The sequence below is a fragment of the Mobula hypostoma genome, chromosome 4 (assembly GCF_963921235.1).
Source record: "Mobula hypostoma chromosome 4, sMobHyp1.1, whole genome shotgun sequence".
Classification (NCBI taxonomy): domain Eukaryota; kingdom Metazoa; phylum Chordata; class Chondrichthyes; order Myliobatiformes; family Myliobatidae; genus Mobula; species Mobula hypostoma.
Genome location: NC_086100.1, coordinates 14,090,029 through 14,231,770, shown reverse-complemented (window position 1 = coordinate 14,231,770; position 141,742 = coordinate 14,090,029). Strand labels below are relative to the sequence as shown.

The 141,742-nt window shown below is 44.5% G+C and overlaps 1 protein-coding gene across 3 annotated transcripts; it reads left to right on the top strand.

Annotated features, from left to right (window-relative positions):
* Positions 1-31,523: 31,523 nt before the first annotated feature.
* LOC134345133 (P2Y purinoceptor 1-like) lies at positions 31,524-114,943 on the top strand. 3 transcript variants are annotated; one of them, XM_063045317.1, is made up of 3 exons: positions 31,524-32,046; positions 35,050-35,173; positions 94,769-114,943. In XM_063045317.1, the coding sequence occupies exon 3, from the start codon at positions 94,814-94,816 to the stop codon at positions 95,897-95,899; it is 1,086 nt and encodes a 361-aa protein (XP_062901387.1). In that variant the 5' UTR covers positions 31,524-32,046; positions 35,050-35,173; positions 94,769-94,813; the 3' UTR covers positions 95,900-114,943. The 3 variants fall into 3 exon arrangements, 2 of the variants coding, with proteins under 2 accessions (XP_062901387.1, XP_062901388.1); XR_010017615.1 differs by lacking the exon at positions 94,769-114,943 and adding an exon at positions 43,802-50,391 and having other exon boundaries at positions 31,531-32,046; XM_063045318.1 differs by lacking the exon at positions 35,050-35,173 and having other exon boundaries at positions 31,525-32,046.
* The last annotated feature ends 26,799 nt before the right edge of the window (positions 114,944-141,742 follow it).

Here is a 141,742-nt window from a genome sequence, read left to right as displayed (position 1 = left end):
GAGTTTGAGGAGATTTGGAATGTCATGAAAGAGTCTAGCAAGTTAATACAATCTGACTGGTTGCATCACTATCTGGCATGGAGGGTCCAATACACAAGATCGAAACAGGCTGCAGAAGGTTGTAGCCTTAGCCAGCTCCATCATGGGCAGAACCCTCCTCACCATCAAGGACATCTTCAAAAGGTGGTGCCTCAGGAAAGAGAGCATCCATTACAACTGACCATCGGCATCTGGGGCAACCATCTTCTTCCTACTATCGTCAAAGAGCAGGTACAGGAGAATAAAGTCTTACACTCAAATTTTTAGGAACACTTTCTTTCCCTCTGTCATGGGAATTTTGAACGGTCCCTAAATCCATGAACACTACCTCACTATTCCTCTTCTGAGCTGTTTGTTTTTCATTTGCAACATCGTAAGTTTTTTTATGCATCTTGCAGTGACATATGTATGTGATAATAAACCTGATTCAGCTTCTGACACGGGTCAAAGAATCTGTTTCTACACATACCGTGCCATTATATCCAAACTACAAAAGAGCTTCTAGACAGTGCACACTTGTTCATATCATGGAAGGCAGACTTGGTTTTCACTCGTATGTGGCAATAATGAGATCTTTGGTTGAACAGGAGCTTCTAGCAGACTCTCATTTGATACATAGGCAAAGTCCAGTTGTGTGAGGGACTTGATATCTGGCAAAGAGTATACTCATATCTGAAAACAAAGATAAGAACAGTATCTACTGGACTGGAAACCATTGGGACCGGGGGTGTGAGCAGCAGAGATTTCACTTTGACTAAACTAGTGGCAGCCCTGAAATTATCAGAATTATTCACATCAGTTTCACATCTTGCTGCACGATTTTCAAGTCCCAACGAAAGCATTCTTCTAACAATAATTAATAACAAACACAAGAGATTCTGCAGATGCTGGAAATCTTGAGCAATACACACAAAATCCTGGAGGAACTCAATAAGTCAAGCAGTATCTTTGGAGGGGAATAGTCATTGTCTTGGGCCAAAACCCTTCATCAAGTTCCTGAGTTTCAAATTCCTGCATGTCAAAATCTCTGAATATCTATACTGGGCCCAAGGCACTGATGCAATTACAAAGAAGGCACAATAGTGGCTTTATTTCATAGGGAGTTTGAGGAGATTTGGTACGTCTCCAAAGACTCTTGCAAATTTCAACAGATGTACCTTGCCGAGCATTCTGATTGGTTGCGTCAACATCTGGTACGGAGGGGCCGCTGCACAGGATCAGAAAAAGCCACAGAGGGTTGCAAACTCAGCCAGCTCCATCTAGCCCCCCAAGCACTGAGGAGATCTTCAAAAAGCAATGTCACAAACAGGTGAGATCCATCATTAAGGACCCCAGCAATCAAGACATGCTCTTTTCATATTACTACACTCAGGGAGGAGATTCAAGAGCCTGAAGGCACACATTTAACATTTTAACAATACAGGTTTCCCCCGCCATCCGAAGGTAGAGCATTCCTATGAAATGGTTCGTAAGCTGGAATGTCATTAACTGAAGAAGCAATTACCATTTATTTATATGGGAAATTTTTGTGAGCATTCGCGGGCCCAAAAATAACCTACCAAATCATGCCAAATAACACATAAAACCTAAAATAACAGTAACATATGGTAAAAGCAGGAATGATATGATAAATACACAGCGTATATAAAGTAGTTTTCCGCAATCATTGCCTGCACTGTTGTCCGTAGCGAAAATCTCACGCAAGTGCTTTCGGCAGAAACACGGCGCAAGTGCTCTCAGCAGAAAATCTCACGCAAACGCTGTTGGCAAAAACACTCTCTCCAGTAACCTTTAAGCTATGAAGCTGCCAAATCATAGCAAACAACATGTAAAAATACACAGCCTATATAAAGTAGAAATAATGTATGTACAGTCTAGTATCACTTACTGGAATCGGGAAGACAGCTTGCCGAGCACACTGACGATGGTGTGTTATACTGAGTTGTCGCAGGTTGGGGTGGTGCAGTGGCCCCCACCCTCCAGGCAGCGACCCGATACCGATCCGCAAAGCGTACAGCGGTAGCTGGGAGGTACACAGCACATCTTTAAGAAAAAAGCCAAAATAAACAAGCTAATTAATTAGGTGCCACCCAGCATGTAAATGTCGGCCCAGATCAGAGGCGATTGCTGATTGCATCACCTCTGATCTGGGTCAACAATCACGTGTCGGGCGGCACCTAATTAATTATCATGTTTATTTCGGCTTTTTTCTTAAAGATGCGCTGTGTGCCTCTCGGCTACTGCTGTATTCTCCGCGAATTGGTATCTGTCTGCAGCCTGGGGGTTGGGGTGGTGGGACACTGGAGTGTCATCTCATCGTTGTCTGTTTCCATTAGGGCAGGCAGCTCATCTTCTATGACTGCCCGCCTCGATGTCGAAGGTCGAGGTTCGTCGTCTGCTGTGGCTGATGTGGGAGGCTTGCTTGACTGCTGAGCCTCGCACATTTTTCTATCATACAGTTCTTTGTAAGCACTCAAACCATCTTGCAAATATCCCCTAAACCGACGTACCCTTTGAAAATTAAAGTCGTACTTTATCATTGCAGTGAAAATCTCACGCAGTTGCTTCACGTTCAGTTCGCTACTACATTCGGTTTCGATTGTTATCCTTTCCTCTTCCAATTGCATCAGTTCTTCATCTATCAGTTCTTGGTCATGGGATGCCAAAACCTCTTCAACATCATCTTCGTCAACTTCCATAAGCCAAACTCACTTTGTCCTTATTTCGTTCACCACAATCAAGACGCTTAATTATGTCTAGTTTTACGCTAAGTGTAACACCATTACAAGCTCTTTTAGGCTTTTCCGACACCTTAGAACTCATCTTGCAAACGACTGCTCACAGGCACGTGTTAAAGCAATGCCGGGGAGAATGCCGTTCCGAATCCGGGGGAGAGCGGCAGCTCGGAGCGCGTGCTGCCTTTTATCGCGCTCTGAATTTTTCGTAACACTGAAAACACCTTCTGTTAGCGAAAACAGGGTACTAATGTAGGTCTTTTGTAACAGTGAGGTTTCGTAAAGCGAACGTTCGAAAAGCGGGGGACACCTGTAGCTTCTTCCTCTCCACCAAAGAATTTCTGAATGGACAATGGGCCACCCCATGAGCACTATCTCAATACTTTCGCTCTCTTTTTACGCTACTTATTTAATTTAATCTTTATATAAAACATACATTTTGTGTTGTAATTTATAGTATTTGTATGTACGGCATGCAATGCCACAGCAAAGCAACAAATTTCCCAACATACAGTCAGTGGCCACTTAATTAGGTACGTTCATGGTCTTCCTCTAGTTTGTGATCTTCACTCTAGCTCATCCACTTCAAGGTTTGACATGTTGCGCATTCAGAGATGCTCTTGTGCACTGCTGCAATGCGTGGATTTTTGAATTATGGTCGCCTTTCTGTCAGCTTGAAACAGTCTGGCCATTCTCCTCTGACCTCTCATTAGCAAAGGCAGTTTTGCCCACAGAACCACCCTTCCCCCCCACCCCCCAGCTCATTGAATGCTTTTTGTTTCTTACACCATTCTCTGTAAGAGACTCTATAAAGACTGTTGTGTGTGAAAATCTCAGAAGATCAACAGTTTCTGAGATACTGAAACCACTCTATCTGGCACCAACAAATATTCCATGGTCAAAATAACTTAGATCACATTATTTTCATATTCTGATGTTTGCTCTGAATAACAACTGAAACTTTTGACCATGTCTGAATGATTTTATGCATTCAGTTGCTGTCACGATTGGCTGATGAGATATTTATGAGGCCAGACCTAGGAAGATTATACAGATTAATACGTGGCTAAGGAGTTGGTGTAGGAGGGAGGGCATAAGACTTTTGGATCATTGGGTTCTCTTCCAGGGAAGGTGGGACCTGTACAGAATGGACAGCTTGCACCTGAACTGTGGAGGGACTAATATCCTAGTGGGAAAGTTTGTTAATGCTGCATGGTAAAGTTTAAACTAGATTTGCAGGGGGTTGGAACCAGAATGCCAGAACAGTTAGTGCGGAGATTGTGGAGAGAGATGTTGGTAAGATCTCAGACAAAGTTAGGAATCAAAAGGTCAAGCACTGGCACTCTGAGTTGCATATATTTCAATGCAAGGACTATTGTAGGAAAGGCGTATGATAATGCTGAAGACAAGTTAGTTGGCTCACAAACAAGAGGCAATGTGTAGTGAGGAGAGGCTGTTGATTGAGCAAAATTGTAGTCTACAGGATGAGTTCCAACAAAAATCGGAAATGGTGAATACAGGACTGAAGATGTTGTATTTGAATGTGTGCAGTGTACAGAATAAAGTAGATAAACTTACAGCACAATTATAAATTGGCAGGTATGATGACATAGGTATCACTTAATCATGGCTGCAAGAAGATTATAGCTGGGAGCATAACGCCCAAAGATGCACATGGTATCAAAATGACAGACAGAAAGGCAGAAGGGCTGGCACTGCTCTGCTGGTAAAAAAATGAAATCAAATCATGAGAATGAGGTGACATAGGGTCGGAATATATTGATTCATTGAGGATAGAGCTGAGGAGCTGCACGGGTGTAAAGACCCTGATGAGAGTTGTATACAGACCCCCCAAACAGCAGTAAGCATGTGGTCTACAAATTGCAACTGGAGGTAGAAAATGCATGCCAAAAGGGCAATGTTACAATAGTCATAGGGGACTTCAATATGCAGGTAAATTGGGAAAATCAGGTCAGTGCTGGATTACAAAAGGGAGTGCCTACAAGATGAATTTTTAGAGCACCTCATCATTGAGCCTACTGGGGGATCAGCTATTCTGGATTGGGTGTTGTGCAATGAACCAGAATTGACTAGGATCTTAAGGAAGAAGAACCCTGAGGGGAAAGTGATCATAATATGATTGAATTCATCTTGAAATTTCAGAAGGGAAAGCTAAAGTCAGATGTATCAGTATTACAGTGGAGCAAAGGGAATTGCAGAGGCATGAGAGAGGAGTTGGCCAGAATTGATTGGAAAAGAACACTGGCAGTAATGACGCCAGAGCAGCAAAGGCTGAAATTTCTGGAAGCAAGTTGAAAGACGTAGGATATGTACATCCGAAAGAGGAAGATCTATTGGAAAGAGGAAGATGTATTGTAAAGGGAATATGACACAACTGTAGCTATCAAGAGAAGTCAAAGCCAACTTAAAAGCAAATGAGAGGGCATATAATAGAGCAAAAATTAGTGGGAAGTTAGAAGATTAAGTAGTTTTTAAATACCAATAGAAGACAACCGAAATGCCATTAAGAAGGTAAAGATGGAATACAAAAGTAAACTAGCCAATAATATAAAAGGGAATACCAAGAGTTTCTTCAGATGCATATGGTGTAAAAGAGAGGCGAGAGTAGACCACTGGAAAACAATGTTGGAGAGCTAGTAATGGGGGGGAAGGAGAGACAATGAAAAGGCAGATGAACTGAGTAAGTATTTTGTGTTAGTCTTCACTGTGGAAGACACCAGAAGTTCCAGGTGTCAGGGGTCATGAAGTCATGAAGTGTGTGAAGTGAGCAAAACTAGAGAGAAGATTCTTGAGAAATTAAATGATCTGAAGGTAGATAATTCAGCTGGACCAGATAGTGTAGGCCCCAGGTTTCTGAAAGAGGTGGCGCAGAAGAGATCGTGGAGTCACTAGTGATGATCTTTCAAGAATAACTAGATTCTGGAATGGTTCCAGAAGACTGGAAAATTCCAAATGTCACTCCACTCTTCAAGAAGGGAGAGAGGCTGAAGAAAGAAAATGATAGGCCAATTAGTCTGATCTCAATGGTTGGGAAAATGTTGGAGTCGATTGTTAAGATTGAGGGCTCAGGGTACTGGGAGGAACATGATAAAATAGGCCAACATATTCCAACAGATTTGTCAGGCAAGATGGTTTCCTCAAGGGAAAATCTTGCTTGACAAATCTGATGGAATTTATTGAAGAAATTATAAGAGGTATAGACAAAGGAGAATCGGTTAATGTTTTGTAGATGGATTTTCAGAAGGCCTTTGACAAGATGCCACACATGAGGCTGCTTAACAAGGTACGAGTGCATGCTATTACAGGGAAGATTCGAGCATGGATAAAGCAGTGGCTGGACACGAAGAGTGAGAATAAAAGGAGCCTTTTCTGGTTGGCTGTCACTAGCGGTACTACACATGGGACTATGTTGGGACAGGTTCTTTTTATGTTATATATCAATGATTTTGGAATTGATGGCAGTCTGCAGAAGATATGAATATAGGTGGAGGGGCAGGTAGTTTTGAGGAAGTAGAGAGGCTACAGAAGGACATAGACAGATTAGGAGAATGGGCAAAGAAATGACAGATGGACTACAATGTACGGTCATGCACTTTGGAAGATGAAATGAAAGGGTTAGCAAATTTCTAAATAGAAGGAAAATACAAAAAAAAAACTGAGGCACAATGGGGCTTGTGAGTCTTTGTGCAGGATCCCCTAAATGTTAATTTGCAGGTTGAGTCAGTGGTGAGGAATGCAAATGTAATGTTAGCCTTCATTTCAAGAGAACTAGAACATAAAAGCAAGGATGTAATGCTGAGGCTTTGGTGAGGCCTCATTTGGAGGATTGTAAGCAGTTTCGGCTTGTCACATGAAGAACGTTTGATGGCTCTGAGCCTGTATTCACTCGAATTCAGAAGAATGAGGAGTGACCTCATCAAAACCTATCGAATGATGAAAGGCCTCGATAGAGTGGATGTGGAAAGGATGCTTCCTATGTTGGAAGAGTCTAAGACTCGAGGACACATCCTCAAAATAGAGGTGAGTCCTTTTAAGATAGAGATAAGGAGGAATTTCTTTAGTCAGTATCTGTGGAATTCTTTAAACAGGCAGCTGTGGAGGCCACGTCTTTATGCATACTTAAGGCAGCGGTTGATAGATTCTTGACAGGATACAGGGAGAAGGCAGAGGAATAGATAGAGTGGATAGCCAGCACCTCTTCCCCAGGGCACCACTGCTCAATACAAGAGGACATGGCTTTAAGGTAAGGGGTGGGAAGTTCAAGGGGGATATTAGGGGAAGGTTTTTTACTCAGAGAGTGGTTGGTGCGTGGAATGCACTGCCTGAGTCAGTGGTGGAGGCAGATACACTAGTGAAATTTAAGAGACAACTAGACAGGTATATGGAGGAATTTAAGGTGGGGGGGTTATATGGGAGGCAGGGTTTGAGGGTCGGCAGACAATTGTGGGCCGAAGGGCCTGTACCGTGCTGTACTAATCTATGATCTATGTTCTAAGGCAGGAGATTGGGGCTGAAAGGAAAACTGGATCAGCCATGAAGAAATGGTGGAGCAGACTTGATGGGCCAAAATGGCCTAATTCTACTCCTATATTTTATAGTCTTACTCACAATAATGGGCACGTGTATAAGTGTACCTCCTTAATGTTACAGATTGACTGTCTTAGGGCAATGCTGGGTATTTTGTGTGGGTTCATCAACCCCACACCATTCCAAGCTAGAGAACTTTTAGTCTCCTGTACTTTCTCAAATGAATTAACTGTTGTGAAAAGCCACATAAAGTGTCGTTTTACCAACAGAATGTTAAACAGTGAGAACAGAGGCTGCATTTATCAGCAAGTGCTTAAGCCAACACAATTGATTTATTGTGTCGCTCAAATTATCTGTAATCCAAATAAATGTTCCTGATAATTGGGCTACATCCCGCCAGCATTTTCGAAACAATGAAGTCAAACAAGAGCGTAGGAGAATGAGGGGAGATCTGATAGAGGTGTACAAAATGATGGGGTGTGTAGAAACGGTAAATGCAAGCAGGCTTTTTTCCAGTGGGGATGGGTGAGACCACACACCTGTATTTAGGAAAGTGGCCACTGAGTGTAGGTCAGGATTGAACCTTGAACCTGGAGGAGAACTGGGTGGGGTGGTTCTCACATGCCTGCTAACATTGTCCTTTCCAATCTTGGATCTCAAGAGCCACTGGGGTAAGTACAACTGGCCAAATCGAATCACTCCGCTATTTATGATGTTGCTTCTGAGCTCTAATTCACTGCAGGAACATTCTTGTCTCTCTTACTTCATTGAAGGAGTCTCCTAAAGATGACCTCTCTGATGAAGTGTTTGGTAATTTGCCCTAACATCCCCTTCTGTAGATTGGTGTTTTGATCTCCTTGGAGTTTTGATCTACCTTGGCAGATTTTAGACCATACACCAGGAGTTACCAACCACCTTTCTGCCACTGGCCCTTACCAATAACCGAGGAGACCTTGGACCCCAAGTTGGGAACTCCTGCCAATGACTCAGCCTCCACAGCCATCTATAGAACATAGAACATAGAACAGTACAGCACAGGAACAGGCTATTCAGCCCACAGTGTTGTGCTAAACTAATTGAATTAGTAATCAAACATCAGCCTACACAATGTCCATATCCTTATATTGCCTTGCATTCATATGCCTTTCTAAACCTCTTATAAAAGTCCATAATCTATCTGCCTCTACCACCACCCCAGGCAGCACATTCCAAGAACCCACCACTTGCTGTGTAAAAAATACATGCCACTCACATCTCCTTTGAAATTACCCCCTCTCACCTTAAATGCACACCCTCTGGTATTAGACATTTCAACCCTGTGTTGGGTTCCATAGATACTTCCACAGATTGACCACCCTCTGGCTAAAAAGCTCCTCCTCATCTCTGTTCGAAAGGGACATCCTTTAATGCTGAGGCTATGCTGTCTGCTCCTAGACTCTGCCACTATAGAAAGCATCCTTTCAATGTGCTTGCAATGTTAATGGAGCTATGGGAATGTTTCTGATAAATGAATCCTCTTTAGAAAGTCACTAATTAAAATAGCGCAACAAGAGATGGTATTTTATTATGTTTACTTCCTGATACCAGTCCTTCCTGCTTTGCTCCATGTTTTGTGTCTTATCAGTGATCAGAGGCTCAGACTGTACCAGACAGTGAACTCACAGGGGTCAAAACACAGTAACGTACTGATACATAATATTGAGCCTCCAGACAGGCAAGAACATTGTCTACTAAGGAGGTTCTCAAGGACTCAGTGTACAGCCTGGAGATAGAGTCACGATAGATGCACCGTATTCCAAGATGACATTCTTCCTCATTTCTGCACCAGTAGTGCTATCACTTGAGTCAAGTATAATGTTCTTCCAAGGCGTTTTTCCCTTATTGGAGAAAGCCTCTGTGTGACTTTGTTTAATGCCGATACATGGGCAGCTACTACATGGTCCTTGACAGACTGGGGTCAAGGTCCAATAGCATGCAGGGTGACTGGGGACCCTTGACAGCTCCACCTTCACTGACCTTGTGACGTGTCATCATCTTCTGCCAGCTCCACCGTTGAGGTCTTGGTTGGATCCCTCTTTGTTTGGAACGCTCGACCTTACCACCATGGGCGACCCTACCAGGAACCAAACTCCAGAAGGCATCAATCTCGGGATCTCAGACACTCACAAGCCTCTCCACGGCAACAAGGTGACGCTCCTCAGAGACCCTTGACTCTTTTTTTTAACAAAACTACAAAAGTTTATTCACACAAAAATACACGGAATACAAAACAGTGAACAAATTCAAACCAATTTCCCCCGGGATCAATAAAGTATGACTATGACTATGACTATGACTAAGTTAAAACATTCCCATCAGACAAAGCAAACACTTAGCGTGTCAAAGTTCCAAGTGAATTTTTTAATCGAAGTACATATATGTCACCATATACTACACTGAGATTCATTTTCTTGCAGGCGTTCACAGCATCATCATGGCCATGATGGTCATCAAGTTCAAGATTAATTGTCATCTAACCATGCATGAAGACCCATGAATACAGACTAACAGAACAACAGTCCTCTGGGGCCAAGGCGCAAAACACTACCAACAGTCCTAAACAGCACAAAGCACACATCAGATATCAGTAAAATATAGTCACAAAAAACAAATATAGTCTCAGTCCCCGAGTCCATGAATATTGCGACAATCTGCAGTCAAACATAATATTTCTTGTTTTCAAAGTTGCTGGTGAACACAGCAGACCAGGCAGCATCTCTAGGAAGAGGTACAGTTGACGTTTCGGGCCGAGACCCTTCGTCAGGACTAACTGAAGGAAGAGTTAGTAAGAGATTTGAAAGTGGGAGGGGGAGGGGGAGATCCAAAATGATAGGAGAAGACAGGAGGGGGAGGGATGGAGTCAAGAGCTGGACAGGTGATTGGAAAAAGGGATACGAGAGGATCATGGGACAGGAGGCCCACGGAGAAGGAAAAGCGGGAGGAGGGGAAACCCACAGGATGGGCAAGGGGTATAGTCAGAGGGACAGAGGGAGAAAAAGGATAGAGAGAGAGAAAGAATGTGTGTATATAAATAAATAATGGATGGGGTACGAGGGGGAAGTGGGGCATAAGCGGAAGTTAGAGAAGTCAATGTTCATGCCATCAGGTTGGAGTCTACCTAGGCGGAATATAAGGTGTTGTTCCTCCAACCTGAGTGTGGCTTCATCCTTACAGTAGAGGAGGCTGTGGATAGACATATCAGAATGGGAATGGGATGTGGAATTAAAATGTGTGGCCACAGGGAGATCCTGCTTTCTCTGGCGGACAGAGCATAGGTGTTCAGCAAAACGATCTCCCAGTCTGCGTCGGGTCTCGCCAATATATAGAAGGCCGCATCGGGAGCACCGGACGCAGTATATTACCCCAGCTGACTCACAGGTGAAGTGTCGCCTCACCTGGAAGGACTGTCTGGGGCCCTGAATGGTGGTAAGGGAGCAAGTGTAAGAGCATGTGTAGCACTTGTTCTGCTTACACGGATAAGTGCCAGGAGGGAGATCAGTGGGGAGGGATGGTGGGGACGAATGGACAAGGGAGTCACGTAGGGAGCGAACCCTGCGGAAAGCAGAGAGAGCGGGCGAGGGAAAGATGTGCTTAGTGGTGGGATCCCATTGGAGGTGGTGGAAGTTACGGAGAATAATATGTTGGACCCGGAGACTGGTGGGGTGGTAGGTGAGGACCAGGGGAAACCTATTCCTAGTGGGGTGACGGGAGGATGGAGTGAGTGCAGATGTGCGTGAAATGGGGGAGATAAGTTTGAGAGCAGAGTTGATGTCTATCCACGGCCTCCTCTACTGTAAAGATGAAGCCACACTCAGGTTGGAGGAACAACACCTCATATTCCGTCTGGATAGCCTCCAACCTGATGGCATGAACATTGACTTCTCTAACTTCTGCTAATGCCCCACCTCCCCCTCGTACCCCATCCATTATTTATTTATATACAGATATTCTTTCTCTCTCTCTCCTTTTTTCCCTCTGTCCCTCTCACTACACCCCTTGCCCATCCTCTGGGTTTTTCCCCCCTCCCCCTTTTCCTTCTCCCTAGGCCTCCTGTCCCATGATCCTCTCATATCTCTTTCGCCAATCACCTGTCCAGCTCTTGGCTCCATCCCTCCCCCTCCTGTCTTCTCCTATCATTTTGGATCTCCTCCTCCCCCTCCCACTTTCAAATCTCTTACTAACTCTTCCTTCAGTTATTCCTGACGAAGGGTCTCGGCCTGAAACGTCGACTGTACCTCTTCCTAGAGATGCTGCCTGGCCTGCTGCGTTCACCAGCAACTTTGATGTGTGTTGCTTGGATTTCCAGCATCTGCAGAATTCCTTGTGATTACTTGTTTTCTGCCAGTTGAAGACTGGGGGCAGCACTGACTCTAGCTTGGACCCCACACCACACCGCCTCTGATGGAGTGCATCACCTTCGAAGCCTCCCTCTTGGGTGCCTGTAAACAGGTTACATGGCGGTTTGAGGCAGAGTTCTTGCTACGAACGGGGCCACGCAGCTCCCCCGCCAACTGCCAATATATCAGTGAGTCGGACCTGCAGCATTCTACATTAACCACGCCCAATAGGCTCTTGCGACCACAAGAGAAGAGATGACGACTCGCTGTTAGACCGTACATCGCCTTCACGTACTGATTCTGCTCTGACGCAGACAGCAGCACCATCTGCACCGAGCCCAGCTCCTTCAGTTTCCCAGCCAACGAGCAACTCACTGCAGTACTTTAGGTTCTGAATGACCAGCAGAATCTTGCGATTATAAAAAATACATCTAAAATAAGACAATAACGCCGTTAGTTGACTCCGTAGAAACCTGTGCAATATATCCCACACACCATCAATCTTCAGGCCAGGCCATTTGGGGACTTGCACTAATATTATTTTGCGACTACCTGTGCTATCGGAGTTATGTGTGTTGTGTGTGACTGACTGTATGCGCTGTGTTTCGCAGCTTGGCCTTGGAGGAGTGATGATTCGTGTGGCTGTGTGCATGTGTATATTTCAATGACAATTCAGCTTGGACATGAACTTAGATGGCATGAAATGTGTTGCTTTGCAGTGTAAAGGCATAATCCTACCATGCTATAAAAATAAATCAATCATTGCAAAATAAAGGAAAATGAAGGTTGTGTGCATGGATTCATGGGCTGTTCAAAACCCTAGTGATAGAGGGAGCAAGTGGTCTCTGAACTATTGAGAGTGGATCTTCAGGCAGAATTACAATTATGTGTTCACTTCAGGTCGCCTCATTGTAGGAAGCACAGAGATTTACCATGATACTGCCTGAATTGAAGAGCATGTCCTATGAGGAGAGTTTGAGTGAGCTCGGGACTTTCCCTTTGGAGTGAAGGAGGAATGGGAGGAGGAGTAACTTGATAGAGTTGTACAAGATGATGAGAGGCAGAGATTAAATGGATAGCCAGAGACTTCTTCCAAAGACGTAAATGGTTAATACAAGGAGATATAATCTTAAGGTGATTGGATGAAAATTTAGGGGGTTCGTCAGGGGTAGGTTTTTAACATGGAGTCATGGGTGTTTGGAAAGGCCTGCCAGGGTGGTGGTAGAGGCAGATACATTAGGGACATTTAAGAAACTCTTAGATAGGCATATGGATGATAGAGGACCACGTTGGGGGAAGGGTTAGATTGATCTTAGAGTAGGTTAAGAAATTGACATAAGATCATGGGCCAAAGGGCTCATCCTGTGCTATAACAATCTGTGTTCTATGTTCCTGATGGTAGTATGAGAAGAGGGTATGCCCTGGGAGGTAAGGATCTTTAGGGATGGATGGCATGTTCTTGATGGCAGGGAGGTGGAACGATATTTATTTTGGAATGACCTCACTTTTCTAATCTCCAATGTGCTTGTGCCTGACTAGCTCAACGTTTCCTCCTGAGACAAACTCTTTGCTCCAGTAAACAGGAAGTCAACTATTAAGTCACATCTGACCAACTGGCAGAGACTCACTGCTTGCACCCTCCATTGTCAGTGCCTTTAGAGACCACATAATGACAGCTGGTGATTCAGATGGAAAAGTCTGATCTGGAAGAAAATGTTATTCCAACCACCTTCTCTTCTGGTATGATGAATATGAAGCAAATTCTCAAAGAACCTTATCGAATTATAACCTTGTATCTTGCTTATCATGTGGGGAAGCAGAACTGATATGAAATGTAACATTTGCTTCATATTCACTGGATTGTTAATCCACATAGATAATGTTTTGACAACCATGAAATTAGAATATCACAGAGTGATAAAGAGACACAGTGTAGAAACAGGTCCCATACTCATTCTGATTGCACTGAGTATCAAGAACCCATTTATTCTGATCCCACACTAACTTGATTGATTGGTGCAATTACAAAGAAGGCACAACAGCATCTATACTTCATTAGGAGTTTGAGGAGATTTGGTAGGTCACCAATGACTCTCAAGTTTCTACAGATGTACCATGGAGATCTTTCTGACTGGTTGCATCACCATCTGGTATTGGGGGGATTGGGAAAAGTTGCAGAAAGCTGCAAACACAGCCAGCTCTATCACGGCCGCTAGCCTCCCCAACGTCGAGGACGTCTTTAGAAGACGGTCCCTCAAAAGGCAGCATCATCATTGAGGATGCCCATCACCCAGGGCATGCCCTCTTCCCATTCCTACCATCAGGAGGGAGGTACAGAGTCCTGAAGGCATACACTCAACATCTCAGCACCAACTTCTTCCCCTCAATAATCAGATTTCTGAACAGACAATGAATTCCTGTACATTGCCTCATTTTTCCTCTCTTGTTGCACTTCTTATTTAATTTAAATTTATATACAGTTATAATTTCATGTCAAATTTATATAATGCAGGGGTCCCCAACCTTTATCGCACTGCGGACCGGTTTAATATTGACAACATTCTTGCGGACCGGCCGACCCGGGGGGTCGGGGGGTGTGGGTGTTAAACACGACAGGAATATGGGTGATAAATCAACTATAAGTCACTTATAAGTGGCTAATACACTCAATTTCGTTTCTAAAGGGGTTTATCTAATGAATTTAATATTAAACACACAGCGCATATTTTCCTCACATGAATATAGAGACAGGGACCACTATAATGTCAATTGTAACAGTGGTCCCAAACCTTCGGGCTGTGGACCAATACATTGCCGCGAAGAATGCAGCAGTACAGTGGTAGCTGGAACGCACCCAGCACATCTTTAAGAAAAAAGCCGAAAAAAACAAGCTAATTGATTAGGTGCTGCCCGCCTCTGATCTGGGCCGACATTTACATGCCGGGCAGCACCTAATCAATTAGCTTGTTTATTTTCTTTGCGTCTTTGGTCACTGATGACCTCGCGTGCGTAATGGCCTCGCGTGCATTAAAGTTCAACAGTGGGCGTGACAGGGAATGAGGAAAGGTGCAGCTGACTCACATCATTTCATATCGCCAAATCACATCGCTTTCTCGCGGCCCGGTAGCAAATGCTTTGCGGCCCGGTGGTTGGGGACCACTGATATAATGTATAGTTTTTTCCATTAGGTTTTACATTGTGCTGCTATTGCAAAATGACAAATTTCAGAACATCTGTCAGTGAGTTTAAACCTGATCCTGATTCTGGCACAAGATGCTGGAAATCTTGAGCAGCACATGGAAAACTCAGCAAGTCAGGCAGCATCAACGAAGGGAAATGAACAGACTACGCTTCGTGCCGAGACCCTTTTTCAGGACTGATTCATTCTTCTCACATTCCCACCAACTCCTCCCAGATTCTACTGCTTGGCCACACGTGAGCAGCAAACTACAATGAGCAAATAACTTACACATTTATGTGATGTGAAAGGAAATTAGAGAACCCAGAGGAATCTCAGGCAGTCACAAGTGGAAGGTACAAACTCCTCATAGATAGCAGGGCTGGACGTAGACAGGGGGGACTAGGAAATTGGAGGTGGAAAGGGTATGTAACTTATATTCCTTGTCATTATCTTATCAGAGGATCTGTCCTGAGACCAACGCATAAGTGCCTTTATGAAAAAGGCACAGCAGTGCCTCTACTTCTGGGAGAAGTTGTTCCAGTGGTGGAGTAGTACAAATACTTGGGTTTTCACCTCGACAACAGACTTGACTGGAAAACCACCAACGCTGTTTACAAGGAGGGGATGCACAGACCCCATTTTCTAAGGAAGCTGAGATCCTTCAAAGTGTACAGCCAGATGAATGGAGATCTTTTACCAGTCTGTTGTAGCGAGTGCAGTCTTCTTTGCTGCTTTACGTTGGGGGAGCAGCATTGGTGCTGGTGATGCAAAAAGACAAAATAAACTCATCATAAAAGGCTGGATCTGTCCTTGGCTATAGCCTGGACACTTTTGAGTTAGTGGTGGAGAGGAGGTCACTAAACAAACTGTTATCCATTATGGACAGTCTGGCATGTCTTCTCTATGACCTACTGAATAAGTAGTGGAGCGCCCTTTCGAACAGACTCATTCAGGTCCGCTGTCACAAGGATTGTTACCGAAAATCTTTCCTACCAAACGCAATAAGCATACATAACAGTTCATCTCTGTGCAACGAGAGAACACGCATCATAGTACAATAGTCTCTGTTTTAATATTTCATACATTATTATTGCACATTAGTAAATTATTGGGAATGTTATTATTCTGTACTTTATTATTAGTTAAGTCTGCACACTGCTAAGTGTGTTTTTAAATGTTGCTGCTGTAATGAAAGAATTTCCCACTCGGGATCAATAAAGCACTTCTTCTTATTATTATTAATACTTTCTTTAAAGTTTGTGCAGTTTTTACATGTGATCTAAAACTTTGACGAAGTTTTCTATGTAACACCCTGGTTTAAGACCATGCTTTATTTTATTAATACAGTTATGATGTTGGATATTTTATTTTCTCAAAGTTCAATAAGCGTTCCTTTAATTACATTATACAATCGAGTATTTCATTTTTGTCTGTTTAAAATAATAATTCAGTGGATTAAGTTAGGTTTACTGTATTAGCCAGTAGGATTTGTCTTGTTAACATTTTTTTAGAGAGAGAGAGAGAGAGAGAGAGAGAGAGAGAGAGAGAGAGGGAAAAGAATGGGGGAGCCGTTTTTTCGGGAAAGCATGGGATCAAAGAAGGAGAAAGAAAGAAAATGGAAATGGACAAATAATATGGCGTAAGAACATGGTGAAACAAAGAAATAAATTTGGAAGGATACTGCTGTCAAAAAATCCTCATCCAGACTTTGGTCTCACAGAGAATGTACAGATAACTATTAATTAACTAGTTATCATATGACCTTGAAGAAAGTTCGATGCCTTTTCCCTGGACATTGCATGAACATTTTTCTTCCTGGAATGAGTTCTTCAGCACAAAGCTGTTTCATTACCTCGAGTAAACAAAGTGAAGCAAATTGGATTGATTATGCAACAATGAGCTCCAACAATTACGTACACGTTATAGACTAATACATAATATATATACATACAAAAGTTTGGGCACCCCTGGTCAAAATTTCTGTTACTGTGAATAGCTAAGCAAGTAAAAGATGAACTGATTTCCAAAAGGCATAAAGTTAAAGATGACACATTTCTATAATATTTCAAGCAAGAAAACTTTTTTTATTTCCATCTTTTACAGTTTCAAAATAACAAAAAAAGAGACGGGCCCGAAGCAAAAGTTTGGGCACCCTGCACGGCAGTACCTAGTAACATACCTTTGCTCATTGCGGCCAAAAAGTTCTATTCTGACAGGTTGCATTGGAGTCCATTAAAGAGCAGTAGTGCAGGTAGTGCAGGTAGATTCAAGAACTAAATATTTGAAGGGAGGTAACTATCCCTGAACCTCATAGTGTTGAACTTCAGGCTTCTTGTACTAATGGTAGATGTGAGAGTTGTGTGGATATTTGATGATAGACGATGGATACTTTGATGATAGAAGCTTGTGAAGTATCACACATTAATCCAAATATTTCAACACCACCTTGATGTCAGAAGGTTATACCTCAAGGGCAACTTCTACCCAACTGTTATCGGACTCTTGAATGGATTGCCTGTATGATAAGATGGACTCTTGGCCTCACAATCTACCTCGTTATGATCTTGCACTTTGTTGTTTACCTGCACTGCACACTCTTGGTAGATTTCACACTTTATTCTGCACTGTTATTGTCACCTGGTTCGGATATGGCCCAAGTGCGGAGTGAGAGACACTGGAGTGGGTTGATAGTTCACAGGCTTTAATGCGAAGGGAAAATAAAACAATAAATGCTAGGCCAAACAGGACTGTTAACTAAAACTCTCAAATGGAAACTGAAGCCTACACTGCGGCTGAAAAGTGCAACTAAATATAAAACGGATACCACTAGTCTTCAGAGTTAGATGAATTGACAGTCCAATTTCTCAGGCAAGGCTGAATGCAAACAGGCAGCAATGCATTGCTGTGCTGTGTCCAGGTCTCGACAAGCACTATAATAAAAAGAATCAAGTTAAATACTATCACAATGAGATAATAATTAGCTGATACGTGCATATTCATGAGCACAATTGCCATATCTACTGCGCTGCCAAATACATGGGTGTGACAGCTACTGTTTTATCTAATGGACCATGTAATGATTTGATCTGTATGTACTGCACGCATGATAAGGTTTTCAATCTATCTTGGTATATGTGACAACGATAAACTTATACCAAGATTATTATCTTTTAATGCTGGTTTCCAGATATTTATTATCGTTTTGCCTCTGATCTAGCTTTTGTTTTGATTCTTTGACTGATTGTAATTTTTGGATGAAGATGTGGAAGGGTGAGTTGAAGGCAAACGTGAGGAAATCTGCAGATGCTGGATATTCAAGGAACACACACAAAATGCTGGTGGAATGCAGCAGGCCAGACAGCATCTATAGGAAGAAGTGCAGTTGATGTTTCCGGCCGAGACCCTTCGTCTCGTCATGCCCTAATAACAGGGGTCCCCAACCTTTTTTGCACTGTGGACGGGTTTAATATTGACAATATTCTTGCGGACCGGCCAACGGGGGGTTGGGGGTGGTGGTGTTAATCACGACCGGAATATAGGTGATAAGTCAGCTGTAAGTCACTTATAACTGGCTAATGCACTCAATTTTTTTTTCTAAAAGGGTTTATCTAATGAATTTAATATTAAACACACAGCGCATATTTTCCTCGCGTGAATATAGTGATAAGTCAATTATAAGTCATTAGCATCATAACATTTTAAGTAACGTTTGGATATTAAACGCTCAGCGCATATTTTCCTCGTATGAACATATAAAATCATTACAACACACCAATATCGCTGAATCAGTGGGAGCCCTGGGCTTGTTTTCCTGCAACAAGACGGTCCTATCGAGGGGTGATGGGAGACAGCGATTCTCGAAGGGGGTTCCTTATGTCGAGTCTATTCCGCAATTTAGTTTTCATTGCATTCATTGCAGAAAACGCCGCTTCGCAGAGATATGATGTTGGAAACGGAAGTAATGTTTTCAGTGCTTTCGTGGCTATCTCAGGATTTTCAGCCTTGACTTTGATCCAGAATGCCGGCAGAGATGTTATGTCTAACATACTTTTCAGCCCACAGTCATTTGCAAGCTCGAGGAGTTGATCTTCTTCCCCCGCTGACATGGACTATTCAAGGGGGACATTCACAAATGGGTCACGGACCCATTCCTTTGCATGTCTTGGGTCATTTGCGGTTGGGAAGTAACGCTCGAATTCTGTCGACAGCGGAGATAGGTGCTTGCACACCAACTATGAGAAGGATGGTGAAGCATCAGTAGTTCTCCCAAAATCCCAGCTAATGTTGGGAACATGTCAAATATGCCCCTGTCCACTCGCTGTCCCCACAGTTCCAGTTTGGCTTTGAAAGCACTTTATCTGCCAACTTGAAGATAGTTGTCATTCTCCCCTGAAGTGACAAACTGAGTTCATTGAGCAGGTTGAAGATGTCACACAGATAAGCGAGTTTTCTATCCACTCCTCGTCACTGAAGTGTGCTGCCAGTGGTGACGTTTTTCTTGAAATAAATCTCTGTAGCGGCTCTCTTAACTCAAAAACCCGACCCCTTGATAGCCACATGACTTCAGTGTGTAAGAGAAGGCATTTGTCCATTTCCTCGCAAAGCTGCTCAAACGGACGTGAGTTAAGGGCTTTTGCTTTGATGTGATTGATAACTTCAACAACGTTGAAGCTTCTCCCAACAGTTCACGGCACATGTCCTTGGCAGCAGGCAGAATCAATTCTTCACCAACAGTGAAAGGCTTCTTAGCCTTAGCAATACGGCTAGCCAGTAAGTACGACGCTCTCAGAGCAGCAGCATTTGTGGAGGTGGTGGCTCTCGGCACTTGCTTCTGTCCCGTTTGCTCACGTTTTTTCCGCTCAAAAAACTCGACGAGTTTGTCTTTAAGTGCAGGGTACTTGGACTCAGGGTGCCAAAGCAGTTCTGAGGGCTTCATTGCCTCATTAGACAGCTTGTCTCCACATATCACACACAGGGGGCTTGGAGCATGAAAGTCACCCGTCGCAATAAAGCCATATTTTACGTACGACTCGTCGTATTTTCTGTTGAAAGAAGTTTTCTTTTTTTTTTGCAGCCTTGGCCTCAGCTGTCTCTACGTTATCATCATCATTAGGCCTTTTATGTCCCCTACCACCTCTTCCAAAGAAACTCTCAAGCGACGTTTGTTTTTCACTCATCGAGTAGTTGTAGGTTAACGACCGACCGATGTCCTCGCATGCGTTCAAGTTCAACAGTGGGCGTGACAGGGAATGAGGAAAGGTGCAGCTGACTCATATCGCCAAAACATATCGTTTCCTCGCGGCCCGGTAGCACATGCTTTGTGGCCTGGTAAGTCCGCAGCCCGGTGGTTGGGGACCACTGCCTAATAAGGTAGTTCTGAAATGTTGTCCTCCAAAAGGGTCACAATTTTGTCGTGGTTCAGAGGCTTGCATGCCTTAATGAGCCAGTGAGTTATACCAGCTGGAGTCAGCATTTTATGCTGGGTCACCTATGCCAAACAGGTCAAAGGGTAGAGGACAGACTAAGTGTGACCCACCGGTCTTCCAGGCTAACAACCCTGACTGGTCAAACTGAAATGTTATGGAAACAGCACTGAAGAACCCTTCCACATCTAAGTGTGATGGTATTCCTGAGCCTCTACCAGAGACTTACATAACTGACAGTAGTGAAAACCGCGAGGAAGCTACTGTCACGATGAAGGAAGCCATGAACACTGCCAGAGACGGAGGACCTTCATTGCTGCCCTAAATGCCAGTGGCGTAATGGGGAGTAAGTCAGTAAGTAAGAAATGAGTTGTGGTTGACGTCTAAGCAGATGTAGAATCTGATTTGTGCAAAGGAATAGACTGCTGAACAATAAATGTTTAAATGCTGAACACAGAAAAGTCTCTTCAGGGGACGATGTTGTGTCAATCTAATTAAACTTGCAATTAAAAGCCAACTAGACATCCCTTCTGCCTGCACAAGTCCATATCCCTCTATTCTCTGTATATTCATGAGCCTATCTAAGATGCTCTGAAGGTCATCCATTGCATTCCTTTGTGGGCTTCACCCTTTGTAGGCATCTCGATAGAGCAGTTCAGGGCGTTCCAGGGTTCAGAGTTCAATTCTGGCTCCACCTGTGAGGAGTCTGAACGTTCTTCCCGTGAGCACGTGGGTTTCCTCCAGGTTCCTCCACGGTCCAAAGACATAATGGTTATTAGCTTAATTGGTCATTGTAAATTGCCCTGTAATTAGGTCAGGATTAAATCGGTCACTTGTTGGGCGATACGGCTTATTGGGCTGGAAGGGTCTGTCCGTGTTGTATCTCTAGATAAATAAAAGTAAATAAAATAAAATATTTGCCTCCACCGCCATATTTGGCAGCGTCGTCCATGCAGACACCACTCTCTGTGTCAAAAGATGTCCTGTGAACTTCAATCCCCTCTCTCACCTTCAATGCATGCCTTCTACTGTTTGACTTTTCAAGCTGGGAGACAGATACTGGTGCTCCATATCCCCCAACACCTGAAAGACGCGCGGGTTAGTAAACTAAATGGTCTCTGTAAATTGCCCCTGGTGTAATAAAAACAAAAAAAAATCCAGTGAGCAGCAGTTCTGTGGGCAGAAGTGCCTCGTTAATGTGACAAGTCAGAGGGGAATGGCCAGACAAGTTCGAGCTGACGGGAATACTCAGTAACTCAAATAACCAAGTGGAACAACAGTGGAGTGCAGAAGAGCATCTCTGAATGTGCAACACACATTGAACCTCGAAATGAGTGGGCTACAGCAGCAGAAGACCATGAACAGCAGGTACCTAATAATGCAGCCACTAATTATAGGTGAATGGTTGAATTTGGGTGGAGATAGGTAATACAGAGTTAATGAGAATGTGGCGAAAATTTTATAGAATTACGATAGGATTAGTATAAATGGATGTTTGATGGCCAGTATAAGTCCTGTGGACCAAATGGCCTTTATCTTTCTAACCTCTATCCTTGGTAATGTTTTGCATTTTAAGTGTTGGCCTATATCTCCCTAAATTAATAGCATTCTAGTTTAAAATGCTATTAAAAAGTAAATTAGTTATCAGTCCACTGAAGAAGCATTCCAATCAGAATATTGCTTATCAATGACATTATCCAACACCATCATCCCCTCAGTACTAATCAACAAGCTTCAAAAGCTGGGCCTTTAACAGGATCCTCTCTACAGCAGGATCCCGGACTTCATCACCAGGAGACCAATGTCTGTGTTGATAGAAAAGAACATCTACTCCTCACTGACAATCAACACTGGCGCACCTCAACAATGTGCACTCAGCCCCCTGTTCCACTCCCTCTACACACATGATTATGTAGCTAAGCTCAGCTCAAGGGCATCTATAAATTCACTGATGGCACCACTGTTGTTGGTAGAATCTCAGATGGCAATGACGAGACTTACAGGAATGAGGGAGTTGGATTTCTCCAACTTCCAGTAATTCCCTCCCCCCACTTCCTCTATCCCTATGTCACTCTGCCCCCTCCCCCAGCTGCCTATCACCTCCCTCATGGTTCCGCCCCCTTCTACTACCCATTGTGTTTTCCCCTATTCCTTCTTCACCTTTCCTGCCTATCACCTCCCTGCTTCCCCTCCCCCACCCCTTTATCTTTCCCCTGACTGGTTTTTCACCTGGAACCTACCAGCCTTCTCCTTCCCACCCTCCCCCCACCTTCTTTATAGGGCCTCTGCCCCTTCCCTCTACAGTCCTGAGGAGGGGTTCCGGCCCGAAATGTTGACTTATCGTTTCCACGGATGCTGCCCGACCTGCTGAGTTCCTCCAGCGTGTTGTGAGTGTTGCTTTGACCCCAGCATCTGCAGGGTATTTTGTGTTTAGGAATGAGATAGATTGGCCGGTTGAGTGGTGTCACAATAACAACCTCGCACTCAGTGTCAGAGGCACTAACGAATTGAGCGCGGACCTCAGGACGCGGAAGTTGGGAGAACACGCACCAGTCCTCATCGAGGGATCAGCAGTGGAAAGGGTGAGCAGCTTCGAGTCTCCGGGTGTCCGCATCTCTGAGGGTCTATTCTAGGCTCACCATTTTGATGCAATTATGAAGAAAGCACGCCAGCTGCTTAACTTCAGTAGGAGTTTGAGAAGTTTCAGTACTCCACCAAAATTTCCACAATGAGTATGAGAGATCGTTCTGACTCGTTGCATGGGGGCTCCGATGCACAAGTCTTATAGAGTCAGCCAGCTCCATCCCTTCCCACCAACGAGGATGCCTTCAAGAAGGTGACATCCATTACTGAGGGCCACACCATCCTCTTATTACTACATCAGGGAGGGTGTACAGGACCCTGAAGGCCCAGACTTAATGAATCAGACATAATTTCTCCCTCTCCGCCATCAGATTTCTGAACAGTCCATGAACTCGTGAACACTACCTCGTTATTCCTTTAGTTTTTACTATTTTATTTTGGAACAGAATAATTTGTGTCTTTACACTGTACGGCTGCTGCAAAACAAAATAAAAAGTCACAAGATATATCAGAGTTAGCAGTCCTGATTCTATTTCTGCTCCAGGTTTCCTCATGTAACGCAATCCTGAGATCTCATGAGTCAGCCCCTGAACACCACACCCACAACACACTTCTGGCACCCTTACATTAACTGGGATGTTTTGCTAACTCTGGTGGATATGTCCGTGCTGCCTGAAGGCTGGAGGCGTGCTCTCAGATTACTGGGAGGGATGTCCTTGATTTTAGTCAGCCTGGGAGATGCCAGGGTGGGTATGGGCGGGGTCACTGAATGCCCATGCTCTCTCTGCCTGCTTCTGTTTCCAGCAGCAAGTGAGTAAATTAAATCCATTCCAGCGGAGCCGGGAGCATCAATGGCCCCCTTGTTGCAGCAGCGATCACCTCACTGTGATACGTGACGTGCATTTAGCACCTGTGGGTGGACTGATCCTGAGGTGAGGAAGGTGAAAATTAGGGTGACTTTGACTTAACACAAGCACATGCGTGATCTTGTAATTGAATTGGAATCTGATTTATTATCACTGTCTTATGTGACAGTGACGGGGTGGAGATACGTCTCTACCAAAGCAGGGTGTAAGGTGCTCCTTCTCTCTGCTGACCTGCAGGGGTAGCACCTGCTTAACCCCCCAGTCAGGATCATCTGAGGCCATGGGAGCTGGCGGCGGATGGTTGTATCACAAGTCCTGGTAATGCGACCACTGACACCAGGCAGACAATCTCTAAGCATTCTTGATAATAGCTGGGGTCACTGTCTTGTAAAGACACTGCCCAGAAGAAGACAATGGCAAACCACTTCGGTAGAAAAGTTTGCCAGGCTCAGTCATGGTCACAAAAGGACCACGATCATCCATGTCATACGACACGGTACATAACGAATGAATGGACTTATGTGACATGAAATTGCTCTATCTTGGTAGTAGCGCAGTGCAAAGACATAAAATGACAAAATGTTACAAAATAAATCAATAGAGCAAAAAGAAGGAATAATAAGATAATAGTAATTACCTTCAGAGATTTATAGACAATAGGCAATAGGTGCAGGAGTAGGCCATTCGGCCTTTCAAGCCAGCACCGCCATTCCACTGTGATCATGGCTGATCATCCACAATCAGTATCCAGTTCCTACCTTATCCCCATAACCTTTGATTCCGCTATCTTTAAGAGCTCTATCCATCTCTTTCTTGAAAGCATCCAGAGACTTGTCCTCCACAGCCTTCTGGGGCAGAGCATTCCATATATCCACCATTCTCTGGGTGAAAAAGTTTTTCCTCAACTCCGTTCTAAATGGCCTACCCCTTATTCTTAAATTGTGACCTCTGGTTCTGGACTCACCCATCAGCGGGAACATGCTTCCTGCCTCCAGCGTGCCCAACCCCTTAATAATCTTATATGTTTCAATAAGATCCCCTTTCAGCCTTCTAAATTCCAGAGTATACAAGCCCAGTCGCTCCAATCTTTTGACATATGACAGTTCTGCCATCCCGGGAATTAACCTTGTGAACCTACACTGCACTCCCTCAATAGCAAGAATGTCCTTCCTCAAATTTGGAGACCAAAACTGCACACAGTACTCCAAGTGTGGTCTCACCAGGTCCCTGTACAGCTGCAGAAGGACCTCTTTGCTCTTATACTCAATTCCCCTTGTTATGAAGGCCAGTGTGCCATTAGCTTTCTGCCATTTGATGGTGGAGGGGAAGAAGAGGTATCTGTGGGTCTTCAGGCTCCTGTACCTCCTCCCTGATGCTTGTACTGAGAACAGGGCATGTCCCGGATAGTGAGGGTCCTTAATGATGGATGCCACCTTCTCACCTTTGCTCATCATGCTCTGTGGGACAATAGTGTTGAATGCCGAACTGAAATCTAGAAACAGCGTTCTGACATTAGCGTCCTTGTTTTCAGGTGTGTCAGGGCCAGGTGCATGAAAAAGAGTGATAAGAAAGTTAAGAAGATATAATTAGAAGGAGAGAATTAAAGAGAGAAGTGAAACAGGAGCGAGAAAGAGGAGTAAGAATGATAGAAAGAGAGAGAAAGGGAAAAAAAGATTAGAAAGAGAAAGACAACAGCCCTGGAGAGAGAAAGCGAGACAACGAGGAGAGAAAGGAGGAAGAAATGAGAAAAAGTGAGAGAGAGAGAGAGAGAGAGAGGGAGAGAGAGAGAGAGAGAGAGAGAGAGAGAGAGAGAGAGAGAGAGAGAGAGAGAGAGAGAGAGATTTATAGAGTCCAGCCCTGTTGCTGAACCTACAGCATGTATGAATATCAACCTTTCCACTGCTTCTGGTAATATTCAGGTCACTGGGTCTAAAAGTCTTCATTGCAGGGGGTTTGGGTGTCACTTAGATGAGGTCATTTGGGTGGAAACAACACCAGCCAACACAAAAACCTCAACAAGAAAACTGAGCAAACAACTTCAGAGGCTGGAATTTAAGCAGCCAGAAGTATCCCCAGAGATGCTGCAGTGAATTTCCAACCACTCCATGGTGCTTGTTTTTGTTGCTGTGCAGATGACATTCCAGATTGCAAGCGTCTCATGACCATTAAGTTTTCTTGAAGGAATGTTACTGGTGCAAGGCAGAAATAGCCAAGCCCGCCAGGGTACAGCAATTCCCGTAAGTATCACAGTGATGGTGACCAGATCATCCATTTTGGTTGAGGGATATGTTGATAAATTGGTCAGGAGAGCACAAAGAACACTTACTGTCATGGAATCTATTAGCTGGCTTAAAATGATTCAAAGGCGGGATCTACAGCACAACAAGATCACCTTGGAAAGTCACTTTATGAGTTGAGGGTAACTTTAATGGTACAGGTATTAATGTAGATAGGTCAGTATAGACACAGTGGGCCGAAAGGGTCAAGGAGCAAAATTTGAACCTGGCTCGGAAACAGAGTGCTCACAACTAATGGAGCCACAGCTGAGGAGGGAGAGGAGTGTCACAGAGTGACAGTCGTACGGCACAGAAACAGGCCCTTTGGCCCATCGACTCAATGCCGACCATTTTCCCCATCTACATGAAGCCCATTCATCAATATTCAGACCATATCTCACTGCACCTTGATGACACACACAAAATGCTGGAGGATCTCAGCAGGTCAGGCAACATCTATGGAAATGAATAAACAGGCAACGCTTCAGGCCGAGGCCCTTCTTCAGGACTGGAATGGAAGGGGAAAATGCTGGAATGAAAAGGGTGAGGAGGGAGGATAGCTAGAGGGCGATAAGTGAAGCCTGGTGGGTGAGGAAAGTAAAGAGATGGAGAGGAAGGAATCTGATAAAAGACGAGAGTAGATCATGGGAGAACGGGAAGGAGGAGAGAACCCAGGGTGAAGTGATAGGCAGGTGAGAAGAGGTAAGGGGCCAGAGTGAGGAGTAGAAGAAGAGGGGAGGGGGAGGGAATTTTTTCCCTCTACACCCTGCCTCTTTAAATGCCTGTCTAAGGTGCCTGTGAAACATAGAATCTAATTCCACCGTCATCTCCTCAGGCAGGAAATTTTGTTGGTTCTACTATCAGCAGTGATACTGTCCCCATACAGAACCTTCAAGTTACAAAGACAGCCCCTTTGCCCCAACTTTTCCTGGCCAACACAACTGCTTACCTGACCTAGTCCCATTTGTCAGCTTTTAGACCATATTCTTCTCAATCATTCCAACCCTTGTACCTGTCCAGCTATCTTATAAACAGTCAGATTTCAAAGTTCAAGTTAATTTACTATCAAAGTACGTATATGTCACCATGTACAACCCTGAGTTACATTTTCTTGAGGAAATAAACCAGTTGTTTGGAATCAAATGACCTTGTCTGGTGTCTCAGGGCTGGGTGTGCTGCCACAGTGCCCCCAAAAGAGATGGTTGTTGACTTCAGGGGGACACGGAGCGACCACTCTCCGCTGAACATTGACGACTCCTCTGTAGAGATCGTTAAGAGCACCAAATTTTTTGGTGTTCACCTGGCGGAGAATCTCACCTGGTCCCTCAACACCAGCTCCATAGCAAAGAAAGCCCAGCAGCGTCTCTACTTTCTGCGGAGGCTGAGGAAAGTCCATCTTCCACCCCTCATCTTCACCACATTCTACAGAGGTTGTATTGAGAGCATCCTGAGCAGCTGCATCACGGCCTGGTTCAGGAATTGCACCATCTCGGATCGCAAGACCCTGCAGCGGATAGTGAGGTCAGCTGAGAAGATCGTCGCGGTCTCTTTTCCCGCTATTACCGACATTTACACCACACGCTGCATCTGTAAAGCCAACAGCATTATGAAGGACCCCATGCACCCCTCATACAAACTCTTCTCCCTCCTGCCATCCGGTAAAAGGCACTGAAGTATTCGGGCTCTCACGACCAGACTATGTAACAGTTTCTTCCCCCAAGCCATCAGACTCCTCAACACCAAGAGCCTGGACTGACACCAATCTACTGCCTTCTACTGTGCCTATTGTCTTGTTACTGTGTACTGTACCAGCAGCTATGGTCGAGATGACAATAAAAAGTAACTTGACTTGACTTGCCATCCCTGACACTTCTTCCCTGCTGCCTGTTCCACAATTATCCCGCGGTGCTCTGCTCTCACCTTTCCCAACATCCTTTGCTCCTGCCAGATTTACAAACTTGCCCTCTGCTCCACATTGACAAATATAGTACTGTGCAAAAATCTTAGCATCCTAAGACTTTGGCACAATACTGTAAATAGACAATAAATATCAAGGACATGAGATGAAGCGTCCTTGAAAGTGAGTCCATATGTTGTGGGAATAGTTCAGTGATGGGGCAAGTGAAGTTCAATGAAGTTATCCCCACTGGTTCAAGAGCCTGATGGTTGAGGGATAATAGCTGTTCCTGAAACCAGTAGTGTGAGGTCTGAGGCTTCTGTACCTTCTTCCTGATGGCAGCAGTGAGAAGAGAGCATGTCATAGGCTGTGAGCATCTCTGATGATCCTTGTGGCTTTCCTGCAAAAGTTCACTGTATAGATGTGCTCAAAAGGGGTGAGTCTTTTACCTATGCTGGATTAGGCTGTATTCACTACTTTTTGTAGGATTTTCTGTTCAACAGCTTTGGTGTTTCCATACCAAACCATGATGCAACCAGTCAATCTCATTCCACCGAGATGCAACACTGAGTGTCATAGGAAGTCATTCCTGCCTGTGGCCATCAAACTTTACAACTCCTCCCTTGGAGGGTCAGACACCCTGAGCCAATAGGCTGGTCCTGGACTTATTTTCTGGCATAATTTACATATTATTATTTAATTATTTATGGTTTTATATGGCTATATTTATACTCTGTTCTTGGTTGGTGCAACTGTAATGAAACCAAATTTCCCTCAGGATCAATGAAGTATGACTATGACTATGACTAATATACTCTTCGCCACACACCTATTGTAGTTTGTCAAAGTATTAGATGTCATGCTGAATCTTCACAAATTTCTGAGCAAGTAGAGACATTATCATGTTTTCTTCATAATTGTACTTTCATGCTGGGCCCAGCATCTACCACTTCTCTGGCAGCTCATTCTGTATGCCATAAAACCATAAGCGAGAGGATTCGAGTATAGGAGCAGGGAGGTACTACTGCAGTTGTACAAGGCCTTGGTGAGACCACACCTGGAGTATTGTGTGCAGTTTTGGTCCCCTAATCTGAGGAAAGACATCCTTGCCATAGAGGGAGTACAAAGAAGGTTCACCAGATTGATTCCTGGGATGGCAGGACTTTCATATGAAGAAAGACTGGATGAACTGGGCTTGTACTCGTTGGAATTTAGAAGATTGAGGGGGGATCTGATTGAAACGTATAAGATCCTAAAGGGATTGGACAGGCTAGATGCAGGAAGATTGTTCCCGATGTTGGGGAAGTCCAGAACGAGGGGCCACAGTGTGAGGATAGAGGGGAAGCCTTTTAGGACCGAGATTAGGAAAAACTTCTTCACACAGAGAGTGGTGAATCTGTGGAATTCTCTGTCACAGGAAACAGTTGAGGCCAGTTCATTAGCTATATTTAAGAGGGAGTTAGATATGGCCCTTGTGGCTACGGGGGTCAGGGGGTATGGAGGGAAGGCTGGGGCGGGGTTCTGAGTTGGAGGATCAGCCATGATCATAATAAATGGCGATGCAGGCTCGAAGGGCCGAATGGCCTACTCCTGCACCTATTTTCTATGTTTCTATAAGACATAGGGTCAGAATTAGGCCATTTGGCCCATCAGGTCTGCTCCACTGTTCCATCCTGACTAATTTATTATCCCTCTCAACTTCATTTTCCTGCCTTTTTCCTGTAACCTTTGACATCCTTACTCATGAAAAACCAATGAACTCCCATTTTAAGTATTCCCAATGACTTGGCCTCCTATGATTTCTCCATTTGCTTCCCACTTAGAAAATAGGGAGTAGAAGGAAGAGCTTATTCCTTCTACCAAATTGCATGACCGTGCACTTCCCTACACTATGATCTATCTGCCACTTCTTTGCCCATACACATTATCTATCTAGGATCTTCTGCAGACTCCCTGCTTCTTCAACACAACCTGCCCCTCCACCTATCTTTGTATCTTCTGCAAACTTGAGCACAAAGCCATCAATTCCTTCATCCAAATCATTGACATATAATGGGGAAAGAATTGGTCTCAACACCACTCTCTGTGTGAAAATCCTCCCCTGCAAATCCCCTATGTGTTTCCCCCTCACATTAAACCCATGTCCTCCAGTTGTAGACTCTTCTGTATAAGGGGAGAGGAATCTGTGACCTTATGCACCCCATTATGTTATGAAACTCTATAAGGTCACCCTTTAGCCCTCAGCTTCCTGCAGTCCAGGGAAAACAGTCCCTGTCTGTTCAGCTTCTTATATCTCAAGCCCTCCAGTCCTGGAAAGATTTTAAAATTGATGTGAATTAGTAAATGACTCTCATATGTATCGAGGTACAATGAAAAACTCTGTTCTGCATGTCATCAGTACATAACATTTCATTGCATTAGTGATCTGAGGTAGCACAAGGCAAAACAGTAACAGAATGCAGAACGATCAGGCATAAAGTAGGGTTTTAGACAGGGTGGCAGAGTGCAGATACATCCCTACCAAAGGAGGTTTAAGGTGCTCCTTTCCTCCACTACCTGTAGATCACCCTTGGGCAGGGTGTAGCACCTGCTTAGCCCCGCGATCAGGGCCACTTGAAGTCATGGGAGCAGGTGGCGGATGGTCGTATGAGCGGCTGGTGCACATCGCAAGTCCTGGTTTTGTGCCCAGCGACGCCAGGCAGGAAATCTCTGAAGAGTATTGTTAATGGCTGAGCTCACCGGACTTGTAAAGAAGAAGACAGTGGCAAACTATTTCTGTAGAAAAATTTTGCCACATGCCAAACGACGTGGCACATAATGATGATGATGACGAACAGGGTAAATGCAAGCAGGCTTTTCCCACTGAATTTGGGTGAGACTAGAGCTAGCTGTCATTGGTTAAGGGTGAAGGGAGAAATGTTTAAGAGGAACATGAGGGGGATCTTCATTCAGAGGATGGTGAGAGTGTGGAACAAGCTGGTGCACGTGGTGGATACGGGTTCAATTTCAACGTTTAAAAGAAACTCGGATAGGTACATGGATGTGAAGGGTATGGAGAGCTATGATCCCGGCGCAGGTCAATGGGACTAGGTAGCATAATAGTTCGGCACGGACTAGATGGGCCAAAAGTCCTGTTTCTGTGCTGTTGTGTTCTATGATTTGTGACTTGTTACAGATACAGAGAAAGAACAGTAAAGGTAGACTATAACGTGCAAGGCCACAGCGAAGAAGATCGTGAGTTCCAAAAGTCCATTTTATGGTACCAGAGAACTGTTCAACAGTCTTATAACAGCAGGGTAGAAGCTGTCCTTGAGTCTATGATACGTGCTTTCAAGACTTTGTATCTTCTGCCCGATGATAATCGACTATACCAGCGGCAAATGACACCGCTTGTCCGGGGACAGAACTAGAGTTGCCAGTGGCGAGTTATGTCCCGCCCAGAAACTGAACACTTGTCAATCATCCCTCCGCTTCCGTGTGCTAGTTAATAAAAGGGTTATTAACTGAAAACTTTAGAACTTCACAGTTTCTTAGGAGGAAATAATTTTACCCAATTTAAAGAGCGCAAAGGGGAATTGGTTTGCAGAAATAAAAATCCTTCCGGCTAAAAGGAGGGCCAGGAGTACAGGAGAATGAAGTGTTGAATGGTGGAGCAGTCGCGATGGGCTGAACGGCCTCATTACTGCTCCTTCTTTCCCCCAGCTTCTCTCGGCTGGAGTTTCGACAGAGTGGGGAAATGTAACTAATTAGCTCGGAGATCTCGGGGTTATTTCACAACCGCCAGAGAGCGAGATGAAATCTGATGCGAGCAATGTAATGTTACTCCGGCGAGAAGCTGAGGGAGCAGAAATAAAAAAAGGGAGGGGGCTTCCAAGGCCACGCCTGCCCCGTGACGCCACCCCACAGAAGCGCGGACAGGAGCGACATTAGATAGACGCATGTTGTGTTCTCTGTATGTCTGTGAGATCTTTCGGAGGGTATAGTGACTTTCAATGGAAGAGAGCAGAAGCAGCGAGAACAGGGAGAAACTTCTCGTTAACTCCCGCGCTTCTCTCTCCAATTATCCCCGGTGGATGTGATTCTTGACCTATCGTTGGGTATTTGGGAAGTCTGCAGTATGTGGTACGTAAAATTCATCTTGTTAAGGTAACTTTTGTGTCTCTCTCGAGTAACTTTGTATCACAAGGGACTGCGCGTGTGTAGTTTTCTGTCGTGACAGTCCTCGATTTTCTTGGCTGATCTGATTTTCGCCTGGCTGTTCTTGCGTTAATGGTGAATACGCGGCTCGGCAGGTTGCAATACGCCCCGATGTTAAACGAACTGCGTGCGGTTAAACAAAAAAAAATGTGACAATGAGAAAACATGTGTGTGGGTTGATGGAATGGGAGTGTCAGGCGAGCAGGCACATCTCCACTTTAGTGGAAGTCACTAAACTGGTGTTCCTGGTACTGTACTTGAGAGGGTGCGAGGAGAATTCGCAATCCCACCTCCCACTTCTCACGCGTGGCCCTCCAGGTTAGAAACCTTCAAGCTTTCTAGAGATAATAAACGTTCAAAGTTCCAAGTACATTCATTATCAAAGGACGTAGACAACGCTAAAATTCATTTTCCTTCGGGCGTTCACAGTGGATACAAAGAAACGCGATAGAATCAATGAAAAGCTTCGCACGGAGACATGCCAAACAGCCGATGTGCATAAAAAGATGTTTTGCAATTGTACAAACTGTGCAGTTATATGTGTTGGTTGAAAGGTAGCTGATCCTGAAGCTGGTGGTGTGGGTCCTGAGGCTCCTGTACCTCCCGCCCGATGTCGGTAGCGAGGAAACATCATGGTGTAGATGTAGGGGTCCTAGACGACACTGCTGTTTTCTCGGGGCAGGCTCGCTGTAGTGGTGTGGAGGGCTCTGTCAGAAAGGATGATGTCGTAATAGAGGGATTACAGAATTAATGAGGACTTTTGATGGAGTGAATGCTCAGGAGAACGTTTGGAGGAGGTGAAATCATGAAGGGCGTCAATACATTGAATGCTGACAGATCTGCTCCCGGGGAACTAAATACCAGAGGATTTAAATTTTGAGAGGGCAATTTAAATGGGAATTTGGCATCAGATTTCTGAACGGTCCACCAACCCACCAAATGTTCAAAGTAAAATTACGATCAAACTTCATATATTGTCACTTTCTTTTCATTTCATTTTCTTGCGGGCATACTCAATAAGTCCATGACAGAATCAATGAACAGCCGCACCGACAGGGCAGACAACCAGTCTGCAAAGGCAACACACTGCAAATACAAAAAGAAAGAAATAATAATAATAATAATAAGCAATAAATATCAAGAGCATGAGATGAAGAGTCCTTGAAAGTGAGTCAACGGGTTGTGGAAATAGTTCGGTGATGGGGTAAGTGAAGTTATCCCCTTTGGTTCAAGAGCCTGATGACTGAGGAGTAATATTACTGTTTCTGAACCTGGTGGTGTGAGTCCTGAGACACCCGGGACCTTCTTCCTGGTGACAGCAGTGAGAAGAGAGCATGAGCTGGGTGGTGGGGGTCCCTGATGATGGACGCTGCTTTGTGTAATTGTGCTCAATGGTGGGGAGGGATTTACCTGTGATGGACTGCACCATATCCACTGAATACAACCTCACTACTCCTCTTTGGCTCCATCCATCTATCTAACTATTGTTCTGAATAATTCAAAGCTCAAGGTAAATTTTATTTTCAGAGTACATGTATGTCACCACATAGGACCTTGAGATTCTTTTTTTCCTGTGGGCATACGCAGCAAATCTATAGAATAGAAACTGTAAATGGGATCAATGAAAGATCAAGTAGAGCGTAGAAGACGACAAACTGCAAATGCAATTATAAATAAATAGCAATAAATAACTAGAGCACGCAATAACAAGATAGAGTCCTTAAAGTAAGATCATTGGCTGTGGCAACTTCTCAACAGATGGGTAGGTGAGTGTAGTTATCCCCCTTTTTTTTCAAAAGCCAGAAGGCTGAGACATAGTAACTGTTCTTGAACCTGGTGGTGCAAGTCCTGAGGTTTCTGCACCTTATACCTGATGGCAGCCCGAGAAAAGAGCATGGCCTGAGTGGTGATATTCTTTGATGATGCATGCTGCTTTCCTATGACAGTGTTTCAAGTAGACTTTCTCAATGGTTGGGAGGGCTTTGCCCATGACTCACTGGGCCAAATCCACTCCCTTTTGTCAGATTTTCTACCGAAACGTATTGGTGTTCCCATACCAGGCCATAATGCAGCCAGTCAATACACTTTTTAATACACTTCTAAATAAATTTGTCAAAATTTTCAATGTCATGCTGAATCTCTGCAAACTTTCTTGGTTTGTTGGTAATTGCACTTGCCTGCTGGGCCCAGGACAGGCCCTCCCAAGTAATAACACCCAGGAATTTAAAATTACTGACCCCTTCCACCTCTGATGAGGACTCGTACCTCTGGTTTCTCTCTTCTGAAGTCTACAATCAGTCCCTATACATTGTTCTATCTCTCATTCTATCATTCTGTCTATCCTCCAATCCACCTATTTATGGGTGCTTCTATCCTTCCATCATTCTATCTATCAAGGATCATCTTTATTTGCCACTTACACGCCTGAGGAAGGGTCTCAGCCCGAAACATCAACTATTTACTCTTTTCCATAGATGCTTCCTGTGCTGCTGATTTCCTCCTATTCTGTGTGTGTTGAAAGGAAATTATAGACCTTCGTTAGTCCTGACAAAGGGTCTTGGCCTGAAACGTCGACTGCACCTCTTCCTAGAGATGCTGCCTGGCCTGCTGCGTTCACCAGCAACTTTGATGTGTGCTGCTTGAATTTCCAGCATCTGCAGAATTCCTCGTGTTCGCGCTCAATTATTGGGAAGATGTTAGAGTCAGTTGTTAAGGATGTGGTTTTTGCATTCTTGGTAAAATAGGCCAAAGTCAGCATAGTTTCCCTAAGTCAAAATCTTGCCTGACAAACCTGTTAGAATTCTTTGAGGAAATAACAAGCAGGACAGACAGACTCAGTGGATGGTGTGTACTTGGATTTTTGGAATGCATTTGACACGGTGCCGCACATGAGGTTGCTTAACAAGCTATGAGACCATGTTGTTACAGGAAAGGGTCTAACATGGATAAAGCAGCAGCGGATTGGCAGGAGGCAAAGAGTGGAAATAAAGGGAGCCTTTTCTCCTGGGTTGCCGGTGACGGGGTCGGTGATGGGACTGCTTCTTTTTACATGGTATGTCAACAATTTTGACGACAGATGGTTTGTGGCCAACTTTGTGGACGATATGAAGATGGGTGGAGGGGCTGTTGGTACTGAGGACGCAGCGAGGCTGCACCAGGACTTGGACAGATTAAGCAAAGAAGTGGCAGATGGAATACAGTGTGGTGAAGTGTTTGGTCATGCATTTTGGTAGAAGGAATACAAGCACAGACTATTTTCTAAATGGAGAGAAAATTCAAATATCAAAGGTGCAAAGGCATGCAGGATTCCCCAAAGGTTAACTTGCAGGTTGAGTCGGTGGTGAGGAAGGCAAACACAATGTTAGCTTTTCTTTTGAGAGGACTAGAATACAAAAGTAAAGATGTAATGCTGAGCAACACACACAAGATGCTGGAGGATCCCGGCAGTTTAGGCAGCATCTCGGGAAATGAATAGACAATCAACATTTTGGTTTGAAACCCTTCTTTAGGACTGAAAAGGAAGGGAGAAGACGCCAGAATAGAAAGGGAGGGGGAAGAGAAGGAGGATTGTTAGGTGATAGTTGAAGCCAGGTGGGTTGGAAAGATAAAGAGCTGGAGATGAAGGAACCCGATAGGAGAGAAGAGTGGGCTATAGGAGAAAGGGAAGGAGGAAGGGACCCAGGAGGAGGTGATAGGCAGGTGAGAAGAAGTAAAAGGACTGAGAGTCAAACAGAAGAAGAGGGGAGGGGTGAATATTTGTACCAGAAGGAGAAAGCAATCTTCAGGCAATGAGGTTGGAGGCTACCTAGATGGAATATAAGATGTTGCTCCTCCTCCCCAAGGGTGTCCTCATCTTGGCACAAGAGGTTGCAATAGATCAACACATCAGAATGAGATTGGAATCAGAATTAAAATGTTTGGCCACCCACCGGGAAGTCCTGCTTTTTGCTGATGGAGCACAGATGCTTGACGAAGCTGTCCCCCAGTTTATCACAAGTCTCACCACTGTAGAAGATGCTGTATCGGGAGCACCAGAGACAATAGACATGCCAGCATGTTTGCAGGTGAAGTGTTGCCTCACCTGGAAGGACTGTCTGTGGCCCTGAATGGAGGTGAAGGGGCAGGTGAATGGGCAGGTGTAGCAGAAAGGCTGCTTGCAGGGATAAGTGCTGGGAGGGAGTTTAGTGCAAAGAGACTGAGTAAAGAGAGTAGCATTTTTACAGGAGATGAGTGGGGAGAAGTATAGTTAGGATACCTGTAAGAATTGATAGGATTATAAAAGATAGACATTGCTTGGCAGTTTGCCTCCAGAGATGGAGAAGGAAAAATCAAGAAAGAGGAAGATGGTGTCTGAAGTGGACCAAGTGAATTTAAGGGCAGGGTTGAAGTTAGGGGCAAAATTGATGAAATTGATGAGCTCAGCATGGATACAGGAAGCAGCACCAATGCAGTTGTCAATGTAGTGGAGGAAGATTTGGGGAGTTGGGCTGTAATCTTGAGCCTTTATAACACACTGGGGGGCCTCACTTGAAGTATTTTAAGGAGTTTTGGGTTCCTTATTTGAGAAAGAATGCACTGACATTGTAGAGGGTTTAACGGAGGTTAACAAGAATGATTATGGGATTGAACGAATAATCGTGTGAAGAGTGATTGATAGCTGTGGACCTTTACTTGATGGAATTAAGGAACATTGGAGAGGATCTCATTGAAAGCTACCAAATAATTAACGGCCTTGATGGAGTGGATGTGGAAAGGATGTTTCTTATGGTGGGGGAGTCTAGGACCAGAAGGCACAGCATTAGAACAGAGGGACATCCATTTAGAATGGATCTGAGGAGGAATTTCTTTAGCCAGAGGTTGGTGACTCTGAATTCATGCCACAGACAGCTGTGGAAGCTAGGTCATTGGGTGTATTTAATGTCGAGGTTGATAGGTCCTTGATTAGTCAGGGCACTGTAAAAGCTTTTATAGATATGTGAAAAGAAAAAGATTGGTTAAGACAAATGTAGGTCCCCTACAGACAGAAACAGGTGAATTGATTATGGGGAGCAAGGACATGGCAGACCAATTGAATAATTACTTTGGTTCTGTCTTCACTAAGGAGGACATAAATAATCTTCCGGAAATAGTAGGGGACAGAGGGTCCAGTGAGATGGAGGAACTGAGTGAAATACATGTTAGTAGGGAAGTGGTGTTAGGAACTTGAAGGGATTAAAGGCAGATAAATCCCCAGGGCCAGATGGTCTGCATCCCAGAGTGCTTAAGGAAGTAGCCCAAGAAATAGTGGATGCATTAGTGACAATTTTTCAAAACTCTTTAGATTCTGGACTAGTTCCTGAGGATTGGAGGGTGGCTAATGTAACCCCACTTTTTAAAAAAGGAGGGAGAGAGCAACCAGAGAATTATAGACCGGTTAGCCTAACATCGGTGGTGGGGAAACTGCTAGAGTCAGTTATCAAAGATGTGATAACAGCACATTTGGAAAGCAGTGAAATCATCAGACGAAGTCAGCGTGGATTTGTGAAAGGAAAATCATGACTGACGAATCTCATAGAATTTTTTGAGGATGTAACTAGTAGAGTGGATAGGGGAGAACCGGTGGATGTGGTATATTTGGATTTTCAAAAGGCTTTTGACAAGGTCCCACACAGGAAATTAGTGTGCAAACTTAAAGCACACGGTATTGGGGGTAAGGTATTGATGTGGGTGGAGAATTGGTTGGCAGACAGGAAGCAAAGGGTGGGAATAAATGGGACCTTTTCAGAATGGCAGGCAGTGACTAGTGGGGTACTGTAAGGCTCAGTGCTGGGACCCCAGTTGTTTACAATATATATTAATGACTTGGATGAGGGAATTAAATGCAGCATCTCCAAGTTTGCGTATGACACGAAGCTGGGCGGCAGTGTTAGCTGTGAGGAGGATGCTAAGAGGATGCAGGGTGACTTGGATAGGTTAGGTGAGTGGGCAAGTTCATGGCAGATGCAATTTAATGTGGATAAATGTGAGGTTATCCACTTTGGTGGCAAAAACAGGAAAACAGATTATTATCTGAATGGTGGCCGATTAGGAAAAGGGGAGGTGCAACGAGACCTGGGTGTCATTATACACCAGTCATTGAAAGTAGGGATGCAGGTACAGCAGGCGGTGAAAAAGGCCAATGGTATGCTGGCATTTATAGCGAGAGGATTCGAGTACAGGAGCAGGGAGGTACTACTGCAGTTGTACAAGGCCTTGGTGAGACTACATCTGGAGTGTTGTGTGCAGTTTTGGTCCCCTAATCTGAGGAAAGACATCCTTGCCATAGAAGGAGTACAAAGAAGGTTCACCAGATTGATTCCTGGGATGGCAGGACTTTCATATGATGAAAGACTGGATGAACTAGGCTTATACTCGTTGGAATTTAGAAAATTGAGGGGGGATCTTGTTGAAAGGTATAAAATCCTAAAAGGATGGGACAGGCTAGATGCAGGAAGATTGTTCCCGATGTTGGGGAAATACAGAACGAGGGGTCACAGTTTGAGGATAAAGGGGAAGCCTTTTAGGACCGAGATTAGGAAAAACTTCTTCACACAGGAAACAGTTGAGGCCAGTTCATTGGCTATATTTAAGAGGGAGTTAGATATGACCCTTGTGGCTAAAGGAATCGGGGGTATGGAGGGAAGGCTGGTACAGGGTTCTGAGTTGGATAATCAGCCATGATCATACTGAATGGTGGTGCAGGCTCGAAGGGCCGAATGGCCTACTCCTGCACCTATTTTCTATGTTTCTATGAAAGGTTATGGAGAGAAGGCAGGACAATGGGGTTGATTAAAAAATGGCAGAGTAGACTCAATAGCTGAATAGCCTAATTCTGCTCCTATGTCTTGTAGTCTGTGTCTATTTATCTCTCTAACTATCCTGCTATCTCTCTATTTATCCTATGCATCCATTGATTGGAGTACTGTGCAGACACATCAGTAGTGTTCCCCCGCAGGTCCAATGAAGAGTTTCGATGGGAAACTCAGTCTCTAGGAGGATGATCCCAGTTACCGCAGATCGTAATCCGAGATTGAAACCTTATCTATTTAGAAGGATGAGAGGGGATCTGATTGAAACATATATTATTAAGGGATTGGACACGCTAGAGGCAGGAAACATGTTTCCGATGTTGGGGGAGTCCAGAACCAGAGGCCACAATTTGAGAATAAGGGGTAGGCCATTTAGAACAGAGTTGAGGAAAAACTTTTTCAGCCAGAGAGTTGTGGATCTGTGGAATACTCTGCTTCAGAAGGCAGTGGAGGCCAATTCTCTGGATGCTTTCATGAAAGAGTTGGATAGAGCTCTTAATAATAGGCGAGTCAAGGGATATGGGGAGAAGGCAGGAACGGGGTACTGAATTTGGATGATCGGCCATGATCACAGTAAATGGCGGTGCTGGCTCGAAGGGCCGGATGACCTACTCCTGCACCTATTGTCTCTATAAAAGAGAAGTACCACCTAGCGGAATAGTTTGAGTCAGAGTAAGAAGGCGTTGGCTTAAACAGGACTTCGGTGAGAACAGGCGGAGTCTAGGTAGGTTCATCCCTTATTTCTTATTCAACTCCAGAGAGGATAGGGGATATGTCTATAGAGCCTGTGTTCTGTTTGGGGTATTGGATGTGGGATTTCCATGAGACTCCCAGCCTCCCCGATGGCCACATTTGCACCCGGTGCATCAAGATGCAGCTTCTTAGAGACCATGTTAGGGAACTGAAGTTGCAGCTCGATGACCTTCGGCTTGTTAGGGAAAGTGAAGCAGTGATGGACAGGAGCTCGAGAGAGATAGTCACTCCTAGGCTCCAGGAGACAGATTAATAGGTGACTGTCAGGAGAGAGAAGGGGGAATGTCAGATAGTGGAGACACCCCTGTGGCCATTCCCTCAACAATAAGTAGTCAATTTTGAGTACTATTGGGAGGGATGACTTAGCTGGGAGAAGCGACAGTGGCTGTACCTCTGGCATTGAGTCTGACCCTATGGCTCAGAAGGGTCAGGAACCGAAGGGGATGGCAGCAGTAATAGGGACTCTATAGTCAGGGGGACAGATAAGTGATTCTGGGGATGCAAAAAGGAAACACGGATGGTAGTTTGCTTCCTGGATGCCAGGGTCTGAGATGTTTCTGGATGTGTCCACAATATCCTGAAAAGGGAGGGTGAGCAGCCAGAAGTTGTGGTACATATTGGTACCAACGACTTAAGAAGGAAAAGAGAGGAGGTCCTGAAAAAAGAATATAGGAAGTTAGGAAAGAAGCTGAGAAGCAGGACCTTAAGGGTGGTAATCTCGGGATTGCTGCCTGTGCCACGCAACAGTGAGCACAGAAACAGAATGGGGTGTTGGAGGTATAATTTGTGCATCTGTGTTGATCATCCCATCCTTGACTAAGCTGTTCCACCGTGAACACGATCTGTTATGAGACAACATAATGCTTTCAGGTCAGGTCTTGCATAGCACACACCTCGGCCGCACCGCTCAGGTGTGTTTCTGGGGTACAGGGGCTAGCGACCCTTGTGCCTGTTTTGTGTTCTACCGCTGAGCAGCAGTGAACCATCTGACTGGCCTATCAGAGTTGTCTTTGGGAACTAGTTGACTTGATCAGCATTTCTGATCTGGCTATTGTTCATGATTGCACTTAATATATAAAAAAAATAAAGAATGGGGTGACAGATAAACACATGGCTGAAGAGTTGGAGCAAGGGGCAGGGATTTAGATTTCTGGATAATTGGGACCTCTTCTGGGGCAGGTGGGACCTGTACAAAAGGGACGGGCTGCACTTGAATCTGAGGGGGACCAATATCTTTGCGGGCAGATTTACTAGAGCTGTTGGGAGTGGTTTAAACTAATATGACAGGAGGTTGGGAACCAGGATGATGGAGCTGAGGATGAACCAGCGGGTTTACAAGTAGATGTTGGATGTAACATGAATGTGAGGAAGGACTAGTCAATGATTGGGTACAAATACAGACAAAACAAGGAGATAAGTTGTACCACAGAGACAAAATTCAAAAGGGTGAAGAATGCAGGACTGAAGGTGCTGTATTTAAATGCGCATGGCATTCGGAATAAGGTGGACGAACTCGCGGAGCAATTAGAGATTGGTTAGTATAACATTGTGGGGATCACTGAGTCGTGGCTGAAAGAAGGCCATATCTGGGAGTTTAACATCAAAGGATATACTATGTATCAAAAGGACAGGCAGGAAGGCATGAGCAGTGGTGTGGCTCTGTTGGGAAGAGATAAAATTACATCTTTTGAAAGATGTGACATAGAGTCAGAAAATGCTGAATCTTTGTTGGTGAAATTAAGAAATTGCAAAGGCAAAAAAAAACCATTATTGGAGCTGGAAAAGGCATGTAATAAGGGTAATTGTAATGGGGCCTTCAAGATGCAAGGGGATTGGGAAAATCAGGTTGGTGTCGGATTGCAAGAGAGGGAATTTGTTGAATGCCCATGAAATGGCTTTTTGAAGCAGCTTGTGCTTGAGCCTACTCTGGGAAAAGCTGCCTTAGACTGGATGTTGTGTAATAACCCAGATCATATTAGGGAGCATAACATAAGAAAACCCTTAGCAGGCAGTGATCATAATATGATTGAACTCATACTGCACTTTGAGAGGGAGAAGCATAACTCAAATGTATCAGTACTGCAATGGAATAAAGGGAATTACAGAGGCACGAGAGAGGAGCTTCCCAGGTGGATTGGAGGAGGATACTGGCAGGGATGACAGCAGAGCAGAGATGGCTGAAGATTCTGGGAATATTTCACAAGTCACATGATAGATACAGTATATCCCACAGAGGAAGAAGTTGTCAAATGGCAGGGGTAGGCAACCATGGCTGACAAGGGAAGTTAAGGACTGCAAATAAGCCAAGGAAAGGGCATTTTAGGTAACAAAAGTGAGTGGGATGTTGGATGATTGAGAAGCTTTTAAAGTCCAATAAAAAGCAACTTAAAAAGCTATAAGAGGGGAAAAGACAAAATATGAGGGCAGACTAACCAATAATATAAAGCAGGATACCAAAAGTTTTTTTCAGTTACCTAAAGAGTAAAAGGGAGGTGAGAGTTGATATTGGACCACTGGAAAATGATGCTGGTTAGGTAGTAATGGGGGAAGAAATGGCAGATGAACTTAATGGGTACTTTGCATCTGTCTTCACTGTGGAGGACACTAGCAGTATGCCAGAGGTCTGTGAGTGTCAAGGAGCAGGAGTGAGTGCCATTGCTATTACGAAGGAAAAAGTGCTATCAAACTCAAAGGCCTTTAAGGTGGATAAGTCACCTGGGCCTGATGGACTACATCCCAGAATCCTAAGAGAGGATGCTGAAGAGATAACAGATGCATTGGTCATGATCTTTCAAGAATCACTTGACTCTGGCATGGTCCTGAAGGGCTGGAAGATTGCAAATATCACTGCACTTTTAAGAAGGGAGGAAGGCAAAAAAGAGATATTTTAGGCCAGGTAGCCTAACCTCAGTGGCTGGGAAAGTATTGGAGTCTATTATTAAGGATGAGGTTTTGGGGTACAGTTGAAGTCAGAAGTTTACATACACCTTAGCCAAATACATTTAAACTCAGTTTTTCCACAATTCCTGACATTTAATCCTAGAAAACATTCCCTGTCTTAGGTCAGTTAGGATCACTACTTTATTTTAAGAATGTGAAATGTTAGAATAATAGTAGAGAGAATGATTTATTTCAGCTTTTATTTCTTTCATCACTTTTCCAGTGGGTCAGAAGTTTACATACACTTTGTTAGTATTTGGTAGCATTGCCTTTAAATTGTTTAACTTGGGTCAAACGTTTTGGGTTGCCTTCCACAAGCTTCTCACAATAAGTTGCTGGAATTTTGTTCCATTCCTCCAGACAGAACTGGTGTAACTGAGTCTGGTTTGTAGACCTCCTTGCTCGCACACGCTTTTTCAGTTCTGCCCACAAATTTTCTATCGGATTGAGGTCAGGGCTTTGTGATGGCCACTCCACTACCTTGACTTTGTTGTCCTTAAGCAATTTTGCTGCAACTTTGGAGGTATGCTTGGGGTCATTGTCCATTTGGAAGACCCATTTGCGACCGAGCTTTAACTTCCTGGCTGATGTTTTTAGATGTTGCTTCAATATATCCACATAATATTCCTTCCTCATGATGCTATCTATTTTGTGAAGTGCACCAGTCCCTCCTGCAGCAAAGCACCCCCACAACATGATGCTGCCACCTCCATGCTTCACGGTTGGGATGGTGTTCTTCGGCTTGCAAGCCTCACCCTTTTTCCTCCAAACATAACGATGGTCATTATGGCCAAATAGTTCAATATTTGTTTCATCAGACCAGAGGACATTTCTCCAAAAAGTAAGATCTTTGTCCCCGTGTGCACTTGCAAACTGTAGTCTGGCTTTTTTATGGTGGTATTGGAGCAGTGGCTTCTTCCCTGCTGAGCAGCCTTTCAGGTTGTGTCAATATAGGACTCATTTTTCTTTGGAAATAGATACTTGTCTACCTGTTTCCTCCAGCATCTTCACAAGGTCCTTTGCTGTTGTTCTGGGATTGATTTGCACTTCTCGCGCCAAAGTATGTTCATCTCTAGGAGACAGAATGCGTCTTCTTCCTGAGTGGTATGACGGCTGTGTGGTCCCATGGTGTTTATACTTGTGTACTATTGTTTGTACAGATAAACGTGGTACCTTCAAGCGTTTGGAAATTGCTCCCAAGGATGAACCAGACTTGACATCATTTTCTGACCTCAATCCAATAGAAAATTTGTGGGCAGAACTGAAAAAGTGTGTTCAAGCAAGGAAGCCTACAAACCTGACTCAGTTACACCAGTTCTGTCTGGAGGAATGGAACAAAATTCCAGCAACTTACTGTGAGAAGCTTGTGGAAGGCTACCCAAAATGTTTGACCCAAGATAAACAATTTAAAGGCAATGCTACCAAATACTAACAAAGTGTATGTAAACTTCTGACCCACTAGGAAAGTGATGAAAGAAATAAAAGCCGAAGTAAATCATTCTCTCTACTATTATTCTGACATTTCACATTCATAAAATAAAGTAGTGATCCTAACTGACCTAAGACAGGGAATGTTTTCTAGGATTAAATGTCAGGAATTGTGAAAAACTGAGTTATTTGGCTAAGGTGTATGTAAACTTCTGACTTTAACTGTAATTGGAGACTAATGATAAAAAAAGTCAAAGTCAGTATGGTTCCTGTAAAGGAAAATCTTGCCTGACAAATCAGTTCTTTGAGGAAGTAGCAAGCAGGGTGGACAAAGGAGAGGCAGTAGAACCATAGAACCATAGAAACTACAGCACAGAAACAGGCCTTTTGGCCCTTCTTGGCTGTGCCGAACCATTTTCTGCCTAGTTCCACTGACCTGCACACGGACCATATCCCTCCATACACCTCCCATCCATGTATTGGACAGATGTCATTTACTTGGATTTTCAGAAGGTGTTTGATAAGGTGCCAGACATGAGGCTGCTTAACAAGATAAAATCCTATGGAGTTACAGGAAAGATACTGACATGGATAATGGAATGGCTGATGGGCAGGAGACAGCGAGTGGGAATAAAAGGGGCCTTTTCTGCTTGGCTACCGGTGACTAGTGTGTTCCTCAGGGGTCAGTATTGGGACTGCTGCTTTTGACATTGTTTGTCAGTGATCTAGATAATAGAATTAATGGCCTTGTGGCAAAGTTTGCGGATGATACGTAGATAGGTGGAGGGGTAGGTATTGCTGAGGAAGCAAGGTGATTGTAGCAGGACAGACAAATCGGAAGAATAGGCAAAAAAGTGGCAGATGTAATACAGTGTTGGGAAATGTATGATAATGCATTTTGGTAAAAGGAACAATAGTGCGGATTATTATCTAAATGGGGAGAAGTCAGAAACATTAGAGGTGCAAAGAGACTTGGGAGTCCTTGTGCAAGACACTCAGAAGGTTAATTTACAGGTTGAGTCTGTGGTAAAGAAGGCAAATGCAATGTTGGCATGTTGGCAATGTTGCCATGGTCCTGAAAAACGTTGTCTCATTTTCACTGTGTAACGTACCAGCAGTTATGGTCGAAATGACAATAAAGGTGACTTGACTTGATTTGACTTATTTCAAGGGGAAAAGAATACAAAAGCAAGGAGATAGTGCTGAGCTTTTATAAGACATTGGTCAGGCCGCACTTTTGTCAACAGCTTTGGGTTCCATACCTCAGAAAAGAAGTTGCTTGTTTCCTGATTGATCAGGGCATCAAAGGATATGGTGAGAAGGCAGGTGTATGGGGTTGCGTGGGATCCGGGATCAGCCATGATGGAGTGGCAGAGTAAACTCAATGGGCTGAATGGCCTAATTCTGCACCTGTGTCTCATGGTAGTGGAAGCAGGTACATTGGCAATATTTACCAGACACCTTGACAAGTACATGGATAGGAAAGGTTCAGAGGGATATGGATCAAAGGTGGGCAAGTTGCTGTACTAGGTGCTGAAGTTTAGGTGCACTCATCCAGAACCATAAGCTAACTCAGATGGGCACCTGAGCCCATGAAAGGGTGGCATATGAGGAGCATCTGATCGCTCTGGACTTGTACTTACTGGAGTTTAAGAGAACGGTGGAGGGAGTGATCTCATTGAAACCTATTGAATATTGAAAGGCCTAGGTAGACTGGATATGGAGAGGATGTTTCCTTTGGTGGGGGAGTCTATGACCAGAGCGTACAGCCTCAGAACATAAAGATGTCTCTTTAGAACAGAGGGCATGTCATTGGGTATATTTAAAGTAGAGTTCGATAGATTCTTGACTAGTCCAGGTGTCAAAGGTTATGGGCTGAAGGCAGTATGATTCTAAAGTGATGGCCATTCATTTCCAGGGACAAAGAGGATAATTTTCTAGACAAGCCCAGTGGTGAATAGAGTCACAGAATAACACAGCATGGAAATGGGTTCTTTGGGCAATCTAATTCATGTTGACCACAGCATCACATGCACCCCCCCACCCCCAGTTAGTCTCAGAGTCTCAGTTGTCTATGCTTATCCCATAAACATTAGATTATCATGTCCATACTCGTGTACCTATCAGCATAATTCCATGCCCTCACATTAGGTCCTGCACCTTCTCTATCATAGAGATTCAGGTACTTCTCCAGATGTTTCCCAGATGCTGTGAGAGTTCCTACCTCCACCACCTCATCATGCAGCATGTTCCAGATTCCGATCCCTCTCCCTCAGATTCCTCAGAGTCTTCAACACCCGAACCATGGAAAAAAGATACTTAGTAAAAAGATGCAAGATATTCTGTGGGTGCTGGAAATCTGGAGCAACACACAAAATGCTGGAGGAACCCAGCAGGTCAAACAGCATCTATGGTGGGAAGTGGACAGTTGACGTTTGGGTCGAAACTCTTCATCTGTGGTTCTCAATCCAAAATGCTGACCGCTCATTTACTTCCATAGATCCACAGATGGGCTCAAGTCAGAATCAGAATCTGGTTTATTATCACCGGCATGTGACGTGAAATTTGTTAACTTAGCAGCAGCAGTTTAACGCAATACATAATATAGAAGGGAAAAAAAAGTAAATCAATTACAGTATACGTGTGTTCAATAGATTAAAAATCGTGCAAAAAAAACAGAAGTACTATATATTAAAAGAAGTGAGGTAGTGTCCAACTGTTCAATGTCCATTTAGGAATCAGATGGCAGAGGGGAAGAAGCTGTTCCTGAATCGCTGAGTGTGTCGCTTCAGGCTTCTGTACCTCCTATATGATGGTAACAGTGGGAAAAGGGCATGCCCTGGGTGCTGGAGGTCCTTAATAATGGACGCTGCCTTTCTGAGACACTGCTCCTTGAAGATGTCCCAGGTACTTTGTAGGCTAGTACCCAAGATGGAGCCGACTAAACCTACAACCCTCTGCAGCTTGATTGCTGATCTAGGAGCAGGGAATGTGGCCCACAGATCCATAACTGTGAGTGTGAATCCCACCCTGACAGCTGTTGGATTCAGGTTTCATTTAAATCCAATAAAATAAAACCAGGATTTAACAGGAAACAAGAAGCTACTCTCAGTAACAATGACCAGAGAAATTCGGGATTGCCTTAAAACCCATCTGGTTAGAACATTGAACAGTAGAGCACAGGAACAGGCCCATCGACCCACAATGCTTGTACCAAACATTATATCAAATTAAATTAAATCTCTTCTGCCTGCAAATAATCAATATCTCTCCATTCCCTGGTTGTTCATGAGCCTGTCTAACAACTATTGTACCTGCTTCCATCACCATTGGCATCCTTTTCCAGGCACCCATAAAGCTATAAGACATAGATTATTTAGGTTATTTGGCCTATTGAGTCCATCGTGGCTGATTCATTATCCCCTTCAACCCCATTCACCTGTGTTCTCCCCGTAACCTTTGACACCCTCACTAATCACGGAAATATCACCCTCCACGTTAAATATTCTAATGACTTTGCCTCTGCAGCTGTCTGTCATCATGAATTCCACAGATTCACCAGTCTCTGGATAAAGAAATTTCTCCTCATCTCTGTTCTAAAGGAATGTCCTTCTATTCTGAGGCTGTGCCCTCTGTTCTAAGACTCCCCCACTACAAGAGACATGCACTTTATCTAGGCCTTTCAATATTTGATAGGGTTCAATGAAATGCCCCTTCGTTCCTCTAACCTCCAGCGAGTACAGGCCTGGAGCTGTCGTGTGTCCTCATGTGTTAACCCTTTCATTCTTGGGATCATTCTTAGCAACTTCATCTGGGCCCTGTGCAATGCCAGCACATCCTTTCTTAGATAAGGGGCATTTAGATAAGATCCTCCTCTCTGTTCAAAAGGGATGCCTTTCTGTTCTGAAGCTGTGCCTTCTGGTTCTAGATGCCCCCACGTTAAAGAAGAAACAAAAAGCTAATCTCAGTCACAATGTCCAAAGAATTAACGGTTTGTTTTAAAGCCCATCTGCTGAGAACATAGAATACTACAGAACAGAAACAGGCCCTTTGGCCCACAATGATTGTGCTGAACACAAAGTCAAATTAAATCCCTTCTGTCTGCACATGATCCATATCCTGCCCTTTCCTGCACATTCACGTGTCTAACAGCCTCTTAAACACCACCATCCTATCTGCTTTCACCACCACCACCCCTAGCAGCCCGTTCCAGGCACCTACTACTCTCAGTGTTTTTTTAAAAAAAACTTGCCCCACTCATCTCCTTAGAACTTTCCCATTTTTTTTCTTCTATCTTAAATGCATGTCCTTTTGTACTTGACATTTCTACCCTTGGAAATAGGTGACAGGGTGGAGATACGTCTCTACCAAAGGAGGTATCAGGCACTTCTTCCCTCTGCTAGCTCGCAGGTCACCCTTGGGCAAGGTGTAGCACCTGCTTCGATCCCCGATCAGGGTCATGTGAAACCATAGGAGCAGGTGGTGGATGGTTGTATGAGCAGCTGGTACACATCACAAGTTCATGTTATGTGACCACTGATGCCAGGCAGACGATCTCTGAAGAGTATTGATAATGGCTGGGGTTGCCCATCTTGTAAAGACACTGCCCAAAAGAATGCAAGGGCAAACCACTTCTGTAGAAAGATTTGCCAAGGACAATCACGGTCAATGTCATACGACACAGCACATAATGATGAAGACCCTTGCAAAGAGATTCTGATGGGTTCATGAATGTAAAACCAGAAAATTCTGGAAACACTCAGCAGGTCAGGCAGCATCTGTGTGAGGAGAAACCAAGCTCTGACAAAAGATGTTGGCTGTGAAATGTTGACTGTTCTTAATCCCGACTATCTCCAATACAAGATTTTTTTATTATGTTAATATTATTTTGTGTAATATATGTATTGTGTTTTGCACCTTGGTCCCAGAGGAACTTTGTTTCATTTAGCTGAATACATGTGTACAGTTGAATGACAATAAACTTGAACTCAAACCACTTTCTCTGGCTGCTTGTTCCATATATTCACCTCCCTCAATATGAGGCCCCTCAAATCCCTTTTAAGTCTTTCCCATCTCGCCCTAAACCCATGTCCCCTAGTTATGGACTCTCCTACCTTGGGGATTGACTGTTACTGTCGCCTTATCTGTGTCCCTGATAGTTTAAACATTCCTGTAAGGACGCACTTCATTTTCTTCCAGACCCATTGGTTATTTATTGTTTGCTCAGTTCAGGGACAAATGGGGATGGGCAATATATACTGAGACGGTGAATGACATCCACATCCAGTGAATCAATAAAGACAAGGACATTTATTATTCATTGTATTTCCGTATTGCCTTCCAGTATTGGCAGCGGGCAAGAATTTATGAATGGGATCATTGAGATTTCTCTTGTGCTGTGCAGTAGGTCTTTATCCAGTTCACAGGACATCGAACAGTACAACACAGGAACAGGCCCTTCAGCCCACAATGTTGTGCTGAACCAGCTGAAAAGTAAATCAACCCCCCCCACCAAAAACTAACCCCTCCTACCTATAGAATATCTATATTCCTCTATGAACTTCACATCCATGTGCCTACCCAAACTTCTCTTTAATGTATTTGCCTCTACCACCATACCAGGCAGTGCATCTTGTGCATTCCCAACTCTCTGAGTATAAAACTTAGCCCTCGCATCTCCCTTGAACCTACCCCCTCTCACCTTCAATGCATGCCCACTGGTATTAGACATTTCTACCCTGGGAAACGGATACTCGCTGCCTACTCTATCTATGTCTCTCATAATCTTGTAAACCTCTATCTGATCTCCCCTTAGCCTCTGCCGCTCCAGAGGAAACAACCCAAGTTTATCCAGCTTCTTGTGATAACAATTGTCCTCTAAACCAGGCAGCATCCTGGCAAACCTCTTCTGTACCCTCTCCAAAGCCTCAACATCCTTCCTGGAGAGGGGCAACCAGAACGGTACGTAATACTCCATGGGCCATGGAATAGTATAGCGCAGGAAACGCTTCTTTGGCCCACAGTGTCTGTGCTGAGACTAAAAGTCATCTGCCTGCACATAATCCATCTGCCTATATTTCCTGTGTCTGACAGCCGCTTGAAAGTCTCAAGCACTACCCCTGGCAGCCCATTCCAAGCACCTGCCACATTCTTTGTGAAAAACTTGCCTTGTGCATCTTTAAAGTTTCCTCTTCTCACCTTAAATCTGTGTCCTCTAGTACTGGACATTACTGCACTGGGTAAAAGATATTCTGGCTGTCCACCTATGTCTCATATAATTTTATAAAATCATCTCTCCCCTCAACCACTGATGCTCCAGAGGATGCAACTCAAGTTTGTCCAAGCCCTCCTTGTAGTCCAAAACCCTCTAATCCACAAGGCATTCAGGTAAACCCCTCCTTTTACTAGGCTTTTTCTATGGCTTCCACATCTATCCTGTATTGGGATGACCTGAGTTCCACATAATATTCAGTATGTCCCTTTTCTCCCTCCCTGTCTTTTTTAAATGCACCGTCGAAAGCATTGTATCCAGATGCATCACAGTTTGGGACGGCAACTGCTCTGTCCAAGACTGCAAGAAACTACAGAGATTTGTGGGCACAGCTCAGCACGTCACAGAAACCAGTCTACTTTCCATAGACTCTGTCTACACCTTCTACTGCCTTGGATAAGCAGAAAACATAATCAATGACCCCACTCACTGGTCACTCTCTCTCCTCCCCATCTCTCCATGTGGCAGAAGGTAAAAAAAACTTGAAAGTCAGCTGCTGATTGTATCTTGTGCCTCTTGTTGAGATGCAGCATAGAATAAGCCCTTCCGACTCTCCAAGACAGACCACATAGCAACCCACCAAATAATCCCTAGCCTAAACCAGAGGACAATTTACAATGACCAATTAACCTAGCAACTCGTACGTCTTTAGACTGTGGGAGGAAATTGGAGGAAATTTACGTGGTTACGGGGAGAACATACAAACTCCTTACAGGCAGTGGCGGGACTTGAACCCAGGTTGCTGGTACCATAAAGCGTTGCGCTACCCCGTGCCGTGCCACCCCGTGCAGTGCACTTTCTGTTGAACGGTAACTAACACTTCATGTATATTCTGCACTCTGTTATTGCGTTTCCCTTCATGCTTGTGTTTCGAAATGATCTGTGCAGATGCCGGTAGTGTAGCGGTTAGCACAACGTTTTATAGTACAGGCGACGCAGGTTCAATTCTCACCGCTGCCTGTAAGGAGTTTGTGTGTTCTCCCCCTGACCACGTGGGTTTCCTCCAGCTGTTCCGGTATCCTCCCTCCACCCAAAAACCTACCGGTTGGTAGGTTAATTCATCATTGTAAATTGTCCCGTGATTAGGCTAGCTTTAAATTGGTAAATTGCTCTGTGGCATGGCTCAAAGGGCCATCAAGTAAATAAATAAAAAGAACAAAGATTTTCACTGTATCTCAGTACTTTGTGACATCAATAAAACATTTAGCAGTTCTCCAGGAACGATCTAACCAGTTCTGTTAGCGTGAAAGGATTTGACACTCAGTCGCTGTCAGCAGCCCAGCCTCCAAATTTTGCACTTTCTTGGATGTAGCGGCGCCACGGTTCATTTCATTGTCAAATTGTGCATGTACAGTACAGCTCTGAGATTCATCTTCTCCAGATGGCGATGAAATGCAGAAAAAAAATCATGAGGGTCGTTGAAAGAAAAGGCATCAAACCACCCCCCCCACGTGAAAAGGAAAAAGGAACAAAACTCATAAGCCCTAATCCTCCCCGCTCCTTCCATCGCACAAAATCTAACAGATCACCCACACAGAAAACAGCGGCTAGAACATCAAATCCCACACCCCCCCAAATCCCCCTTGCAAAAGAAACAACAATACCATCAAACCCCTAGCCCCCTCCCTCGCCAAAGAAACAGTGGCAATAGCATCAAACCCCCACCACCTCAGCTTGCTCCTGAGAGGTTTGGCTGCATGGAACTGTAGTAGGTGTTGTGATGCTATTACAGTGCAAGTGACCCAGGTACAATTCCTGCCATGTTTCCTAAGGAGTTTGTAGGTTTTTCGTGTGATTGTGTGGGTTTCCTCTGGGTGCTCCGGTTTCCTCCCACATTCCAAAGATATTGGAGTAAGTAGGTTCATTGGTTACATGGGTGTAATTGGGGGGTGTGAGCTCATTGGGCTGGAAGGGCATGTATCTCTAAAACAACACAGTAAATCCGAGTGAGTCGGTGAGGGGTGAGACTGCCTGCCATGCCCATGGAGCTGTAGGTGGTCAAATGAAGCGGGAAGACTGGAACTGGCACAGCAAATTTTGCAGAGGTTTATAAACATCTGCTCACATTTAGAATGTGCCTGAAAAGTTGGCTGTGCAATCAAAAACACCATCTGCAGATGCTGGAAATTGAAAGCAACACATGCAAACTGCTACAGGAGCTCACCAGGCCAGGCAGTGTCTCCAAAGCAGAATCCTGGCCTGCCAAGTTCCTCCAGAATTTTGTGTGCGTTGCTTTCGCTATGAAATCAAGATTCTTGTGAATACATTCTGATGGTAGATGTGGGTGAGTTTTATTGCGTGAGTCATCATAGATAATGGAAAGTAAAGAAATGCTATCAGTGTTGTGCATCAACTCTAAATCAAATGGTTAATGTGATTGGCTTCCAGAAATTAGGTATTGGTTTATTACTGTCACGTGAACGTGATGAGCTCAGTCTCCAAACGGAATACAGAAATTGGGATGTTATGTTGCAGCTGGACAAGACATTGGTGAGGCTGCGTTTGGAACGTCGTGCTTCGTTTTCGCCACCCTACCAGACGAATGATGTCATGAAGCGGGAAAGGGTGCAGAGGAGATTTATAAGGATGCTGCTCGGACTGTTAGAGAGAGAGGCTGAACATGAGACAGATTTTGGGGCACAAGGGACTGAGGGGTGATCTTATAGAGGTGTATAAAATCATGAGGGGTGTACATAGGGTAAGTGCCCTCAGTCTTTTCCCAGGGTTGGTAATCACGAACTAGAGGGCATAGGATTAAGATGAGAGGAGTACTCTTGGGAGGCATGTACTGATTGGGCTGAAGGGCCGGTTTCTGTGTTGTTTGACTTTAGGACTCTGTACAGTGAAAAGCTTGTCTTGCATACTGCTTATAGAGAACAAGTAATTTGCACAGTGTATGAGAGTCATTCTTCGAGACAAAGAATTTATACTTTATACTTTATTGTTGCCAAGCAATTGATACTAGAACATACAATCATCATAGCGATATTTGATTCTGTGCTTCCCACTCCCTGGATTACAAATCGATAGTAAGTATTAAAAATTTAAATTATAAATCATAAATAGAAAATAGAAAAATGGAAAGTAAGGCAGTGCAAAAAAACCCAGAGGCAGGTCCGGATATTTGGAGGGTACGGCCCAGATCCAGGTCAGGATCCGTTCAGCAGTCTTATCACAGTTGAAAAGAAGCTGTTCCCAAATCTGGCTGTATGAGTCTTCAAGCTCCTGAGCCTTCTCCCGGAGGGAAGAGGGACAAAAAGTGTGTTGGCTGGGTGGGTCGTGTCCTTGATTATCCTGGCAGCACTGCTCTGACAGCGTGTGGTGTAAAGTGAGTCCAAGGATGGAAGATTGGTTTGTGTGATGTGCCGCACCGTGTTCACGATCTTCTGCAGCTTCTTTCGGTCTTGAACAGGACAACTTCCATACCAGGTTGTGATGCACCCTAGAAGAAGTTAGATTTATAAAGGTAGAACAATGACAATAAAAGCAGAAGATGGATGTAAACTCAGTCAGCTCCACCATGGGCTCTAGTTTTCCCCATCATTCAGGACATCTTCAAAAGGTGATTCCTCACAAAAGCAATGCCTGTCCTTAAGGACCCCCATTGCCAAGCACATGCCATCTTCTCATTGCTGCATTCAGAGAGGAGGTACAGGAGCCTGAAGACCCACACCCAGCTTTTGCCCCTCAGCCATCAGGTTTCTGAACGGACAATGAACCCATGAGCACCCCTCACTACTTTTGCCTCTTTTTCCGCTATTTATTTCATATATTCATTAAACCTTATAGTAATTTTATGTCTTTCACTGCACCGTACAACTTCTGCTGCAGAAGATCAAATTTCACAACACATGTCTGTGATAATAAACCAGACCTGTTCTGACTCTACTGAGTGGCTCCGCTTTGAGCAGCTTGTAGTGAGGCACCACCTCTTCACCCTTCACCTAGCAGGAATTTGATTGCTTTGTAAAGCCTCACAACCCAGCCGTCCTACTTCAATCGGACCTGCCGCCTCTAGGCTGAGCCACTCTGAGGCTTTCCTGGTTGTATTCGTTCTGCACATCATTAGTTTAAAAACGTCCAAACCTCAGCTGCACGCAGCCCATTTAATATCATTTCTGTTAATACTCATCAACACAATGATTCCCTGTCCACCGGGGACACACCGATAACTTCACATTCTTGTTATCAAAAGTCATCATAACTTGGTTCCTCCCCATGTCTGTAAGCTCTCTTCCACCCTAACGACTTACTGTTCCTATCATAGAAACCAGACTCATTGCATACTGTATTATCTCCAGAGAGTATTGTATACATCAAACTCACTGGGAAAAAAATTACATCCCACCTGAAGACACACACACTAGAACTAGACGTGTTTAACCTTGATGTTCTGACATAAGAACGTAAGAAATAGGAGCAGGAGTCGGCCATCTGGCCCGTCGAGCCTGCTCCACCATTCAGTAAAATCATGGCTGATCTGGCCATGGACTCATCTCCCCCTACCTGCCTTTTCCCCATAACCCCTAATTCCCCTGCCTCTAATTCCCCTCGGGTTGTTGAACAGCAAGGGAGGTTGTTAGACTCTTCTTTTGGAAATAGAACATAGAATACAGAGCAATAGAACACAAGAAAAGACACTTAGGCTCACAATGTTGTGCTGAACCTACTAAGCTAGTAATCAAATGGCCAAGTAAACTAATCCCTTCTGTGTACACAATGCCCATATCCTTTTATTTTCCTCACATCTCTTAAAAGTCTCTGAAGTATCTGCCTCTGTCACCACCCCAGTCAATGCATTCTAGGCACCCACAGCCCTATGTAAAAAAAACAACTTGCCCCTCACACCTCCTTTGAAATTACCCCCTCTCATCTTAAATGCATGCCCTTTGGTATTAGACATTTCAACCCTGAAAAAAAGATATTGTCTGTCTACTCTATCTATACCTCTCATAATCTTACAAACCTCCATCAGATCTTCCCTCAGCTACTGCTGCTCCAGAGGGCAATTTTCTGTGCACAAATATCCCTTGCCACTTACTAGCCCAAGTCTCAATGATGCCTCGGTCTTGCTTTAGGCAGGCATGGACAATGTCACTATGAGGGGATGTGCAAGTGAAAATGAAGAGTGTGGTTGTCAATAACCTCTGCACTTCTGACCTTAAAGTTGGGCCTAGGACAGCTAGTTTTCAACTTTGTTAATTGGGAAGTCAACCCTGATGGCGGAAATTTGGAGACTGGAAACACGAGGAAATCTGCAGATGCTGGAATTTCAAGAAGCACACATAAAAATTGCTGGTGAATGCAGCAGGCCAGGCAGCATCTATAGGAAGAGGTACAGTCGACGTTTTGGGCCAAGACCCTTTGTCAGGACTAACTGAAAGAGGAGATAGTAAGAGATTTGAAAGTGGGGGGGGAGGGCGAGATCTGAAATGATAGGAGAAGACAGGAGGGGGAAGGGATGGAGCCAAGAGCTGGACAGGTGATTGGCAAAAGGGGTATGAGAGGATCATGGGACGGACGGGAGGCCTAGGGAGAAAGAAAGGGGGAGGGGGGAAGCCCAAAGGATGGGCAAGGAGTATAGTGAGAGGGACAGAGGGAGAAAAAGGAGAGAGAGAGAAAAAATGTATATATAATAATAAAAGATAAATAAATGGCGGATGGGGTACAAAGGGGAGGTGGGGCATTAATGGAAGTTAGGGAAGTCAATGTTCATGCCATCAGGTTGGAGGCTACCCAAACGGAATATAAGAAGACTGGAGTTGGACCCCTCTTCGTGTGTGTGGGTGAGTTACAGGGAGGCTGTTGTAGTTTTTTTGCTTGCTGTGTTCTGTTTTGGTATGTTCTGTGTTGTTCTGAATGCCATTGTTGATGAAGGAGTGTGCGGCCACACTTGTGAGCTGCCCCCAGCACACCACTAAGTTGTGTTGATTATTAACGCAAATGATGTATTTCACTGTATGTTACAATACACATGCGGTGAATGACTTGGAACCTGAATTTGAAGTGATGTCTTGGGGGTGGGATGAGATGCTCCCAAAGACCACAACCATCATATTTTTGGTACACCTCCAAACATCATGATTTTTTTTCTGCATGGCTGTATTTTGCAGATATCTTTATGTGTTTGCCATCTTTTATGTGTGATGTGTGCTTTGTGCTGTATTACCGTTGGTATTGTGTTTTGCACCTTGGACCTGGAGTACGTGTGGTTGAATGACATTTAAACTGGAATTGAATTGAATTGAATCTCTGCACCCAGAGGTCCATTAACTCCAGGCCTCTCTGATGCCACATCAGGTCGAAGGTCAAGATAGTCATCTTCATACTAGCCCTGAAATTCAGTTCTTTGGTCCACTTTGGAGCAAGTCCACAATGAGATCTAGAATCAAATGGTCACGTCAGCCCTTACTTTCCTTGTGCATAACAAGTACCACCTGATAGCTCCCCTCCCATCATTCTACTAATGACAAGACCATAAGACATAGAAGCAGAATTAGGCCATTCGGTGCATTATGTCTGCTCCATCATTCCATTGTTCCCCTCAATCCCATCTTTCTGCCTTCTCCCTATAACTTTTGATGTCCTCACTAATCAAGAATATACTCAATGAATTGGCCTTCAAAACCATCTGTGGCAATGAATTCCACAGATTCGCTACCCACTGGAAAAAGGAATTCCTCCTCTTCTCTATTTTAAAGGGATGTCCTTCTATTCTGAGGCTGTGCCCTCTGGTCCTAGACTCCCTCACTATAGGAAACATCCTTTCCACATCCACTCTATCTAGGCCTTTCAGTAGTCAATAGGTTTTAATCAGATTCCTCCTCATTCTTCAAATCTCCAGCGGGTACAGGCCCAGACCTATGAAACTCTCCTCATACATTAACTCTTTCATTCCTGGGATCATTCTCATGAATGTACTTTGGAACCTCTCCAACACAACACAATACGTCCTTGCTTTTATATTCTAGTTCTCTCAAAGTGAATGGAATCAGATTTTTGGTTACATTTTATGATGATGTCAAAGGCCTTCATAATCTGGTCCCTCTGCATTTCTGTTACCTCCTCCCCCCTAATGATCCACTGATTTATTTGTGCTGTTCATATGATAGACAGTACCTGAGTCAATGCTCTCCATGTTATCTCAAGAGAACTGTGTGCATCAAACACTCTAGGACTTGACAACATCCATCCTTCTGAACTGGGAGAAAGTTAAAAAAAAAATCCAAGATGCAAAGGAACTTGGGTGTCCATGGGCAGGATTCCCTGAAGGTTAGCTTCAAGATAGAGTTAGTGGTAAGGAAGGCAGGTGCAATGTAAGCATTCATTTTGAGAGGATTGGAGTATTAAATTAGATTTTGAGTACACTCAGTCCTCGTTTATTGTCATTTAGAAATGCATGCATTAAAAAATGATACAATGTTCCTCCAGAATGATATCACAAGAAACACAGGACAAACCAAGACTAAAACTGACAAAACCACGTAATTATAACATATAGTTACAACAGTGCAAAGCAATACCGTAATTTGATAAAGAGCTGACCATGGGCATGATAAAAAAAAGTCTCAAAGTCCCGATAACCTCATCATCTCATGCAGATGGTAGAAGGGAGAAACTCTCCCTGCCATGAACCTCCAAGCGCCGCAAACTTGCGGATGCAGCACTATTGGAAGCACCTGACCGCAGCGGACTCTAAGTCTGTCCGAAAACTTTGAGCCTCTGACCAGCCCTCCGACACCGAGCACTGAGCACCATCTCTGCTGAGCACTTCGACCCCGTCCCGGCCGCCGAGCAACAAGCAAAGCCAAGGAGTTGGGGGCCTTCCCCTCTGGAGATTCTGGATCACACAGTACCAGCAGCAGCGAAGCAGGTATTTCAGAAGTTTCACCAGATGTTCCTCCATGCTCTCACGTCTGTCTCCATCAAATCAGGATTGTGCACGGCACCCTACTTGACAGATAACAGACATCACCACCAGAGTGGCCGCTGCGAGCTCCATCACGCCGCCATCTTCTCCTCCCGCCGAGTATACTGTAAAAGCAAGGATGTAGGTCTGAGTCTTAAAAGGCATTGATCAGACTGCACTTGTAAGCAGTTTTGAGTTCTTATCTAAGGAAGAATTGCTGGCATTGGAGAGGATCGAGAGGAGGTTCATGAGAATAATCCTGGGAATGAAAGAGTTAATGTATGGTGTCTCTGGGCCTGTCGTCACTGTAGTTTAGAAGAATGAGGCGGGAACTCATTGAAACCTTTAAAATATTGAAAGGCCTGGATAGAGTGGTGAGAATGTTTCCAATGGTGGGTGAGTCTGGAGACTAGAACCAGAAGGCAAAGTGTCAGAATCGGAGGACATCCCTTTCGAACAGAGATGAGGAGGAATTTCTTTAGCTGTTGAGTCTGTGGAATTCATTGCCACAGATGGCTTTGGAGATCAAGTCATTGAGTATATTTAAAGTGAAGGTTGATAGGTTCTTGATTAATAAGTGTGTCAAAGGTAATGGGGAGAAGGCAGGAGGGAGATAAATATATCAGCCATGATAATAAATCAGGATGGAGAAGTGTACTTGATGGGCCAGACAGCCTAATTCTGCTCCTATGAATTATGGCCTTATGTTCTTTATCAAAGCATATTCTCAAAAATTAGCCTTTCTGCTCCAGAGCTTTTGAACTGCAAGGGAGGTTGTTGGGCTCTCTTCGAATAACACGTTCTGCCCTCTCCTATCAGATTCCTTCTTTTTCTAATCCTTTACGTCTTTCATCTATTACCTTTCAGCTTCTTATTTCTTCCCCACCTTCCCCCCTCACCTGGCTTCACCAATCAGCTGCCAGCTTGTACTCTATTTCCTTACCCCTCACCTTCCTATTCTGGCTTCTTCCTCCTTCCTTTCCAGTGCTGAAGAAGAGTCTCAGTCTGAAACGTCAGCTCTTTCCTCCTCTCCATTGATGCTGCCTGACCTGTTGTGTTCCTCCAGCATTTTGTGTGTGTTGCTCTGGATTTTTAGCACCTGCAGAATCTCTGATACTTGTGATTTACCAGCAACGATCAGCCATGATCGTACGACTGGCAGCGGGAGGCTTGAGGGGCCTGGTGATCTCCTCCTCCTCCTACCTCCTTGTGTTCTTGTGAAAGAAGCTACTTCACTGTCCACCCTAAGCACTCTTCGCCCTTCTCCAGGCCCAATCTCCAACGCTGAGGGACACATTCCATTCTCCTTGGCTCAACAACCAGAGGCTTTGGCATAATTTAGATTAGCAAAGCAACTGGTATTTATGCAGCGGTGTATCATGTTTGCGAGATGTCCCTGAAATCCAGCATGCAAGTGGTGGTTTACTTTTGAAGGACAGCCAGCAACAGTCAAGTTGCAACATTGTTATATTTTATAAACAGCAAACTAAGATATAAAGTAAATCTTTTACTTAGATTATGAAGACACGCAGTCCTCTTTTATTGTCATTTAGTAATGCATGCATTAAGAAATGATACAATATTCCTCTGGTGTGATATCACAGAAACACAGGACAGACCAAGACTGAAAAACTAACAAAAACCACATAATCATAACGTATAGTTACAACAGTGCAACAATACCATAACTTGATGAAGAACAGTCCATGGCACAGTAAAAAGTTCAAAGTCTCTCAAATGTCCCACATCTGACGCAGACGGGAGAAGGAAGAAAACTCTCCCTGCCGTGCCCGAACACAGTACGACTCTGAGTCATCCGAAAACTTCGAGCCTCCGATCAGCCCTCTGACACCGAGTACCGAGCACCATCTCTATCCGAACGCTTCGACCTCAGCCTCGGTCGCCAGCAGCAGGCAAAGCCAGGGATTTTGGGGCCTTCCCTCCAGAAGATTCTCGATCGCACAGTAACAGCAACGAACCAGGCATTTCAGAAATTTCTCCAGATGTTCCTCTGCTTCTCGCGTCTGTCTTCAACAAATCAGAATTGTCCACGGCCCCTATTTAACAGTAACAATATCATTTCACCGGAGAGCTGCGCGCGCTGCGGCGTGCTGCCATCTTCTCCTCCCACCTTCAGTACCTCCAGTAGCCAATACAATGGCCACTGAATGTGAATTCAAAAGTCAAAGTAAATTTAATTATCAAAGTACATATATGTCACCATGTACACTGCTGAGATGCATTGTCCTGTGGGGTGATTAGCAAAATTATAGAATAGTAACTATAACAGGAACAATGAGAGATCAACCAGAGTGTAAGGGGCAACAAAATGCAAGTACAAATACAAATAAAAAAGGAGCTGGTGCTTTGCCGGCATATATGATGAATAAACTATTCTCGGGATATATGATGAAAAACTATTCTCGGGCTTCCAGCCGGGTACAAGTATCAATTTTAACCAACATTTCAATGACAAACTCTGCCAGCTTCATCAGGGATGATGCCTGGGCATGTCTAGTTCAGTGATATTTGTACCCTGGTTGTCCGTCCCTAATCAGTCAGGAGGGATGGACGACAGGGGATAAATACCACCAGACTAGACATGCCCGGGAATCATCCCTGATGAAGACAGTGGAGTTTGTCATTGAAACGTTGGTTATTATAGATAGCTGTACCTGCTGGAAGCCCAAGGAGAATTTATTCAACAGATATTAATAAATAATAATAAATAACGAGAACATGAAATAAGAAAGTAGTCCTTAAAGTGAGATCATTGGTGGTGGTAACATCTAAATGGATTAACAAGTGAGTTTCGTTACCCCTTTTGTTCAAGAGCCTGATGGTTTAAGGATAGTAACTGTTCTTGACCCTGATGGTGCGAGTTCTGAGGCTGTTTTACCTTCTACCTGATGGCAGCAGTGAGAAAAGAGCATGGCCTGGGTGGTGAGGATGCTGTTTTTCCACAACAGTGTTTCATGTAGATGTGCTCAACGAGTGGAAGGAATTTACCCGTCATGTACTGGGCCAAATTCACTACCTTTTGTAGGATTTTCCATTCAGAGGCATTGGTGTTTCCATACCAGGCTGTGATGCAGTCAGTCAATATACTGTCCACCACACATCTATAGAAGTTTGTCAAAGTTCTAGATGCCAAATCTCCGCAGTCTCCTGAGGAAGTAGCGGAAATATCTTCTGCTGTTGTATCCCTTCCACTTCAAGTTTCAACATGGTCTACGTCCAGAGATATCCTCCTGCACACCACTGTTGTAGTGCATGGTTATTTGAGTTACTGTCGCCTTCCTGTCAGCTTGGACCAGTCTGGCCATTCTCCTCTGATCTCTTTCATTAACAAGGCATTTTCGCCCGCAGAACTGCCACTTACCTGAACATTTGTTTTGCTTTGAATAAATAAATATTGAAAAGCTGAATGACATTAGGGAGTCTTGGCCAATATTCTGCTTATAATTAGAAACTACACTCAATGGCCACCTTGTTAGGTACACCTGTACTTCTGCTCATTAATGCAAATATCAAATTAGCCAATCAGATGGTTGCAACTCAATGCGTAAAAGCATGCAGACATGGTCAAGAGGTTCAGTTGTTGTTTGGAACAAACATCAGAATGGGGAAGATATGTGATCTAAGTGACTTTGACTGTGGAATGATTGTTGGTGCCAGACAGGGTGGTTTGAGTATCTCAGGAACTGCTGATCTCCTGGGATTTTCATGTACAACAGTCTCTAGAGTTTACAGAGAATGGTGTAAAAAAACCCAAAGGAACATCCAGTGAGTGGCAGTTCTGTGGGCAAAAACACCTTGTTCATGAGAGGAGTTTGAGGAATCCTGATGAAGAATCTCAGCCTGAAATGCCAACTGCTTACTTTTTTCCACAGATGCTGCCTGGTCTGCCGAGTGCCTTCAGCATTTTGTGTGTGTTGCTTAGTTTTCCAGCATCTGCAGATTTTCTCTTGTTTGAGGTTTGAGGAGAATAACCAGACTAGTTCAAGCTGACAGGAATGCGACAGTAATTCAAATAACCACACATTCCAACAGTGGTGTGCAGAAGAGCATCTTTGAACACACATCACTTCAAAGCTTGAAGTGGATGGGCTGCAGCAGCAGAACGCCACCAACATACACTTAGTGGTCACTTTATTAGGTACAGGGAGTATCTAACTATTTATCCGAACTATACCCCTCATAATTTTGTATATAATCTGTGTTTCCCATACTGTTGTCCACAGTATGGGCCCAAATCCCTTTGAGATTTCCAGTATCGCGCTGGTCTTCTGAGGGCTGAATGGTGCTGCAGGAGGAAGAGCTGCTGCCTTTCAGTGACCCAGGTAGGATTCTGAACTCGGGTGTTACCTGTGTGAAGTTCACACCTTCTCCCTGTGCCATCATTTATTTATTTAAAGATACTTTGCAGAGGAGCCAATTCCAGCCCAATGAGCTGTGCAACCCAGTTATTTAATCACAGGGCAACTCACAATCACCAATCAACCAACTAACCCGAACATCTTTGGGCTAGGTGAGGAAACCAGAGCACCTGGAGGAAACCTACACGCAGACGGAAGGAACGTACAAACTTCTCACAGACAGCACCAAAGCTGAACTCCGAATTCCGACGCTCCCAGCTGTAATAGCATCACTCCACTAGTGTTCTCTCTGGCTGTTCTGTCTTCCTTCCACATCCCAAACATGTGCGGGCTGGTAGATTAATTTGCCGCTGTAAATTGTCTCCGGTGTCATTGACAGGCAGGGGAATCAGCAGGGGCTGGCGTAACAACCGCATGAGAGAAAAGATATTAGATAAGTGGTGGAATATGATTCATGGCATTTCTTTGAGGGCTGGCATAGATTCGATGGGCTGTATGACCTGCTTCTCCTCTGGAAGGAAGTGTGATAACTAGTATAAGAAATCTTCTAGCTCTTCACACATTCAACGATCAACTTTATTCACCGTATACATTTACATGTATTAGGAATTTGCCGTGGTGTGTTGGTCAGAGAGCGACATGCAACAAGAAACAACAACATTCAACAATTATAAAGAATTATAGAAAAAATAAAGTTAGACACTAAAGGACAGAAATGAGCTATAATGTGCATAGTACATGTAGCGCCCATGGGACCGGGCGTACGGTCCACCATTTGGGGAGCAATGTCACTGTGTGTACCTGGATTGGGTTTTTGTGTCTGCAGGACTGGTTGGCGAGTTATTTAGAAGTCATGAGGACATGACTTTATTTGGTGGGGGGAGAGTGTAAGGGGTTTCTTCTTTTATGTTACTGTGTCGGCTACTTAAAATGGCTTCTTTGTTATGTTATAATTAAAATGGCTTCTTTGTTATGTTAACTGCTGAGAAAGTTCTCCCGCTAGCAGCTTGTTTGGGTTATGTTACTGATAAGAGGACAAACAAATCAATTGGAATAGGTGTTATTCTTTCTGGTGTGTCTGTAAGTTATTTTGATGCGCGGGTTTTTGGGCAGAAGGCGCGATGGAGAGAGAGAGGATGGACAAGGTGCTGTGAGGTGGTTAATGGCGTTGGACCCTGAGCAGGAGTCCGAGGTCCATTGTCATCGGCAAGGAGAGGAGACTCGTGTGGAACTTTCGAAAAGGGTGCTTTTGGAAAAGGCAGTTTGCAGGTGGGTGGTAACCACATCTTTGTCCTGGACATATGCAAGAGCTGCAGAGATAGTGGACAGCAGCCAATGACCGTTTCTGTGGACTTGCCAGTTCATTGTAGTTTTCAAGTGCTGGACCATAAAACGTGAATCAGGCCATTCGGCCCATTGAGTCTTCTCCACCATTCCATCATGGCTGATTTATTATCCCACTCAACCCCATTCTTCTACCTTCTCCCCGTAACCTTTGACACCTTTACTGATCAAGAACCAATCAACCACCACTTTCAGTAGAGCCAGTGGCCACTTTATTCAGCCAATCATGTGGCAGCAATTCAACGTATACAGACATGGTCAACGGTTCAGTTGTTATTCAGACCAAACATCAGAATGGGGGAGAAATGTGATCTAAGTGACTTTGACCGGAGTATGATTGTTGGTTCTAGATGGGGTGATTTGAGTATCTCCTGGGATTTTCACGTAAAGCAGTCTCTAAAGTTCACAGAGAATGGTGCGAAAAACAAAAAAAATTCATCCGGTGAGTGGCAGTTCTGTGTGTGATAATGCCTTGTTAATGAGAGAGGTCAGAGGAGAATGGCCAGAATAGTTCAAGCTGACAGGAAAGTGACAGTAACTACATGGGTAGTATGCAGAAGAACTTTGAAGTGGATGGGCTACGGTAGCAGAAGACGACAAACGCTCACTCAGTGGCCACTTTATTAGGTGCTTCCTATACCTAATAAAGTGTCCACTGAGTGTATTTCCAATGACTTGGCCTCCAAAGCGGTCTGTGTCAATGGATTCACCACGCTCTGGCTACGGATCATTGTGAGAGGCTGCTGCACCAACCAAACAGTGGCAGCTGATGTGAGGATTGTTCTCTGAACATCGCTGAACACAACTGTGAGATATTGTCGGGCCTGATGTGTTATTGGCAGGGTGAAAAAGCGTGCCCATTACACTGTAGCAGGATAGCTGGAGAGTTTCCTGGCCATGATATCTGCTCTGGTCGGGCTGCAACAGCGTCCCAAACCTCTTGGTTTCAGACATTGTTGTTGCATCATGCTTTATATCCCTAAGATTTCAAATAAAAAGACTCCTTTGCATTACTTAGCAATGCAGTCCAAAACTGATTTTGTCCGGGGTGCATTGCATTAATGTCCTTTTCCAGGCTGGATTGCGGCAGAACAAAGTGCATTAATGTGTGGCATGGTACCATCGTGGTTAACACAACACTTTAGAGTATCAGCGACCAGGGTTCAATTCCCGCCTCCTCCCATGACCATGTGAGTTTCCTCCGGGTGCTCTGGTTTCCTCCCACAGTCCGAAGACGTACCGATTAGTAGGTTAATTGGTCATTGTAATTGGCTCAAAGGGCCCTACTCTGCACTGTATCTCAATAAATAAATAAAGGAAGGAAGATAGAAAGAAAGATGCTTAGTGCCTTCATTGTGGTTTAGTATCATTCCCAACATGTGCTGTGCTCAGAGCAGTATTAAACGTCTGTCTTGGAGCAGTCACTCGGGAACAGGGAGCACAATGTTCTTAAGATGGCCACTGTGCTGATACTGGGACATCTCCAGCCTTGAACGTAGGCTGCTCATACCTCACAACTGAGCTCAAAGTGGCCAGGAGTGCTAGTAGGGCTGATGCGGCAGTATAGTGGTTAACATAATGCTTTACAACACCAGTAATCAGTGTTCATTACCAGCCTCTGTCTGTAAGGAGTTTGTATGCTCTCCTCATGCATTTCCTCTGACATTGCAAAGGCGTGTGGGTTATGGTTCGTGTAAGTGAGTTGTGGACATGCTGTGTTGACGTTGGACACTTGTAGGCTGCCCACAGCACATCCTCGGCTTGTGTTAGTCATTGATACAAACAACGCATTTCACTCTGTGTTTCAGTGTTTTGATGTACGTGACAAATAAAGCTAATCTTTAGTTGAAGCATTAAACTGTTGAGAAACTCATTCATTGGGTGTCCTGCTGATCAGATGTTGATCCCTGAGACCTCAGTCGAGGTGTTACATGCAGTTTGTAGACTGTTGGTGGTTTGGAGGCAGAAGGGACAGCTGTACTCTTACGTGAAGGCAGCATGCCTCAAGGAGACAGTGTCAGCAAGACCCAGGAATTAATTGTGGACTTCAGGAAGGGAAAGTTGGGAGAAGGCACACCAACCTTCACTGAGGTGAGTGTGATGCAAAGGTCATACACTTGAAATTCTTGGGCATTAACATTTTGAAAGGTCTACCAGGACTGAATATATTAATACAATAAAAAAGAAAACAATTATATTTCATCAAGAGTTGGAGGAGATTTGTATGTTACCAAAAACACTAACAAATTTCCAGAGATGTACCATTGAGGGCATTCTACGTGGCCACACCACCATCTGGTATGAAGGCCCCAGTGCGCAGGATCTAAAGAGGCAGAAGGTTGCAAATTCAGCCACTTCCATCAAGGACACAAGGGTTAGACTGATTTTAGATCATAAGACGTAGGAGCAGAATTAGGCCATCTGGCCCATCGAGTCTGCTCTGCCATTCAATCACGGCTGATCCTTTCTTTTTCCTCCTCCTCAACCCCAGTTCCCAGCCTTCTCCCCATAACCTTTGATGCCATGTCCAATCAAGAACCTATTAATCTCTGCTTTAAATACACTCAATGACCTGGCCTCCACAGCTACACATGGCAACAAATTTCACAAATTCACCACCCTTTGGCGAAAGAAATTTCGCCGCATCTCCGTGTTGAAAGGGCTCCCCTCTATCCTGGGGCTGTGCCCTCTTATCCTAGACTTTCCCACCATGGGAAACATCCTTTCCACATCTACTCTGTCTAGACCTCTCAACATGCGAAAGGTTTCAATGAGATCACCCCTCACCCTTCTGAATTCCAGTGAGTACAGACCCAGAGCCATCAAACGTTCGTCATATGAGAACTCTTTCATTCTTGGAATCATCCTTGTGAAGCTCCTCTGGACCCTATCCAAGGAGGGTCCAGAGGAGGTTATCAAGGAGATTATCAAGGACACTGTCAAAAGCTGGTGCCTCAAAAAGGTGGCCTCCATCATTAAGGAACCCCATCATCCAGGACATGCTTTTCATTACTAATGTCAGGGAGGAGATACAGGAGCCTCAAGCCACACACTCAACATTTCAGGAACAGCTTCTTCCCCTCTGCCATTAGATTTCTGAACGGACAATGAACCTGTGAATACCCTTCACTATTCCTCTTTTCCACCAATTTATATACTTATTATAACATTTTTATGTCTTGCACTGTACTGCTCTATAAAACAAAAAATTTCATGACATACACTCAGTGGCCATTTTATTAGGTACACCTCTCACTAACGCAGATATCCAATCAGCCAATCCTGTGACAGCAGCTCAATCCATGAAAGCACATAGACATGGTCGAGGTTCAGTTGTGTTCTGACCAAACATCGGAATGGGGAAGGAATGTGATCTAAGTGACGGACCATGGAATGTTATTGGTGCCAGATGGGATGGTTTGAGTATTTCAGAAACTCTTGATATCCTGGGATTTTCATGCACAACAGGCACTAGAGTTTACAGAGAATGGTGTGAAATTAAAAAGAAGTCCAGTGAGCAGCAGTTCTGTGGGTGAAAACACCTTGTTAATAGGAGAGTTCAGAGGAGAATGGCCAGACTGGTTCAAGCTGACAAGAAGGTGGCAGTTACTCAAACAGACAAGTGTTACAACAATTGTGTGCAGAAGAGGTACTCTGAATGTACAACATGTCGAACCTTGTAGTGGATGGGCTACAGCAACAGAAGACCATGAACATACACTCAGTGGCTACTTTATCAGGTACAAGAAATACCAAATGAATTGGCCACAGAGTGTATGTCAGTGACAATAAACGTGATTCTGATTCTGCACATGACAAAATTGCTCCAGGACGTCTCCAATGGGCAATGTGTTCACCAGCAGCAGTATCTGTGACCTTTGACATTCTATTGGCCAACCTTTAACCTTACTCATACTTCTGGACTCCTCTGGGGAGTACACCCAAGTTCTGTAGTCAAGGAAGAATGCTGTCATTGGGCTTCGAATTTAGTAAGGAGCAGATAGTATCTTATCCCCTGAACAATGTTCCAGGCTTCCCTGATTGGGCTACACATCTACCCCGGGGCTCCCTTGCAGAACATCAAAGTAAAGTTCAAGGCAAATCTATAATCAAAGTATGCATGCCATATACAACCTTGAGATTCTTTTCTTTCAGACACACAGGAAAATAAAGAAATACAATAGAATCCATGAAAAACCACATGTAACAATGACCAATAAAGGTTGGCCAATAGAATGTCAAAGGTCACAGTTATTGCTGCTGGCGAACACATTGCCCAATGTGCAAAAGAGGACAAATTGTGCAAACAACAATGTGAATCTCTTCAAGGGTTCAAAAGTTCATTTATTATCAAAGCACATATCCATACACAATTCCGAAATTTGCATTTCTCTAGCTAGCCACGAAACATAGGAAGATCATGAAAGTCACTCAGAGAGAAAACATCAAACTTACCCTCCCCGTACAAAAATGAACGGCATCCCGATCATCAACCCCTCAAAACCCCCCTACCCCAACTCAAAACGGAACAGGAACATCAACCCCCAAAAACAATCTCCCCCCCCCCCGGTCAAAAAGACAAAAAGAGGAAAGCTGAACATCAAAGACCAAACACCATCCCCCCTGCACAACAATACGGAAAAGGAATGGTTGATAAAAAAACACAGAATATGAAAACTATAAGTCTGAAAGAGTCCACAGTGCATAAACGCAATAGTTCAATCCATAAACACAGAACCACGATACCGTCCTACGGGTCACCAACATTCATTGAAAGAGAGGGACACCACACAAGGTAGAGAGGCCTACCCACCTGCCGCACAGCGACAGGCTACTCACAGACCCCTTCTGCAACAGCAATCAAAAAGCACGCAGTAGGCCCTGCAACCGTTGTTCACCATCTGCATTTGCCTCGATGTCTCAATCTTTCTTGACATTTTGATCGGGGATTAATGGACACTTTAAACAGCAAAATTGGTTCCAGCGTCGACTTGTGTCCCGTCTCGAAGTTTCTTCACATTGAGGCTGTCCGAGTACGCACTCGCTTCCTGGGATCTCCTCAGCGCCAACAAAGTGCTGGATCACTCAAACGATCTCCAAGCTGTAAATCGCAGACTCTAACAGTCCCAGAAACACAGTTAAGGTGAAAAGCGGACATAAAAGAAGTAAAAGAGCTATTTTTGTTTGCTATCAGGAAGATATCAACCCAGGGAGCGTTGTATGCTGGTGGCATCTTGACCAGCAGTTCAGAACAGAAAGGGACTCCACTCTTTAACTGTGCAGTCTTATTAAATCATGGCGGTCAAGTCTCGACAAATACTTCACCCTGAGGGAGTTTGCACCAAAAGGGTGGGGGTAGGGGGAAAGATACTTCTAATTCTTTGACCTTTAATCTTTGTGTCCACACGCACCATTATTTCTTATTTTTAAGCGGCACCTCCCCCCCAGTGGAGATGGTATGCTGATATTGAGGGCCGTGTCAGCTGAGTGGTGGCATCTTCAGGGCTGACTGCTGGAGCCCCACCTGCTGATCTGAGACTGCCAGAAGTCAATAAAATGATAAATCCTGCCATGGCTATCTCTGTGGGACGGACTTGGAGGGCTGTGCCGGCAGTGGGGCGGATTGCGGGAAGTCTGCATGCCAATCCTGATTTTCTTGGTTCTGAGATGACTGGGGAGGCCAATATAGGAACCCTAACTTCATGCACACCTCAGGTAGGGGATGCCTAATGAATTAGGATCAAGTTCAGATTTGTTATCACTGACTTCAAAGATGTGACGTTTGGTGTTTGCAGGCGGCAGTAGAAAACAAAGATGTAAAATTACTTAACTACTCTGTGAGACTTACTTGACCTACTGAATGGGTTCCGTAGTTGTGGCCTGCAGCCATCGAGCTCCTGGTCCAGCTGCAGTGCTGAACTGGCTCCGTGGCTGTGGACTGGCTTTCAGGGACTCCGCAGTTCATGCTCTGTGTGTTATTTATTTACTTTATTTTGTTTGCATAATTTGTTCTTTTTCCGCACATTAGGTGTTTGACTGTGGGGGCGGGGGGTGGGTTTAATGTGTTCTATTGAGCTTATTAGTTTTGCCCCTGCCGGCAAGGAGATGAATCTAAAGGAGAATGTTTATGGTTTACATTCTCTGATAATAAATGTACTTTGAACTTTTGAACTTTGAACTAAATTACAAAACTAGAAATGGTTCTGTGGTTAGTTGGCACACTCTTCCCACCATTTATGCTGGGATTTTGTGATCTGCCAGTACATGGAGCCAAGATTCTCAGTACCATCCTTCGTCCACTTCGAACAGTCGAGAGCCAGAGATTCTCTGGAGCCCATGCAGTTGTTGCATTTCCTCGGCAAGGTCTTGACAATGTCCTTGAATTCTAAGAGTTGATTTCTTATTGTTACATGTATCAAAATACAGAGTTAAGCATTGTGTTTGTGTTCCATCCAGACAGATAATTCCATACATCAAGGGAAATAGATTGTCGAATATTGGTACAGGGAGCTTAGGAAAATAGAGGGTATGCAGTAAGGAAATTCTAGGCAGTCTCCGGAACAGGTTACATTGTTGGCACAACATTGTGGGCCGAAGGGCCTGTAATGTGCTGTAGATATCTATGTTCTATGTTCTGTAATTACAGAGAGAGTGCAGTGAAAGTGGAGAAATGGGCTACAGGAAGTCCAGAAGTCATAGCCCGATGGCCAAAGCAGTGGGTTTACAATCTGAAGTCTACGTGGAGCCTGATGTCCAGTGGAGGCCTGTGGCCTGTTCTGCGGTTGGAGAGGACTTGTGTGGCTGTGCGGGCGGTGGGAGGGAGGAACGTGGCGTGTTTAGCTGCTGTTGTTTCGTCATGTTATGGGTGGCTCTGCCAAGCACGGTGATAAATAAACAAGTCTGAAATTTGGAACCTTAGTCGGCCTGGATGGTGCAGTCTGAGGGCCTGTTTTCATGCTGTGTTACTCCATGACCCACTGGTTTTGCAACATTTGGTCCTATTTGCAACTCTTCAGAAGATGAAGCAATGCAGGCCTGCATACAGCAGGCCCTGAACAACTTTCAGTGATGAGCTGATTCGTAGCACTTACACACGTACACCACATATATCTGCTTTTGATAATCAGTCCCATTATCATTAATAAGCCCCTGAACCAACAGCCGAGATGCCATCACCAACCAACAGCCTAGGGTCCATCACTAACCAGTAACCCAACTCGGCCAGCTGCATCAATGCTATGTCTTCCTGAGTTAATTGAAAGCTCTGGAACAATCCCTATAGACCCTTATGAAGGATTTTGAGAACCAGCTGGAAGGACAGACACACTAACGCCAGCGTACTGGAGGAGCCCAACGTGAACAGCATCTCCCCCATGATAAAGCAGCACCAACTCCAGTGGATGGGTCATGTTATCTGGATACCTAACTCACATCCCCCCCAAACAGAGCCTTCAATCCCAGTTGATGGAAGGTCAGCAAGCAAAGAAAATGCTTCAAAGATAACATTGAAATCAGCCTGAAGAAATTCAACATTACATCTAAAAACTGAGAAGATGTTGCACTCAATAGATATACTTGGAGGAAATTTGTTTAAGAGGGAGCTGTGCTACGTGAGAATGACTTCCCCTACACTGCAGAGAACAGGAGGTGAAAGAGGAGAAGGAACAATCAAAAGACCCAACCACTAACCACAGACAGCACTTACTCTTGCCCACACTGCACCAGAATATGTGGAACTTGGATCAGCCTCTACAGCCACCTGAGGACCCACCAATAGAGGATCACTTTGGAGAAATCATACTCCATTCGAGTGATTACATCACTATTACTATAGCAACATGAGTATGTTGAATTGTGGGTATCCTGCAGCAAATGACTCATGAGAGATGTGAATTCTTGTTATATCTCTTCACATCTCACTTTAAACATATGTCCACACTAGTTCTTGATTCCCCACCCCTGGAAAAAAGTCTGAGTGCATTCACCCTACCTTTGCCCCTCATGATTTTATAAACCTCTGTAAGGTCAGCTCTCAGTCTCCTACACTCCAAGGAATAAATCCTTGCTTGTCTATCCTCTCCCTATGACTCAGTCCCTCAAGTCCTGACAGTATCCTTATAAATTCTTTCTACACTCCTTTCAGTTTAATGACACGCTGTCCTGCAGCAAGGTGGCCAAAGCTAACACAATACTCCAGTGCAGCCTTATCTGCATCTTGTACAACTGCACCATGACCTCTCAACTTTAGTATTCAGGGCCCAGATGGATGAATCCCAGTGTCACCACCCTGTCTACCTGTGACTCCAATTTCAGGGTGCCATGTACTTGAACTCCAGATCCCGCTGTTTTATAACTCTCCACATGGACCTGGTCTTCACTGTCAATCACACGAAACGTTCATTTCCTTCTCTGAGTTAAACCTTGCAATGCTGTGATCGAGAGCGCATGGTGAACACACTCCTTACAGATTGGCATTGCACACACGCATGCACACACACACACACGCACACGTACACACACACACACGTACACACACGCGTACACACACACACACGTACACACACACGCACGCACACGTACACACACGCGCGCGCGCGCGCGCGCGCACACACACACACACACACACACACACACACACACACACACGTATACCGTATATACACACACACACACACACACACGCACACGTACACACACACACACACACACACACACACAAAGATGGCCCCTGGTATATTCTGATAAGTCCGAAAGGGTTTGGCTTTGTGGTGCCTTTCCTGCCATACACAGTGGAACATTCCATTTACACATTCCCATTACTAAGGAATTGTGTATATAGTCATAGTCATAGTCATACTTTATTGATCCCGGGGGAAATTGGTTTTTGCACCATAAATAATAAATAGTAATAGAACCATAAATAGTTAAATAGTAGTATGTAAATTATGCCAGTAAATTATGAAATGTCCAGGACCAGCCTATTGGCTCAGGGTGTCTGACCTTCCAAGGGAGGAGTTGTAAAATTTGATGGCCACAGGCAGGAATGACTTCCTATGACGCTCTGTGTTGCATCTCGGTGGAATGAGTCTCTGGCTGAATGTACTCCTGTGCCCAACCAGTACATTATGTAGTGGATGGGAGACATTGTCCAAGATGGCATGCAACTTGGACAGCATCCTCTTTTCAGACACCACCGTCAGAGAGTCCAGTTCCATCCCCACAACATCACTGGCCTTACGAATGAGCTTGTTGATTCTGTTGGTGTCTGCTACCCTCAGCCTGCTGCCCCAGCACACAACAGCAAACATGATAGCACTGGCCACCACAAACTCGTAGAAAATCCTCAGCATTGTCTGGCAGATGTTAAAGGACCTCAGTCTCCTCAGGAAATAGAGACGGCTCTGGCCCTTCTGGTAGACAGCCTCAGTGTTCTTTGATCAGTCCAGTTTATTGTCAATTCGTATCCCCAGGTATTTGTAATCCTCCACCATGTCCACACTGACCCCCTGGATGGAAACAGGAGTCACCGGTACCTTAGCTCTCCTCAGGTCTACCACCAGCTCCTTAGTCTTTTTCACATTAAGCTGCAGATGATTCTGCTCACACTATGTGACAAAGTTTCCTACCGTAGCCCTGTACTCAGCCTCATCTCCTTTGCTGATGCATCCAACTATGGCAGAGTCATCCGAAAACTTCTGAAGATGACAAGACTCTTATTGTTTGTTGCGTTTAGGGTAGATACTTCTCTCTATTTTGTAATATGATTGTAACTACATTGTGGGGTGCATTCATGTGTCGTCTCAAGTTAACTTTGTGGGTGATTGAAGATGGTATGTCCTGGTACCTAAAGAACCGGGGTGGCTTGCTCTCATGAGCAGGGAGGTAGCAGCCAGGACGAGGCTACACTTTGGTTGGAGGAGCAACACCTCATATTCTCTCTGGATAGTCTCCAACCTGATGGCATGAACATCGATTCCTCTAACCCAGTAATTTTTCCACTCCCCTTTCCTTCCTCTCTTTTTCAGTTCCCCACTCTGCCTCCCCTCCTACTGCTTCTCTCATCCTCACCTGCCTATTACCTCCCTCTGATGCCCTGCGTCCTTTCCTTTCTCCCAAGGTCCCTTCTCCGATCAGATTCCTCCTTCTCCAGCCTTTACCTTCCCATCTATCACCTCCCTGCTTCTCCCCTTGTCCCCCCCACCTGTTCACCTATCACCTTCCTGCTTGTACTCTTTTCCTTCCCCCCACCACCTTATTCTGGAGTCTTCCCAATTCTTTTCCAGTCCCAATGAAGGGTCTCGGCCCCAACTGTTTATTGTTAGTGCCTTTCCATGGATGGGGCCTGAGCTGCTCAGTTCCTCCAGCATTTTGAGTTCATGTTGATCTTCAAAATCTGCTCTGTAATGTCTCACTTGCTCCTCAGCGTCTTACAAACCACAACATCTTTACTTAAAAAAAAGGAAAGACTCAGTGGTGCATGGGCAGCATTAGCACTTGGCATGTTGCTCTCCAAGTGGAACACCAAACTGATTTGAAAACACACTGCTCTTATTTCATGCAGTAGAAAATCTGCAGAGAACTTTGAGGCCTTGCCGGTGGAGGGTGGAAGTGTATAGGGACTGGACATCTGTAGTGAAAATAAGATGCTCGGGGCCGGGGATCTTGAAATTATTGAAAAGATGATTTTTCAGCGTGTGAAGTGTAATGGATGTAGGTAGGAATGAATTGAACAAGGGGAGATAAAACTGTGTCGAGGTATGCAGATATGAGTTCAGTGGTGCAGGAACAAGCAGAAACAATGGGTCTCCACTGTTCTTCGTTTCTTTCTGGACACCAGAACCAACCAGTTCCCCTCCTCCACCACCCTCCTCTGTCTGGCAGAACTTGTCCTCACTCTCAATAATGTCTGCTTTGGCTCCTCCCACTTGCTTCAAACAAAAGGTGTAGCCATGGGTCCTCGCATAGGTCCCAGTTATGCCTGCCTTGTTGTCGGCTACATGGAACAGTTGATGTTCCAAGCCTACACTAGTGTCTCACCCCAACTCTTCCTATGCTATATCAGTGACTGCATCAGTGATGCATTGGTGCTGCTTCCTGCACCCATGCAGAGCTTGGCGACTTCATCAACTTTGCCTTCAACTTCCACCCTGCCCTCAAATTTATCTAGCCTATTTCTGACACCTCCCTTCCCTTACGCAATCTCTCTGTCTCTGGAGACAGCTTATCTACTGATGGGTATTATAAACCCACTGACTCTCACAATTACCTGGACTATACCTCTTCCTATCCTGTTTCTTGTAAAAATACCATCCCCTTTTCTCAATTCCTCCATCTCCACTGCATCTGCTTTCAGGATGAGGCTTTTCATTCCAGAATGAAGGTAGAACGAAGACGTCCTACTTCAAAGAAAGGAGCTTCCCTTCCTCCACCATCAACGGTGCTCACAACTGCATCTCTTCCATTTCGTGCAAGTCTGCTCTTATCCCGTCCTACCGCCACCCTCCCTTTGCTGAATCCATGCTGCATCTGCTTGATGGGTCCATTTCTTTCCAGATGCCACACTATTTCTTCTTTAATGATGGGTTCAAGCATTTTCCCAACTACAGATGTTAACTTAACTGGCCTATTGTAACAATGCCTTTTGCCTACATCCTCTTTCCAGAGAACTTTGGTAAATTATCAGCAAAGCCTCTACTATAACTTCTGCCATTTCTTTCAATACCCTGGGATTCATTCCATCAAGACCAGGGGACTTATCTATCTTCAGGCCCACAAGTTTTCTCAGAGCTAACTCCTTAGTGATATCTATTGTATCTCTCATCACATCTATAACATCTCTCTTTGGCATGTTAGACGTGTCTTCTACCATGAAAACCGACAAAAAATAGTTATTCAAAACCTCGGCCATTTCCTCATTACCCAAAATTATTTCCACCTTCTCGTTCTCCAAGGGACCTCCGTTCACTTTGGCCATGCTTTTCCACTTTAAATAATTATAAAAACTTTTACTATCGTTTTTATATTTTGTGCTAGTTTATTTTCATAATCTACTTTCACCTTCTTTATTTTCCATAGATGCTGCCTGGCCTGCTGACTTCCTCCAGCATCTTGTGCGTGTTGCTCTGATTTTGTTATCACTGAATCTAACTCCTTCCTGCCCAACTTCCTTATAGGACTACTTTCACCAGAACATTATAAGAACCGCAGGAAAGAGGAACGCACAAAAAATGTAAGAGGAACTCAGCAGATCAGGCAGCATGTATGAAAATGAATAGACAGTAGACGTTTCAGGCTGAGACCCCTCTTCAGGACTGAAAAGGAAGGGTGAAGACACCAGAATACAAAGGTAGGTAGAGGGGAAGGAGAACCATCTAGAAGGTGCTAGGTGGGTGGGAAAGGTAAAAGCTGGAGAGAAAGGAATCTGATAGGAGAGGAGAATGAAACATAGGAGAAAGGGAAGGAGGAGGGGCATCAGGGGGAGATGATAGGCAGGCAGGAAGAGGTAAGAGGCCAGAGTGTGGAATAGAAGAAGGGAGGGGGCAGGGAATATTTTTTACCAGAAGGAGAAATCAATATTCGTGCCATCAGGTTGGAGGCTACTCAGGTGGAATATAACGTGTTGCTCCTCCACCCTGAAGGTGGCCTCACCATGTGCAGGTGGACTGTGGTTCAGAGGAACGTTGTTTCATTTGGTTGGATAAATGTACAATCAGAGGACAATGAACTTGAAGTTGATTTACCCATGTTAGGCCCATGTCCATCTAATTCAGGGGTCGGGAACCTTTTTGCCTCTGTGGGCCAGATAAATGCCATAAAAAAATTGAAATATGGGAATTATCCATGTAAATACATCTAGTTTTGTGTTGTCTCAAATTAATGAATAACACATGCTGGAAAATTATTTGTGTTTAACCAAGGATGCCAATTAGTAATCAAAGAACTCAGTTTAGTTTTTCTGCCCCACCATTGCTGGTGCCCCATCAGTTGTGATGCCAATTAGTTTCGACACATTAAGTTTCATTTTTGACATCATTTTCAACAAAGCTTCAAAACTGTCTGCTCCAGTAACCGTGTCCTTCATAGGAATTAATTGAATAAACTCTTCAAAAATTTGAGAAGTTGAGGTCACTCCTCGCACAAACACTGCAAGTTGAGCAGTGTCTTGCAAGTCTGTGCTCTCATCCAGCGCAATTGAAAAAAAATGCAATTCGTTGCAGGCATCCCTTAAACAACTTTTAACAACTGTTGACATTTCTTCAACTCGCTGTGTGTTCGTTCTTGCTGATAGGCTGATAGATGTAAATAAAGATTTATTTTCAGGACAAACAATACCCACCACTGTCAGTAAACATTCTTTGACAAACTCTCCATTTGTAAAAGGCTTCATCTTTTCTGCAATACGTTTTGAGACTTCGTAGCTGGCAGGGGTATTTCCTTCACTTTCGTTGCTTTTTCAGCATTCAGCGTCTACCTTCCTGCGTTTTGCATTCATTGCCATTGGAATTTTTTTCTTTGATTTTATTTCGAAACGTGAGTTATTCAACAAGTATCGTAGCACATGTAAATATCTGGATATTTAGCGTGGATTTCTTGTTAAAACACAGTGACGCTGTTTCTGTTTACAAATTTGAAAGACCCCATCTGAAAACCTGTGCGTGCACGGAGAGTATCTAATACATATTAATAAGGTAGTCTGCCTTCCCGTCATTCGTTTATACCAGTGTCTGGTTTGGAACAAAACGGAACCTGGGGCCAGTGTAACAAGACGCCATGCATGTCCATCGGTGTGGTCGCCTGAAACACTCAGAATAAGGAAAGATCGCTTGCGGGCCGGATAAGCATAGTATCCCAATATTTGCTCATGGGCCGGTCAAAATACCTTTGCGGGCTGGATCTGATCTACTTCTTTCCTATCTATAGACCTATACAAGTGTCTCCAAATGCCCTCTTCTCGTTGCAACCATGGGGAGGAGAATCAGCTTTAATATCTCTGATGTATGTTGTGAAATTTGTTGTTTAGCGGCAGCATTAAAGTGCAATACATTAAAATACTATAAATTACAATAATAAATAGATATATTAAAATAAGTAAGTCGTGCAAACAGAACACAAGAATAGTGAAGTAGTGTTCGTGGGTAGGTTCATTGTCCATTTAGAAATCTGGTGGCAAAGGGGTAGAAGCCATTCCTAAAATGTTGAGTGTGCGTCTTCAGGCTCCTGTCCCTCCTTACTAATGATAGCAATGGGAAGAGGACATGTCCTGGGTGACGGAAGCCCTTAATGATGGGTGCTGCCTTTTTGAAGATTCACATGTTGAACATGTCCCTTGAGGAGGTAGGACCCTGAAGGTCCACATTCGGCAATTCAGAAGGGGCTTCTTCCCCTCGACTATCAGATTTCTGAATGATCCATGAACCTATGGACACCACTTTGTTGCTCCTTTTTTTGCACAAATGTGTTACATTTCTAACGTACACTCAGTGCCCACCCATCCACCTGTACATTAATGCAAATATATAATCAGCCAATCATGTGGCAGCAACTCAGTGTTTGTTCAGAATGAGAACGAGACCGTACATCGGAATGAGGAGGAAATGTGATCTAAGTGACTTTGACTGCTTGTGCTGGATGGGGTGGTTTGTGTATCTCAGGAACTGCTGATCCCTTGGGATTTTCATGCACTGTGGTCTCTAGAATTTACAGAGAATGGTGCAAAAAGCAAACAAAAAAGCATCCGGTGAGCAGCAGCTATACAGGTGAAAATGCCATGTTAATGAGAGAGGTCAGAGGACAATGGCCGGATTGTTTCTAGCTGACAGGAAGTTGACAGTGACTCAAATAACCACATGTTACAACATTGGTGTGCAGAAGATCATCTCTGAATGCACAGCACGTCAAACCTTGAAGTAGATGGGCTACAGCAGAAGAAGACCACAAAAACACTCTCAGTGGCCATTTTATTAGGTACTGAAGGTAACTAATAAAGTGGCCACTGAGTATGTTTGAATGTATAGTTATCTGGTATCTTTGCATTGTACTGCCACGGCAAAATAAATTTAATGGCATGTAAGCCAGTGATGGCCAGCTGGTGGTGTAATGGCATCAGCACTCGACTTCAAGGCAGACGGTCCTGAGGTCGAATCTAGCCGGGTCCCAACCTGGGTAGCAGCAGCTCCTGCACGGAAGAAAAGCCGGGCAAACTACTTCCGTATCTCGCCGTGAAAACCCTATGGACCCTACGGTCCATGAGGTCACAAAGAGTCGGACTCAACTTAATGACTGAACAACAAAAGCCAGTGATAAGAAACGTGATCTAATTCTGTATTAACCTCCACCATTTCCCCTGGTGACTAGTGAGGTGCTTCATTGGTTCTGCTCGTAAGTTGTATGTGTTGATCCAAATCCCAGCTTCGCAATAAATATTGTCTCTCATATCTTTTCCTGCAGCTCAGTCCTAAAGTAACTGTCAGCAGGATTGTAGTGAGGGCAAATCTTCTCACGCACAGAGTGGTGGGGCGGGATTGGGCTCTGGAACACTCTGTCTGAAAGCGGGGTGGAAGAGGGAACCTTCCTCGCACTTCAACCATCTCTGGATGAGATGACACAGCAGCATCCCCACTTCCTTAGAAGCCTGCGCAAGTTTGGCATGTCATCTAAAACTTCGACAAACTTCCATAGATGCGCCGTGCAGAGCTCCCTGACTGGTTGCACCACAGCCTGTTACAGATCCCCCAATACCCAAGACCGGAAAAGTCTATAAAAAGTGGATACAGCCCAGTCCATCAGAGAAAAATCCCTCCCCCTGATTAAGCACATCCACAAGGAGTACTGTCACAAGAAAGCAGCATCCATCATCAGGGACCTCCACCATCCTGGCTATGCTCTCTTCTTGCTGTTACAATCGGGCAGGAGATATAGGAGCATTAGGTCCCACACCACCAGGTTCAGGAACAGTTATTACACTTCAGGAGTAGTTACTACCCCATCAGGATTCTTAACCAGCGAGGATAACTTCACTGTCCTCGGCACTGGACTGATTGCACAACCGATGGGCTCACTTTCATGCTGCACTACAACTCATGCTTGCAAAATTATTTATTACTTTTCCTTTTATTATTCGGTTTCCTGTTTGTATTTGCACAGTTTGTCATCTTTGGCACATTGGTTGCTTGGCCGTCTTTGTACGAAGTTTGTCACTGATTCTATTGCTTTACTTTGTATCTACTGTGAACGCCTGCAGGAAAATGATTCTCAGGGTAGTATATTGTGATGTATACGCACTTTGATAATAAACCTGAACTTTGAACTTTGAGTTGCTGAATTGCTTAAACCTCCAAAGGGCTAGGAAATGGAATTTGGCTTGTATGGTATGCATGTGCTGGACAGTTTTGTGTCTTTTGATGGCTAAAATGGTGTCAAACTGCGATGTAAGCTGAATCAGGCTTAGTTGCTTCTTAAATTCATAGAGATGGTTTTGGGGACAGATTAGGGTTTAAGGATTGGGATAAGGGGAGTTAAGAGTTAAGGGCATTAAATGAAATTGAAATGTTAGTGGCTAGAGCCAGTGCTGAGACGACCAGCACTTCCCAGTGCCCATAGATAAGGGCTGGTGACCTGTCCCCTCCCTCACCAGTGCCCACAGATCGATGAGTCCTGGGATTGGAGGTCCTTTCAGGCAGGAGCGCCAGAACCAGTGGAAAGTGTGTCTGGAAGTCAGAGACCACAACTCTGGGGCGGGGTAGGTTGGAGGCCTGGAGGCGGCCTGTCCGGGAGTCGGAATTCTGTCTGAGTCTGAGTGGGTAGGAGAGAGAGGAAAGGAGCTTAGTTTACTGTTGTTAATTGTACGTTGTTGTTCTTCTTGTTGGGAGCGCTGGTCTGCTGAACATTGATGGCATACTATTTTGGTGCCGGAATGTGTGGCAACATTTGCAGGCTGCCCCCAGCGTATTGTTAGATTGTATTGCTCATTAATGCAAGCAATGTATTTCACTGTATGTTGCTAAGGACATGTAATAAATAAATGAATTTGAATCTGAGTCCATGTAATGATCACTGAACCCCTAAGAGTTTCAATATCATAAGTTCTGTAATTCATAATGAAGCAACTAGAAATGAACATAACTGAATTGAATTGACTTTATTTCTTACATCCTTCACATACATGAGAGTAAAAATCTTTATACTACGTCTCCGTCTAAATGTGCAATGTGCAATCATAGTAATTTATAATAAATAGAACAGTCAAAGTAACATAGAAACACACTCAGATCAGCGTGAGTTAATCAGTCTGATGGCCTGGCGGAAGAAGCTGTACTGGAGCCTGTTGGTCCTCGCTTTTATGCTGCGGCGATGTTTCCTGGATGGTTGCAGCTGGAATAGATTGTGGTTGGGGCGACGTGGGTCCACAATAAGAACCTGCCTTTGTAAATGTCCTGAAGTTCACAACTACAGATGCGCTGGGCATAATATTGCAAGTGTGGTCTAACCAAAATTTTATAGAGCTGCAACATTTCCTCTCAGCTCCTAAACTGAATGCCGCAACTAATGAAGGCCAACAGATCACACGTCTTCTTAACAACCTTATCACCTTGTGCAGTAACTTTGAGGGATCTATGGACATGAATCCCAAGATCCCTCTGTTCCTCCACACTACTGAGAAGTGTTTTCTTTTCCCCTTTCGGGAGCGGGCTATCAATAAGCAGCAGGGCCTGGGAGACAGAACTGATACAGGTCAATCGTTGAACTGATAGAAGTTTATAGGATTATGAAAGGCAGGGATGGACAGACAGTATCTTTTTTCCCCAGAGTTGAAATACCCCATACTAGAGGGCATGCATTTAAGATAAGAGGGAGTAAGTTCAAAGGAGATGTGAAGGGGCAAGTTATTTTACACAGAAGTTGGTGGGTGCCTGGGGTAGTGGTAGAGGCAGATATCTCAGGGACAAATAAGAGACGCTTGGATAGGCACATGAATGTGAGGGAAATGATAGAATATGGACATTGTGCAGGCATAAGGGATTAGTTTAGTCGGTCATTTGATTACTTTATTGGTTCAGCACAGCATTGTGGGCCGAAGGGCCTGTTTCTGTGCTGTCCTGTTCTCTGTTCTATACCCATTGGAATAATGTTCCCTTTTGTGTGCAATATGTACATTGGGACTCTGTGCTTGGTACAACTCCGTACAAGATTCCCAGCGGCGTGAGTGCGTGTAGGAGTGTGTGTGTGTGTGTGTGTGTGTGTGTGTGTGTGTGTATATATATATATATATATATATATATATATACATGTGTGCAGCTGGTAATGCTAATGCCTCACGGTTTCAGAGACCCAGGTTTGATCCTGACCCCGGCACTGTCCATGTGAAGTCTACACTTTCCCCTGTGACTTCATGGGTTTTGTTACTTCACCCACATTCTCTAAGACCATAAACCATAGGAGCAGAATTAGGCCCATTGAGTCTGAGCCAACATTCTAACATGACTAATTTATTATTATCCTGACTTAACCCCATAACCTTTGACACCCTTACTAATTGAGAACATAACAACCCATGGTTTAAATATACCCAATGACAGCCATGTGTGGCATTGAATTGCACAGGTTCACCGTTCTGAAGAAGTGCAAGTCAAAAGGTGAACTGTTGTTCGTTGCTTCTTGTGGATTCCTTCATTACTCCTACTATAACCATTCTACCCTTCTAAATTTACATTTCCCGTCTGAAGGAATTAAGCTTTATTCTGCTCTGTTAGACTGTACTTAGAGTATTGCGAATAGATTTAGGCCCCTTGTCTAAGAAAGAATGCGCAGACATTAGAGAAAGTCCATAGCAGATTCACGGGAATGATTGGGTTAACACATGATGGCTCTTGGTCTGTATTCACTATAGTTTAAAAGATTGAGGGGGGATCTCAATGAAACCTACTGAATACTGAAAGATTCTGTCTCTCTATCGAATATAGATAGTGTGGACGTGGAGAGGACATTTCCTGTAGTGGGGGACCAGAGGGCACAGTCTCACAATAGAAGCAGAACTTTAGAATCAAGATGAGAAGGAATTTCTTTAGCCAGAGGGTGGTGAATCTGTGGAATTCATTACCACATTCTGGAGCGAACATATCATACCCACAATGTTTCATTGTATCTCAGGATATGTGACAATAATACTCAATTCCATTTCCACCATTAATTGCTCCTATGTGTACATATGGGTGGTGGCATGGAGACATGTCTCTACCAAAGGTGTAAGGCAGTCCTTCCCCCTCCGCTAGCCTGCAGGTCACTCTTGGGCAAGGTGTAGCACCTGCTTAGCCCCCGAGCAGGGTGACATGAAACCATGGTCGTACGAACAGATGGTGCACGTCACAAGTCCTTGGTATGTAACCACTGACACCAGGCAGACAATCTCTGAAGAGCATTGATAACGGCTGGGGTCACCCATCTTGTAAAGACCCTGCCCAGAAGAAGGCAATAGCAAACCATTTCTGTAGAAAAATTTGTCAAGAACAATCATGGTCATAAGACCATGATCGCTCATGTTATTGGGCATGGCACATGATGATGACGATGAGTGTGTATGTGAGTGGTAGATTCTGGGGAGGAGTGTGGGGAAAATTCAATGGGATTATTATAAGTGGTTGTTTGGTGGTTAGTTTGGAATTGGTAAACAGAAAAGCATCTTTCCTCACTGTATAACTACCATGTCTCTACAATATTCTGAACTTGCATGTGCTTACATGGAAGTCAGGAACATATTAAAATGAAAGCAAAGTGCTGTTGGGCCATAGCAGATCAGGCAGCATCTGTGGAGGGAGATGGACGGTCAATGTTTCAGGTCGAAGCCATTCATCAGGATTGGAAAGAAAGAGGGTAGAAGCCAGAATAAGAAGCTGGGGAAGAGGGTGGAGAGAGAGAGATAGATACTTTATTGATCCCAAAGGAATTACAGTGTCGCAGTAACATTACGAGTGCACAGATATAAATATTAGAAGAGAAGTAAGAAGGAATAAAAACTAAGTTACCACAAACAGTCTAACAGGAGGGGGCATCACTTCCCCAGCTATGGGTTAACTCATTATAGAGCCCAATGGCCAAGGGTAAGAATGACCTCATACAGCGCTCTTTGGAGCAGCGCAGTTGTCTTACTCTACTATTGAAAGTGCTCCTCTGTTCAGCCAAGGTGGCATTCAGAGGGTGAGAAACATAGCCCAGAACTGCCAGGATTTTCTGCAGAGTCCTTTGTTCTACTACAGCCCCCAGTGGGTCCAGTTTGACTCCTATAACAGAGTCGGCCTTTCCGATCTGTTTATTGAGACTGTTGGCATCACCCATGTCGATGCCATTGCCCCAGCACACCACCACATAGAAGATTGTACTGGCAGCACGAGACTGGTAGAACATGTGAGGGGGAGGTCTACTCACTCCAAAGAACCTCAGTCTCCTCAGGAAATAGAGGTGACTCTGGCCCTTCTTGTACACAGCCTCTGAGTACAACTGGCAGGTGATTGGTGAGACTGAATGATGTGGGTGGGCCGATGAAGTAAGAATCTTGGAGATGATAGGTTGAAAACATCAGAGCTGAAGAAGTAGGAATCCGATAGGGGAGGAGAGTGGACTGTGGGAGGAAGGGAAGGAGGCGGGACAACAGATGGAGGTGATGGGCAAGCGAGGAGAAGAGAAGGGGTATGAGGGGAGCCAGAATGAGGAACGGGAAAAGGGAAAAGAAGAAGGGGGTAGAAATAGCTGGAGTTTAGAAAAATGATGTTCATGCCAGACAAAAAGGAAGGGGGAAGAAGCCAGAATAAGAATGTGGAAGCAGGAGAGGATCACAGGTTGGCAGGTGATAGGTGAGACCAGGTGAGGAGCAGGTGGGTGAGTGGGTGAGGGAACAGAGGATGAAGTAAGAAGTTGGAAGGGGATAGATGGAAAAGGCAAAGGGCTGGAGAAGAAGGATTTCTGATAGGAGAGGAGAATGGACTATGGGATAAAGGGCAGGAGTTAGGGAACCAGAGGAAGGTGATAGCCATCTGACCTCTCAACACTTGAATGAAAATATATGGATATGTTCTCACTGCCGGATATTACAGAAATCTAGAGTCATCTTACCTTGAGATTTCAGAAAAAAAAGTTAGAGGGCGAGGAGTTGTAATACAATATAAATGTCTGAATTATTGAAGGAGTAATTGTATGGAGCATACAACATAAAAGATCCTGAGGGGCCCTGAAAGGATGATCCACATATCACCTTCTTCAGCCCTTTACCATTTCCACCTATCACCTCCCAGCTTCTCACATCATCTCCCCTTCCCTGGTCTCACCAATCATCTTCCACCCTGTACTCCTTTTATTCATTGACTTTTATTCTCCTCCATAGATGCTGCCTGACCTTCTGAGTTCCTCCAGCAGTTTGTGTGTGATGATCATCATAGCCTGTCACACCAGCCAGCCAGCCACTCTAGTGTTGTTTGGTTGATGTTGAGCAGGTCAGTGTCAGCTAAATCGTGTGAGAGTGGGCAGTTGCGCAGAACCTGTTCAATGTTCTGCACCCTTTTGCCACACTCACAGGATTCGCTGGTCTTTAAACCCCACTTCACCATATTGTCTCCCGTCCTACAAACTCCTGCTCTCGCTCTGTTGAGAGTGCACCAATTCCGTCTGTCAAGCAGTGCCCCATCTGGTAACATTTCTGTGGGGTCTTGCGCTGTATTGTTTGGTGGGGTTCTGGTTTCTGTTTGTTGTCAGAGGTCAATCCTGTATGTTTGGGGGGACATTCCGTGCGGTAGTTCCTCCACTGTAGCAAAGCTTTTCCTCAATTTTAGGCGGTTGGAAATTGGCACATGATGATGTAGTGGGTGCTGTGGATCCGAGTTCTGTTTACCTTTTTCAATTTTTGTCGTAGTGTGTCTTCAGATCTCTGGGGGAGCAATGCCTGCAAGTCTGTAAGTGATGTTAGTGGGTGTGGGGCGCAGTGTGCCCATGATTATTCAGCAGGCTTCGTTAAGCAATGGGTCTATTTTCTTCGCATGGGCTGATCTGCCCCACACAGGTGCACAGTATTCTGCAGGTACATAGCAGAGCGCTAGGGCAGTTGATCTAAGTGTGCCAGCATTATCCCCCCATTTCGTGCCTGCTAATTTTTTCAGGTGAGAGTTGCGAGAGCCAACTTTCCCTCAGAGTTTTTGGATGTGAGTGGCAAATGAGAGCGTCCTATCCAGCGAAAAACTTTTTCACCCAGAGAGTGGTGGATATATGGAATGCTCTGCCCCAGAAGGCTATGGAGGCCAAGTCTCTGGATGCTTTCAAGAAAGAGATGGATAGAGCTCTTAAAGATAGCGGAATCAAAGGTTATGGGGTTAAGGCAGGAACTGGATACTGATTGTGGATGATCAGCCATGATCATAGTGAATGGCGGTGCTGGCTCGAGGGGCCAAATAGCCTACTCCTGCACCTATTGTCTATTGTCTATTGTCATGCCCAGGTAAATTGGAGTCAGATGGTGTTCAAGCTCCTTCCTACGTCAGAAGATCTTGAGTTTCCGAGCTGCTTCTCGATTCCTCGGGTGGAATGCACTCACTTGAGTTTTTGGTGGATTTGGGTTCAGAGACCATTTTTCATAATACTGCTTCATTGCTTCAAGGACTGCTGTAAGTCGTACTTCGACTTCTTGGAAGGAGTTAGCTTGTGTTGCTCTGCATGGGTCGTCTGCATAGATAAACTTGTGTGTGTTGGAAAAGGTTAGTTGGTCGTTTATGTAGACATTAAATAGTAGAGGTGCCAGGACCGATCCCTGTGGTAGTCCGTTCTTTTGTGGACGCCACCTACTCTTAATTCCATTCATTTCTACATAAAATCTACGATTTTCTAGGAGGCTTCTTATTACTTTGACTGTGGTTTCGTTCTTTAACATTTTAGATAATTTCAGTAGAAGGCCTCTGTGATTCACAGTGTCGTATGCTGCTGTTAAGTCAATGAATATTGCCCCTGTAATTTGTCGCATTTCAAAGCCATCCTCAATATACTGGGTTAAGTTCAGAACTTGACCGCAGCAAGAGCGGCCTGGCCTGAACCTGGCTTGGTCTGGTGTTAGAAGATCTTTGACTAAGGGGGATATTCTTTTCAGTATGAGTCTCTCGTAGAGTTTATAGAGGGTGCGGAGCAAGGAAATCGGTCTGTAGTTTTTAGGAATGTTGGGGTCTTTATTGGGTTTTAGGAGAGCAACAACTTTGGCTCCTCTCCACTTTTGTGTGTGATGATGTGATTGTAGAGAGGATGTTTCCTCTGTAAGGAGATTTAAGAACAGGGCCTCAATGTATAAAATAAGAGATGGTCCGATTAAGACAGAAAGGACAATTTGTTCTTTGTCTTGTGCATCTTTGGAATTCTCTTCTCTAAAGACAGTGGAAGTAGAGTGATTATTTTTTGGACAGTGGTTTATAGATTCTTGATAAACAAACATTTACTTTGGATGAATGGGAATACAGAGCTGAGATCACAATTAGAACAGCTATGACCTAATCTTATTGAATGACAGAACAATCGAGGTACTGAATCACCTACTCTTAGTCCTAAGGGTAGCTTTGTCAGTGGGATCGTAGTTACCAAGGCAGTGGAATGGATACATTAAGATCATTGTATGCAGATGGTTAATGGTGGGAGTGCCAAATGTGCAACACTAAATAATTGACATTATTTGAGATTTGTGCAGTCAGTAGTGTCATGGTGAAGAAGCAGAAGATAGACTACTACATATTCACAAAGAGCTCGAGTCACGCATAATTACAGGTACACAATCGCATTAGATACCCAGTCACATTTGCATTTACGCACAAATTCACTTGCACACACTTGCACACAACCGTATTAGCATAAGCAAATTCACACTCAGTCATGTTTTTTGACTATCACACACATGTTCACATTCACACACACTCGTGCACACAATGGTCCATGCAATCACACAATCACATATATTCACACTCATTCACAATCAGATCCATACACATGTATAATTGTAATACCCTTGTTTAAGACTATGCTTATTTTGTTAATACAGTCATGCTTTCTGCAGATTTTCTCAAACTGCATTAAATGTTCCTTTAATTACATTATACAATTGAGTATTTCATTTTTGCTGTTTAAAATAAAAATTCAGTTGATTAAGTTAGGCTTGCTGAATTAGCCCATAAGATTTGGCTTGTTAATGTCCTTTTTTGAGAGAGAGCATGCAACAGGAACGAAGGAGCCATTTTTTTCGACAGAGCATGGGATGGAAAGAGGAAAAAGGCGGAGGAAAGAGGAAAAAGACGGAGGAAAGAAACGCACAACAAATATAACATAAGAACATGGCGAAATGCTCAAAGAAATCAATTTTGATGGACAGATACTGCTGTCAGAAAATCTTCTTGCAGACTTTGGTCTCAAGGGGAATGTACAGATAACTTTTAGTTAGCTAGATAGCACACAACCTTGGAGGTTGCGTGAATTTTTTTCGCTGGGATGGGTTCCTCAGTACAAAACTATTTCAGTACTTTGAGTAAACGAAGTGAAGAAAACAGGATTGATAATGCAACAATGAGCTCCAATAATTATGTATATGTTTATGTTCTTTAACAGAATTGACATTGTGGCCCCTGTCCATCCCCCATATGAGTCATCTGTTGTCGGCCCCCAACCAACATATATTCCACTCTCCCCTCCTACCCCTCCTCACAGTCCCCCACCCTGCTTTCATGACTATACCCCTTCCCCACACGAAATCACCACGGTGGGCTTCACAGCTGAACAAGTGAGAAGACAGCTGAAACGTCTCAACACAAGCAAGGCTGCAGGACCGGATGGTGTCAGTACCAGGGTGCTCAAAGCCTGTGCCCCTCAGCTATGTGGAGTACTTCGCCATGTCTTCAACCTGAGCCTGAGTCTCCAGAGGGTTCCTGTGCTGTGGAAGACATCCTGCCTCATCCCTGTGCTGAAGATGCCGTGCCCCAGCGGCCTCAATGACTACAGACCGGTGGCATTGACATCCCACATCATGAAGACCCTGGAGAGACTTGTTCTGGAGCTGCTCCGGCCTATGGTCAGGCCACACTTAGATCCCCTCCAGTTCGCCTACCAGCTCTGACTAGGAGTTGAGGTTGCCATCGTCTACCTGCTGAACCATGTCTACGCCCACCTGGACAAGCCAGTGAGCACTGTGAGGATCATGGTTTTTGACTTCTCCAGTGCGTTAAGTGCCCTGCTCTGCTGGGGGAGAAGCTGACAGCGATGCAGGTGGATGCTTTCCTGGTGTCATGGATTCTTGATTACCTGACTGTCAGACCACAGTACATGTGCTTGCAACACTGTGTGTCCAACAGAGTGATCATCAGCACTGGGGCTCCACAGGGGACTGTCTTGTCTCCCTTTCTCTTCACCATTTGCACCTCGGACTTCAACTACTGCACAGAGTCTTGTCATCTTCATAAGTTTTCTGATGACTCTGCCAGAGTTGGATGCATCAGCAAGGGAGATGAGGCTGAGTACAGGAAACTTTGTCACATGGTGTGAGCAAAATTATCTGCAGCTTAAGGTGAAAAAGACTAAGGAGCTGGTGGTAGACCTGAGGAGAGCTAAGGCACCGGTGACCCCTGTTTCCATCCAGGGGGTCAGTGTGGATATGGTGGAGGATTACAAATACCTGGGGATACAAATTGACAATAAACTGGACTGGTCAAAGAACACTAATGCTGTCTACAAGAAGGGTCAGAGCCGTCTCTATTTCCTGAGGAGAATGAGGTCCTTTAACATCTGTCAGACGATGCTGAGGATGTTCTACGAGTCTGTGGTGGCCAGTGCGATCTTGTTTGCTGTTGTGTGCTGGGGCAGCTGGATGAGGGTAGCAGACACCAACAGAATCAACAAACTCATTCGTAAGGCTGTGATGTTGTGGAGATGGAACTGGACTCTCTCACGGTGGTGTCTGAAAAGAGGATGCTGTCCAAGTTGCATGCCATCTTGGACAATGTCTCCCATCCACTACATAATGTACTGGTTGGGCACTGGAGTACATTCAGCCAGAGACTCATTCCACTGAGATGCAACACAGAGCGTCATAGGAAGTCATTCCTGCCTGTGGCCATCAAACTTTACAACTCCTCCCTTGGTGGGTCAGACACCCTGAGCCAATAGGCTGGTCCTAGACTTATTTCCTGGCATAATTTACATATTACTATTTGTTATAGTTTACAATATTTTGCCAATACAATCTCAATCTAAGTTTACACTGGTGTGAGTTAAATTATTGCTTCCTGATGAGCAGTAAATTTGCATGGGTGTGTCAGTTTTCACACAAGTAACAGTCCTACTTTCACTTAAAGGAACATTCAAACTTTTATGTGTTGTGTTCACCGGAATCATGTTTATCTTGGAGTGTTTATTGGAAGTGGCCTCCTCATTGTTATTCCCATGATTGTAGAGTTATGTTGCTGTTAGTTTATATTCACCATAATAGCTAACTCATTACAAGCCTACAGTGAGAGGGTTACATAATGAACACACATATAATCAGTCCCTCAAAAACTCATACGTCATACATGCTCAAAGAATGGCAGTAAATGCAGAGATATCTAATTCCTAACCAAGTAATAAGGCCCTCTTTAGGAGGGGGTTGTGTCAAAGCTGTTCACATGACCTGTCCTCTGTGGCTCCATTGGTAATTGCACATTTCCACAATCAGGAGGCCCAAAGAATTATTTTGTGTCTGAGTGGATGTAAATATGTTAACAGGCACATGTGAAATGAGCTGCCAGCACAAGTGGTGCATGTGAGCTCGATTTCAATGTTGAAGGGATGTGTGGATAGGTACATGGATGGTTGGGGTATGGAGGGCTATAGCCCCGGTACAGACTGATCGGAGTAGGTAGTTGAAATGGTTCGGTCTGGACTAGAAGGGTCAAAGGGCCTGCTTCTGTGCTGTACTTTCCCTATGACTCAATATATCTGTTCAAACTGCTCTTAAACGTTGAAATTGAGCTTGCCTGCCCCACTTGTGCTGGCAGCTTATTCCACGTTCCAATGACCCTCTGAGGGAAGAAGTTTCCCTTATGTTCCCCTTAAACTTTTCACCTTTCACCCTTAACCCGTGACCTCCGGTTGTGGTCCCACCCAACCTCAGTGGAAAAAGCCTGTTTGCAATTTTGTATATCTCTATCAAATCACCTCTCAATCTTCTACGTTCCAAGGAAAAGGGTTCTAACCTGTTCAAATTTTCCTTATAACTCAGGTCCTCCAAACCTGGCAACATCCTTGTACATCTTTTCTGCACTCTTCCAATCTTGCTTACATCTTTCCTGTAGGTAGGTGACCAAAATTTCACACCAAAATTAAGCCTCACCAATGTCTTGTACAACTTCATCATAACATCCCATCTCCTGTACTCAATACTTTGATTTATGAAGGCCAATGCACCAAAAGCTTTCTTTTCAACCCTATCTACCTGTGGCACCACTTTCAATGAATTGTACACGTCTTCCCAGATTCCTTTGTTCTACCGCACTCCTCAGTGCCCTACTATGTAAGACCTACACTGGTTGGTCCTACCAGAGTGCAACACCTCACTCTTGCCTGTATAAAATTCCACTTACTATTTTTCTAGCTGATGCAGATTCCTCTGCAAGCCATGAAAGCCTTCCTCGCTGTCCACTACGCCCCCAATCTTGGTGTCACCCAGAAATTCGCCGATCCAGTTAACCACATTATCGTCCAGATCATGAATATAGATGACAACAGTGGACCCGGCACTGATCCCTGCAGCACACCACAAGTCACAGGCCTCCAGTCAGAGAGGCAACTATCTAATACCATTCTCTGCTTTCTCACACAAAGCCAATGTCTCATCCAGTTTATTACCTCTTCCTAAATCCTGAGCAACTGAACCTACTTCTCCAACCTCCCATGCGGGACCTTGTCAAATGCCTTGCTAAAGTCAACATCCACTTCCTTGCCTTCATGAACTTCCAAGGTTCCCTATATCTGTTATCATTACCTTTTATTCTGACAGACACATATAAGCTTTGTACTTCCAAAATTTCACTTTTGAAGGCCTGCCACTTATCAAGTACACTTTTGCTAGAGAACAGCCTGTCCCATCTGCATTTGACAGGCCCTTTCTGATACCATTTAAATTGACCTTTCTCCAATTTAGAATTTCAATCTGTGGACAAGACTTATCTTTTTGCATATTTACTTTGAAACTAATGGCATTCTGTTCACTGGATGCACAGTGTTCCTCTACACAAACTTCTGTCACTTGCCCTGTCTTATTCCTTAATAGCAGATCAAGTATCACACAGTCTCTTGTTGGGACTTCTACATACTGATTAAGGAAACTTTCTGGAACACATTTGACAAACTCAATCCTATCTAGTCCTTTTACAGTACAGCTTACAAACAGAGGCAGTGTGTAGTGAGACTCCTAATAAGGAGAGGCTGATGAAAGGGCAAAATTGCAGTCAATAGGATGAGCTGCAATCTAAATGGTAGACAGAATCGAAAAGTGTGAATACAGGACTGAGGGTGTTATATGTGAATGCATTGTGTATACAGAATAAGGTAGATGTACTTGTAGCACAGCTACAGATTGGCAGGTATGATGTTGAAGGCATCACTGAATCATGACTGAAAGAAGGTTATATCTGGGAGCTTAACATCCAAGGATACACATTAAATTGAATGGACAGGCAAGTAGGCAGAGGGGGTGGTGTGGCTCTGCTGGTAAAAAATGAAGTCAAATCATTACAAAGAGGTGACAGAAGGTGTTGAATCATTGTCGGCAGAGCTAAGGAATTGCAAGGGTAAAAAGACCTTGTTGGAAGTTATATACAGCAGTAAAGATGTGGGCGATGTTATGATAGGCATGGGAGATTTCGATACACAGGTAATTGGGAAAATCAGGTTGGTGCTGGATCCCAAGAGGGGGAAATTTCTAGAATGTCTATACAATGGCTTTTTAGAGCAGCTTGTAGTTGAGCCAATTAGGGGATCAGCTATTCTGGATAGAGTGTTATGCAGTGAACCAGAATTGATTAGCGAGCTTAAGGTAAAGGAACCTTTAGGGGTAAGTGATCATAATTTGATCAAACTCACCCTGAAATTTGAGGAGGAGAAGCTAAAGTCAAATGTGTCAGTTTTACAGCCTTTCCTATGATACTTCTTGCGCTGAAATATATGCAGCTCAGGACTCTAGTCACAGCCTGCTCAACCTTTTGATTCCTAACTTTGTCTGATGTCGTAACAACATGTCCCCACAACCCCTCCACTAGTTGTTCTGGCACTGTGGTTCCCATGCCCCTGCAACTCTAGTTTAAACCCCACTGTATTTCTACAGCAAAAAATATATTGAGGTAGAGTTCATGGGTTTGTTTCATGGGGTGAGTTGAAATCGTGTAAGAGGCTGGGAGCTGCTTGGTGGAAGTGACGAATGGCTGAAGAAGATGGAATCTGGCCATGTAAACCAGGTAGGATAGACAATTTGGACCGTGCAATAGTGGGAAAGAAGTGAGGAGGGGAACCGGAGAGAAGAATGTTGGCAGATGATGGACAGATGGAGAGGGCAGGGGAGGGGAAAGAGAAGGGGTGCTGGCACCAGTAGGATAAAGAGCGTCACGGTGGCGTAGCAGTTAGCGTAAAGCTAAAACAGTGCCAGCAACCCATGCTGAAGTCCGTTTCTCTCTGCAAGGAGTCTGTGCATTCTCCCCGTGACCACGTGAGTTTTCTGTGGATCTGGTTTTCTCCTACATCGCATAGAAGTTCACGTTAGTCGTTAGTGAGGCGTATTTGGGCATTGGGCCAGAATGGCCTGTACCGTGCTGTGTCTCTAAACAGATGGATAGTTAGTTTATAAATGGATGGATGTGTGGAGAAGACAGAGGGGAATGGCTACCAGAAGCTGGGGAAATAGATGGTCATGACCTCCGGTTGGAAACTAGCAAGTGGAAACTGAGGTGCTCTTCCCTAATCTGTGTCTGGCTCAACTTGGCATTAGAGGAGGTCGTGGACAGACAAATCAGTTTGGGAATGGGAAAACAATTAAAATACCTGGGAGGTCCCAGATGGTATGGTGGACAGAGCAAAGGTGCTCAACGAAGCTATCCTCCAATCTGTGTCCAGTCTCACCAGTGTAGAGGAGTACGATATATGAAACGAAATTAGTTAGATTTTTAGAAATTTAGGAAGTCAAGGATTGCAGTGCTAGAGCAAAAAAGTGCAGGTGAGGACAAGATCAAATGAGTCATGATCTCACCAAATGTTGGAGCATAATAATCTGTGTATTCACCCATTCTTTTTGCCTCTAGCAGATTTGGCACATAAGATACAAGACCATAAGACATAGGAGTAGAATTAGGCCACTTGGCCCATCTTGTCTGTGCTGCCATTCCATCATAACTGATTTATTAACCCCCTCAACCCCGTTCTCTCACTTTCTTCCCATAATCTTTTGACGTCCTTACCAAACAAGAACCTATCAACATCTGCTTTAAATATATCCAATGACTTGACCTCCATCTGTGGCAATGAATTCCACAGAATCACCACCCTTTGACTAAAGAAATTCTTCCTCATCTCTGTTCTAAATGGACATTCCTCTATTTTGAGTCTGTGTCCTCTGGTCCTAGACTCCATCACTATAAGAAACATCCTCTCCATGGGCACTCTATCTGGGCCTTTCAAGTTAATAGTTGATAGAGATAATTGCCTTAAAATAGCAAAATATTGATGAAATATTGCAGATAATACAAAGCTAAACTTCTCTCGTTCAATGTTTCAGATCCTTTTTACCTTGTTGGAACACGGGCCAACCTGTTGATTCTGAATGGACAACCTTGGCTTTGATACAATGGAGGAAACCTTTTCTAATTTCTCTGATTTGACGAGTAGTCCAACCGCTGCTATCAACAAAACCTGTTACTTGAACAAGGGCTTCCAGTTTTACTACCTGCCCATCATGTACATCATCGTCTTTGTCACCGGATTCATCGGCAACAGTGTTGCCCTCTGGATGTTCATATTCCACATGCGACCTTGGAGCAGCATCACCATCTACATGTTCAACCTCGTCCTGGCCGATCTCTTCTATGTCTTCTCCTTGCCCATTCTGATCTTTTACTATTTCAACAAGACAGACTGGATCTTTGGTGAGGTCCTGTGCAAGCTGCAACGGTTTATATTCCACGTCAACTTGTACAGCAGCATCTTGTTCCTCACCTGCATCAGCGTCCATAGGTACACGGGGGTTGTCCATCCTATGAAGTCGCTGGGCAGGCTGAAGAAGAAGTCCGCCATCATCGTCTGCACATGTGTGTGGGTTGCCGTGGCAGTCAGCATCTCCCCGATACTGTACTTCTCCAGAACAGGGCTCAGGAAGAACAAAACCAACACCTGTTATGACACAACGTCAAAAGAACTCCTTCACACATACTTCATCTACAGCATGAGTACCACCTTCTTTGGATTCTGTGTCCCCTTTGCCACCATCTTGGTCTGTTACGGTTTCATAGTGAAGGCGCTGATATCAAATGACATGAAGACTCCTCTACGGGGCAAGTCCGTGCGTCTGGTCATCATTGTGTTGCTGGTCTTCGCCATCTCCTACTTGCCCTTCCACGTGATGAAGAATCTAAACCTTCAGTCCAGACTTTATTACCAAGGGATAGACACGTGCACGTGGAATAATAGGGTGTATGCCATGTACCAGGTGACCAGGGGTCTTGCCAGTCTCAACAGCTGCGTGGACCCCATCCTGTACTTTTTGGCTGGTGACACCTTCAGGAGGAGATTCACCTCTGCTGCCTCTAGGTTTGTGTCCAGGCGAAGTGGGGCCCAACAACCATTCAGGAGTGAAGATAGTCCACTGCAGGCTGTGACAAATATCTCACAAAATGGAGACACTTCCCTATGAACCTGTATTTAGGCAGTGAACTGTGTCATTTTCTCTAGGGTCAGCAGGTACTGTAAGCTATTGCACTTGAGGCTGATGTAATTTCAAAGCATTTGTCTCCATAGGAAATGACGATGAGTGGGGTATTCAGGAATTAAGTGCTCAAGCATGCTGTCCTTACAGAACCACTCTGATTCCAAATCAGTCTCCATTGTGAACCTGAAACTTGAATTTTTTAAAAAAAATTGTTTTGGCATTTGACAAGGTTTTTAATTGTCGCTCCACTTCCTGCTGCATCATGACCCTCCCTCCCTGTCCTAGAGGTACCACCATGGATGCATTTAGAAATGGGCTTTAAAAGGTAAAGAGTTTAAACACCGTCAAATGAGTTGTTTTGCCTCAATGAGCAACACGACCTTAAAATGTGCTGGGGGGCAGCTCACAATTGTCACCATGCTTCCAGTGCCAACATATTGTGCCCACAAATGACTAAAAGTGACTTTTATGTGTTTCTGAAACGTAGGAGGAAACTGGAACACCTGGAGGAAACCCATATGGTTACGGGGAGATTGTACAAACTCCTTACAGATGGTGGAGGGAATTGAACCCTGACCTTCCGAATGCTGTTGCTGCAAAGCGTTACGCTAACTGCTATGCTACTGTGCTGCCCATCGGTCTCATCCAGCAGGAGGTACCAAACCCAGCACTGTCCATCCCCATAAAGTGGCACAGTGCCACTGTCAGTAGAGCTGCTGCCTAACAGCTCCAATAAACCAAGCTAAGTCCTCACCTCTGACGCTGCAGCGTTTGTTCCTTCTCCGTGAAATTAATTCTCCTGCAGCCATTCACACTAGAACAAGGAAGTACAATAGAATCAATGTAAAACCACACACAAAGACGGACAAACAACCAGCATGCAAAATACGACAAACTAACAATGTGCAAAAGAAGACAAGCTGTGCAAATACAAAAAAAAACAAATAGTAATAAAAAATAAGTAAATAAATAATACTGAGAACTTGAGTTATAGAATCCTTCAAAGTGAGTCGGTAGGTTGCAGAATCAGTTCAGTATTGACGTGAGTGAAGTTATCCATGCTGATTCAGGAGCGTGGGGGTTGGAGGTTGTAAATTGTAATAGGGTTGCATGTGACAATGAGAAACAGTTTTTCGATGTTAAATCTGGAAGGCTGCAATGAAACTAGCTGAAGAGTAAGCTACTGTTTTTCAAGCTTATTGGCTCTGGCCCTGAGTACAGTTCTCCACTGAATGCAAATAGACTGTTGGACGTTAAACTACTCTCCACCTGTACCTAACAAAGTGGTCACAGAGTCACTGAGTATACGTTCATCATCTTCTGCTGCTGTAGCAGATCCACTTCAAGATTCAATATGTTGTGTTTTCAGAGATGCTCTTTTGCACTGTTATAACATGGGGTTATTTGAGTTAATGTCGCCAATCTGATCATTCACTTCTGATCTCTGTCATTAACAAGGCATTTTCACGCACAGAGCTGCTGCTCACTGGATGTTGTTTGTTTTACACACCATTCTCTGTAAACTGGATGGGGTGGGGGCCGTCTCCAACGAGATCCAACCAGTAAACAAACTTCGCCTCCTCCAGCGGGATCCTGTACGTCGGTGAGACCTGACGTAGATTGGAAGACTGCTTCACCAAGCATCTATGCTCCATCCGCAAGAACAAGCGGGAACTCCCAGTGGCCACCCATTTTAATTCCACTTACCATTCCCACTCCGATATGTCAATCCATGACCATCTCCACTGTCGTGATGAGGCCACACTTAGGGTGGAGGAACAACACCTTATATTCCATTTGGGTAGCCTCCAACCTGATGGCATGAACATTGATTTCTCAAACTTCTGGTAATACCCTCCCCCCCTTCACCATTTTCCATCCCCTTTTCTCTCTCTCATCTCCTTGCCTGCCCATCGCCTCCCTCTGGTGCTCCTTTCCCCTTTTTCTTTCTTCCATGGCCTTCTGTCTTTTTCACCAATCAACTTCCCAGCTCTTTACTTCATTCCTCCCCCTCCAGGTTTCTCCTATCACCTGGTGGCTCTGTCTCCCCTACCCCAACCCCCCATCTTTCAAATCTACTCCTCAGCTTATTTTTCCCAGTCCTGATGAAGGGTTTTGGCCTGAAATGTCAACTGTACTTTTTTTTTCCAGAGATGCTACTTGGCCTGCTGTGTTCCACCAGCAATTTGTCTGTCTGTATCTTGTTTTACGGCGGTTGGCATCCAGCTTAATGGTGCATTACCGCCAACCAGCAATTTGTGTGTGTTACAAGGAACTTTAAATGCTTAATGACTGTCGTAAACAACAATTAACATGTTCAAGTGCTCTCAAAGGTTCAGAGCCCAGTGCTCTCTGGCGCCCCACACAGGCCAGGAGAACTCATTACACCATCAAGTGTTCCTGGCGTTCCATTTGCTCCATTCCCACATTCCCACCATGGGTCACCCAAATCCTGCATCTGAACCTGAGCCCTCCTTCATCTTACCTGTTTTTGTGACTTACAATCAAAGTATCAACTATTCTTTCCCACCTTTCCATCTCTGCAACTGTTACAATCACTCAGTGTACAAAGTGAATGAATACAAAGCAATTTTTGGCCTCCTCTACAGCTATGATGAGACCACTCTCAGACTGAAAGAACAATACTTCATATTGTGTCCGGGAATGAAAGAACAACACATCATATTCTGGCCAGGTAGCCTCCAACCTGATGGAATGAGTACTGATTTTTTTTAACTTCCAATAATTTCTCCCCATCCCTTTCCCCCCATATCATTCCTCATTCTGGTTCACCTCTTACCACTTCTCATCTCCTCACCAGCCCACGCCCGTCTACCAATCATCCTCAGACATGCCCACCACCTACCTACAGAATCAGAATCAGATTTAATATCACCGCCCTATGCCATGAAATTTTTTGTTATGCTGCAGCAGAACATTGCAATACATAATAATTAAAATTTGTAAGTTACAGTAAGTGTATACATATTAAATAAATTAATAGTACAAAAAGAGAAACAGAAGTAATGAGGTGGTGTTTGTAGGTTCAATGTCCACTCTGAAATCTGATGGCAGAGAGGAAGAAGCTGTTCCCAAATCATGAGTGTGTGCTTTCAGGCTCCTGTGCCTCATCCCTGAGGGTAGCAATGAGGAGAGGGCATGTCCCAGGTGATGGAGGTCCTTAGTGATCGATGCCACATTTATGAAAGCATCGCCCCTCTGAATATGTCATGGATACGGGGGAGGCTAGCGCCCAATATAGAACTGACTTTTAGTAATGGCATCCGTTAGTCTTGCAAGACCATGGATCTGTGCCTGGAAAGTCTTCACTCTCTAGGGCGCAGGCCTGGGCAAGGTTGTATGGAAGACCAGCAGTTGCCCATGCTGCAAGTCTCCCCCCTCCACGACACCAATGTTGTCCAAGGGAAGGGCATTAGGACCCATACAGCTTGGCACCAGTGTGGTCGCAGAGCAATGTGTGATTAAGTGCTTTGCTCAAGGACACAACATGTTGCCTTGGCTGGGGCTCGAATTCACGACCTTTAGGTCGCTAATCCAATGCCTTAACCACTTGGCCACACATCACAACTTTTAAGTAGGGCAATTTACAGTTAGTCTACCGACCTGCACATCTTTAAGGTGCTGGAGGAAGATGGGAAGTTGCAATTCATATTGCGAACGTGCAAAATGTTGTACCTGGATCCTTGGGACTCTGATGCAACAGAGATGACCACTGTGTCACCATAGTCACAGAGTCATAGAGGAACACAGCATAGAAACAGGCCCTTCAACCTCATCTACTTCAGACGTCCTCAGTAATCGGGTGCTAAGATATCAGCAGCCCACCTTACTCTCTATACAAACTTACTATCCACTTAAAGTAAAGGAAATCCTACAATGGGAAGGAAAGTTAGCTTTCGTTTCCCTCAATTCCCACCCCCCATTCAGATATTCAGATTCAAATAGAGTCACACGGTAGCCTAGCGGTTAGAGTAACACCTTGCAGAACTAGCTGCAAAGTTTGGGGTTCAATTTTTGCCACTGTCTGTAAGTGTAGTGACACGTGGCCAGCCCAGCACAATCCTTTCTGATTTGGTTTGATGCAAACTGACGCTTTTCACTGCAACACACACAAGATGCTGGAGGAACTCAGCAGGTCAGGCAGCATCGATGGAAATGATGCGGATTTAGGACTGAGACCCTCCATCAGGTCAGATTTCACTGTATGTTTTGAAGTACGTATGACTAATATGGCTAGTCTTTAATCTTTTATAGACAATCCATAGATAATCTGCACATTAATCCCATTCACTGGCCTTATCTCTACTTTCCCCAGTATCTTTTAATAGTATTATTCTGTCAATCTCAGATTTAAAATATTTTATTGAGTAACCACCACTTCCTTTTGCCAGATCTATATTTTGATCTTGTGTGAAGAAACCTATCCCCGCCCCTCTCCTGAGAGAATGGCCTCTTGATTTTTTTCTTCAGTCAGTCTCATGGCCTTGAAAAGACTGATCAATCTCAGATTCCAATCTTTCATATGTCACCCACCTTCAAAAACCTTTGGCAGGACAGAAGTCTTGATCAATGTCAAAGATGACCTGAGACACTCAGAATTTGAAACTGCTCATTGTTTTCACTGCTGATCCCTCGACGAGGACTGGTTGGTGTTACCTCGATTTATCCTTCCTTAAGTTCACGTCAGTTTCTTGGTCTTACAGACATTGAATGCAGGGTTGTTGTTGATAGACCACTCAATGAGCTGATCTATCTCGCTCCTGTACACCTCCTACTTACCATCTGAAATTCTGTCAACAATAGTTGTGTCAGCGTCAAATTTATAAATGGTGTTTGAGCTGTGCCCAGCCACGCAGTCCTGTGTGTAGACAAAGTAGAGCAGTGGGTTTACTCCTTGAGGTGCGCCAGTGTTGATTATCAGCATTGAGGAGATGATATTTCTGATCTGCACTGACTGTGTTCTCCCGGTGAGGAAGTCAAAAATCCAGTTGTGGATGGAGGTACTGAGACTCAGAATTTGGAGCTTGTTGATTAGAACTGACGGTATGATTGTGTTGAAACCTGAGTTGTAATCAAAAAACAGCAGCCTGATGAAGGTGTTGCTATTGACCAGGTAATCCAAGGCCAAATGGAGAGCCAGTGAGATTGCACTAGCTGTAGACCTATTGTGGCAATAGGCAAATTGCAGTGGGTCCAGGTTCTTTCTTAGGCAGGAGTTGATTCTAGTCAAGACCAATCTCCCAAAGCAGTTCATCGCAGTGGATGTGAGTAACGACTGGGCAGCTCAACCTGCTCTCCTTGGGCACTGTTATGATTCTCACCCTTTAGAGGCAAGTGGGAACCTCCAACTGCATCACTGAGAATGAAGGTGCCCTTGAACACTCCTGCCAGTTGCTTGGCACAGGTTTTTAGTGCTCTACTAGGTACACTGTCTAGGTACACTAGGTACGCCTTGCGAGGTTGCACCCTCTTGAAAGATGTTCTGATGTCTGCTTCTGAGACAGAGGCTACAGGGTCACCAGATGCCTCAAGGATTCACACAGGTGTAGTTTTATTCTCCCTTTCAAAGTATGCATAAAAGGCATTGATTTCATCTGGGTGTGACATCACAGCCGTTCATGATTGTGGGAAATAATGGCCTGCACACCCTGCCAGAGCATCTGATTCCATCTCTAACTTCAATTGGAATTGTTTTCTCACTCCTAATATAGCCTTTCACAGGTCGTACCTGTCCTTCCAGTTTAATTCTGGAGCAAAGGTTCAAAGGTTAATTTTATTTTCAAAGTGTGCATGTAGAATACAATTCTGATATTTGTCTTCTCCAGCTAGCCATGAAATACAGAAAAAACACAAGAGTCGTTGAAAGAAAAGTCATCAGCCCCCCTCCCCTCATGAAAAGGAAAAGAAACAAAACTCGCAAATCCCAACCCTGCCATCCCTTCCCTCGCACAAAAGAACTGACAGATTATCCACACAGAAACGACAGCTGGAATACAAAATCCCAAACCCCCCAACCCCTCCCTTATACAAAAACCAACAGATCATAATCTGTTGCTTGAATTTCCAGCATCTGCAGAATTCCTGTTGTTTGATCATAATCAGAATCATGTTTATTATCACTGGCAGGTGATGTGAAATTTGTTAACTTAGCAGCAGCAGCAGTTCAATGCAATGCATAATATTAACGAGAAAAAAAATAAATCAATTACAGTATAAGTATATTGAATAGATTAAAAAATGTGCTAGAAACAGAAATTCTGTATATTTAAAAAAGTGAGGTTCAATGTCCATTTAGGAATCGGATGACAGAGGGGAAGAAGCTGTTCCTGAATCGCTGAGTGTGCGCCTTCAGGCTTCTGTATCTCCTACATGATGGTAACAGTGAGAAAAGGGCATGCCCAGGGTGTTGGAGGTCCTTAATAATGGTTGCTGCCTTTCTGAGACACCACTCCCTGAAGATGTCCTGGGTACTTTGTAGGCTAGTGCCCGAGATGGAGCTGACTAGATTTACAACCCTCTGCAGCTTCTTTCGGTCCTGTGCAGTAGTCCCCCAACCCCCACCCCCCATACCAGACAGTGATGCAGTCTGTCAGAATGCTCTCCATGGTACATCTGTAGAAGTTTTCGAGTGTATTTGTTGACATGCCAAATCTCTTCAAACTCCTAATGAAGTATAGCCACTGTTTGGCCTTCTTTATAACTACATCAGTATACTGGGACCAGGTTAGATCCCCAGAGATCTTGACACCCAGGAACTTGAAGCTGCTCACTCTCTCCACTTCTGATCGCTCTATGAGGATTGGTATGTGTTCCTTTGTCGTACCCTTCCAGAAGTCCTCAATCAGCTCTTTTGTCTTACTAACGTTGAGTGCCAGGTTGTTGCTGTGGCACCACTCCACTAGTTGGCATATCTCACTCCTGTATACACTCTCATCTCCATCTGAGATTCTACAAAACAATGGTTGTATCATCAGCAAGTTTATAGATGCTATTTGAGCTATGCCTAGCCACACAGTCATGGGTATATAGAGAGTAGATCAGTCAGCTAAGCACACACCCCTGAGGTGTGCCAGTGTTGATGATCAGTGAGGAGGATATGTTACCACTAACTGCACAGATTATGGAATTCCGGTTAGGAAATTGCAGGGGGAGGTACAGAGACCCAGGTTCTGCAACTTCTTACTCAGGATTGTGGGAATGATGGTATTAAATGCCGAGCTATAGTCGATGAACAGCATCCTGACATAGGTGTTTGTGTTGTCCAGGTGGTTTACTGTAAAGCTGTGTGGAGAGCCATTGAGATTGCATCTGCTGTTGACCTGTTATGGTGGTGATAGGCAAATTGCAATGGGTCCAGGCCCTTGCTGAGGCAGGAGTTCAGTCTAGTCATGAGCAACCTCTCAAAGCAGTTCATCACTGTCGATGTGAGTGATACCGGGCGATAGTCATTAAGGCAGCTCACATTATTCTTCTTAGGCACTGGTATAATTGTTGCCTTTATGAAGCAAGTGGGAACAGTGAGAGGTTGAAAATGTCCTTGAATACTCCTGCTAGTTGGTTGGCACAGGTTTTCAGAGCCTTGCCAGGTACTCCCTCTGGGCCTTCCACCTTGCGAGGGTTCACTTTCTTTAAAGACAGCCTTTCATCGGCCTCTGAGACAGGGATCACAGGGTCATCAGGTGCAGCAGGGATCTTCACAGCTGTGATTGTGTTCTTCCTTTCAAAGCAGGCATAGAAGGCCTTGAGTTCATCTGGTAGTGAAGCATTACTGCCTTTGTAGGAAGTAATGTCTTGCAAACCCTGCCAGAGTTACTGTGCATCCAATATTGCCTCCAACTTCATTTGAAATTGTCCCTTCGCCCTTGAAATAGCCCTCTGCAAATCATACCTGGTTTTCTGGTACTGGCGTGGGTTGCCAGCCCTGAATGCCACAGATCTAGCCTTCAGCAGACGACCTACCTCCTACTTTGTCCACGGCTTTTGGTTTAGGAATGTACAGTAAGTCTTTGTAGGCACACACTCATCCACACCTGGAAGACGGCAGCCAGAGCATCAGAATCCCCAAACTCCCAACACCTTCCCTCACAAAAAGAACAGCGGAAACAGCACCAAACCCCTTACCGCCTCTCCCACACAGTAAAACAGATCGTCCACACAGAAAAACCAATAGGAACATCAGATTCCAAATCCCGAACCCCTCCCTTGCACAAAAGCTAACACATCGCCCACCCAGAACCCCAACCCGTCAATCAGGAACGGGAAAGAAAACAGGAAACTGAAGGAGACCAATATAAACTACAGTTCAATAATCACATAAATCTCATCTCAGAATTTCAAAAACATCAGGAGATTAATGTAATTACTGGACTGTAGTTTGGTCTTGAATGCCACAGATCTAGCTATCAGATGACTACAAACTTCCTTGTTTATTCACAGCTTTTGATTTGGGTATGTCCGGTATGTTCTTGGAAGCACACACTCATCCACACAAGTCTAAATGAAAACAATGGCATATTCATTCAGATTCAAAGGTGAATCCTTGAATGTTGTCCAGTCCACCAACTCAACACAGTCCTGTGGGTCCACCTTCCTTAACCAGACCTTAATGGTCTTCACTACTACTGCTACTGTCTGTAGTCTCTGCCCATATGCCAGGTGTAGAAGTTATCGGACTTTTCAAAAGTTTGGGCATGGGGTGGCACGGTAAGCATTCTTGATGGTGGCATAACAGTAGTCAAGTACTGTATCTGTAGAATATTTTGTGTCTCTGTATTTCCCCATTCCTCTTCAACAACCAGTGATTTCCCGGACCGTTTTAAGTACTTTAATTATTTTACTTCCTGAATGCAGGAATACATTTAGTGTAACCTCATAATTTAACAGTGTTCGTCCATTTGTCTTGCTGGTAAAAGAAGAGTAGTGTGGTCAGTGATGTCCATCATGTTGGGTACAGAAGAGGAAATCTTATTAGGTACACCTGCTCATTGATGTGAATATCTAATCAGTCGCTGAGTTCATAAAAGTAATGCAGACATGATCAGGAGGTTCAATTGTTGTTCAGAATGGGGAAGAAATGTGATCTAAGTGACTTTGACTGTGGAATGATTGTTGGTGCCAGATGGGGTGGTTTGAATATCTCAGAGTCTGCTGATCTCCTAGGATATTCACACGCAACAGTCTCTGGAATTTACAGAGGATGGTGCAAAAAACAAACAAGAAAAAGATCAGTGAGGGGCAGTTGTTGTTAATGAGGGAGGCTGGACTAGTTCATGCTGACAGGAAAGCGACAGTAGCACAAGATTCATAATTGTTTAATGTCATTTACAGTACACTAGTGTAAAGGAGAATTCAGTAACAGCTACTCATAACCACATGTTACAACAGTGGTGTGCAGAAAAGCATCTCTGAATGCACAACACATTGAACCTGAAGTGGATGGGCTACACAGTAGAAGACCACAATTGTGCACTCAGTGGCCACTTTATTAGGTACAAGATATATCTAATAAAGTGGCCACTGATTGTACTCATTTTCCAAGGAAACAGAACTAAAACCTGGAGGATATTGGTTAAATGTTGGGGGGAGGGGGGAAGGAGAAGATTTGGAAGGGACTTGGGCAACCTCTTCACACAGTGGGGGTCGCATATATGGATCAACCTGTCTGAGGAAGTAGTTGAGGCAGATGCAATAACAACATTTGAAAAACATTTGGATAAGTATTGTACAAGTGTAGGAGGGACTGGAAGAGATATGGACCAAATGTGGAAACAGTAGTTAGCAGGGACAAGTTGGGCTGAAAGGCCTGTTTTCATAGTCATAGTCATACTTTATTGATCCCAGGGGGAAACTGGTTTTTGTTACAGTTGCACCATAAATAATAAATAGCAATAGAATCATAAATAGTTAAATAGTAATATGTAAATTATGCCAGTAAATTGTGAACTAAGTCCAGGACCAGCCTATCAGCACAGGGTATCTGACCCTCCAAGGGAGGAGTTGTAAAGTTTGATGGCCACAGGCAGGAATGACTTCCTATGATGCTCTGTGTTGCATCTTGGAGGAATGAGTCTCTGGCTGAATGTACTCCTGTGCCCACCCAGTACATTATGTAGTGGATGGGAGACATTGTCCAAGATGGCATGCAACTTAGACAGCATCCTCTTTTCAGACACCACCGTGAAAGAGTCCAGTTCCATCCCCACAACATCACTGGCCTTACGAATAAATTTGTTGATTCTGTTGGTGTCTGCTACCCTCAGCCAACTACCCCAGCACACAACAGCAAACATGATAGCACTGGCCACCACAGACTCGTAGAACATCCTCAGCATCGTCCAGCAGATGTTAAAGGACCTCAGTCTCCTCAGGAAATAGAGACGGCTCTGACCCTTCTTGTAGACAGCCTCAGTGTTCTTTGACCAGTCCAGTTTATTGTCAATTCGTATCCCCAGGTAATTCATGCTGTATTACTCTATGACTGGGCACAGAGGCTATCTCCTGCTCATATTTTCTTGTGTCCTCCTGCTCTGTGACATGTGAAGATCTTCCCTAGTTCTGGCCTCATGCTCAAACCTGATTTGGATCACTCTACACCAGGATGACATACCTTGCCTTTCCTTTATCCTGTAATTCCCTCTCAAACTCTTGTTTCCCCTGGTGTTGCTTGAAACTCACCTCTTAGACAAGACTTTTGGTTGTCGTTCTGGAGTCTCGGGTGGTTCACTGTCAGAATCAAAGAACTTTAGATGGATAATGTTTTGGTTCAAGGTGTTGTAAAGTTTTAGAACATAGAACAGTACAGCACAGGCTTTTCAACCCATGATGCTCTGCCAAACCTTTAACCTACACCAATATTAATCAAATCCACATAACCAATCATTCTTCTTCCACCCATGTGTCTATCTAAGACTCTTGAATGTCCCTAATGTATCTTCTTCTTCCACCACCTTTAGCTGCAAGTTCCAGGGAACCACTACTCTGTAAAAAAACCTATGTCTGACATCCCCCAAATATTCCTCCAATCACTTTAAAATTATGCCCCTTATATTACCCATCTCAGCCTTAGGACATATGTGCTGGCTGTCCATTCTATCAATGCCCCATCATCTTATACACTTCTATCAAGTTACCTCTCATCCTCCTTCACTCTAAAGAGAAACGGTCTAACTTGCTTAATCTTTCCTCATAAGACATGTTCTCTAATCCAGGCAGCATCCTGGTAAATCTCCTCTGCACCCTCTCCAAAGAAACCTCATCTTTCTTTTCATGAGGCTACCAGAAATTAACACAATACACCAGTCCTGCTGAAGGGTTTTGACCTGAAACATCGACTGTACTCTTTTCCATAGATGCTGTCTGACCTGCTGTTCCTCTAGCATTTTGTGTGTGTTGCTTGGATTTCCAGCATCAGCAGATTTTCTCGTGCTTACAGTATGCCAAGTGTGGTTGAACCTGGATTTTATAGAGCTACAACATTTCCTCATGGCTCTTGAACTCAATCCCCCATCTAATGAAGGCCAACACACAATATGCTTGTGTAACCACCCTATCAACTTGCGTAGTAGCTTTGAGGGATCTATGGCCAAAGACCCCAAGAAACCTCTGGATCTCCACTTTTGCTGTATTACTGGCTATATTATGTGACCAATGTGCCAGCATTCTACCTGGGGTCTGAGTGGAGTTGAGCCGCTGGCAGAGGGGTTGGAGTTGGATGTATGATTGGAGATTTGGAGGGACGAGGGAAGTGAATAGTTAGTGGGAAACAGTTTGTCAATCAGAATCAGGTCTACTACCTCTGATGCAAGTCATGAAATCTGTTGTTTTGCAGCAGCAGTATCGGGCAAGCATAACAAATTACTATAAATCACAATAAAAGTAAAACATAAAGAGTGCAAGAAAGGAATAATGAGGCAATGTTCACACGTTCATGAACAATTTAGAGATCCAATGGCAGAGGGGAAGAAGCTGTTTCTAAAATATTGAGCACATATCTTCAGGCTCCTGTACCTCTTCCTTGATAGGGAGAGCGGGGTATGTCCTGGGTGATTATGGTCATTAATGATGGATGCCATAGTCTTGAAGCATTGCCTTTGGAAGAACCTGGGCAAGCACTTGTTTGTTCATTGTTTACCGTGTCATACGACGTGGGCGATCATGGTCCTTCCATCACCATGATTGTTCTTGGCAAATTTTTCTACAGAAGTGGTTTGCCATTGCCTCCTTCTGTGTAGTGTCTTTACAAGATGGGTGACCCCAACCATTATCAATACTCTTCAGAGATTGTCTACGTCCGTGGTCGCATAACCAGGACTTATGATATGCACCAGCTGCTGATACGACCCATCCTCTCCTGCTTCCATGGCTTCATGTGACCCTGTTTGGGAGGGCTAAGCAAGTGTTACCACCTCGCCCAAGGGCGACCTGCAGGCTAACAGAGGGAAGGAGCGACTTACACCTCCTTTGGTAGAGACGCATCACCCTGCCACCCAAGGGCAAACACTAGCCTAATGCTATAACTGTTATCCCCCCCCCCCACCACACCCCACCTTCCCCCAGACTACTTCGAGTCAAATGCCTTCCTTTCACTGAGGCACTAAGAAAATTCCAGAAACACGCAGTGGGTTAGGCCCCATCTGTGAGAAGAGAAACAGCAGTGATGTTTCAGCTTGAAGACCCTAGATCTGAATCTTTGACCTGAAACCTTGGCTTGGTTTCTCTTCCCGCAGCTGCTGCCAGTCCCCCTGAAAGAACGCAGCATCTATGGAGGGAAATAAACAGCCAACATTTCGGGCCGAGATCTTTCATCAGGACTCCCTGCTGGAGTGTTGCCAGCATATCCAGATTTTCTTTCAGATTTGCAGTATCTGCATGATTTTTGATTGGCATTGACACGAGCAAAGTGAAAAGGAGTAAACTTACAAATACCCGGAGAGTTAACCTAGCATGGATCGAATGCTGTGTAAAAAATTACTGGCCAGTACCTGATGATACTCATTTCGCCAAATTATACGGCACAGCCGTTTTGTAACCAACTGATGTGAGATTGAGTCTTGGGTCCAGACATTGCTGAACTTAGTGGCAACTCAGACTTTATCACTTTGGTTTGATGTATTAAAAAGTTCTAATTACAAAAGCTTTATGAGGAAAGGTTGAGAGAGCTAGGGCTTTTTAATGTTCAAAATTCAAAGTAACCATATGCAACCCTAAGATTCATTTTGCTTGTGGTTCTACAGAATAAATAACCAAGAAGCACATTAGAATTAATGAAAGACCACACCTAACAGAACGGACAACAATGTTCAAAAAAACAAGTGGAGTGAATGCAAATAAAAAAGAAAAAAAAGAAATAATAACAATAAAAGAATTAAGCAATAAATATTGAGAAGTGTTTGGCCCATAACCTTCTCAACCTTTCCAATCCATGTACCTGTCTAACTGCCTTTCAAAAATTACAATTGTACTTGCCAACCACTTCCTCTCAAACCATATCCATATATGCTTGTTCCACAAACTGTATATACCTACTTTTGCTTAATAAAATTCTGCTCCTCTAGTTCCTATTAAATCTCTCCCCTTTCACCTTTAACCTATGCTCTTTAGTTCTTGATTCCCTAACCCTGAGAAAAGGACAGAGTCCATTCACCTTAATTCTGCTGCATATGACTTTAAATACCTGTATAGGATTACCTCTCAGTCTCCTATGCTCTAAGCAACAACGTCTTAGCCTGTCCAACCTCTCCATATATCTCTGTCCTTCAAATCCTGGTAAAATCCTTGTACAATTTTCTGCATTTTTTCAGTATAATGATATCTTTCCCATAGCAGGGCAACCCAAACAGAGCAGAATTTTCCAAGTCCAGCTTCACCATTGTCCTGAACAGCTGCAGATTTCACTAGGCTAGGATACATGGCCAGTTGGTATCATGTTTACTTGCTTTGATTTCATTCCTCTCACATCCCATTCTTTGAAATGTGGATCATTCTGGCAAGGCCATTGTTTATCATCCATTCCAGTTTCCTTTGGAAATTTCTAGTGATCTTTGTCCTTGGGCCACTGCAGTGGAGTCACTCATCAGACCTATAGACATAGTCATACTCCACGGAAACAGACTGTTCAGCCCAATGTTCATGCCCACTGTGAGATTGTGTGAGCTAGTCCCATCTACCTGTGTGTGGCCCACAGTCCTTCAAGTATCCCCTATCCATGTACTTATCTGAATGGTTTTTCAATATTGCTAATGTGTCCAACCCAATCACTACCTCTTGTAGCACACACCAAATACAGACCACCCTCTGTGTGAAGAATATGACTTGAATTCCCTTTTAAATCTCTCAACTCTGACCTTATACCTATAGTCTCTTGTATAGGCAATGTGCTTTCACCCCCTTTCTTTGCTCCTCAAGATCTTATACACCTTTATCAGGTCACTCCACTCCCATTTTCCTACATTCCAGGAAGTAAAGTCCTGATGTTCTTTGGAGATGGAAAGGATGGTCGATGGTATTCTCCAAAGTAACTTAAGTGAACCAGATACGTTTTATAAATAAGAAAAAGAAGTCTTTTCTAACTTGCAGATTTCCACTTTCCAATTAGCAGTATTGGATTCTTAATCAGTTCAAAGGACTAAGTGACTCATTCTGGCTTCTTAATCATTCTTACTGCATGTTATCAGATTTCAATTAAACTATCTTCCAATTCCTAAGAGCAAAATGAAAGTGAAATTTATTATCAAAATGGAATGTAGAAAGTTGCACAGATTACAGGCCCTTTGTCCCATGAAGTTGTGTCAGCCTTTAATTTACACTAAGATCAATTTAACCTTTTCTTCCTTCAAATCCCTCTATCATGCCTGCACCTACCTAAGAGTTTCTTAAATACCTCTAATGTACCTACCTCTACCACCAACTCTGGCAAGGCGTTCTCTGCACCCACCACTCTGTGTGTGAAGAACTTAGCTCTGATATCCCGTTATACTTTCCTCCAATCACCTTTAAGTTATGCTTCCTGTGGGAAAAAGTTTCTGGCTATCAACTCAATCTGTGGTTCTTATCATCTTGAACTCCTCTCTGAAGTCATCTCTCATCTTCCTTCAGTCCAAAGAGAGGAACTGGCTCAACCTCTCTTCATAAGGCATACCTCTCACCCAGGCAGCGTCCTTGTAAATCTCCTCTACACCCTGCCTAAAGCTTCCACATCCTTCCTATAATCAGGTGAACAGAACTGAATACAGTATTCCAACACAACAAACCCAAAATGCTGGAGGAACTCTGTGCTGGAAAGGCAGCATCTATGGAAATGAATAAGCAGTTGATGTTTCAGGCCGAGACCCTTCTTCACGACTGAAAAGGAAGAGGGAAATTGCCACAGTAAAAAGGTGGGGGGAAGAGAAGGAGGATAGCTGGAAGGTGATAGGTGAAGCCAGGTGGGTGGGAAAGATAAAAGGCTGGAGAGGAAGGAATCTGATAGGAGAGGAGAGTGGACCATAGGAAAGGGGAGTGTGATCTAATCAGAGTTTTATAGAGCTACAGCATTATCTCATGGCTTTTGAACTCAATCCCCCTGACAACTGAAGGCTAACATATCATATATCTGCTGAACAAGCCTGTCAATTTGCTCGGCAACTTTGAGGGATCTGTTAATGTGGAGCCCAAGAAATCTGTCATTAGCCCTGTATCCTTTCTTCAAATTCGACCTTCCAAATTGAATCTGTATTCCAAAATATGAATATTTTACCATATACTACCTCGAAATTCATTTTCTTGCTGGCACTTACAGGTAAATAAAGAAATACTATAGAATTTACAAAAAAAAACCTCTACATAACCAAAGGCTGACAAACGACCAAAGTGAAAAAGAAGACAAACTGTGCTAATGAAAAAAAATAATACTGAGAACGTGAGCTTCGGAGTCCTTAAAAGTGGATCCATAGTTGTGAAATCAGTTCAGTGTTGAGGAAAGTGAAGTTATCCATTCTGGTTCAAGAGCCTGATAGTTGAAGGGTAATATCTATTCCTGAATCTGGTGGTATGGGATGAAATGCTTCTGTACCTCCTTCCTGATGATACCACTGAGACGAGGGCATGGTCTGGATGGTTTGGGTCCTTGATTTTGGATGTTGCTCTCTTGTAGCAGTGCCCCTTTTCAAATCCCTTACTCACTCTTCCTTCAGTTAGTCCTGACGAAGGGTCTCGGCCTGAAACGTCGACTGCGCCTCTTCCTATAGATGCTGCTTGGCCTGCTGCGTTCACCAGCAACTTTGATGTGTGTTGCTTGAATTTCCAGCATCTGCAGAATTCCTGTTGTTCCCCATTTAAATGTACTCAGTTATCCTCAGTTAATCATTGGATCAGCAACTTAAGGCAGAGAGGTCAGTAATTCGTCATCGCCAACAAACCATACCCACAATGCTCGACAAAACCACAGCTAAACAGAATGTACCAAGCAGCAAAGCAGCAATAGTGAAACAAATTTCCGCTCACCCTCCCGGGCACAGCCACGCACATATACAGTCCTTTGACTCCAGGAAAGGCTACCTTCTTCAGCCTCCTGCTAACTTGTGGATTCACAAACACTGAGCTGCAATTTCCCCGGCAGATTTGCAGAGCTAGGCTCTGGTCATCGGGCCTTGACTTCTGGACTTCCAATCAACCTCCAGCCTTCCACCTGGCCTTCAGTTGACCTTTGGGTTTCAACCCACACTTCCAATTGACCTTCAGTCTTTGATCTTTGGTATTGACCCACCAGCACTTTCTTGGCAACTAGCGGCGGGCAATTAAATGCTGGCTCAGCCTGCAAAGTCCACACCCCATTCAATTGGAGACTCAACACTACAGATGCTAGAAGTGGTTCAAAAGTTCAAAGTATATTTTATTATCAAAGTACATATAGGTCTCCATATACAACCCTGAGAATTATTTTCTTGAGGCCATACTCAATAAATCCATTATAGGATAATAATCGTAACAGAATCAATTGAAGACTGCACCAACCTGGACTTTTAACCAGAGTGCAGAAAGCAACAAACTGTGCAAATACAGGAAGAAGAAATAATAATAATAAACAAATAAGCAATAAATATTGACAACATGAGATTAAGAGTCCTTCAAAGTGTGACAAATTGTTGCAGTAACATTTCAATGATGGGTCAGGTGAAGTTGAGTGAAGTTGTCCCCTTTGGTTCAGGAGCCTGATGGTTGAAGGGTAATAACTGTTCCTGAACCTGGTGGTGTGAGTCCTGAGGCTCCTGTACCTTCTTCCTCTTGGCAGCAGCAAGAAGAGAGCATATCTTATGTGGTGGAAGTCTCTGATGATGGATGCTGCTTCTGTCCAATGGTATTTCATGTAGATGTGCTCAATGGTTGGGAGGGCTTCACCCGTGATAGACTGGGCCACATCCATTATTTTTTATAGGGTTTTCCAGTCAAGGGCATTGGTGTTTCTATACGAAGCTGTGATGCAGCCAGTCAATGCACTCTGCACCACACAATAGACAATAGACAATAGACTATAGGTGCAGGAGTAGGCCATTCGGCCCTTCGAGCCAGCACCGCCATTCCCTGTGATCATGGCTATCTACACATCTACAGAAGTTTGTCAAAGTTTAGATGTCATGCCGAATCTCTGCAAACTCCTAAGAAAGTAGAGGTGGTGCTATGCTGTCTTTGTGATTGCACTTATGTGCTGGGCCCAGGGCAGGTCCGCTGATATAATAACACACAAGAACTTAAGGTTGTTAACCCTCTCCACCTCTGATCCTCCAATGAGGACTGGCTCATGGACCTTTGATTTCCTTCCCCCGAAATCAAGAGTCGGTTCCTTGGTCTTGCTGACATTGAGTGAGAGGTTGTTGTTATGAAATCATTCAGCCAGATTTTCACTCTCCCTCCAATATGCTGATACATCACCACTTTTGATTCAGCCTACAACAGCGGTGTCATCGCACACTTGAATATGGCATTGGAGCCACACAGAGATAAGTTTAAAGCGAGTAGGGGATTAAGCACACAGTCTTGTAGTGTAACTGTGCTGATGGACATTATGGAGATGTTGTTGCCAGTCTGAACTGACTGGGGTCTACAAGTGAAGGAAATTAAGGGTCCAGTTGCTCAAAGAGATATTGAGGTCAAGGTCTTGGAGCTTATTGATTGGTTTTGAGGTGACGACGTTATTGAATGCTGAGCTGAAGTTGTTAAAGAGCATCCTGATATATGTATCATAAGACCACAAGATATAGGAACAGAATTGGGCCATTTGGCCCGTCGAGTCTGCTCCACTATTTCATCATGGCTGATCCTGTATTTCTCTCAACCCCTGAATCCCTTCATGCCCTGACCAATCAAGAATCTATCAATCTCTGCCTTAAATATTCGTAAAGACTTGCCCTTCACGGCCACCTGTGGCAAGAAACCCCACAGATTCACCACTCTCTGGCTAAAGAAATTCCTCCTCATCTCTGTTTTGAAAGGACACCCCTCTATTCTGAGGCTGTGTCTTCTGGTCCTAGACTCCCCCACCACAGGAAATATCCTCTCCACATCCACTCCTTCATGGCCTTTCACTATTCGACTGACTTCACTTAGGTCACCCTAACTTTCAATTGTCACGTGTACCAAGGTACAGTGAAAAGCTTTTGTTTACCTGCCATCCAGATAGACCATTCCATACATATGTACATTGAGGTAGTAGTAAAGAACAACAGGATACAGTATATAGTTTTACAATGGTAGAGAAAGTGCAGTGCAGGTAGACAAATAAAGTTCAAGGGTCATGAGAACTGAGAGATCAAGAGTTGATCTATTAATGTATGAGAGGTCCACTTAGGGGTGTAGATTGGGTGAACCAAATTGGTAAAGGTGCTGAGGAAGAGGATTTCTTGGAATGTATGCGGGATGGTTTTTTGAACCAACATGTCGAGGAACCAACTAGAGAGCAGGCTATTCTGGACTGGGTTTTGAGCAATGAGGAAGGGTTAATGAGCGATCTTGTCGTGAGAGGCCCCTTGGGTAAGAGTGACCATAATATGGTGGAATTCTTCATTAAGATGGAGAGTGACATAGTTAATTCAGAAACAAAGGTTCTGAACTTGAAGAGGGGTAACTTTGAAGGTATGAGACGTGAATTAGCTAAGATAGACTGGCAAATGACACTTAAAGGATTGACGGTGGATATGCAATGGCAAGCATTTAAAGGTTGCATGGATGAACTACAACAATTGTTCATCCCAGTTTGGCAAAAGAATAAATCAAGGAAGGTAGTGCACCCGTGGCTGACAAGAGAAATTAGGGATAGTATCAATTCCAAAGAAGAAGCATACAAATTAGCAGGAGAAAGTGGCTCACCTGAGGACTGGGAGAAATTCAGAGTTCAGCAGAGGAGGACAAAGGGCTTAATTAGGAAGGGGAAAAAAGATTATGAGAGAAAACTGGCAGGGAGCATAAAAACAGACTGTAAAAGCTTTTATAGATATGTAAAAAGGAAAAGACTGGTAAAGACAAATGTAGGTCCCCTGCAGACAGAAACAGGTGAATTGATTATGGGAAGCAAGGACATGGCAGACCAATTGAATAATTACTTTGGTTCTGTCTTCACTAAGGAGGACATAAATAATCTTCCAGAAATAGTAAGGGACAGAGGGTCCAGTGGGATGGAGGAACTGAGCGAAATACATGTTAGTAGGGAAGTGGTATTAGGTAAATTGAAGGGATTAAAGGCAGATAAATCCCCAGGGCCAGATGGTCTGCACCCTAGAGTGCTTAGGGAAGTAGCCCAAGAAATAGTGGATGCATTAGTGATAATTTTTCAAAACTCGTTAGATTCTGGACTAGTTCCTGAGGATTGGAGGGTGGCTAATGTAACTCCACTTTTTAAAAAAGGAGGGAGAGAGAAACCGGGGAATTATAGACCGGTTAGCCTAACGTCGGTGGTAGGGAAACTGCTGGAGTCAGTTATCAAAGATGTGATAACAGCACATTTGGAAAGCGGTGAAATGATCGGACAAAGTCAGCATGGATTTGTGAAAGGAAAATCATGTCTGACGAATCTCATAGAATTTTTTGAGGATGTAACTAGTAGAGTGGATAGGGGAGAACCAGTGGATGTGGTATATTTGGATTTTCAAAAGGCTTTTGACAAGGTCACACACAGGAGATTAGTGTGCAAACTTAAAGCACACGGTATTGGGGGTAAGGTATTGGTGTGGGTGGAGAATTGGTTAGCAGACAGGAAGCAAAGAGTGGGAATAAACGGGACCTTTTCAGAATGGCAGAGGGTGACTAGTGGGGTACCGCAAGGCTCAGTGCTGGGACTCCAGTTGTTTACAATATATATTAATGACTTGGATGAGGGAATTAAATGCAGCATCTCCAAGTTTGCGGATGACACGAAGCTGGGTGGCAGTGTTAGCTGTGAGGAGGATGCTAAGAGGATGCAGGGTGACTTGGATAGGTTGGGTGAGTGGGCAAATTCATGGCAGATGCAATTTAATGTGGATAAATGTGAAGTTATCCACTTTGGTGGCAAAAATAGGAAAACAGATTATTATCTGAATGGTGGCCGATTAGGAAAAGGGGAGGTGCAACGAGACCTGGGTGTCATTATACACCAGTCATTGAAAGTGGGCATGCAGGTACAGCAGGCGGTGAAAAAGGCGAATGGTATGCTGGCATTTATAGCGAGAGGATTCGAGTACAGGAGCAGGGAGGTACTACTGCAGTTGTACAAGGCCTTGGTGAGACCACACCTGGAGTATTGTGTGCAGTTTTGGTCCCCTAATCTGAGGAAAGACATCCTTGCCCTAGAGGGAGTACAAAGAAGGTTCACCAGATTGATTCCTGGGATGGCAGGACTTTAATATGAAGAAAGACTGGATGAACTGGGCTTGTACTCGTTGGAATTTAGAAGATTGAGGGGGGATCTGATTGAAACGTATAAGATCCTAAAGGGATTGGACAGGCTAGATGCAGGAAGATTGTTCCCGATGTTGGGGAAGTCCAGAACGAGGGGCCACAGTTTGAGGATAGAGGGGAAGCCTTTTAGAACTGAGATTAGGAAAAACTTCTTCACACAGAGAGTGGTGAATCTGTGGAATTCTCTGCCACAGGAAACAGTTGAGGCCAGTTCATTGGCTATATTTAAGAGGGAGTTAGATATGGCCCTTGTGGCTACGGGGGTCAGGGGGTATGGAGGGAAGACTGGGGCGGGGTTCTGAGTTGGATGATCAGCCATGATCATAATAAATGGCGGTGCAGGCTCGAAGGGCCGAATGGCCTACTCCTGCACCTATTTTCTATGTTTCTATGTAACAATAGGATAGAAGCAGTTATTTGGCCTGGTGCTACATGCTCTCAAGTTTTCATATCTTCTACCCTGTGAGGGAGGGGGAAGAGATTATGCCCAGGGTGGGAAGGATCATTGTTTAAAACAAGTTCAATGACAAAATACAATTCAATGATAAAACAAAATATGTTGGCTGCTTTCCATAAGATCATAAGACATAGGAGAAGAATTAGGCCATTTGGACCATTGAGTCTGATGCCCTTACCAATCAAGAAGCTATCAAACTCTGCTTTAAATACGCCCAATGACGACCTACACAGCTGTCTGAGTCAGTCAGTTCCACAGATTCACCACCCTCTGGCTAAAGAAGTTCCTCTTCTTTTGTGTTCTAAGGAGATTTCCCTCTATTCTGACACTGTGGCCTCAGGTCCGAGACTCCCCAATGATCAGAAGCATACTCTATCCAGGTCTTTCAATGTACAATTGGTTTAAATTCTTTTAAACTCCAGCGAGAATAGGCCCAGAGCCATCAAATGCTCCTGACCAATTTATTCTTTCATTCCCAGGATCATTCTCCTGAACCTCCTCTGTCCTTCCAGAGAAAGACAGGCATCTACCTTTCCGGAGACAGTGGGAAGTGTAGGTAAAGATTTAAGAAATCACATCACTAAAACAAATTACCTGGTTAGTCTGACATTGCTTTGTGGAACCTTGCTATGCACAATTTAACTATTATGTACCCTCTATCAGTCTAGTCATAGTTAACTGGCTGTGTGATTGGGCTGTCTTGAAGGGTGTCATTTAAATGCTAATTCTCCATACTATTTTTTTTCTGCACATCCCACGACGCTGTGCAATGAGATTGCCCTGGTGCAATTCACGTTATAAATAATTATCTTTTGTTTGTGTCAATACAGTCAAATTGGAGAAAGAAATAAAGCTGGCTTTTCTCCCTCAACCCTCCTCCATTAACGGCAGCAGATATTCAAAGCAATTCCAGCATGAGTCCATGAAGACAGACTGTTTGATATTTTTGTTATGACTGTGCTTAAGTGTGAGAAATCTTTTCACATAAGTTGAAGAGGTTGACCAAAATAAGATGTAGAAATTCTTGCTCGTAAGTACAGGGTTGGATTGTGTGAGGCAATCCACTGCTCTCAATCCTCAAAGGCACTACTGTTGCTACTGTGTTCCAAAAAATAAAGATAACTATTACAACACACACAACATGTTTGGAGGAAATCAGCAGGTCAGGCAGCATCTGTGGAGGGGGAAGGCAGGAGAATGTGATTAAGAGGGATTACAATAATTAATCAACCATGGTGGAAAGGTGGAGCAGACTCAATGGGCCAAATTGCTTCTGTGTCTTATGGTCTGTGGTCTTCTGGTCATCAAACTGAGAGGTAGAGAATTCCAGAGATTCACTACCCTCTGTTTTAAAGGACTAGACCCTTACTTCTCAGCTACATCCCCTTATTTGAAACTGACCCACTAGTGGAAACATCTCATTTCTTGGTTTCCTAACAGGGCTGTGAATGCTTTGGTGAACTATTTGGGCTTCAAAACAATCAGTAGTTTCATTGTCACCATTGAGAATGCTATCAAGTTATTTCAGATGTAGGTAGTTAAATTCCCCAGGAAGACACCCAAAATGCTAGAGGAACTCGGCTGGCCAGGCAGCATCTATGGAGAGGAACAAACGGTCAACATTTTGGCTCCAGACCCTTCTTCAGGATGAGAAAGGAGGGTGGAAGGTGCCAGAATATGAAGTGGAGGAAGGGGAGCGAGTACAAGCTGGCAGATGATTGGTGAAGCCGGGTGAGGTAGAAGATAAGTAGGTGGGGGAGGGGGAATGAAGTAAGAAGCTGGGAGATGATAGGTGGAAGAGGTAAAGGGCTGAAGAAGGAGGATCTGATGGGGGAGGAGAGTGAACCAGAGGAGAAAGGGAAGGAGGGGGGTACCTGAGGGAGATGACAGGAAGGTCAGGAAAAGAGAAGGGGTGAGAGGGGAGCCAGAATGGGGAATGAAGAAAGAGAGGAGGAGGAGGAGGCTTAATAACTATTGAATGCACTGCTAAAAAAATTGCTTTATCATTCAACTATAACAATATCTTCAGAAGAAGTGAAAAGGGAAAAATCAATTGTTGATGCTGGAAATTTGAAATTCAGTATAAAATATTTGAAGAGGAAGCATCAGAGGAAAAAAAAAGAGGATTAACCTTTCCATTCAGTCACCATTCACAGCTCTAATGAAAGATCACCAACCTGGAACATTAATACTCTTTCTCCACAGATGCTGTCTGACTTGATAAAAGTGTACAAGATAATGAGAGGCATTGATCGTGTGGATAGTCAGAGGTTTTTTCCCAGGGCTGAAATGGCTAGCATGAGAAGGCATATTTTTAAGGTGTTTAGAAGTAGGTACAGAGGAGATGTCAGGGGTAAGATTTATGCAGAGAGTGGTGAGTGCGTGGAATGGGCTGCCGGCGACAGCGGTGTAGACAGAAACGGTAGGGTCTTCTAAGAGACTCCTGAATGGATACATGGAGCTTAGAAAAATAGAGGGCTATGGATAAGCCTAGATGGTTCTAAGGTAAGGACATATTCGGCCTAGCTTTGTGGGCCGAAGGACCTGTATTGTGCTGTAAGCTTTCCATGTTTCTATGTTTGTAAGTAATGTGTATTTCCAGCATTTTCTGTTTTAACACATTCAGGAGATGAGCCCTGTTCACAATGATGTGAACAAAGTTAGCAGAAGATATCCGGTAAGTTATGAAACACATTTCGGGCAATTTAATTTGTGCATATGATTGTTGTTGGCAATGGAAGTGAACTCTCATTTTTAAATCTTTTTATTAATTATTATTGAAAATCAACAAAAAAAACATTAAAGTAATCAAGTCAACATATCAATATGTACAATAAGAGTTAAACTATCAAATTACTGATTAACCAAGCTAAACAATATATCAATAATAATAAAAAAAAAACAAAATGTTAAAACTTTTTTATTGGAAAAAAGCAAGAAGGAAAACTCTCAACTAATGTAGAATGGGCTGTTAAGGACACTATCACAGGCGCCATGGTAACGTAGCAGTTAGAGTGACGTTATTACATCGCGGGGTGTTCTGGCCTTTGGATTTCAATTCCGGCACCATCTGTAAGGAGTTTCTATGTTCTTTAGGTGAGCCGTGTGGGTTTCCTTCATGTGCTTCTGTTCCCTCCCACATTCCAAAGACGTGCCGGTTAGTAGGTTACCTAGTCATTGTAAATTAGCCTGTGATTAGGTTAGTGTTGAATAGGGTTGCCCAGCAGTGTATATAAATTTACACCTATTAAATGTTCCCAATGGCATGCACCTCAAATAGCCTCTGACAACCGAGTCCAGCTCCTGGCCTTCACATGTGGCTTAGCTACGAAACCCGGTGGATCCATGCCGACTGACAGAAGAAAAGGTAGGTTGCTGGTGCCTTCAAACCGCCGCTTTGGGCAGAGGGGGCTCATCAGCTGTGGTTTGCAGCTCGTCTCGGAGAAGGAAAACCCTGATCCCAAACCACCACTGCCTTACAGCCGTACCCACTCATAGGGGAGGTTTCAGGAGTAAACCCTGAGGGAAAGTCCAGAGCTAGAGTCCCTAGGATAGTCCTATGTTGAGTTGAATGCTGACTAGCAACTCCTGCGATGCTACTGGTGCCAAACTGTATCAGTCTCTGCTGGTCCTTTGGAGTCATCAGCTGTGTGGAGAGAGGGTGCCTGCTACATGGACAACAGCTTGCTTCCATAGCGTATTGCCCTGGCTCGCGTACAAGCCTATGGCAGAGACAGCTGGGACACAACATCCTCTGTCAACCCTGACCAACAAAGGACTTCAAAAAATAAACTGCATATACAGTATCTAAATATAGCTTTATGGCCTTGTTTCCAGATGATGAAAGGATAAGTGGAGAGGCATTGCGTGTTGAGGAAGCACAGTCTGCAGAAGGACTTAGACTGATGGGGAAAATAGGCAAAGAAGTGGTAGATGGAATATAGAAGGAAGTGTATCATCATGGTAGAAGGAATAATGGTGCTCACTATTTTCTAAATGGAGAGAAAGTTTAAAAATCAGAGGTGCAAAAGGACTTGGGAGTCTTAGACTATGGAAGCTTTGTGACTGGTTATCAAATCTATCAAATCTATCCCTTTGCCAGCGGCAGCTCACCGGAGTTCTCTGTCCAGGGCCTGTAGAAGGTTGATCGGCCCTGTGGCTTCCACTTTCACCACTTCATCTCATATGTCTTGTAGGTGAAGGCCCTTCCTCTCCCAGGGATGAGATCTCTGACGCTTTTGTTGGCATTTCTGGTTTCTATGGGTTGGGGTTGTTAGCTTCATTCCTAACCTTCCTCTATTCACACCTGGGCTTGGGACTCTCTATGACTGAGTTGGAGAAACTGATGAACTTCAAAAACTCCAAGTCATTGGTAACTGGTTTATTATTTTTCCTGCATTGTACAATACAATGAAAAAGCCTGTTTTGCCTGCCATCCATATAGATCATTCCAAACCTAAGTGCGCTGGGGTGGTGCAAGGGAGAGACAATACCGAATGGAGAGTATAATGTGAGGTGCAGGTAGACAAATAAAGGGCAAGGGCCATGAAGAGGTAGACTGAGAGATGAAGAAGTTATCGTTATTGTATAAAAGGTCCATTCAAGAATCTTGTAACAGCAGGATGGAAGCTGTCCTAGAGCCTGGTAGTGCATGTTCTCATGCTTTTGTGTCTTCTGACTGATGGGAGAAGGGAGAAGAGAAAATGTCTGGGGGAGTGATCTTTGATTACGCAGGCCGCTTTACCGATGGAACGAGACTGTAGACAGAGTCCATGGAGGGGAGGCTGTTTTTGTGCCCTATGCCATCCAGACAGATTTCTGATTCCTCTGACTCCAGGTACCTGCCCATGAAAATGAGGAGACATAGATGTACTTTGATAATACGTTTACTTTGAACTTTGAATCTGATGGGAATATACTGAGAATAAAATGAAGGAGGTAGAATCAATGATTCAAGGGGCTGAAGGGCCTGTTTCCATGCTGTATCACTCTCTGACATCATGACTCGATTAAGGGTCACCCCCTGAGAAGTTGACTCGGTTTCCTCTCCACAGAAGCTGCTTGACCTGCTGAGTATCGTTTATTTGTATCACCATCATGACAATGGTGGGCTCCAATGTAGGAAGCAGCTCGCCCGGAGCTATTCAACCAGTGCAAGGACACTATAGATAATGGAATCCAGAGCAATCAGGAAGAATTTCAGATCCTATTCTATCTGGGATTAAAGGATAACGAAGGGTTTTATTCTGTTTTACCATGTCAATGTTATACTGATATTTAAATGTAGAACTTTCTTAGAACCTTCTTAGAACTTTAAACATGCTGGCACAGAAATATACCATTCATCTCTTTTGCTATGAGTTGCTTGACATCATAACTATCGGCACTAATTGTGAATCTCCTCTTCACTTTCAACTGCTGTGATTGAATAGTTGTGAAGCATGCTATATTATAACAAAAACAAGTCTTCCAACTTCTCGCATTGCGCCTGTAAATCCTCCTGCCTGTTCAGCTGTAGATATGCCAGCCAATTAAGAAGAAAACTGGCTCTCTTTCACTCTGAAAATCCAACTGTGCAGTTGTAAGGAAAGAGTTAAATTTGATTCCTCCTTGGTACATGCTAAAATGTGAAATGGAAGGTGGAAGTTTGTGATACAAAATGGTGCCAGCTTGGAAAGTGGTAATGGCCTGTTTTCCCCCCTTACAGACCAAAATAGTCTTTATTTTGAATGCACATTGATAAGTTTAGATACTGGTAAAGAATGGTTTCCTCCTTACACATCTGCTGTCTCTGTTTTGGTGTTTGTGTGTGTGTGTCTAGGAAGGTTGAGAGAGCTAAAAAGGGATCTTGAAAGGTATCAAAACAGGCAATATCTTTTTGCAAGGTGGGTGCTAAGAGCTAGAGACAGAGACAAGGATGTCAAGAGAGAGACTAACAGGAAAGGATGTTGGGCAGCTGCAGTTTCTTCTTAGTGTGGCATGGATAAATATTATTTTGCCTCTTTTACCATATAACCTCAATAAAGTACCCCTAATATGTGTATCTTGCCTCCTTCTTTTAAAAAAAAAGCCTCCTGCTGCTTACACAAGGAAATCTGCAGATGCTGGAATTTCAAGCAACACACTTAAAAGTTGCCGGTGAACGCAGCAGGCCAGGCAGCATCTATAGGAAGAGGTGCAGTCGACGTTTCAGGCCGAGATCCTGCTGCTCAATCAGATATGAACTAGCAATAACATTTGAAATTATTTGTTTGTTACAGCAATCATACCATAACTTGTGTTGTTGCATGCAAGGCCAGTATGCACTCAATGGCCACTTTATTTGGCAGCTCCTGAACCTACTGAGGGCATGTTCATGGTCTTCTTCTGCTGTAGCCCATCTACTTCAACGTTCAACACGATCTGCATTCACAGATGCTCTTCTGCACACCATTGTTTTAACCTGTGGTTAGTTGAGTTACTCTCACCTTCCTGTCAACTTGAACCAGTCCGGCCATTGCCCTCTGACCTCTCACATTAACATGGCATTTTCACCAGTACAACTGCCGCTCACTGGATGTTTTTATGCTTTTTGCTCCATTCTCTGTAAACTCTAGAAAATCCCAGAGAACAGCAATTTCTGAGACAATCAAACCACCCCATCTGGCTGCAACAATCATTTCACTGTCAAATCACATTTCTCAGATGACACTTCTGCCCCATTCTGATGATTGGTCTGAACATCTTGACCATGCCTGCATGCTTTTATGCACTGCATTGCTGCCACATGATTGGCTGATTAGATAATTGCATTAATGGGCAGGTGTACATTAATGGCCACTGAGTGTATGTTCATCATGTCAGGATGTGCTTCCTGTCTTATCCTTGTGTTATTTATTAAAACTACCATGTTATTGAGGAACACAGTAACCACACAAAATGTAGGATGATCTCAGCAGGTCAGGCTCCATCTTTGGAGAGGAATAAAGAGCCGACGTTTAGGGCCGGGACCCGTCATCGGGAAGGTAAATAGGTGAAACCAGGTAAGAGGGTGGGTGGGAGAGGGGGGGATGAAGGGAGAAGCTGGGAGGTAATAGGTGGAAAAGGTAAAAGGCTGAAAAAGGAGGAATCTGATAGCTGAGGAGAATGGACCGAACCAGAAAGGGAAGAAGGTGGGACACCAAAGGAAGGTGATAGGCAGCTGAGAAGAGAAGAGAAGGAGAAAGAGGGGAATGTTATCAAGCAGCACTTGATTCTGATGCTATCTCTTATGGTCTTAATATATCTCAATAAATGCTTAAAACATTTCCTGAAGGCTTAACATTTATTTGGTTTTAACAAAATCCATGATAAGTCCCCCTTCCTCTCTCGACGTTTGCCCTCAGCGAAGTATTCCAATCCCGTTTATCCTCTGATTATCCATTCAATTATATTTCTACATGATTGAAATTCATTTGCAGTCCATCACAAAATTAACTAATTGTTGCCATGCGGTATTTGAACGATTCTTTCCAATGTGTACCTGGTTCTCCGATTCAGAGGGTTACATGCTCTCTCTGAGCTTCCACGAGGTGCTCCAGTTTCCTTGAATATAGTGTTATATTGTGGTGACCCACTTTCTGACACCCACGAACCGGCTCACGAAACAGCGCGCACAGGCAGGGGGCCGGCAGCAAAAGGGCGCCAGGCCATCTTCACCAGCAGGGGGAAAATCCCGCGCGCAGAAAGGGTCTGGGAATATACATTCCCCACAGTAGTCCCGCCCAGGGAAGGCGGGAACGGGAAGGCTTTAAAGCGGGCCGCGAAGTTTGAATAAATCTCTTTCATCGCAACTCTAACTCACCAACTCCGTGTGGTTATTCTAGCACTGTGTGTGGCACATCGCTACAATTGGTGACCCCGACGGCCCAAACGATATTTGGACCAGAGGTGACCGACGCTGCATCTGTTCACGCAGTTTCGTTAAAACTGCCAAGCTTCTGGACGCTGCGACCCCATTTATGGTTCGAACAAGCAGAAGCACAATTCCACATTCGGCAGATAACCTCGGAGTCCACTCGCTACTACTACGTGCTGAGCTCCCTCGACCAGGAGACAGCTGCACAAGTTGAGGAGTTTATACAGTCGCCCCCGGAGGACAGCAAATACACAGCATTCAAAGCCCCACTCATAAGGACTTTCGGAGCGAACGAGCTCGCCGCTTAATGCACCTGGATGGTTTGGGAGACAGGCCGCCGTCAGCATTAATGAACGAGATGCCGGCCCTGGCTGAAGGACACAAACCCTGCCTCATGTTTGAGCAAGCGTTCCTAGAGCAACTGCCCGAGGACATATGCCTGCTGCTGTCCGACGCAGATTTCAGCAACCCCCGGGAGGTGGCGGCCCGGGCAGATGTGCTGTGGAATGCCAGGAAAGAGAGAGGGGCATCCGTCGCACAGATCACCAAGCCGCGTGCCCAACGACAGACCAGACCAGGCCCGGCAACAGAGCCTCAAAACCCGGCGATGGGAGTGAGGAGCCTAGCGGACAATGGTGCTTCTACCACCAGCGGTGGGGCACGGAGGCCGACCGCTGCAGACCACCCTGCAAATTCCCGGGAAACGCCAGGGCCAGCCGCCGCCGATCGCTACGGCGGCTGGCCATCAGGACAGCCTCCTGTACGTCTGGGACAAGCAGTCGGGACGCCGCTTTTTGGTCGACACCGGAGCGGAGATCAGCGTCTTACCTCCAACGAGTTACGACACCCGCAACAGAGAACCGGGACCCACCCTGAGGGCCGCTAATGGCAGCACAATACGAACGTACGGCACCCGCACGGTGCGGCTACAGTTCAGCTCCAGCCGGTTCACGTGGGACTTCACACTGGCCGCCGTGGCCCAACCACTCCTGGGGGCGGATTTTCTACGAGCCCACAGCCTGCTGGTCGACTTGCAAGGGAAGCGATTAGTCCACGCCAAGACTTTTCAAACGTTCTCCCTGGGTGAAGCACAGTTGCCAGCCCCACACCTGGACTCCATCACGCTGTCCGACGATGAATTCACCAGGGTCCTGGCGGATTTCCCATCAGTACTGACACCGCAGTTCACGGCAGCCATGCCCAGACACGGAGTACAGAACCACATCCCGACCCAGGGACCACCCCTCCACGCCCGTGCTCGAAGGCTTCCCCCGGACAAGCTCCGACTGGCGAAGGAGGAGTTCAAGAAGATGGAGGAATTAGGGATCATACGACGGTCCGACAGCCCATGGGCCTCCCCCCTTCACATGGTGCCCAAGGCAACGGGGGGCTGGAGACCATGCAGTGACTACCGCAGACTGAACGAGGCTACAACGCCAGACCGCTACCCTGTGCCGCACATTCAAGACTTCGCAGCAAACCTACACGGCGCAAGGATCTTTTCCAAGGTAGACCTCGTCCGGGGATACCATCAAATCCCTGTACATCCGGACGACATCCCCAAAACAGCACTTATCACCCCGTTCGGACTTTTCGAATTCCTCCGAATGCCGTTTGGTCTAAAGAATGCCGCACAGACTTTCCAGCGGCTAATGGACGCGGTGGGACGCGACCTGGACTTTGCATTCATCTATCTGGACGACATCCTCATAGCCAGCAGTAGTCAGCAGGAGCATCTGTCCCACCTCCGCCAGCTCTACTCCCGCCTGAGTGAATTCGGCCTTACAATCAATCCAGCCAAATGCCAGTTCGGACTCGACACCATCGACTTCCTGGGCCACAGGATTACTAAAGATGGGGCAACCCCGCTGCCCGCCAAGGTAGACGCGGTCCGCCACTTGCCCCGACCCAACACAATCAAAGGCTTGCAGGAATTCGTGGGTATGGTGAATTTCTACCACCGTTTCCTCCCCTCAGCAGCCCGAACCATGCGCCCCTTGTTCACTCTAATGTCCGGTAAGGGCAAGGACATTACCTGGAACGAAGAGGCCGCAACCGCTTTCGTTAAAACCAAAGAGGCCTTGGCAAACGCTGCGATGCTAGTGCACCCCAGAACGGACGTTCCTACTGCCCTCACGGTGGACGCATCCAACACAGCGGTCGGTGGAGTGCTGGAACAACTCATCGAGGGTCGCTGGCAACCCCTGGCGTTCTTCAGCAAACACCTACGACCACCTGAACTCAAATACAGTGCTTTTGACCAGGAGCTATTGGCACTATACCTGGCAATCCGGCATTTCAGGTACTTCTTAGAAGGTAGGCCCTTCACCGTGTTCACAGACCACAAACCGCTTACCTTTGCGTTCACTAAGGTGTCCGACCCCTGGTCGTCCCGCCAGCAGCGACATCTGTCCTACATCTCCGAGTACACGACGGACATCCGGCATGTCTCTGGAAAGAACAATGTCGTGGCGGACGCACTTTCCAGACCGACCATACAGGCCCTGTCCCAGGGGGTGGACTATGCAGCGCTGGCAGAGGCACAGCAGGCAGACGCTGAGATCCCCAGTCACAGGACTGCAGTCTCCGGTTTGCAGCTCCAAGATCTCCCCGTAGGCCCAGGTGAGAGGACCGTACTGTGTGACGTAGCTACCGGCCAACCCCGCCCCATCGTCCCAGCAGCCTGGCGCAGGCGGGCGTTCGAATCCATTCACAACTTAGCGCACCCCTCCATCAGGACAACTGTCCGGCTGGTCTCCAACAGGTTTGTGTGGCATGGACTTCGTAAACAGGTCAGTGAATGGGCCAAAACGTGTTTGCAGTGCCAAACGGCCAAGGTGCAGCGGCACACCAAGGCTCCGCCGCAGCGGTTCGAACCCACCCGACGGAGGTTCGACCACATCCATGTGGATATCGTGGGGCCCCTGCCGGTGTCATGAGGAGCGCGGTACCTCCTAACTATGATAGACCGGTTCACCAGATGGCCAGAGGCAGTCCCGCTCAGCGACACCACCTCCGAATCCTGCGCCCGAGCACTGATCGCAACCGGGGTAGCACGCTTTGGGGTACCGGCCCACATTACCTCCGACAGGGGCACCTAGTTCACCTCCAGCCTGTGGTCGGCTATGGCCAGACTTTTAGGAGCACAGCTACACCACACAACTGCCTACCACCCACAGTCGAACGGACTAGTGGAGCGCTTCCACCGTCACCTGAAATCGGCTCTCATGGCCCGCCTGGAAGGACCCAACTGGGTGGACGAACTTCCCTGGGTCCTGCTCGGAATCCGCACGGCGCCCAAAGAGGATCTACACACCTCGTCGGCCGAGTTGGTGTACGGCCGCCCCTGGTCGTCCCAGGAGAGTTCATACCAGCCCCAAGGGGGCAAGAGAAAGAACCCACAGCAGTCCTGGACAGACTATGGGAGAGGCTCAGTAACCTGGCCCCCATACCCACTTCACAGCACGGACAGAGCCCGACCTGCGTACCCAAAGACCTGCAGAACTGTAAGTTTCTTTTTGTACGACGGGGCGGACACCGGGCACCGCTACAGCGGCCCTACGAGGGGCCGTTTAAGGTGATCAGGAACAACGGGTCCACGTTCGTGCTGGACACTGGGAGGAGAGAGGAGGTTTTCACGGTGGACCGACTCAAACCGGCCCATGTGGACTTGGCGCAACCGGTCCAGGCTCAGGCACCGCGGCGCAGGGGCAGACCTCCCAAACAGAGGCCGATCCAGACTGTGGACATTGGGGGAGGTATCGCCGGTTCTTGGGGGGGGGGTTATGTGGCGACCCACTTTCTGACACCCACGAACCGGCTCACGAAACAGCGCGCACAGGCAGAGGGCCGGTCCCAAAAAGGGCGCCAGGCCATCTTCACCAGCAGGGGGAAAATTCCGCTCGCAGAAAGGGTCTGGGAATATACATTCCCCACAGCAGTCCCGCCCCAGGGAGGGCGGGAACGGGAAAGCTTTAAAGCGGGCCGCGAAGTTTGAATAAATCTCTTTCATCGCAACTCTAACTCACCGACTCCGTGTGGTTATTCTAGCACTGTGTGTAGCACATCGCTACAATATCACTCGTAAACAGGCCCTTCAGCCCAAAAGGCCCATACTAACTAAGGTAGTCCTGACCATGTTTGGTTCATATCCCTCTAATCCAGGGGTTCCCAAACTGGGGTCCATGGTCTCCTTGTGTAATGGTGTTGGCCCATGGCATAAAAAAGGTTGGGAACCCCTGCTCTAAACCTTTCCTGTCCATGTAGCTGTCCACGTGAGTTTTAAATGTTGTTAATGTACCTGGCTCAACCATTTCTTCTAGCGACTAGTTCCACATACCATAAGACCAGAAGGCATAAAAGCCGAATTGGGCCATATAGCCTATTGAGACTTCTCTGCTATTTCATCATGACTGATTTATTATCCCTCTCAACCCCATTCTCCAGCCTTCTGCCATAACCTTTGACACTGTTACTACTCAAGAACCTATCAACCTCCCCATTAAATATACCCAGTGACTTGGCCTCCACAGCCATGAGTGACAATGAATTCCACTGAGTCAGCACCCTCTGGATACAGAAATTCCACCTCATCTCTGCTCCAAAGGGACATTCTTGTATTCTGAGGCTGTGCCCGCAGGTCCTAGGCTCCCCCACAAGAGGAAACATCCTCCCCATGTCCACTCTATCTAGGCCTTCCAGTATTAGAACAGGACCATAAGTGATAGGAGAAGAATTAGGCCATTCAGCCCATCAAGTCTGCTCTGCCATTCATCATAGCTAATCCATTTTTCCTCTCAATCCCATTCTTCACACCCTAACTAATCAAGAACATATCAACCTCCAGAATATTAAAGCAAGGATGTAATGCTGAGGCTTTATAAGACACTGGTAATGCCTCACATGGAATATTGTGAGCAGTTTTAGGCCCCTTACCTAAGAAAGGATGTGTTCACATTGGAGCTGGTCCAGAGGAGGTTGATGAGAATTATTCCAGGAATGAAAGGGCTATTTGATGAGGAACATATGATACACCCAATGAACTGGCCTCCACAGATGCCTGTGGCAATGAATTCCACAAATTTACCACCCTCTGAATAAAGTAATTCCTCCCTATCTCCGTTCTATATGGACATCCCTCTATCTTGAGGCTATGGACTCTGGTCCCAGACTCCCTCTCTATAGGACACATCCTCCCCACATCCACTCTACTGAGACCTTTGAATATTCACTATGTTTCAATGAGAACCCCCTACCCCCATTCTCCTAAACTCCAGTGAGTACAGGCCCAGAGCCTTCAAACGCTTCTCATACAATAACTCTTTCATTCCTGAAATCATTCTTGTGAACTTCCTCTGAATCCTTAACAATGTTAGCACATCCATTCTTAGATAAGGGTCCAAAACTGCTCACAATGCTCCAAGTGAGGCCTCACCAGCACCTCATAAAGCCTCAGCATTACATCCTTGCTCTTATATCCTAGTGCTCTCAAAATGAATGTTAACATTGCATTTGCCTTCCTCACCACTGACTCAACCCACAAGTTTACCTTTAAGGAATCTTGCATAAGGACTCCCAAGTCCTTTTGCACCTCAGATATTTGAATGTTCTGCCCATTTTGAAAATAGGCTACACTTCTGTTCTTTCTACCGAGGAGCATGATCATACACTTCCTCACACCATATTCCATTTGCCACTTCTTTGCCCATTCCCCTAATCTAAGTCCTTCTGCAGTCTCCCTGCTCCCTCAACACTTCCATCTATCCATGTATCATCTGCAAACTTGGCCAGAAAGCTATCAATTCCATCGTCCAAATTATTGACATTTTACACAAAAAGTAACAGTCCTAATACAGGCCCCTGTAGAACACCACTAATCAGAAACGGCCCCCTTATTTTCACTCTTCGCCTCCTGTCAATCAGTCAATCTTCTATCCATGCTAGAATCTTTCTTGTAACACCATGGCTTCTTAGTAAGCAGCCTCATCTTGTCAAAGGCTCCAAATACACAACATTCACCAATTCTCCTTTGTCTATTCTGCTTGTTAGTTCCTCAAAGAATTCCAACAAATATGTCAGGCATGATTTTCCCCTTAGGAAACCATTCTGACTTTAACCTATTTTATCATGTGCTTCCAACTTTAACAATTAACTCCAACATCTTCCCAACCACTAAAGTCAAGCTGACTGGCCAATAACTTCTTCTCTTCTTCCTGAGAGTGGAGTGATATTTGCAAATTTCCAGTCCTCCAGAACCATCCCAGAATCAAATTATTCTTGAATGACTCACTAAATACTTTACAGATTTCAGTGATACCCCCCCCCAACATTCTAATAAACTCAAGTAAATACAGGTCAGGGGTTCCTCTTACCTTCACCCCTTCATTCACGGAATCATTCTCATGAACCTCCTCCTGACCTATATGGAGCACCTGTGCGAAGGAATTACCCTCCGGTTCCTTTTAGCTTTCTCCACTCGCACCCTAAACCTACGCCTGTTCGTTTGTAATCTTATGTGCCGTGTCCTATGACCTGGGTGACCATGGTCTTTCTATGACCATGATTCTTCTTGGTTTTGCCATTGCTTTCTTCTAGGCAGCAACTTTACAACATGGGTGACCCCAGCCATGATCAATACTCTTCAGAGATTGTCTGCCTGGCATCAGTGGTCGCATAACCAGGACTTGTGATATGCACCAGCTGCTCATAATACTATCCACCACCCGTTCCCATGGCTTCATATGACCCTGATTGAGGGGCTAAGCAGGAACTACACCTTATCCAAAGGTTGCCCGCAGGCTAATGGAGTGAAGGATTGTGTTACACCTCCTTTACTAAAGATGTATCTCCAGCCCTTCACCTTAAAACCTACTAGTTCTTAATTCCCCGATGTAAGGGAAACATTGTGTGATTTTCCCCTGTATACAGTATATGTCCTTCATGATTTTGTACACGTCCCTCATTCTCCTGCTCTCCAATGAATAGAGACCCAATGATTATATCCCAAAGATATTTGACTTCATCGGTTCATAGGCCATACCCCTGCCCCTAGTGTGTGGATAAATGGTGGAATCTACAGGGATTTGAAGGGAATATGGAGAGAATAAAATGGGGCTAGTGTGAATGGGTGCTTGATATTTGTGAGTCTGTCCTTCAAGGCGTAGCCTTTGGGGTCCCAGTCATTGGAGAATTCACCATTTGGCGGGAGGAGAAGATGGCAGTGCACCACGCGTGCGCAGCTCTCCAGTGAAAAATGATGTCGTATCTGTTAAATAGGGGCCGTGGACAATCTCTGATTTGATGGAGATAGACGTGAAAGCACAGAGGAACATCTGGAGAAATTTCTGAAACGCCCATCCGCTGCTGTCATTACTGTGTGGTCGAGAATCTTTCGGAGGGTAGGCCTCAAAATTCCCGGCCTTGCCCCTGCTTTTGGCGACCGAGAAAGAGGTCGAATTGCTCGGAGAAAGATGGCGCTCAGTACTCGGTGTCGGAGAGCTGATCAGAGCTCAAAGTTTTCGGATGACTCAGTCAGATTGCAGTCAGCATGGCAGGGAGTTTTTCTTCCCTCCCATCTGCGTGAGATGTGGGACATTTGAGAAACTTTGAACTTTACTGTGCTCATGGACTTCTTCATCAAGTTATGGTATTGTGCACTGTTGTAACTATATGTATAATTATGTGGTTTTGTCAGTTTTTTCAGTCTTGGTTTGTCCTGTGTTTTTTGTGATATCACACCAGAGAAAATAATTTATCATTTCTTAATGCATGCATTACTAAATGACAATAAAAGGGGACTACATGTCTTCATAATCTAATGGTCAGGGTCCCAGTCATTGGAATGTCCACATTTGAGGCCCAGTGTTCAGGGTTCCGATCATCAGAGATTCTGTCATTTGAGGCCTAATGTTCGGGGTCCCGGTCATCGGAGAATTCGCCAATTAAGTCCTAATGGTCGGGGTCCCAGTCATAGGAGAGTCCAGCATTCGAGACCAAGTGTTCGGAGTCCCAATCATTGGAGAGTCAGGCCTTCAAGGCCTAGTGTTCAGGGTCCTCACTCGGAAAAAAAAATGGTGATTCCTGGGTCGAATCCAAAGATCAAAGCTCAAAGTTTGAGTTTGATTTGACAACAACAGATGGAGATTTGTTTTTAAACAATGTATTATGAACCAGAACATGGTGCTTGAAAGAATCATTGAAGCAGCTTTTGTCATACAACTGTTTGATGATAACTCTTTACTAGTATAATAAAGAAACTCTACTATGGGCACAATGATCGCCGCCATCAAGGGCTTCTTCATGAGGTGGTACCTCAAGAAGGTGACATCAATCACTAAGGATCCTCACCATCTGAGACAAAAGTTCAAAGGTTCCAAGGTCAAATTTAATGTCAGAGAAATGTATACAATATACATCCTGAAATGCTTTTTCTTCACAAACATCACAAAAACGGAGAAGTGCTCCAAGAATGAACAAGAATGAACATGAGAACCCCAAAGTACCCTCCCAGCCCCACCCCGCGTGTAAGTGGCTATGAGCAACAATTCCCCCCTCCCTCCACTGGTAAAAAAAAGCGCACCCGCTACTGAGCACAAGCGTGAGCAAAGCAATAGCAAAGACACAGACCAAAGTTACCCCAAAGGCTTCGCATTTCATCTGAAACTTGACAAACCACAGGTTCGTTCTTTCTCTGGCAAGGGCGAGGGAGGTGTCCCCCATTTTCACAGTGAGCGGGAGACATAATAACAACCCGTTGGTTCACGATGTTAAGAGTCCGTTTTGTCGCTTTTTTCAAGCTCTGTGTCCGAAGACCGCAAAGATCTCGGGTCTTCAGGCCCACAGCAGAAGATTTTCCGGCTTTCCTGATGAAGCATGAGCCTCCTGCTGTGACACCGACCTTCGATCCGCCCATTTCCAGAGCCCCGAGATCTTATGCTTCCGAACGCAGTCGAGACTCTCAGGGCAAACCCTTGACATGTCAACTAATGGCCAGTCGTGGAACCCCAAGAAAGGGTCCCATTCCCACAAAGAACTGAAGTCAGCGTGTAACTCCAGGTCGGGATCTTCAGAAGAACCCTGAAAGGGAAAAATGAATATATTAAAGGTGGAAATAGAGCTGTTTCTGAAGATGCTAGCAAAGGAGTCATTAGGCGCCATTATCCCTCCTAAGCTCCGCCTTCCTTGACTTGCCCTCTTCTTATTGCGATCCTCAGAGAAAAGATGCAGGAACTGAAACACCCCCACTCAATAATTTAGGAAGAGCTTCTTCTCCTCCACCATCAAATTTCTGAATGGTCCGTGAACCCATGACTACTACACCATTATTCTCTTTTTTGCACATTTTATTTATTTTGTAATTTATAGTAAATTTAAAACTCAGGATGCTGGAAATCCAAGGCAAATCACACAAAGTGCTGGAGGAACTCAGCAGGTCAGGTAGCCCCAATGTAAATAAATAAACTGTTGGCGTTTCAGGCTGAGACGCTTCTTCAAAACTGGAAAGGAAGGGAGAAAGCACCAGAATAAAAGGTGGGGAGAGGTGAAGGAGGATAACTAGAAGGTGATAGGTGAAGCCAGGTGGGTGGGAAAGGGAAAGCACTGGGGGGGAAGGAATCTGATAGGAGAGGAGAGTGGGATCATAGGAGAAAAGGAAGGAAGAGGGGACTCAGGGCCAAGTGATAGGGAGGTAAGAAGAGGTACAAGGCCAGAGTGGAGAGTAGAAGACGGGAGGGGGGAGGGAATTTTTTTTTACCAGAAGCAGAAATCGATGTTCATGCCATCAGGTTGGAAGTTACCCAGATGGAATATAAGGTGTTGCTCCTCCACCCTGAGGGTGGCTTCATCTTGGCACAAGTGGAGGCCATCGACTGACAAGTCAGAATGGGAACGGGAATTGGAATTAAAATGTTTGGCCACCAAGAAGTTCTTCTTCCCATATAAATATTTATTTCCCATAAAGGTATAATGTAAGTTTGTATCTTTTGCCACAAAACAACAAACTTCACTTTATATACACAAGATACTCTGCAGATGCTGGAAATTCTGAACAACACACACAAAAAGCTGCAGGAACTCAGCAAGTCAGTCCTGAATTGTTGACTGCTTATTCACTTCCATAGATGCTGCCTGACTTGCTAAATTTCTCCAGCACTTTATGTGTGTTCCATGATAGTATTTCTGATTCTCATTCAGTCGACAATCTGAATGAGCTCTGTGCAGGAACTAAGAGAGGAGATGGTAGTCCATGTGACCCTTGATCTTCATGGAATTGGATTATTATCATTAGATGTGCCAAGGTACAGTGAAAAGCTTAAACACGAGGAAGTCTGTGAATGCTGGAAACCCAAAGCACACAAAAAATGATGGAAGAACATCAGCAGATCAGGCAGCACCTATGGGGAAAAGTACAGTCGATGTTTTGGGCCGAAACCCTTTGGCTCGAAATGTCAACTGTACATTTCATGGTATGTATGTTTCGATGTACATGTGATAAATAAATCTGAATCTGAATTTCAAAACTGAAATCTGAAATAACGGCAGGTTAGAAGCTGTCCCTGAGCCTGGTGTTATATGTTTTCAGGACTTTACATCTTCTGCCCGATGGAGAGGGGGAGAAGAGAGAATGGCTGGGATGGGTGGGGTTTTGATTATCCTGGCTGCTTTACAGAGGCAGTGAGAAGTATAGACAGAGGCCATGGAGGGGAGGGGAGGCTGGTTTCCATGATGTTCTGAGCTAAGTCCAGAACTCTGCAGTTTCTTGCAGTCATGTGCAGAGTGGTTACCTAACTCCAATGCTTCATAACTCTCAGGCTTTATAATGCACTGGTGAGGCTTCACCTTGAGAATTGTGACCAGTTTTGGGCCCCTCATCTTAAAAAAGATGTGCTACATTGGAGAGGATCCAGAGGAGGTTCACAAGGATGATTCCAGGAATGAAAGAGTTATCATACGAGGAATGTTTGATGGCTCTGGGTCTGTACTCGCTGGAATTCAGAAGGATTGAAACCTTTCGAATGTTGAAAGGCCTAGGCAGAGTAGATGTGGAAAAGGATGTTTCCCATGGTGGGCAAGTTTAGGACAAGAGGACACAGCCTCAGGATAGAGGGGTGCCCTTTCAAAACAGAGATGCAGGGAAATTTCTTTAGCCAAAGGGTTGTGAATCTGTGGAATTTGTTGCCACATGCAGCTGTGGAGGCCAGGTTGTTGGGTGTATTTAAGGCAGAGATTGATTGATTCTTGTTTGAACATGGCACCAAAAGTTACGGGGGAAAGGCCAGGAAATGGGGTTGAGGTGGAGAAAAAAAAAGGATCAGCCATGATTGAATGGTGGAACAGACTCGATGGGCCAGATGGCCTAATTCTGCTCCTATGTCTTGTGATCTTATGGTCTAATGCATGGTTGACATACTTGTAGAGGTGTGCAGAGGAGAGTATGCTGACTGGTTGTTACACGGCCCGGTATGAAATAGCCCAAAAAATGGCAGACCTTGTATCCAGTTCCATTTTGTGATCTGCTTCAGTTATACTATGCAGTTTTAGGAATGACCGTTCACCTTCGTCAGAGTCGTTTTCTGATTCTGTTTTACATTCGGTAACTTTGTACGTTTGCTTAGTTTTGTGTTTGAGACGTTTCACTCAGTTGTGCTTTTTGTCTCCCTTGCATACTCTCTCTACGTGACCTTGTCTGTGACACTTTCTGCAGACTTTTTCTTTGAACCAACAGTCATTTGCATCATGGGAGGATTTGTCACATTGATAACATTTTCAGCTTTTTGCACCATTCAGGGCCATTTTGTGCATTTCACCTTTTAACCTCCTTTTCTGTAGTTCTGCTGCATCCTTTGCTGCATTCTCTGACGATATTGCAATGGTCAATGTCCATTCTAAGGTTAGGTCTCTTTTGGACAGTAGCCTCTTCTGAAGCTTTGACAATGCATGCCACATACAAGCCAGTCCCTTATGCATCAGGAAATCTACCACTAAAGTCACAGTACTGGGAAAGTTTGCGCAGTTATACAATGTATTCAGAAATATTTTCATCTTTTGACTGGTTCCTTTTGTAAGATCTAAATTTCTCAGCTATTGCCAGTGGTTTAGGGTTCGTGATCTTATAAAATTGTAACAACTTTGTCAAATGTATTGCTTGCTGGCTTTTCAGGGGTTACTAGGTTGTGTAAGAGACTATACGTTATTGGGCCCTTAAGCAAAGAAGCGTAGGAGATTTCTTTTGTTCCTCCACGTTGTTCGCATTACAATACAATTCAACCCTCTCGATATATGACTGCCAGCCTTCATTAGCACTATCAAATGCATCAACTTTCACGACTGAAGCCATCGCCGCGTTATTTTCACTTTAAATTCAACCCGTCTTTCACTGTTACTCATGGGTCCTTCGGCTTTCTCGTGCTGTTTAGTTCTCGCGCTGTTTAATTCTCGCGCTTTCATCCCGTATCTGTTGGTGCAGTCTGTGATATTTGTTGAGATTCAAGTTTGTACTCATTGCTGATTTGCTGTGTCTGGGCACAACTACATGTATATTAGATAAAAGCACGCATGCAGGAGATGGCTTAACTGGTGTACTCACATTGGAGAGAGAGAACAATGCACATGTGTAGACAACAGTGCATGCTCAGACAACAGATCAGTACGTAGTGCTAAGGGAGGGGGTCATTACTCTGAAAGAAATCGATCTGTACATTACACTTAGATGTCTTTTTGCACATTGGCTGTCAGTTTTTCACTGATTTCATTGTATTTCTTTGTTGTCCTGTGAATGCGCACAAGAAAATGAAACTGATGACATTGACCTTAATAACAAATCGACAATGACAATTGGCTTTGATCTTTGAACTTTGAAGATGTTATACTTTCAGATAGAAGGCTTTCTGCAGTGCAGCTGTATGTACGTGAGAGGCTTTTCTCCCAACCAATAGTCACTTGAATGAATAGAAATTCCACCCAGCTCTCAGCTCTTTGATCTCTCCAGACTTTTGGACAGCGGTCAACAAATAGGGATTACATTTCAGCCAGTTGCTGGGTTCTAGAGAAGTATTCTCTGCAGTCTCTGTTTTAAAATATTGGGCGAAGCTGACATTCATTGACACAAAGAACTCTTTCATCTGACTCTCCAAGGCTTCCATGTTGTTGTTACTATTGCCAATGGCATTGAGAGCCATGTCAATAGTGTACAATGCTTCCCTCCTCTACTACAAGATGGATGATGGTGTTTCCCAGATTCCTGTGACTCCACCAGTAGCCATTGCTTCCACTGCTATGGATCTGGTGCTTAGCATCACGGACACAACCCTCCAAACCATCGAAGACATCTTCGAGAGGTGGTGCCTCAGGAAGGCCAGCATCCATCATGAACGATCCTCACCCTCCAGGACATGTCCACTTCTCATTATTCCAATCAGGAAGGAGGTATAAAGGCATCCGTTAGTCTTGCGAGACCATGGAGCTGCGCCTGGAAAGTCTTCACTCTCCAGGGCGCGGGCCTGGGCAAGGTTGGAAGACCAGCAGTTGCCCATGCTGCAAGTCTCCCCTCTCCACGACATCGATGTTGTCCAAGGGAAGGGCACTAAGACCCATACAGCTTGGCACCAGTGTCGTCGCAGAGCAATGTGTGATTAAGTGCCTTGCTCAAGGACACAACACGTTCCCTCGGCTGGGGCTCGAACTCACCACCTTCAGGTAGCTAGTCCAATGCCTTAAACACTTGGCCACATGCCCACATACGAGGGCGGAGGTACAGGAGATCAAGAACCCAGAACTTAGGAACAGCTTTTTCCTCTCAGCCATCAGATTTCTAAATGGCCTATGGTTCAACTAGACATTGCTAGACATGCTCAGGACCTTGGAAATCAGTGAGAAGAACAACTGGAGTCAACATATTGGGCATCTGGTCCACTGCTACAACTACACAGAATGAAGCTACCAGATACTCACCGTATTATTTGATGTTAGGGTCTGAAGCAAGGTTGCCTGTTGACATTTCTTTTGGGACTGGTGGGGAAGACTTGCCACAGAAGACCTATCTGAAGTATGTGTCTGACATGAGGAGGGAATTGCAAAAGGCTTTTGAACTAGCAGAGGTCCCTACTACCAAGCAGAATCAAGGAAGTAAGAGAAGATATGATCAAAAGGTTAGGTTCTCACAATTTATGCCTAGAAATGGAGTGCCATAAAGAATTTGGGGCTACCAGGGAAGCATAAGTTGGCTGACCCCAGGTGGCTACGTCTTATATAGTGGAATGCCAGATGCCAAACCTACCAGTTTTTCAGGTGAAACCAGAGGATGGGAATGGACATGTCAAGATTCTCCAATTGGAACCACCTTCTACCTCTGGGACAAGAGGTACGTGTTGACCCAGAGCCTGATACGGACACTACACCTAGAACGAGGACTCTGTAGCGACGTGAGAGAACAGAAGAACAAACAGTGGAAAGGCGAACTCAGAGGATGAAGAAATGGGAGTATGGTTTATTCTACTCCATGCAAACTCCCCAATAATTGACCAAGACATTCCCAAGCCTCCCCACTCTGCTATGGATGAAATGGGGGGAGAGCGAAGTAGCCGTGGACAGGCAGGCTTGCGGCTGGACAATGAAGGGAGACTGGGCTCCAGAGCACCTGGAAATGAAGCTGAGCTCAGCCACGTGACACAGGGACCTGGGTTGCCAGAAAGCATGACTAATGGACAGGGAGCAGCCTCTCCAGGTAGACAGGAAAGATCCCAGAAAGTGTCCAAAACTGAAGAAGTAGATGATGGGATAAGGTGTCAGGAAAGTGTCAGGAAACTCCCAGACAGGCTGGCCTATCTCGCACCGGGGGAACAGAGTGTTGCGCCTATTCCACTAGTAAGACATGTCACTACCATTTACAAATGGATCGGAGATTCTGACGTCATGAAATTCCTTTGAAAACTGTCTTATTAATGAGTGGAAGATGAATTATTTCTTTTTTTTAAATTTTATTTTTATTTGGATAAGGAATTCACAATTATCATGTACTTTTTTCACACATATAACCTTTTCCATTTTTTTATATGTATAAAACTACAATTATTTATACATTCTTAAGTACACATTGAGATGATATAAAAGGAAAATAAACATTTAAATAGATAGTTATGTACTGTGGTAAATCTAACCTATTAGGCTAAGTAATGAAATTAGTTGTTAAGAAAAATGGTAATAATAGTTTCCATACAACCCTTCTGGACCATTTCCACTGGTCCAAAATGTTGCATACAAGCCTATATACCAACCATTGTAGGTGTTTATATCCCAATTTGTTCGTGCTTGTTCCTGCCCGCAGACATAATTATCCAATCCCTATGTACTTACTTACTTAATTTTTTCATTTTTTTTTAATCCCTTTCCCAAATCGTTCCCTTTACTTGTGTTAATTCTCTATTTTCCAAAAAAAACAAACATTTAGACTAGGGGTGCTTACGTTAGCAATATTACTGTGTTGATGAGAAGAGCAATATAAATCATTAGGAGAGTCATCTAAAGTCTGCTCGCATTGGGGTTATATATTCAATCCATTTATTCCAGATTTGATAAAATGTTTCTTTTTGAGTTCTCAGGGAGTAAGTCAACTTTTCCATTTTAAATATTTCCAAGATAATGTCGTACCAATCTTCTAATGTAGGTGGTATTGGATTTAGCCATTTTCTAGTGATTGATTTCTTACTTGCCGCTAAGAGGGCCTGCAGCAACTTTATATCTTCCTTCTGTTCAAGGAACAATACATGCCCCAAATAGAGCGTCTCAAAGTTCAGAGGTATCTGGGACCTAAGTACCTTAACTAATGTTCTATGAATACCTTCCCAAAATAGACTTAATTTAGGGCAATCCCAGAAAATATGAAAATGATTTGCCTCCTTGGAGCCACACCTTCTCCAACACATCACATTTGTATCTTTATATTTTTCTTGATATGGGGTCTTGAAGTATCTTATAATGTTTTTCCAACAATGTTCTCTCCAAGTCAAAGAATTAGTCGAGGACCATTGAAAGCTGCAGATTTTCCCCCAAGCCTCCTCTGAAAGTACCAACCCCGCTTCTTTCTCCCACTTCTCTTTAATATACAGTGTATTTACATTTTTAGCATGGGAGAGTGCATTATATAGGCGAGAAACTGATTTACTAGGTATTGAACTGCAAGCCGAATTCAGAATCTTGAAAAATTCTAATTCTACTGTTGATAGGTCTGTATATCTACAACTCTGGTTAACATAGTTTCGTATTTGAAGGTACCTAAAAAAGTCATTATGTTCTAGGCCATGTTTGTCCTGCAGGATTTGGAAACTTTGTAATACTCTTTTATCTATAAATGAGAGGTAGGTTGTAAGACCTTTCTTTATCCATAGCTCAAATCTTGTATCTCCTCTGTTGGGAAGGAATTCGGTATCATATGCACACCATCTAAAGAGTTTTAACATGTTATTAATTCCACATGAATTAACCACCTTCTGCCATACTTTTAATGTAAGATTTATCCAAGCATTATTAAATTTTTCCAACTGGGCCATCAATCCTTTGTCAGCTATTGAGGCCTGAA

What these genes read in the sequence shown, in the direction of transcription:
- LOC134345133 (XM_063045317.1), top strand. Translation starts at nt 94,814, where the DNA reads ATGGACAACCTTGGCTTTGATACAATGGAGGAAACCTTTTCTAATTTC.